Genomic DNA, 103,516 nt, shown 5'->3' on the forward strand with positions numbered 1-103,516 from the left:
AGCTGGACTAACAGATGTGTGTCACACTCCTCAAACGGTTTCCATCCTCAGCGGCGCTGTGATTGAAGTCGAGGCCGTCTCCTCGGCGCGGCTCAGCCGCTACAAATCGTAGTTCTCCGACGGCCCCGGGGCCCTCGAGTCGTCCTCTCGCTCATGCATACTAAGAGAAGAATCTACTGGACGCCATATTGTTCCCAGTGCCTGACGGTGCATCTTCAGCTGGGATAGAACGCTACATGCTGGCATCTACACAATGCAAAGATAATAAAAGACAAACTGCACGTGTGCATTTAGTGTTTTAATAATTACATTATGCTTTTTTTGTGTGGCATTGGCAGCAGATGTCATAAAAAATTGTGCGGGATTTTTATGAGCCCAAAAAAAAAAAAACAGGAAAGTTGAACATACAGATAATCACATTTAAGTGCATTCGCTTTGGCAGCTTTTTGAAAACCGACACTAAAGTAGAAATGTCTGATTAGTAACCCCACGCCGTGCACAGCGACTGGACCGATGTCCCGATAAACGCACTCAGAACAGCACCAATGGAAAGATAGCCCAATCCGGATTGAGGGGACATGATTCCTCCCCTCCGTCCTCGCTCCGGATCCAACGCCACGCTCAACTAAAGCTCTGTAACATTGTTTGAGACGCACTTCGAGGTTTAAAGCCAACATTTGGTCAAGGTTGTGTAAACGGTTGAGGAAAAAAAAAGGCACACGATTATATTGTTCACTCAGTGGAGCAAGGGAGAGGACAAAGATGTGTTCTCCATCGAGAACCGGGAGTAATCTGTTCCCATCCAGCACTACGATCTCTCACCAGCATAGAATACACAAGACGTGTGTGTGTGTGTCCATCCTATGCCAATAACTTCATACATAGTGCGTTCCTTTTGTGTGCATCAAAGCTGCATAGACACGACATCAACCAATATGTAAAACATACATTATCCCATTTCATTGCGCTACACAGTATATTCAAGTATAAAGAGACCGATATCAAAGTCTTAAGAAATGAAAAGAAAAAAGGTCGAAGCTTAAACTCCGAACATCAACAGCTGAACTTTAAGGCAAACGTTTGGATCTCATCGGTCTGAAGAAGAAGAAGAAGCTGGTTCCTCAAGTCCTTCTCTTTAGGAACCGGCTCTTAAACCTCGGACTCGTGACACGCCAGAGCTGGAGGCAGCGTCGTTCCACATGGCCCGTGGAAGTGGTACCTGAGCCGCCACACACACACACACACACACACACACACACGCACACGTTCAGTGAACAGGTGGGAGGTCACCCTCTGATTCAGAGGCCTGGGTGTTGCTTATTAAGCTGCCAGTGGCTGGCACTAAACATCAATATATTATCTCATGCTTCACAACCCGCTGGTCTGGTTCCACACGCTGCACGTTGTCACGCCAACGCCATTCATTGGAGGACCAGAAAGGGGGCGTGTCTCTTTTTTCATATTCTTGTCGACTCACGTGAAGTACTCAGATTTTGGCGTCGCGGTCATGTTGAACTCCGCCACCGGGACGCCCCTGGATGCAATCTGGGGGCCAAACATGGCTGCCGGGTACACGATGGAAGACGTGCCCACCTACGGGGGGGGGGGGGGGGCTTTAAATCCACTGTACAGCATTTCCTTGAGACAAGCTGTCACACGAGGAAAGAACATGACGTCAAACCGGAGACGGACTCACCACCAGGCAGAGGTCACAGGTCTCCATCTCCTTCTCCACCATGGTCAGGATGTGAGAGTCCAGAGTTTCACCGAACAGCACCACGTTGGGTCTCAGCAGACCGCGGCAGTCGCTTTCGCCGCACCTGTGAGACGACGGGAACAAGCGGACCTTCAGACAACTCATTCTGTCATTCAGCACGGAGGAGTTAGCCGTAACACACACACACACACACACAAAAGAGCGTAAATTGAAAGACAAGACACTGCTCAGGTGGCCACTGCAACAGGTGGGGAGGGGGGCGGGGCTTAGAGCAGGAAGGAGCAGCAGGTCGAGCAGAAGCTCAAAGCGCAGCAAGTGGAGGGCGGAGGTTAATACAGCTTGGACATCACAAGCATAGAGAATTAAGTGCAACTGCTAGAACACACAGACCCGTGGGTTGTGGGTATTTGTAGGTTTAAAAACAAGGTAATTCTGGAAATGAGAAGGAAAAAAAACCTTATAGAATAAAGTCGCAAACTTGAAAGAAAACCACGAGGATCTTCTGAGATTAAAGTGGTGAACGCGTGAAGCCGGCTCTCCACCCGTTGGTCCTCATCCACTTACCCGGGCCGGGTCACAGGGCAGCGGGCTAAGCTGGGTATTCCCGACCTCCCTCTGCCCGGCGACCTCCAAGGACATAATTCACTATAATCTGTGGTTCATGTCACGGGCCTTTTCTCTGTGTCGTTTTCCTCGCCGACACTGCTCCCTATTTAAAGCGGCAGCGCGTCACTATGGCAACGCAGTGGGTTCGGAGTATTGTCTCCTCAGCGGTTGGACTTTTCACTTCACTGGGACTTCGACATTGTTAGTGTTTGTGTCTGGTCATGAAAATAAAACGGGTCGTTTCTCTAAATATCTCCCTTCCTCTTGCATTGTTATTGATCTCTTTAACCTACAATGGCAGTAATACATCGTAGATATGAGACTTTTGACTGAACAGTAAGTTAATGTTTAATGAGCACAGACCGTCATCTCGCTTCTGGTGCGGAGGATTATTCGGATATTTAATTCCTTCATTATTATTATGGGTTCACTCATGTTCTTCTCCTTTAAACATGCTTACACCGGCTCTTTACAGGAGAGAAACATTGGCAAACACTAAACAAAGCCAACCTAAATCTCCTTCCTCCCAAACACACTTCACTGCAGCTACGCAGAAGGCAAAGATGACTCAGGCTGGAGCACCTGTTTACCAAAAGAAAAAAATCAAGGAGATGCGCATGGATCAGAAAAGCACCGCAAAAGGCTTATTAGTAAACTCGACCCCAGTGTTATTAATATCAGGCGACGGTAATCCTACCGGGGCAGTTTATCCACAGGAATCTGGGCATCGGCAACATCCGGGTCAGGTGAACTGCAGAAGAGGACAAACACCGGGGGTTAAATGACACTTCCCTCCAAACTAAAGAGATCAGGCTACACCTCCCGTATGTTTATCAGAGAGTGTGTGTGTGTGTGTGTAGTCCAGATGTGCTCCCCTTTACCCTTTGTCCTTTAGGGCAGCGCATATGGGGCTGCGCCTGTTCACGGTCACATGTCCACAGCTCACACAGCGCGTCTCCATCAGACTGCCTGCAGTTACACACAGAAAAACAGATGTTTTTTTCACTGAGGCCCCCCCCCCCTCCTCCACATAACTTATTGACAAATATCATTTGGTTTTGTTGACTGAATAAAGACAGATTTTTGCTTTTTACAGAAAGTCGTTTTCCATTTTACTGGAATCTAGCCTTTAAAACTGGGTGAAAACACAGAATCAACACTTACAATGGACTTCTCTTTGTTGCTGTGCTATTGAATGAGTGACTAACTCGGTGGGCTCATGGGTTGTTTGCTTGATAGATCAATAACTGTGAATCACTAAATGTTAACCCAGTGAAACCATGGGATACGCTGTCATAGTCTCCAGTAATCACTGAAGCCAGTTTTGAGTTGGTGTACTCGTCCCCACAGGGCCACCAATCCTCCTCGAGCAACGAGCGCTCGACATGGAAACAAATTCCACAACATTGAAAACAATTTTAAAAAATAGATTTTCTTTCCTATAAAATTAGCATTCGGTGCAATTAAACCTCTCTGTGGTTGTCTGCGGTTCTGTCCAACTCACCGTGGACCTTGAGCACGTGTTTAGACCCGGCCTGCCGGTGGAGGTCCTCCGTGCACTGGGTGATGACGACCACGGAGCGGCCCTGCTTCCTCAGCCGGGCCTCGCACTGCGCGATGGCCAGGTGGGCGGCGCAGGGCTTCTTGTTCAGGGCCAGCTCCCTCCGGTAGTGGTAGAACTCCCAGACCCGAGACGGGGTTCTGGAGAAGGCCTCCGGGGTGGCCAGGTCCTGTGGGTGCATCAACACAGGCGGGTGTTTTGGGTCAAAACTCAGAAGATCAAAATAGAGACAACTAGAATGGGCACTCGGTAGAGCGCAAATCTTCGCATATCACAAGATTGGGCATTGAATTATGAACATGTTGGCATTAGTTGCATGCCAATTGGATACAAATTTGCCGTGCTATGGTAAAAAGAAGATTTTGACTTTTTCATGACCTTGACATTGACCTTTGACCCGATCGATCCCAAAATCTAATCAAATGGTCCCGGGATAATAACCAATCATCCCACGAAATTTCATGCGATCCGGTTTAACACTTTTTGAGTTATGCGAGTAACACGCATACAAATAAATAAATAAATACACGGCGATCAAAACATAACCTTCCGCATTTTCAATGCGAAGGTAATAAGTGGACGCAGGGTGAACGGCGGCACAGATTAAGTTTAAACACCTCAATTAGGGAGGGAGATTATCCGTTTTTATTTGCTATGAAACACTATTTTGGATTCTCTAAATCGTGCTGCGGCCCACGACGAGGAACCCGATTACGCAACAGCCTCCGTTTCTCTCTTCGCTGCCGAGATAAATCCACTGAGCTGTGAAGAAGTATTATGTAAACATTAGAGACACCCACTCCACGGCAACAACGCCGCACCGCAGCCGGCTGCGAAACCAAAACACACAGCGCTGACCTACATTTAAAAAGACAAAGAAATGTAAAGTGATACCCCCACGCACAACTTTGTTTTGCTTTTTTAAATGAAATTACCTGAGATTGCCACTTCCTCCACTTCTCGTTCTCTCCCCTGAAGGTGGGCACTCCGCTCTCCGCGCTCACGCCGGCCCCCGTGATGATGGCGATGTGCTTGGCTTTGGAGAAGACCTCGCGGAACCCAGACATGTCTGGAGGAAGAAACACGAGGAAGAGCAGCGAATGAGATTTTTGTATAAAAAAAAAATAAACAAGCCCCGCTCAGACTTTGTCAATCGGCCCGATACCCGAGAACGGACTCCGGTACCGAGTGTTTAACCAACCTGCGGCGAGCCTCACGGTCTGGAACCGACTGGGATTGTTATTTCATGTGGAAGGCAACACCTTGTTCAACAACATATACAGTAGCTCAAGCGGAGGTTGTCATGAAGACACTCTTTACCCTCTGGTTCATTCATAAGCATTCTATTAGTCTTGCAGAGATTACTCCATCAGCTGATTGGGGGCGGGAACGATGAATGAACCAATCAGAGGCAGCTCAGTTCTGTAAGCCAATCACAGCGTCGTTGGCAATCTTTAAAATATACATCTCCTCTCTGTTGCTGTCAGTTGTCTTTCCAGCTCGAGTCGATGTGACCCTCCTCCACCCCAGGCTCCTCCACCCCGCGTTACGGGAACTCTTCTTCACCAGTGTCTGGACTCCATGGGGGATTCTGCCTCCACAGATATCAGCGTCTCTACCCCGATAGCTTATCCTAATTCAAGATGGAGTCCAAGCGCCAAAAAAGACTTTGCACTATTTCAATATGCAATTGTAAATAAATGATTGTTAAACTCTAAATACACGTCTCTCTTGATTGAAATGTATGCAACAATTTAGAATAGAATAAAAATGTATTAGAATAATGGTATCCGATATCAGATCGTGGTATTCCCCCATACAGCCATCTGAGCTCGTCCTGATATGCAGCAGCACTTTTAACAGTCCTCCAAACAATATGTCCACTCCTGACAGGGCCTGGGAGGAGCAATATATCAGTAAGTTTATTATATTTGAGTCGTGTATTGCAGCGTTTATGGCGTCCCCGACACAAACGTGGCATTAATGGACTCGGGAACAATTGATCTGAGGAAGAAGAAATTTATGCGAATACAGATGTAATCATTAAACACTGAATCTAGTCGGTTCAATATTCACACATGATCAATAAAGTCCTTGATTTAGATATATTTGTTTTTCATTCAATAGCAGTTACTACTCGATTGATTGTTTTAAAACTAATTTCTGACCTCATTCTCTACGATGGTTTCAGGACCGTGTTGCAAAATGTTTCGGCGAGAGAGAGAAAACAGTCGAGGTAGACGGACGACCCGACTGGCTGATACCCAACGCTTCATAAAGGGTCGCTATTGACCCGACACAGCGGCGTTACACACACACATATATTTCCTGATACCTGAGACGGGTCTCGCTGCGTGCATCAAAGGGCCTTTCATCACACGGGTGGAGAACACGCGAAGGCCGAGAGCCAGCGCGGCTCGATTTTGGAGAAGCATCGTCGCGATCCTTAGAGAGGGACGAGAGACACGAGGAGAAAACACATACACAAATTCATTATTATTAATCGATCCTCAAACCCACAGAACTTTAACATAACATCTCAACAGGGATCTAAACAAAAGCTTCCACAGATACCAAATTACGTCACGCTACATTTTGGATGCACGTACATACAAATTAAATCTGGAGCACTCGAGTCGGTGTTAACGGTGCGGCCATAAAGAACATGTAAGCTTTTTTCCCCCAGCATGAATGGAAGAGCACAAGTTGTTTCATTGATTATTATTAAACAGGTGCTCCAATAGAAGGGAGCCTGTGGGTGCAACTCTTTCCACTACAGGGACAGGGCTGCAGGAATGCATGTCACGTGACTGTGTTCACGAGCAGCAGTAAATGCAACCACCTGAGGAGGCCTGGCGAGTTGACACCGACAAGCCCGTGTGTGTATGCGTGTGTGCGTGTGTGTGTGTACACCTTTCGAAAGAAAGAAAAAAGCCCATTTATAAATAATAACTTTTAAATGTCTGGGTAACACTAGAGTCCTGCTTGCAGTAACATAACATCTGACTATGTTGAGGCTGCACCTGAAGATGTAAGCTGGGGTTTAAACGGCTTAATACTTGTGCATACTATCAATAACAAAGACACATGGGCGTGCCTCGTGCACGCCGGAAGTCGGATGTGTCCCAACAGGTTTGATAAACGTATTAAACGACAACAAAGAGAGCAGATGTCACGCATGTTCAAACAAAGTTGCGCTTTTTATTGGCCACCAAGTCAACCGGTTACTTTGATATCACAAAGTTACATTTAGCTTACAAGTTGCACACAAAAAAGCAACGTTGCGTTAACATAACGTCACTAGTTTCTGGACTCAATCCCGTCGTGCTCTCTGTCACGTAAACAGGAACTAGTGAAGTTGCACAGACAAACACATCGAGTTCCCGGTTCAAGTCGGTTGAAAACAGACCGGAGAACGACATGAATGACGGGGTCGTCTTCGTGCTCACCTCGCTTGAAGATATCCGCAACTCGCGCAGCAGGAAAGTCAGTTCGCGAGTTTGCCTGTTTGTAGTCGTCTTGCCTCTTTCGCTGCAGTTTATCACGGTAGGCCGTAAACGCAACGACACTGTCGTAAACCCGCGCTCTGACAGACCAACGGACGTGAAGCTGAGAGAGATAAAGGTGCAGCTCAGGAGAGCCACCTAGTGGTAGACTGCCGCCAGTGTGATTCATTCAGGATGATTCATTCATTCATTCATTCACCAAAATGTGGTCCGAGCGGCACTTCGTGCTCCGCCGTGGACAGACACTGTGTCTTCATGTTGCCCAACACAGACAACCAGGGTCCGACCACTGGCAACGTGACATCACATCAACACGGCACTGATGTCTCTTATATTGCATCTCTTCTTCTGTGGTTCTCACTATTTTTTGTATGTGTAAGTGTGCAACTATGTACTATATGTTTAATTTGACTGTTCAATAGCACGCAGTGTAACGACTATATAGTAAAGCATAAAGGGTCAGTTACATTGGGGGGGGGGGGGGGGGTACTATAATAGCCCCTCCCCCCCAAACAAATTGCCATCAATATATATTGTTTCCCTCAACCTGCACCCATGGCACCATCTCTCTCTCTCTCTCTCTTCCTCCCTCCCTCCTTCTGCTTCTCCCTCTCCCTCCCTCCTTTCCTCTCCCTCTCTCTGTGAACTCCCTCCTCCCCATCGATAGCCACCTCTCAGTGTGAGTGGCCGAGCTCCTGCGTCTGCCCAAGTCGGTCGGCAGTCATCCCCCCGGACGCTGGTTCAAATTGATGGCGACCACTCCGGACAGCAGCAAAGACCGCAGAGCGATCCGGAGACTCCGCTCCAAGAGCGACTCCCCATACCTCGTTGAATCTCGGCTCTCCTTCAACCTGCGGACAGGTAGGCGCACATCCATCCATCATGTCCCTCTTAAATAAACAATCGATGTTTCCCATGAGTCTTTCTGTGGGTGGAGTGTCGCCTTAACTCCTGGTTACACGAATTGGAAGAATGACAACAATCTCCCGAGATGCTGTTGTTCCTGTGTTGTTGTAGTTTAACTCGAGATGATATCCCTCCATGATTTAATAATGGGTATAGCTCTAAATGTGCTCGTTATGCATGGGAAATGTGACTGAAATGTTATGCAACTTTGTAGACAAGCTGCTGACGTGTCATGGTGCAACAACAACAACAAAAAGACCAAGGGGGGTCCAGATGTTAAGCAGCATTTTTTTGTTTTGTCACAGCTGTGAATATGGGTGTGAATGTTGATGTCGTCAGACCTCGGTTGATTCTACCACTGTAATTCAACCTTATGTAATATGATGAGCTTCGACGTGACCCGTAGTGCCCAACAGCCCTACCCGCGTGGTGGAGCCCACCATCTGACGAGATATCCGGTTTGTTCAACGTTTTTATTAATGTTGTGTGTGTGTGTGCACGCGTGTATGTGTGTGTGTGTGTGTGTGTACATTTTAATCACCCGCACCCTTAAACGGAAATAGACCCCGCGCGCGACGAGGCGCGTGTCTTCTGGCTCCTTTAACAAAGCGTGTTATCGCATCCTCTGTTACCATGGTGACTTGGCATTTTTATGCTGACTGAGTCAACAGGGACACTACAGTGTTATGGAGATGCACGCTGCATCCAGCTGTCTTTCTTACGATCTCGTGCCACGCCATCCAATAATCCCTCAGGGGACGTGTGATGGTTGCAGCTGTCACAACATGCCCCCCCCCCCTCTCCTCTAATCCCATCCATCACAATTCACCAGAAACCATCTTTAAATAGCTTTAAAATGCAGGTGGAGGGTTTTGTGATTTCGCTGCACATTCACCCTCTGCAGCTGCTGAGTGCATCCTCCTATTGACGGCCCAGCTGTGCCAAGGCCCTACAGGAAAAGAGCAATGGAGCTCAGCTGCTGGTTTCTCGGATGGATGGATACAAAAAAAGGCAAATAAAAGCCAGCATGTTTGTCTCAGATAAGCCCGTGTGTAGTTCTGGCTGCTCAACGCGTGTGTGTCCTGTGGAGACGTGCACCGTGCTGTCAACGGCAGCACACCGTCATCTGTTGTCTCTGTGCTCGTTGTACCTTTTGTATTTATTGTGTTTTCATGTCCCTCCTCGACACCGAGCTCGCACAAAGCACAGAGTACACAGGCACGGAGGCGATTTTGTTCAACAGCACTCTTGCCTCACTTCCACCTGAAGTAGCCGAGCAGGATTTAACTCGCGCACATCGCCAAGGAAACCAAATGTGGTTGTGTGTGCCCATGGTGCTTAATACATGACATGGGAGTTGTCATGGAGGTGGAACTCTAGGCCAATTACCCCCCCTCCCCTGTTTAGCGTCTGCACTAATCTAATTTACCGCGCTGTTAAATGGGCCCTGCGCGCTGCCGGGCAGGCGGAACAACAATAAAGCATCGTTTACACGCGCGGCTTTCAACGAGGGTGTCACCGGTCATAAAACGTGATCGTGTCTCTTCATTTCTTTTTAGCCAAAAGGCAGAACACGTGTGTCAACGTGCACGCTCGTGAGCATGCCGCGAGTACTCAGTATGGTCCTCTTGCTGATGTGGCGTGCCATGCGCGTGTGTGTGTGTGTGTGTGTGTGTGTGTGTGTGTGTGTGTGTGTGTGTGTGTGTGTGTGTGTGTTTCCTGCTGACAGGTGAATCCGTCTTACTGGACGAGTTGTCAGCTTGTTTGCTTGTCAGCTGGTTTTTGTTTGCCCATCGTTCAGCAGCCCGACCGCTGCCCCGTCTGCTTTCCGCTGCGTGATACGCATGCGCACAACAAAACTCTCCAACATGACAGAAGCTTCCGGTTCTCCGCCAGCATCCTTCTTTCTTTTGGGGTCAAACGCCTTCAATTCTCCATCCCTTCAGTCTCTGTGTTGAATGTCTTTGCTGTTATTGTCAGTAGACTTTCAGTGGATATCATGAGAATATAACAGGTGTGTTTTACAGTGCAGGTGTGTGCTCACGCACGCTTTTGTATTGTGGCTTAAACCGGAAGTAGAGCTTGCTCGCCAGATCCAACAAGCTAGAGTGGAAGAAGAGGCGTTTGGGAGGCGCGACGAAGCCATGAATCGGAAGTGTAAAACATTATTATCTGATTTGTTTCACATTCGAAAGTACAAATCACAAACCTGCGGGAAGGTGCCAGATTTCTGAATGAATGCGGCCCAAGGCTGTCTGCTCCATCCTTCTGTGTGTGTGTGTGTGTGTGTGTGTGTGTGTGTGTGTGTGTGTGTGTGTGTGTGTGTGCGTGTGCGTGTGTGTGTGTGCGCTAGGCCGGTGAGTTCTGTGATCTCCATGAGTTCGGAAAGTGCTCTACAACTACAGTCCATTCACCAAATTCACAATTTCTCAGGCCTGGGACTTTAATCCCAGCACACCTTCTGTGCAGATGTGACGTGCTGCTGAACAGCTGGATCTGAAGTGCATGCTGCTCCCCCCAATACGCCTGAGTGCAAAGAGATAAAGCTGAAGCCCACACGGCTGCATTGCAGTTGTTGGGGACAGATAACATGCCGTCCTCATCCTTACCCGTACACAACATGCATGTATTCAAATGTACAAAATACACACATTTAAGATGCAAGTCCACGTGTTAATACACACGCAGAGATGCACGCTTGAACACACAGCGTTTATGCTCACACCTGCTCTGTGCTGCAGCCACATGAAGCTAAGAGCTACACTCCAACTCATTCCCCACCCACCACTCTCTGCCTCCCTCGCTCTCTTCTTCTTCTCTCTGCTGCTCCTGGTTGCAATCCCCGCCGCCCAAAACAGTGCAATCGATACACTCCAGATGCATTGTGGGACGGGACACACTTCTGCTGCAGAGCTCTGTGTGCCTGCACAGTCTACCAGAGGATTTACAGGACGTGAGAGACCCACTACGTACGGCCACTGGGAGAGATTTTATATATACGCACACACACACACACACACACTCACAGATTGAAGGTCTGGTAGCCGGATGACCCACTCTCTGTTGGAATTCACAAGGAAGCTAGGGGTGACTGCAAGGTCAGGGACCAGCAGAATTCGCAATCACCAATTTGAGCTTTTTTATTTCAAAGGGACTCACGAGCTGCAGCCGCTGCAGAGGCTGCTGCTTGTGTCGTGATGCCTCAGCTGCGTGTAGCACTTGAGGCCATTAGCACACGTGTTGTTGCAAAGCGGTGATAATTAGTGGCAAGAGGTTTGTCTCACTTCTCTAATTCTGTCTCTTCCAATCTCTCTTTTCTCACACACCATCATATATGATAGACTAACGACCCTGCACGTAAACACATTTTAAAACTGCGTATCCATCTTCCCTCCTGCACACAGGCCTTCTTGTGAAGCGTCCCAGGTCTGAATAAAACATGAGGAGGAAAATCAGAGCAAAAATAGCAATGCTGGGGGGGGGGGGGGGGGGGGGCGTACTCTGGATGCTCCTGCAACATGAAAGTTCAATCCACCGTCAGTGTCACCTGGCCAGATAAAAAACCCAGGCCAACCTTTTTATATAGCGAGGTGGTTGGAAGAAGAAAATAAATGACAGGCGGGGGTGTCATATGCGAGAGCCTGCTGGGAGCTTCACACTCTCTCACTCTCTCTCTCTCTCTCTCATAGAAATGTGTGAAAAGGCCTGTGATGTGCTTTTCAGCTGAGAAGTAACACTTTTAAAACGATTTTTAAGCCTCCCAAGCTAAGAGGAAGTGGCACGATGGCGTGCTCGTGGGTCGTATCGATAGTGAGAGGGTTAAAGACACCAACTGCAGTCTGAGAGGAACCAGTTACACCTGGATCACTGTGACTCCCCAATGCCGCTCTGGCTGAATTTAAAGCAGCAGGCAGTGGATCCCGTTGGGCACGAGGGGGGAAGAAACACACACAGTGATGGGTGGGGTCTCACCCCGAATATCACACACAATTCCTACAAAATGTGTATTCTCAGCATGATAATGTCAGGCTGGGTTGCGGCAGGAGGGGACACACTGGGGGCATCCATTATGGATGAGATGAGTGTGTACAGAAGGACATGTGCATCTCCCAGAGTGCACCGTGGCTCTTGGGGACATTTCTGCTGAGTGTGAGACTTCAGGTAGTCAGTCTCTTCAACGCTGCTGCAAACCTGGGACTCGATTCAATCAACGCTGCATTGCACCACTCAGCAGTCCTTCAACAGTGAAGATACATTTATGGCTCTCAAAATCCCCGTCAATATCTTCTGGGAATGTTGCCATTTGGCCTTGTTAGAAATGTAATAAATATTTCTGTATTAGTTATCATTACGTGTCATTTAGCTGACGCTTTTATCCAAAGTGACTTACAATGATGTGACATTCATACACCGTAGACACAGCGGGAGCAACTCAGGGTTAAGTGTCTTAATCAAGGACATATCGACAATGGCGAGGATTGAACCATGTTGTTATACCATCTCTTCGGTTATATTTTTATATATATACATACATATATAGATACATACATACATACAGTGGGTACAAAAAGTTTTGCAAATTTATTAAAAAAGAAAAACTAAAATATAAAATATTATACATGTGCAAAGAAAATTCAAAATGTCTGTTTTGAGAATGTATTATATTATATATATATATATAATATATTATATTTCACTTTTTCTTTTTTAATAAATTGGCAAAACTTTCTATATTTCAGTTTTTTCTGTCAAGATGGGGTGCTGAGTTACATTAATGAGAAATAAAATGATCTTTTTTATTTTAGCAAATGGCTGCAATGAAACAGAGTAAAACATTTAAAGGGGTCTGAATACTTTCCCACTTACCTACTGTATATATATATACATATATACAGGACTGTCTCAGAAAATTAGAATATTGTGATGAAGTTCTTTATTTTCTGTAATGCAATTAAAAAAACAAAAATGTCATGCATTCTGGATTAATTACAAATCAACTGAAATATTGCAAGCCTTTTATTCTGATTTATTGCTGATTATGGTTTACAGCTTAAGAAAACTCAAATATCCTATCTCTAAATATTAGAATATCATGAAAAAGTATACTAGTAGGGTATTAAACAAATCACTTGAATTGTCTAATTAACTCGAAACACCTGCAAGGGTTTCCTGAGCCTTGACAAACACTCAGCTGTTATAAATCTTTTTTTTACTTGGTCTGAGGAAATATTAAAATTTTATGAGATAGGATTTTAGAGTTTTCTTAAGCTGTAAGCCATAATCAGCAATATTAAAAGAATAAAAGGCTTGCAATATTTCAGTTGATTTGTAATGAATCCAGAATGCATGACATTTTTGTTTTTTTAATTGCATTACAGAAAATAAAGAACTTTATCACAATATTCTAATTTTCTGAGACAGTCCTGTATATTAGGGCTGTCAGCGTTAACGCGTTAATCTATGTGATTAATTTGGCCGCGTTAACGCAAAAAATTTTATTTTAACGCAATTAACGCAACTTTGTTTACTTCCGGTGTGCGTTGAAGTTTTTACACTCCTCTGAGTGTCAAACCGCGGCAGTGCGGTTTAACACTGTTTCCGTTTTTAAAACAATTATTTCTCCGCGAAAATAAGGAGCAGAAATCAGTTTAACTCGTGGATGAATCAGTCGGGTTTCCTCCTGCTCTCCTTCCTCCCGTCTCCCCCTCTGAGACACAGAGGAACGAGGGGCGACGTGTCGGGTGACGCGGCGACGAAAGAACTCGTCACACGAAACCTTCAACGTGATTTGTCAATCCGTTTTTCTGTCAACATTTTGCGAAAAAAACAACCAATGAACACTCAGTAAATCACAAAGGACCTCCCACCTCACGGGTGAGGCTCATTAGCAACCTGTCAGTCAGAGAACCAGAGAACACGGCGCGAGGACAAATGTGCCTCATTGAATAGAGCTGAGATTGTTCTGGAATGTTTGATGTATAACACGTGGGGATGTGTCACATGCAAAAGCCTTTAAAAGGTGAATTTACATTTTTTTGTAAAATGGAGAACATGAGCCCAGCCTCCAGAGGGTGAACATGACATATTTGAATGTCAGTCAGTTACCAAGGCCACTGGTTCTGCTGTTCAATGTTAAAGATGACAGGACCAATGGGGTCTCAAATACACCTTTGTTTACTAATCTGGATGTTTCACTGAAGAAACAATTTATCATCCACAATATTAAATACCTCGCTGGCACTTTATATGTAGGAGCCTCTTTGAAAACACAGTTCTGTGTGAAGTTTTGTCTTTAAAAAGAAGGAAAAAAAACCTTTTAATCGCGATTAATGAATTTCAAAATGTGCGATTAATTAGTTAATTTTTTTTAATCGATTGACAGCCCTAATATATATATATAAATATATATATATATATATACACACCTTATATAAACCTTATTTTAGATGTACAGTGTGTGCTCGACAGAGAACATTCTGGTTAATTATGCCCCTGGAAGTGCAGACTAAAACAGACTAATAGTCTCTATGTGTCTAAATGTTTTGGATCTGAAGAGGCAGAATAATTAGCGCATTTCTAAGCTCCGGATGTGGTGCTCATCAAGAGCAAGCGGGACAGATGGAGGCTTCACTGGGAGAAGACGGAGACAGCCAGGAGGTCCCAGAGGAGAGGCCCCCTCTGCCAGGGAAGCACAGATCTGAAGATCGCTCTCGTTTTGAGGGGATTTCTTCTGTTCCTCAGATTCCCCCCCCCCCCCCCAAATAAAGCTGCTGCCTGTCACCCTCTGTGAGCTCGTCTGTCGCTTTCCAGAGACAAATGAAAGGTCTGATGTCCGAGACGACAACAGACCTCAGGAAAGATTTTGCATCGCTTGCATCTCGAACCCATCCAACTAAAAGAAGATCTGCTGATCGGCCAATCAAGTCACCTGGACACACTCTTTAATAGAAGAGTGTTGTGTATGTCATGAGGCCCGTGGAAGAACTGGTGGGAATGGATCCACTTCCAGAGACTGCTCCGGAAACACCGATGGACTCCGGAGCACCACTGCTCTCTGGTGGAGCGATGCCTTTGGTGTTGGTTCTGAAATAAGAAATGAGTCGCCGGTTGGATGCTGTTCGATGATGATGATGATGATGATGATGATGATGATCCAGTTTCATTTGTGATTTCCTGGTATGGATGCAGCGGTGGCTCCTGATGTGGCCCCATTCACCTCTCGAACATCAAGCTCAGTATCCTTTTTTAAATTTATTTTTTAAAACATCTCTAGAGTCCTCATGAGAAGAAAAAAAAACCTAACTCTTTTGCTCGTAACGGTGTCTGTAATCTAACATTAGTCAATCTAATCTACCGGTAGTCAATCTAATCTACCGGTAGTCGATCTAATCTACCGATAGTCAATCTAATCTACCGGTATTCAATCTAATCTACCGGTAGTCGATCTAATCTACCGGTAGTCAATCTAATCTACCGGTAGTCGATCTAATCTACCGATAGTCGATCTAATCTACCGATAGTCGATCTAATCTACCGGTAGTCAATCTAATCTACCGGTAGTCGATCTAATATACCGGTATTCGATCTAATCTACCGGTAGTCGATCTAATCTACCGGTAGTCGATCTAATCTACCGATAGTCAATCTAATCTACCGGTAGTCAATCTAATCTACCGGTAGTCGATCTAATCTACCGATAGTCGATCTAATCTACCGGTAGTCAATCTAATCTACCGGTAGTCGATCTAATCTGCCGGTAGTCAATCTAATCTACCGATAGTCAATCTAATCTACCGGTAGTCAATCTAATCTACTGGTATTCAATCTAATCTACCGATAGTCAATCTAATCTACCGATAGTCAATCTAATCTATCGATAGTCGATCTAATCTACTGGTATTCAATGTTATCTGTCGGTAGTCAATCTAATCTATGGGTAGTCGATCTAATCTACCGATAGTCGATCTAATCTACTGGTATTCAATGTTATCTGTCGGTAGTCAATCTAATCTACGGGTAGTCGATCTACCAATGTCGCCTTCACCTCCGGACTCCCTTTCGCCAGAAGGTGGGGGTGTTACTCCCACAGAGGCTCCTCGGCCTTCGGTCACATCGACAACCTGCTCCACATTTCTTTCCACAATCCTCATGGATTCAGGATTGACCCCCTCGAAGTTTTCTTCTTATTCCCTCTCCTTGTTTGACCGGCCGCCGAGTGCGTCTCCCTCGCCACCGCCTGGTAGGCGGGAGAGGACGCACTCACCCCCTCGGGTGACGATTGAAACTGACGGAACATCAACAACACGGAGGTCGGTTAGGAGTTGTGCGACGAGCCGACCACCTGGGACTTTGTGTCTCCGTGATGTTTGCGGTGCATTCAGGGGCTCAGGTTGAGTCATGGAGGCGACGCACTCCGTCAAGATGGACGGGGACAGACTGAGCCCAAGGAGAAGTCATGACATGGAAGAGAAACGTTCAAATCAATGTCAGATATTTGTTTATCTCCTTGTCATTGGAACAAACCCCTCAGATTGCCTCTAACGCTCTGTAAAGAGCGAGCGGCAAGGAACCACAATATTATCGTTGAATTGTTATCAAGATAGATATTTAAGGAGGTGCCTTTGCTCACCTGACACTGTTCTGAATGTTATAATTTTGTTTGCGTTTCTGGTCCTGGGGGCTCATCAGAGCCTGTAGGGCCGAGTCGTATTGAGGGCCGGACTCTGCCGGAGAGACTTTCTAAAGAATGAGGGGGAAAGTGTTTGTTACATTGCACAAAGGCCCCTTTAACACACACCTAGAGAGTCACATTAAGACATGTTAACAAGCTGAATACAATAACAGTGGCAAGAACTGAGACACTGACTTTTTGTAAAGACTTTTTTTTTTGGTTGCATTTTTCCAATCAGACGTAACCTTGATAATTAAAAAGATAAAGTGCCATCAAACTGACCTGATGAAAGATCGACCGTCCACTTAGAGTGTGAACGAGCTGCAGGAGGTTTGTCCCTGGAGCTTTAACCTCAGAGCTCGTGGTCTAAAAAAAAAAGAAGCAAATCAGTAAATGCAAATAACAGATGGGGTATGTTCCAATACTCATCACACCATACAATCCAGTAAACCGGATTAAGCTCTGGTGTGTCCCAATACCGAGCATGTCAAATGCAGTGTGCTGAAAAAAATACCAGGATGGGCTTTCACAAGGCTCTCTGTGCAGCGGGTAGACGAGCAGGAGGGTCAAAGGTCAAAGCAGTATGTCCCCATTGTACGCACACTGCATGCAATGGCAGGTACTAAAGAGGACGTGTGCTATTTGGAACACAGCCAAAGAGTGATGGAGGTTCAATAAGACCCCCCCCTTCATGCAGGTGTTTGTTATGAGGCTGCGTGGCCTCTGGGATGGTAACGGCATCGTTGCGGCACAACTCCAGCACCACCTGTTTGTACGTCAAGGGAGCCAAAACAACTCCGTCACAGGTGGAGGAGTGGCCCGGAGCAGCCACACCCCAACAGGACTGTGTCGTGTCTCACGGAGTGTATGCTGAGTGTTTTCTGTGCTTCAGGATGTAGTCTCATTTGTTATCACTTCTTTAAAAACATTTAAAAAAGTAGCAACAGTCTCTATTACCTAAAGCGTACATACGTATTATCAGCTAAATGTAGAAATAAGTAGATAAACCTCATAATTGAAGATGTAACTATACTAAATTACACCCCGCTACTGACAAGCACTTAATCTGTCTCTCAGATTAGCAACACCACAGAATGATGATGCAGAACGTCCTATTGCATAATACTCTTTATTCTATTGAGGGATCATTAATGCATTAATGTGCATCCCTTCAAAGTTGCATCTGGTTGTACGTGGAGCAGATGTTGATTGTGTACATACTGCTGGATAGTCGATACATCATCATGTATTCATATTCTTACTGACAACCTATAAGATACTAAAGGACAGCACAAGTACTCATTAAGGACAGCCCTTTGAGTAAATGTGTTTTGTATACCTTCTCTTCAATCCCCTGTTTATTTTAACCTCGGCACGCAGGCCCGCAACCAGCTGGACTCTCTCTCTGTCCGTGAGCAGTTCAGGGACCTCTTCCCACACCGCGGTGACGTCACAGCTCTCTGCTTCACCGTCTCCCACTGAGCCGCCCACACGAGCTGCATGGGAGGGGGAGGTGACATTGAAGAGGCGGCTTCTTCCATCAGCAGAGTGAGAAAATGAACACACACGCGCTAATGCACTAATATGACGCACTGCTTCCCGTTAACATTCGCCGTGACGTCACTTTCTAGCGCAATGTGTCCATCTCACGTGCCGGGGGTCCGGTTCAGTGGAGCGGAACACTCACCGTGGTCCGTTAACGTCTCTCTCACTACACAGCTGACAGGTGATTGGGAAGAGCACGCGCTGCGTCGTTACGTAGACACGTGACGAGTGAAATAATCTGTGCCGGATTTCCCCACTAGATGGCGCCATTGTAACGCGCATTGTCCGCTTGCAGCGGCCTCCTTTAACTTGGCAGTGCAACAACAATAATCACTGTTTGTTTGTTTTGCAGCAACACATTTAACATGAAGCCCGTGACAGTAAATGTTCTCCACATATCATCTAACAATGTTTTACTCTAAACTCATTAATCTTGGTCCATGCTGGTGATTGCATTGAGATTTTAATGGAATTTATTAGTAATATAAAAATAATAATAAAATCTACATGAAAAAGAAGAGCAAAAACAAACAAACGTTAAACTCCCACTTTACTTCTGGTTGCAGTTTGTGTGAATGACATCAGCTGACAGGAAGTAAACACGGCTCCGAGCTGTTGCCTAGCAATGCAATTTCATTAAAATGAGCTGAAATGCAGGGCGATTACAGGTATGTATATATATATATATATATATATATATATATATACTCAAACACAAAGTATGAGAAGAATGAGGACAGAGTATTGTGAACAGTTAAGCTTGTAAACATGTTCTCGTATAAACTGTAAATCCCATTATGAACCTGTAAATGAACCTGATGAGTCCTCTACCACGAGTAAAGCTTCCCAATGGAAACGTCAAATTATGCTGTTTAATACCGAGATGTATTATGAAATGGGGCCTTGTCTGGGGGTATTAATATGTAAATAAGCACTTCAGTGGGCACGTGTGTTTATTTTTGCATTTTCATGACATTATTGACATACTTATGTTGAGGATCTTTTGTGTCTCTATGACCCGACTCAGCAGTCACCGGTCTGCTGCTGCCTCTTCTGACGTGACCAGCTTCCTATGGGCTCTCCTCCCTCTCCTCCCTATTCTCCCTCTCCTCCCTATTCTCCCTATTCTCCCTCTTCTCCCTCTCCTCCCTCTCCTCCCTATTCTCCCACTTCTCCCTCTCCTTTTTCTCCTCCTTATCTTTCCTGTCCTTATTCTCCTCCCTCTCCTCTATATCCTCTCCTCTCCTTTCCTCCCTCTCCTCTCCTTTCCTTCCTCTCCTCCCTGTCTTCCCTGTCCTCATTCTCCTCCCTCTCCTTCTTCTCCATCTCCTCCTTCTCCTCCCTGTCCTCATTCTCCTCCCTTTCCTCCCTCTCCTCCCTCTTCTCCATCTCCTCATTCTCCTCCCTCTCCTCCCTCTCCTTCTTCTCCTCCCTTTTCTCCCTCTCCTCATTCGCCTCCCTTTCCTCCCTCTCCTCCTTATCCTCCCTCTCCTCCTTCACCTCCCACTCCTCCCTCTCCTCCCTCCCCTCCTTCTCCCCCCACTCCTCCCTTTCCTCCCTCCCCTCCTTCTCCCCCCACTTCTCCCTTTCCTCCCTCCCCTCCCACTCCTCCCTCTCCTCCTTCTCCTCCCAATCCTCCCAATCCTCCCAATCCTCCCTCTCCTCCCTTTCCTCCCTCCCCTACTTCTCCTCCCACTCCTCCCTTTCCTCCCTCCCCTCCTTCTCCTCCCTCTCCTCCTTCACCTCCCACTCCTCCCTCCCCTCCTTCTCCTCCCTCTCCTCCCTTTCCTCCCTCCCCTCCTTCTCCCCCCACTCCTCCCTTTCCTCCCTCCCCTCCTTCTCCCCCCACTCCTCCCTTTCCTCCCTCCCCTCCTTCTCCCCCCACTTCTCCCTTTCCTCCCTCCCCTCCCACTCCTCCTTCTCCTCCCAATCCTCCCAATCCTCCCTCTCCTCCCTTTCCTCCCTCCCTCTTCTCCTCCCCCTCCTCTCCTCCTTCCTCCTCCCTCCTTCTCCTCCCACCCTCCCTCCCTTCCTCCCTCCTCCTTCTCCTCCTCTCCTCCCTCTTCTCCATCTCCTCCATCCTCCCACCTCCCTCTCCTCACTTCCTCCCTCCCTCCTCTCCTCCCACCTCCCTCTCCTCCTTCTCCTCCCTCTCCTCCCTCTTCTCCATCTCCTCCATCTCCTCCCACTCCTCCCTCTCCTCCCTTTCCTCCCTCCCCTCCCTCTCCCCCCAGTCCTCCCTTTCCTCCCTCCCCTCCTTCTCCTCCCACTCCTCCCTCTCCTCCTTTTCCTCCTCCCTATTCTCCTCCTTTTCCTCCTCCCTCTCCTCCTTCTCCTCCCTCTTCTCCATCTCCTCCTTCTCCTCCCTCCCACTCCTGCCTCTCCTCCCTCTCCTTCTTCTCCTCCCTTTTCTCCATCTCCTCCCTTTCCTCCCTCTCCTTCTTCTCCTTCTTCTCCTCCCTCTCCTCCTTCTCCTCCTTCTCCTCCCATTCCTCCCTATCCTCCCTCTGGCTGGCTGGTCGGCCATGGGATCTTCTCCAAGTCCGCTGCATCTCTTCCAATCTCCGCGCTTCCTTTTCAGATATTGATTCCGTGAGTGATAAACAGGAGAGAGAGAAAATAATAATAAAGCGCGCGCTGCAGCACGTACATGCGCCGCTGTTGCTATAGTAACAACGGTATCTGGCCTCAGGACGATGCAGATATGTGGTATCCAGACCGAAAACGTTTTTTTGTCCTTTTTTAAAAACATTTTATTTCTGTCGCGAAGAAGATGTGTCGGTGTGTCAACACTCTGCATCCTTCAGCCGGGGGGACACAAGGCCCTCTGGGAGGATCTTATACGGATTCGGCCTCTGAGTTTATACTCTGACCAGATTCAGAGAGATGTGAGAGGAGAGGGGACGAGACAAATTGGGAAGGAAGGAAAGGAATAGGAGGAGGAGGAGGAGGAGGAGGAGGAGGAGGAGGAAGTCCTGCATAGAGTCTGACAGCAGCCGACACTCAGCAAAGTTCCCCTCGCTGGTTGATGTGTTTTTTGCTGCTGCGAGTTACAACCTGGAGATCACGCTCCGCTGCAGGAGACACGCTGGAGGTTATGAAGATGGACACGATGCTTCATCAGTGTTGTGCCGTCAGAGATACAGAACATCAAAGCATGAAGACCAGTGATTCCCAATTTGTGTTTTTTTGGTTGTTAATTCAACAGAACACATGTTTACACATCTTCTACATATTTAATCCATTTAATCTAATTTCCATACATGCATATTGTTAAAATACACATTAACGTAACGTGGCAGGAGCAGCCACACTGTCAACATCTCTTGCGAAACGGTGTGTGTGTGTGTGTGTGTGTGTGTGTGTGTGTGTGTGTGTGTGTGTGTGTGTGTGTGTGTGTGTGTGTGTGTGTGTGTGTGTGTGTGAGCGTGTGAGAGAGGAAAGGACAGATAATAATGCAGAGGGAGAATGACAGATGGAAGAGGCGGAGGGATGCAGGGAGAGCAGCAGCAGCGCGTAGTGACAGGCTGCTCGGCCTAAAACCTGAAGCACCGCCATGGAAACCAGCTGCAACCGGAAGTCTGAGAGAAGTTTATTCCAAGTGCAATGTTTATATATATATATATATATATATATACACGAATCGGTGCAAGATTTATTGATGTTAATTCAATTTGAGAAGGATCTGGACAGAGGGGATTTATTATAAAGTCTAATAGCAGTGGGCAGGAACGTTCTCCTGTATCAGGAATGTTCTCCTGTATCAGGAACGTTCTCCTGTATCAGGAATGTTCTCCTGTATCAGGAACGTTCTCCTGTATCAGGAATGTTCTCCTGTATCAGGGCCGTTCTCCTGTATCAGGAATGTTCTCCTGTATCAGGAATGTTCTCCTGTATCAGGAATGTTCTCCAGTATCAGGAACGTTCTCCTGTATCAGGAATGTTCTCCAGTATCAGGAACCTTCTCCTGTATCAGGAACGTTCTCCTGTATCAGGAATGTTCTCCTGTATCAGGAATGTTCTCCTGTATCAGGAACGTTCTCCTGTATCAGGAATGTTCTCCTGTATCAGGAATGTTCTCCTGTATCAGGAACGTTCTCCTGTATCAGGAATGTTCTCCTGTATCAGGAAGGTTCTCCAATGTTCTCCTGTATCAGGAACGTTCTCCTGTATCAGGAATGTTTTCCTGTATCAGGAACATTCTCCTGTATCAGGGCCGTTCTCCTGTATCAGGAAGGTTCTCCTGTCTCTGTCCTTGTGAGGCGGAGCTGTAGCAGTCTGTTGGAGAACGTGCTCCGCTGTCCCTGCAGTAGGTGATGGAGAGGCTGGTCCGGGTTCTCCAAGATACACAATACTTTCTTCAATCGTATATATAAATATATTTTAGTGGTACATCAGAACTTCCATTCTCTGAGGCTTCATGGCAACACGAGAGCCAACATGTCCGTCTGACGTGAGTCAGAGCGGATTGGCAGACACACTCCTCCTCAGCTCTGGGGGAGCTCACCCCGTCAGGTTGAGCTTATTGTGACACGTGTCAGGAATGTTCTCACCACACGGAGATATACTGGCTGTGAAGGCCGGCCCTGAAGATCCCAGGATTTTAATGCTGAATTAAACACACACACACACACACACACACACACACACACACAAATACACTTAAAACCACCACACAACACAGAGGCTCTCCATTGATTCGAATCAGATGATTTTGAAAGTGTATTTTCCGAGAATGAGATATGAGCTCAGCAGTCAGGAGAGAAGGGGAAGTTATCTGCTCTCACGTTTCAGTTTAACAAAGCTTGCGTTTAAGAATTCATATAAATGGGTCAACCAGTTTCAGGACAATATTTTTTAAAGTATTTTTATTTTGTAATAACGAACAATGTCACATTTATACTGAAATAAGCCAGAATCAGATCTCCATGTGGACACTCTCAGTGACTCGTCTCCTCCATTCTCTGAGTCCCATAAGAACGATGTAACAGGAAGTTGAGGCCCAAGGGGGACCCCGGTCCTAACAGGAAGTAAGACTCGTACAGGTCAACGTACTTCGAAGGGCCTCGAGGACATTCTAAGGGACCCCGTGGTCTACCGGCAGAATAATGGCCACTGAGGGGAGTAAACGGGAGTAATCAGATTAACGCCGTCCTTGTTCATGAGACTGTCGTTTTGTTGTTGTTGCGTTTACGTCTCTGGCTCCTTTGCACTTTAAAGCTGACTTTACACATCTCACCTCGTCTTTTGACCTTTGTATTCAGTATTTTGAGATGGGAGGGTGTGTGTGTGTGTGTGTGTGTGGTGGAGGAGCTCTTGACGCCATTTGTAGATGATGCTTAACACACACACACACACACACACACACACAATAGGTATAGGGAGTGATTTTGCAGCACTACTTGTGCTATAGTTTGCATGACTCAATGATGACCATCAGTAACCGCCTCATCAGCATTTCTATCCACTTACTTAATGTGTGGCTATGTTCCCTTTAAAGTAGTTAGCCTGTCTCTCAGATTACATTACATTAATTATCATTTAACTCTCCTGCATACATATGAATATGTTGTTTAGTTTGAATTTATTTAAATTTTTTTTTAGATATAATGCTTATAAAATTTCTACGTAGTGGTTATTTTAACAAAAATATTTTCAATCATAGAAAAGGGTTCCTCGTGTTTTGTAACTTGCTCAAAAAGAACAGATTATGAGGTCCTCGGCAACTTTTCGGTTTATTAGAGGAGCGCCGCCGCTCAGCCAATCACTGGCCGTCTCTGCTCAGCTCCACTGATCGTGGATCAGCTACAACCTGCAGTCCGCAGCTCTGGGAGGGAGAGGCGGTTGCTGCCTTTCACTACTCGCTCTCGTTTATTATTAGCTCTCTTTGGATCCGGCAGCAGGGATTCTTCTTCATCTTCTCTTCTTTTTGTCTTCTCCCTTCTTCACTTCCGCGCTACCGGGGCTTCAGGTGGCTACGCGGCGGTTTTTCGGCTCGATGGAAGCCGTTACTGTCGGTTAGGCAGGACTCAATTGATGGGCCCTTCGTTTGTCTTCTTCTTCTCCTTCTTAATTTGAAGCCGTCGGTAACGGAGCGCCCTGCTGCGCTTCTGCGCCCTCCTTTTCCTCCTTTCTCCTCCTCCTCTCTGCCGCCACCCCGATGTTTAAGACGGCCAATTACCCGACGGTGGACCCGGCGCCCGCCATCATGCACGGCACCTGGTTTGCCACGGGGTGCCGAGAAACGCCCGCGGCGCTGGAGAAGCCGAAGAAGACGAAGGCGGCGGCGTTCAGCCTGGTCAAAATCATGTCCCTCGGCAACAAGAAGGAACACGGCCAGCACAACAACAACAACCAACAACAACAGTACCAACACCACAACCACCGCCAGCACCACCAGCACAACAACAACAACCTGCCCTTCGCCATCCACTGTCACATCGGGAAGGAGATCAAACACATCTGCAGCAACTGCAGCCGCGGCGCCGACACGCAGGACGGTGAGTGAGCGGGGCTGAGCGAGGGAGGATGCCTCCACCGGGGCTTCGTCGGGGAGTCGGTGGGGGTTAGTCGGGGCTCGATCGGGGCTCCATCGAGGCTTCATTGAGGCTACATTGGAACTCCATCGGAACTCCATCGGGGCTCCATCGAGGCTTCATTGAGGCTCCATCGGAACTCCATTGGGGCTCCATCGGAACTCCATTGAGGCACCATCGGAACTCTATTGAGGCTCCATCGGAACTCCATTGGGGCTCCATCGGAACTCCATTGAGGCTCCATTGGGGCTCAATCGAGGCTCCATTGAGGCTCCATTGGGGCTCAATCGAGGCTCCATTGAGGCTCCATCGGGGCACCATTAGGCCTCCATGGAGGCTTCATTGGGCCTCCATCGGGGCTCCATTGGAGCTCCATTGGGGGGTTTCAGTGAGTCATTTTCCAACGCGGCCGATTCATTGTTGCTGCCTCTGAACCACATAAGTTATTGTAACCTCCTTGTTGATTTTGCATCATAAAATCCAAAACATATACATGTGTTTGTGGCTTATTATGAGAGCTAAATTATGAATTTACTTTACCTAAATTTAGATGGCATGATGCTTTGCAGGCTGTGTGCACACAAGCCATCTCCAGCTCTGTGTCATTACATCATCACTCCATCTGTATGCAAACAAGTGTTTTGTTTTTTCTTTTCTTTAAAAATAGGTAAGCGTAGGGTGAGCAGCCACTCGGTGCGTTTGCGCTCCAGTGGTGGAGAAGGCAGCTTGTAAGCAACCGGGCCGTGGATGTCACTTTATTTTTTTAATCACCATGGATACCTTTGCAGATTGAGCTGCTCAGCCGCTCTCTCCCGCTCTGCCAGGGAGATTTCGTAAAGATTGAGATTTAATGACGTCACCTTGCACTTGAGTTGTAATTCAGTGTTTAAAAAAAAAAGTTGTGTTCCTGGAAATGGTCCAGTAAATGAAAGATGGGGACATAAACAAACACACACAGACCGACACACGGTGGAGAATACACGGATGGGTCCCAGAGGTCACCAAATCTAATATTCAATCTCTTTTTTGTCTTTTATTGCAGTTCATAAAAGTGTCGTCATTCTCGCTATCACACAGTCGTTGTCACTCGGCTTTGATTTTCCTCTTTTGTCTTCATCGACTTTCGGACCTCCTAATGAAGTAATTTAAGTGTGTGTGTGTGTGTGTATTTATAGAGCTGCGTGGTGGAGGGAGTGCTAAGATGGTCGGCTCTGAGGCACCAGAGCGTTCAGTCGAAGGACTGATCTCCACTGCGTTACTGTCACATTATTTACCCTGCTGGTGTCACCGCCCCCCCCCCCACCACCCCCTCTTTGGAAATATATTTACTATTATAGTCGGCTGTCTGTACATTCTGCACAAACTTGAACCTGCTGCGTCCGCCATTCACTGAGATCCAAGTCAGGGGAATCGTTGCTGCCTGGAAGTCTCGAGGCGATGAATCCCCCCCGATGCGATACCAGACTCCTTTTGGGAGATCTCGTGAGCGCCGTTGTCGTTTAGAATGATCGTGTTTTGCTGAATACTTTGCAGTATTCTTTTCGTATACTTTGTCGCTCCTGACGAGACGGTCTCGTTCGGCTCCTTCCTCCTCGACGCCGTCCGCTGGTTCTAGAGGCTGCAGGGAAGACGCTTCTACCTCCGAAGGCCCGTCGTCGTTCTCGGCGAGCCTGTTCGAGTCCCAGAGTTTTGGTAAATGGACGTGCCCTCTTTCTCGTCTGCTTTACCCCCACACGGCGTCATTGGCCCGGCGGCTCCCGTGCGAGGTGCCACCTGCCCATCGGCAACTCTCTAACGTACTCATTCACACACTGCGGGCCGAATCCATTTGGGCTCAAGGGTCTCGGATCGAACCGCCGACCCTCTGATTGAAGGGACTCCCCCGCTCCACCCACCGGACCGCTTCAGCCAACGAGTGTTCTCGGTCGTTTGTCCTCTCAAACTCGGCGTACCTTTTCTTGCGTTTGCATTTTAATAAACTTGCGTTGGAATCGAACTCTTTTGACACCCAGCGGCACGTAGAAGTGGAGCTGGGTCGTGTGAATATTTGATGAGGAGTAGAACATTTCTCCTTTTTCTTTTAAAGAGGCGCTGCTAATCAGTCCGTTTTTGTAATCGTGCATTTTGGCAAGCCGATGCCTCAAACTGTTCAGACTTGGGGCTGATGCCATCTGAGCCGCGGGTTTGTCCATCCTCATCACGAGGGGATTCGGTTCCTACCGCTCGGGCGTCCGCGAGCTGAAGCGTCCGCTGCATTCACTGCCGTCTCCACCGCACGGTGACCGGAATATCACCTCCTCTGCATCCCCATCTCACGCGGACTCTGTTTTCCTTCCCTCCGTTTTGTTCCCTTGCAGCTGAGGAAGTGGAGAGGCTGGCCGCCATGCGCTCCGAGTCCTTTCTCTCCGGCTCCCACACTCCACCCATCCGCCGCCGCAGCAAGTTTGCCACTCTGGGACGCCTCCTCAAGCCCTGGAAGTGGAGGAAGAAGAAGAGTGAGAAGTTCAAGCAGACATCCGTTGGTACATGTCTTTTCTTCTTCTTCTTCTTTACACAGCATGTTAATGCACCCCCCCCCCCCTCCCACATGTCATGCCTATTGAACAACCATGTGATGTCATGCCCTCTCGTCTGGTTGTGGGAAGAAATGCTGCGTACTTCCTTTTTTTTATTTTTTATGATGAAGCGTCAGCGTAAATGTGGAGTTATCGTGCTGCCGAGGTTTCATTTTCAGAGTTCCTTTGATCTTGCAGGCCAGTGTTTTTTGAGGGGTGAGAGACGGACACGCAGCCTTCAGATGGGGCGGTGCTTGTTTTCTCTCCGGCTGACACATCCTGCATTCGCCCGGCGGACGGGAGGAGACAGTTTGTTCAGGCTGGGAAAGCGGAAATCGTGCTCGTATAAAAAAAAAAAAGCATATGCGGCGAGGCCTGAATCCGGTCTGTTACAGAACAGGGTGTTTTTTTATTTCATTTTGCACTGTAAAATTAGCGGCTCACCGGGTGTGAGCTTCCTGAAAGAATCGCCCATCAAAGGGGACCGCTATGAAACACAAAGATCACAATACACTACCGTTCAAAAGCTTGGGGTCACTTAGAAATGTCTTTATTTTTCAAAGAAAAGCACTGTTTTTTCAATAAAGATAACATTAATCAAAAATACACTCTATACATTGTTAATGTGGTAAATGACTATTCTAGGTGGAAACGTCTGGTTTCTAATGAAATATCTCCAGAGGGGTATAGAGGCCCATTTCCATCAACGATCACTCCAGTGTTCTAATGGTACATTGTGTTTGCTAATCGCCTTAGAAGACTAATATCTGATTAGAAAACCCGTGCAATTATGTTAGCACAGCTGAAAACAGTTATGCTGGGGATATAAGCTATACAACTGGCCTTCCTTTGAGCTTGAAGTTTGAAGAACAAAATTAATACTTCAAATATTAATCATTATTTCTAACCTTGTCAATGTCTTGACTATATTTTCGATTCAATTTTCAATTCATTTGATAAATAAAAGTGAGTTTTCATGGAAGACACAAAATTGTCTGGATGACCCCAAACTTTTGAACGGTAGTGTACGTCTTTAAAATCTGCGGATTTGCATTATTTCTTTTTCACCTTCACAGTATTTTGTGAAATGGAGGGGCTCAAGTTCACCTGCTGGGAAGCCCGGTGCACCCCGGGTGTTATCTGGCTGAGCAGGCGTACCCACAGAGCCGCACTGCACCCAGCGGTACGCACGCATGAGTAGCGACGGACGGCTGGAAGCGTGCGTTGGATTTTTGAGTGGGCACGTTCTCTAACGGGACCGAGCGAGGAAAAGGGGATAAGAAGTGAAAACCGGTCATTCGGAGACGATATTTGCTCATTCCAGGACGAGCGAGACGGCTCGGCGTGACTCTTTGCCCACTTCAAGTCCTCGTCTCTGATGCGATGGAAACCGTGTTCAGAGGGAGTGAGCTCCGCTTACTTCACCCAGCTAACGGCATTGACTGGTTGACCCCGTCGCCCCGCGATCCATGTGTGTTGTGTGAGTTTTCTATTTTTTTCAATGGAGCCTTGCCCATGCTGCTGTGCGCCCTCATTTCGTTCGTGGACGCTAAGATGGCAGCCTATTTATTTACCAGCCTCAAAGCCTGGATTGGGATGACCTCTTTTTCCCCCCCCCCCCTTTTTTTTGTTACAGATAAGGAAACAATCCGCCGCATGATTATGACAAATACTTTAATTAATTTAGTGCACTTAATACTTTTAGCCTCCAACTTGTTGCTTAAAAGCAACGTTTACACCCCAGAGTCACGACCCATGTCGCTCCATCACGCTGGAAGAGAAGTGAGACGAAACCATCTGGATTGATAAACAGTCCGGCGCCGCCTCACTCTCATCTCATGAAGGACCAAAGCCCGGCCCGGCTCGGCCTCGCCGCTGACCAGCGGGGAGCCGGCCGGCCGCCGGGCATCACGTGTTGTCGGGGATAATTGGGCACAGGAGAGCGTGAGCTGGTGTGATGCTGAGCAGATGAAGGCCAGCTCGGGGATGTGCATTCAGCAGAGATGCATCAGAACAACACGATGCCGTCGCCCTCTTTCTTTTCTTCTCCTAATCCAATTAAAAGCAATAAGCAGTTCCTTGTGATCCGCGGCGGTCTGAACGCAGCGGTTACTGGCGTTTCTCTTCTCCCCCGCTGTAAGATTTCAAGGACGCGTTTATCCAGATCAAGTCTTTTAACGCGGGAGCTTCTCACTGATGAAAAGGCGCCGTGAAAGTATTGTTGTTTTTTTGTATGCAGCGTTCTCGCCGCCTCGCTGGAAGCGTCCACGTTGAGCCTCGGGGTCGGTACGAGGCGCTCCAACTATCCGGGTCGCTTTGCAGAGGAATATATATTTATACATATATATATTTATCTGCAAAAAAAAGAGAAAGTAAAGCGTTGTGTTCTCGGAGCAACACCGGCTGCGTATTCGGACACGCTTTCATTCGCCGTGCTCTCGGCGGCGTGCGGTCGTCTCATCTCGGGGAACAGATTGAGCGGCTGCGGTTCCAAATGTAGCCCGCTGACATCCAAGGTGGTTTAGAGGTCAGCGTGTGCTTCATGGACTCTGGTACTGAAAGATGAGTTGTGTCCAGTTTACATCTATTGTTCTGTCCATCCTGGAGAGGGATCCTCCTCTGTTGCTCTCCTGAAGTTTTCTTCCCTTTTTTCCCCCTGAAGGGTTATTTGGGAGTTTTTCCTGATCTGATGTGAGGTTTTGGGGCAGGGATGTCTATGTGTACAGATTGTAAAGCACTCCGAGACAAATTTGTAATTTGTGAAATTGGGCTATACAAATAAACTGAATTGAATTGAATTGTCCAGTCGGTGTTCATGCCCACAGTAAGGTCCAGTCGTGGGCGGTCGATGTGGCCCTCTGGTGACCCGGTCACTCACTCAGGAGAGAATTTAGCGGTCTATAAAGAAGAAAGAAAAGCCCTCACTGGAGGTGGTTTTTTAATTACCTTCGCATTGAAAATGCGGAAGGTTATGTTTTGATCGCCGTGTATTTATATGCGTGCGTGTTATTCGCATAACTCGGTGTTAAACCGAATCGCATGACATTTGGTGGGATGATTGGTTGTTATCTGGAGACCATTTGATTAGATTTTGGGATCGATCGGGTCAAAGGTCAAGGTCATGAAAAGGTCAATCTTTTTACCATAGCGCGGCCAATTCATATCCAATTGGCATGCAACTAATGCCAAAATGTTCATAATTCAATGCCCAATCTTGTGATATGCGAAGGTATGTGCTCTACCGAGTGCCCGTTCTAGTTATTTATTTATTTTTGTACGCCTCTCACAGGACTTTCCTGATGAAATGAACAGGACATTTCCAATTCTTGCACACCATTAATGCGCTCATTAAATATGAAACCAAAACGCCATGGGAGGACAGCCGGTGGTTTGACTCCGGAGCCGACGCTCGGCCGTCTGCACACCGCCTCCCTCCGTCGAGACGTCTCCTCCCGACGGCGTCGGAGCCGGCGGGGTTGCGTAACCGCGCACAATCCCCGCGGCGGAGCAGTCACGTCAAGAAGTTCTGAGGAAATACTTTTTTCATTCATTATGGTATTAATCCCTGAACATGTCGCAGCCAACGCCGGCCGCGCGTCGACCTTTAGCCCTGGGTTCACGGCAAAGTGTTGGCGCTGATGCTTTCAGTCTTCATTTTGAGGAAGATTTTTTTTGTGTGTTTTCGTTCCTAAAAGAAATTTCTTCGGTTATGGAATCGAGTGTTTGTTGTTTTATTTCAAGAAATGAAATGCTACAGAGGATGACATTTTCTTTTATCCGTCTGTTAATCATGTTCATCCCCAAAGAAGATGTACGTTGACGTATGTCGAGAAGCTGTTGCCTCTCACTCGGAGAGTCGGGGCGCTTCGTGACGATCGACTCGTTGTGATGTCACACTTCCAGAGTACCACCAGCTTTATTTCCCCTCGTGATCCCGGTGCCGACTCTATTAAGTAAGTCGGTAAAGTTTATTAATTTTTCACTTATCATAGACAAACTGTCACAAAGTGCAGTACAGTAGTCAATTAAAACAATTTGGAAAATAACAGGAGGCCAAACATAAACTGTTTAAAGAGCAAAGTTCAACACACGGTAAAAAATGGTGCAATGATTACAAATATGAATGGAAACCTCTCCGAGCCGCCGGACACCTGAATGAAGTCTGATGCTCGAGGTGAAGTGTGTGACGCCACGTTGAGTCCGGGCCGACCGTATTCATTTATTTACCTTTTTGACTTGACCCGACGTTGCGTTTGTGGCGCCTGTGAAATAATCAATCACTTTCTCTACGGAGCTGTCGGCATCCCGAGTAGCGTGTACAAACGGTTCAATTTCCTTTTCATTTCACACTCTTCAATGCGTCACTTCCTCGGGCTCCATTGTGTGACACACTGGGGGAATATTCCTCCCTCCTCCCCTGAACTAATTCCTGGCTCGGAGCTGATCTCCCAACGAGCTCCTCTTGAAAACCTTTTGAAGTATCGAGTGATATTGAACATCTGGTATCCGGGAGGAGGAAGTCATCCTGGGGCGTCGGTGTTTGACGACGACGCGCTCTGAACACAAAGACGGTCCGCATTCGCCCGTCTGACATTTGCATGACTCTCATTTGTGTTTCATTAAAGTGTTTTAATTAAATGTTCCTGTGAGTTGGTTTCAAACCCTCTGCGTCGAGGGGGAAAGAGAGAGAGGTCAAGCTGACGCGTTGGCATTGAACGCACCGCCCTCTCCTCGAGGCTCCTGGGTCATCTGGAGAGCGCACACACGACTCCATCCGTGACCTCCCTCTTAAGCCGCCGCCCCCGAGGCCTGCGGGGATGGCTTCCGGCGCGGTGCGTTCAAGTGCCGTCGCTGATCCTCATTTCACATTCTTAATTTGATTCCATGCAGGGGAAGGATTTCTGAAATTACGAACATTATATTTTTCTTTTAGCCGCTTTTGTTCCGCCTACTGCGACAAGATGTTCAGCGCCTCCAACTTTTTGAAGCCCAAGAAGAGCCGCAGTAGCGACGGGACGTGTTATCTCGTGCATAACGCATTACAATGAGACGCGTTGTCCCGTTAATCTCTTCATCGCGGTGACGTTTTCTTTTTGTTGTCGTTTAGCTCTCGGTGATTAGAAGAGAAGAACAGTTTCACAGATTATCGTTCTAGCAAAATCCAGGATTATTTACCAATACTGCAGTTAGTTGCTTGTAATTCAGATATACAGTCGGTACGGAAAGTATTCAGACCGCATTATATTGTTCACTCTTTGTTTCAATGCAGCTATTTGCAAAAATCCCAAAAGTTCATTTTATTGTATTTTTTATCTTGACAGAAAAAATGAAATCTAGAATATTTTTCAAATTTATTAAAAAAGAAAAAATTAAATATAATAACATATATAATACATTTGCTAAAATGTCTACATTTCAGTTTTTTCTGTCAAGATGGGGTGCAAAATGTATTATATATATTATATTTCAGTTTTTCTTTTTTAATAAATTTCTACATTTCAGTTTTGATGGGGTGCTAAGTTACATTAATGAGAAATACAATTTACTTTTTTTACTTTAGCAAATGGCTGCTATGAAACAAAGAGTGAAACATTTAAAGGGGTCTGAATACTTTCCGTACCCACTGTATATGATAAGCGTTTGTTTTTATTACCAGTAGACATGCATAGATCTACTGCTACTCCAATAATATACAAGTGATATTGTGTTCAGGTAAATCAGTAAAAAAAAAAGGGCATTTATTTATAGGACACATTTGTTGACAGCCTATATTTCTCTTATTGTCTGATCCCGTTAAAAGAACAAGTATCACGTGTGCGTGCAAAAGCCTGATGGATGTTATTTTTAGCCTCCGCCTCCATTGTTGTCCCTTCGTTGCAGTGAGACGGGCCGTTGGTAGTTTGCTCCACTCGTGCCGCCCCGCCGATAGAAAGACAATGTGTATTCATCGGCAGCCGAAAATAGTCTCCAGTAAATCTGCTGCTTACTCCTGTTTGAGTGATCTTTGCTTAGAACTACAGCGCAACAATCTGTTTAAAATAAATGAGACCATGTGTTTCTGTTGCGTCTTCAGTTGGAACAAATGTGTTTGGGGCCGAGTGCCACGGACAGAACGGGGGAGGGGGAGGTCAGTTCTGGTCTCTTCATGTTGACGATGATATCGAATAATGCCTGTTCTCTGATGTTCTCAACAAAAACACACTAGAAGAAAGGAATGAGCAATGTGTGTGTGTGTGGGGGCTCGTAATGGCCATGTCCCTCATAGACTTCCATTACTTTCCATTATCATAAGTGAAACCTCTCCACACAGGCTCCGGGGATCTCTCTCCGTCCCCGTTTGTCTTTCAAAGGTCCGGCCGGCGTGAAGATGACGTTTAACGCTGCCCTCTTGTGCTCCTCTGTCCTCCTCAGCTCTGGAGAGGAAGATGTCGATGCGACAGAGCCGCGACGAGTTGATCAAGAGAGGAGTGCTCAAAGAGATCTTTGAAAAAGGTGAGCCCACGTTCTTCAGTTTTACATTTATTAAAAAAAAGAAGCAGAAACTGCAATATCGGTCGAAGCTGGTCATGTCCTCATTAATCAGTCGGCTCTGAAGTGAGCTCATCAGGATTTTGTGGGGTTTCATACGCTCTTTGATCCTGATTTAATGCGCCCTCGACGCCCCGCACTCCGAGCTAGAGAGTACGTTTGAGCCTCCACAGCCTCGGGACATCAGAAACTAAGTTGGAGGAGCTCAGAAAGCCTCGGAGCAAAGGAGGAAATGTGTGGACGTTTGCATATTTTATTGTTAAAAAAAGAAGGCCAAAACAAATTCCCCTTTAACCCTCCTGTTACCTTTAGGGTCAATTTGACCCCATTCAATGTTTAACGTTGGTGTTCTTTGGGGTCAATTTGACCCCAGGCTGTTTTTCACTGTGTCAAACATAAGAAATATCAACTTTTTTATATATTTAAAGGGCTATTTAGGTAGTCAACAAACAAACATAAAGTACCTCACACTTAAACTTGGGAAACAATATTAATTCTAATAATTTTCTGGAGGTTTTAATTGCTGGGGTCAAATTGACCCCAAGGGTAAAATATGCTAGTAAATGTGAAGGTAACAGGAGAGTTAAATGTGCCGGAATCAAGAACGGTTATGAATGGATTATTATATTTATAAGTATTTCACCTAATTTGTGCGCGCTAGCTGTGCCACTCCTTAGAATGCGGTGCATATTCCTTTGGCCAGGTGTCCGTGCCCAGGGACAACCGAGCTTCATCATCATCATCATCAGCTTGTTTGCACAGCTTGACGGATCGGCGGCGGCGGTTATTTTTACGCATGCAAAGCAAAGCGCCGCTCGGTCCAGGGAGGCGGCTTCGCTCGACCGACTGGCGTTCATTGCCCCGGTTTATAGACGGACCACACGACTCGCTTTGCAGTCCAAAGAATCGACTCATCCAAATGGAAACGGAAGCGCAGAAATACAACAATAGAAATGTATAAACGAAATCCCATGATGTTTGGCAGAGACGTGCTACCCTTTCATCCCATTGGCTGCCGGATTGTAAATCGGCTTTGCCATTTTTTTTGGACTCTGTTCCTGGATGTGATGTGGCACACGCCAGCCAAACCCCGAGATCACGAGATGGGGGCGCAGCGGCGGAATGGAAAGATCCCATCCATCTTTCCATCTTTCCATCTTTCCATCTTTCTTCGTGAGGACGCTGCAGCGCGAGGTGTTTTTGTTTAACAGCTGCTTACAGCGACGACTTCTCTGGATGTTGGAGAGGTTTTCCTCTCAGAAGTCTGTCACATACCGAGTACAGGGTTCGTACGGTCATGGAAAACCTGGAAAAGTCATGGAATTTGTAAATCATTATTATGGAAAAGTCCTTGACAATTTTTTTTATCCCAAACGTTTTGGAAAAGTCATGGCAATTTGTTGTATTCATATGTGCATTTACGATGAGTTTTAATATGCTTTTAAAAGAATGACGCTCAAAATATAAGCCGGCATACGCTCTCAATATTTTTCTCGCTGCAAGTGAACGCACCTTAACTAAAAATACATAAATGTTTATTCTTTGAATCAAACTATTGTCTCATTCATTTGTGTCTTTTTAAGGTATACATTTTCTCACTTTTATGTATACATTGAGATTTCACAACATTTTTGGTCCCGGAAATTTGGTTTAAAGTCCTTGAAACCTACTGGTCAACGTGTGAATGAACCCTGCTAGTAATCGAGAGGGAGAGGTTCGGACTGATGAAGGCAGAGGTGGGCCGATTAAAAAGGCTGGCGCTAACGTCAAGTGACGAGACGAGTGAAAGCCCCAATGTGTGTTTCTATTAATTTATTGGTTTCTGTTTTTTTGTTTTGTTTCTTTGTCTCTTTTTTAAACCTCTTGTTAATAAATCGCTGCTGTTTTAATGATCGTGTTTGTTCCGTCTTTGAAGAGGAGTTGGTATATGTACAGTATTTATTTATTTTTAACAACGCATGCGGTTTTTAACACTTTATTTAAAAAAAAAATTTAATATGTAAATAAAGTGTGTTTTTTTTAAATCAAAGAAAAGGTCTCTTCAGAAGGCTGTGACGATGGAAACTCAGCATGCATGCATTGTTTTGTCAGAGTATGTGAATCGTGCAAAAAAAAAAAGTTATTTGCGCTGTGAAAGAATTATAAGAAAAAGCAAAAGTTCAATCCGACTGCTTGTCATCGGCGTTCCCGGGTCTGCTGCTCCGGGGTCGTTCCCCAGCTTTCTGAATCCACTTCCCATGGTCCGGAAAGCCGAGCAGCTTGTTTTAAAGTTTGTTGGAGCGGTCTTCCCGGGTCGCGTCTTTCTTGTGCAGTCGAATCACGTTTCTGATGCTTTTTTCTTTTTCTCTCCTTTTTCTCAAATTTTTTTGTAGCAACCGTTAATCCAGTAATCCAGTTCGGATCCTCGATGGACGGCCGAGTCTGCGCTCAGGAGCCCTCCATCAAGTCGTGCATGGTCCCGCCCGGCAAGAAATGCGTCAGCTACTCGGGTGACCTTCAGGATAAACCCGCCAAGCCGCCGCTGTACCACAAGAAGCCTCCCGCGCTCCCTCCCAAGCCTTTCTCTCGGATCTCAAACCACAGCACGGGTCAGTCGATGCTCCGTGTCTATTTTTTTTCTCTCCCTACCCAGAACCCACATACAGAAATAGTTGTGGCCTACTTATTGATCACTTTCAGCAGCTCTTGTTTTGACCGCTGTCGCTTTAAAGAAAAAGAAAAAAGGACATCCTGCGTCGCCCCGCATGCGCTCAGGATTACCGTCGTCTCGGTGACGTCCCCCGTGGTCCCGTCAGCTGGTTTCTCCCCGTCAGTGTCAGAGGGAAGAGGCTTCATCCTGGCCTAGTTCCCACCGTCTGACACACCCAGTACAAATGTCCAGTGACGCTTCTTTCTGTTTCTCTTCAGATTCTTGCCAGCCGATGAAGTTGCCCTTCATGCCCGGGGGAAAGCACTCCCCGCCTCTGCCTCCCAAGAAAGTGATGATCTGTGTGCCTCTGGGGGGGGGACTGGACTCCTCCCCGTCTCCTTCCCCCAACCCCCTCTCCCAGAAGGGCGTGCCCCTCCACTACGGCCCCTTGCTGCCCTCCCAGCTGGTCGCGTTGTCCGGCCTCCACCGCGGCCGCGGCCACCCGCTGCAGTACGGCGGCCTGCACGCGCCCAGCCGCATCATCGAGGAGCTCAACAAAACGCTGGCGCTCTCCATGCAGAGGTTCGAAAGGTCGGTGGCCGGCGGCGCTCGGGGGGGGGTCATTCGGTCTGCGCGGAGAGGGACGGGGGTTATGGATCGGCCTCTGGTTGGCTCCGTCTGCGTCATATTATATATTGTTTAGATTGTTAACCAAACTTTTTGGAATGTGTGTGAAATTTTAAACATTTCATCGATGGAGTCCGTCGCCCCGGTAACATCACATACCATTACACGTCATTTAGCTGACTCTTTTCTCCAAAGCAACTTACAACTAGAATGGGCTCTCGGTAGAGCGCATACCTTCGCATATCACAAGATTGGGCATTGAATTATGAACATGTTGGCGTTAGTTGCATGCCAATTGGATAAAAATTGACCGTGCTATGGTAAAAAGAAGATGTTGACCTTTTCATGACCTTGACCTTTGACCCGATCGATCCCAAAATCTAATCAAATGGTCCCCGGATAATAACCAATCATCCCACCAAATTTCATGCGATTCGGTTTAATACTTATTGAGTTATGCGAATAACACGCAAACACGCACGCATACAAATAAATACACGGCGATCAAAACATAACCTTCCGCGTTTTCAATGCAAAGGTAATCATGTTGCAATCATACACCGTAGACACAGCTACACAGAGCAACTCGGGGTTAAGTGTCTTGCTCAAGGACCCATCGACTAGGGCAGGGATTGAACCACCAACCCCCTTTTTTGATTTAGCATGGCGCGTCCTGTTTACTCGTCCCTCCGGCAGTCGGCCTCACAGAACACGACCAGCTGCTCCTTTACAAGTGCAGCGTTTTTCTTCGTCGTTCGGATTAAAAAAGAAAAAAAGGGACACGTCGGGTAGCGGAGAGGACGTTACGTAACCTCGGACATTAGGATCTCTTCATCGACAAAAGCCATTTGGGATAAGGAAGTAATGGCCGTGAGATTGCTCACAATTGGACTAAAAGCTCTGAAAAGAGTTGTTGCGTAACAGCGGGCTCACACGAGATGCAGTTCTTCTCTGTTGGTGAAGCTGCTCTCGGTGTCGCCGGAGGGCCGCGTGGCGCTGGTACCACTGCACAGGATCATATTGAGTAGTTCTGTGTCTCCTCTCCCTCTGGAGCGGGATTAGAAACCCACGGAGCTGTCATTGTACCAGCCGCCCCTCCTTTTTGTTTTATTGTTCAATCACTTTCTCTTCTGGATTGAGAGAGTTCAGAGAAGTCAATCGCGCTACACGCCACATCTGACCGTTAAGAGATAAAAATGAGTTTCCGGTCCCTTTCCCCTCCTCCAGCTCGGCGCTGCACGGCGTCGGCCAGTGTTTCCCCTTGGACCGGAGAGAAGCGCCGTCGGTGATCCTCGACTACGAGGACGACAAGGAGAACATGCCCAACGAGTGCGACTACGAGGACCTGCCCAGCATGTACAAGCACGAGGACGACGAGGACGACGAGGAGGAGGACGACGACGACGACAACTTGTTTACAAGTGAGTGGCGGCCGTCTTTGTTTGGAGAGGTGGAGGTAGATGGAACGCCACAGCCCATTGGCTGGGAACAGCCGGCAGCGTCTGCCTGTCGAAATCTCGCGTTTTATTCAGAATCCTTCGTCGAGCTAAAGGCTCCATTTGGCTAGTGAAGGTCGTCATGGAGACGCCTTTTATTGACGCAGCATGCTATACGCTAACCGCTAAAAAAAAGAGGCGAGGCTTACCGAAAAAGATCGCCAGCTGTTCCTCACTTCCGGTTTTCGGAAAAGACTCTTCAAAATAAGATGGCTTCAAAATAAAAGCTTCTTTCGCCTGGAAACAGCTGTTTTTACGATCTCTTTAGGGAAAGCTGCTGTGTCCAGAATCAATACACTTCATTCATCCCATAGTTAGGATAACCATAACACATCAACAGTTACACTAATAACACAGTGATCATACTTTCTCCTAAATGCTTTCCTCAATACATATATTCTTCATAATATCCCTTATTAATCATCTTATCTGTCTCATGTATTTATTTAAAACATAGACTCTCATTTACCTGTGCAATTACATATACAATCCAGTACAACTCTACAGTGACTTTAAGGGGCGTTGGAAGGATGAGTTGTCTCTTAAAGGTACAGGACAGGACTTGTTTCCCCCCAAATATCCTCCAAAGTTTGTGTGACAAGCGGGTTGCCGTCACCAGTAGGTTTCTCCTCCCCTAAACACCAATAAGGACTGAGCATCCAGAGGGATAGTTGGTAATTACTTTTATTGCCACCGCAGACTGTGTCTCTGCTCTCCACCCTGACTCCCCCTCTTCTGTCCGTCCACCTCCTTTATGGAGACAGCCTCAGATACACAAACACATATCATCAGCTGGACTGATTACCAATCAGATTGGTAATCAGTCCAGCTGATGACAATCAGATACCGTTCCCTGAACCACACCCCCGCTCCACCCACTCAGCAGCCGAGCCTAAACACCCCCCGCTGCCACATACCTCCACCGCCCGACTTAGGCCGGGGCAACATCCGGCCTAACCTACTCCCCCTCCCCCCCATGAGAGCGGGAGAGGAAGTCGGCCACGACCATCTGCGTCCCCGGCCTATGAATCACCTTGAAATTAAAAGGCTGTAAAGCCAGATACCACCGAGTGATTCGGGCGTTGGTATCTTTCATGCGGTGGAGCCATTGGAGCGGGGCGTGGTCTGACCAGAGGGTGAATGAGCGTCCCAGGAGGTAGTAGCGCAGGGAGTCGACCGCCCACCGGATGGCCAGGCACTCCTTCTCCACCGTGCTGTACCTGCCCTCCCTCTCCGACAGCTTGCGGCTGATGTACAGCACGGGGCGGTCAAACCCCTACCTGCTGGGACAAACGGCCCCCAGCCCTCTGTTCGACGCATCAGTCTGCAGAGTAAAAGGGAGAGAGAAGTTAGGTGTGTGAAGGAGTGGTTCCCCACAGAGAGCTTGCTTTACCTCCTCAAACACCAACTGGCACCGCTCCGTCCACTGGATCGGATCTGAGGCACCTTTCCGGGTCAGGTCAGTCATGGGGCTGGTCAGCTCCGCAAAGTTTGGGATGAACCGCCTGTAATAGCCCGCCAGCCCCAAAAACTGCCTCACCTCTTTTTTAGTCTTGGGCCCAGATACCGTACCTCCCTCCGTCCAACTGCACACTTCCCCGGGTTGGCCGTAAGCCCCGCCTGCCTCAGGGACTCCAGCACCGCGCCGACCCGCTGCACATGCTCCGCCCAGGTGGTGCTGTGTATGATCACATCATCCAGGTAGGCGGCAGCATATGCAGCGTGCGGACGCAGCACCCGGTCCATGAGGCGTTGAAAGGTGGCCGGGGCCCCGAACAACCCAAAGGGAAGCGTGGTGAATTGGTATAACCCAAACTGAGTGGAGAAGGCCGTTTTCCTTACTCTCTGGCGACAGAGGAATCTGCCAGTAGCCCTTGGTTAAATCCAGTGTCGAAAGAAACACGCAGTGCCCAGTCGGTCCAGGAGCTCGTCGACCGGGCATTGGGTAAGCATCGAACCGTGACACATCGTTCACCCTGCGATAGTCCACGCAGAACCGTATAGACCCATCCTTCTTGACCACAAGAACAATGGGGCTACACCAGGCACTGTGGGACTCTTCTATTACCCCCATCTCCAGCATTGCAGCCAATTCCCGCTGAACCACCTTTCTCTTGTGTTCAGGTAACCTGTAGGGTCGTAACCGCACTGTCACGCCCGGAGGAGTCTCAATCTCGTGCTCTATGAGGTTTGTGCGTCCTGGAAGGAGAGAGAACACATCAGCAAACTGCTTTTGCAACCGGGCAATGTCTGTTTTCTGGGTCCCGGAGAGACGGTCTTCACAAAGGAGCGAGGATTGGTGGATTTTGGGACCTCGGGCCCCAGCTCCTCTCTCTCAGATACCGAGGACACCAGAGAAACAGACTCCGCCTCCCTCCATGCCTTTAGGAGGTTGAGGTGGTAAATATGTGTAGCTCCGCCCCTATCAGAACGCACCACCTCATAGTCGACATCCCCCACTCGCCGTGTGACCACAAAGGGCCCTTGCCACTTGGCGAGGAGTTTAGAGCTGGAAGAAGGAAGCAATACAAGTACCTTCTCTCCCGGTGTGAATTGTCTCAGCCTGGCCCCTCTGTTGTACAGCCGCTGCTGACGCTCCTGGGCCTGGAGCAAATTCTCACGTGACAGCTGACCCAGTGTGTGGAGCTTTGCTCGCAGGTCCAGGACGTGTTGGATCTCGTTTTTACTGGTGCTCGGCCCCTCCTCCCAGTTTTCTTTAATGAGGTCGAGCACCCCCCGTGGAGTCCTGCCGAACAAAAGTTCAAAGGGAGAAAATCCCGTGGAGGCCTGGGGAACCTCCCGTACTGCAAACAACAGAGCGTCAAGCCATTTATCCCAATTACGTTCATCGTCATTAATAAATGTACGGATCATGGACTTGAAAGTCTTATTCAGACGCTCCACCAGACCGTCGGTCTGTGGGTGGTACACACTGGTCCGAATAGACTTGATGCCCAGTAACCCGTAAAGTTCTCTCAGTGTTCTTGACATGAACTGGGTGCCCTGGTCAGTCAGAATCTCTTTCGGGATTCCGACTCGGGAGATGACCTGAAACAGCGCCTGCGCGACACACTTTGCAGAAATGTTGCGCAAGGGCACCGCTTCCGGGTATCGTGTTGCGTAATCCACGAAGACTAACACAAAGCGATATCCGCGTGCACTCCGGTGAAATGGCCCGATTAGGTCCATAGCGATACGCTCAAATGGAACCTCCATTAATGGCAGAGGGCGCAAAGGTGCCCTCGGAATGGCCGGAGGGTTTACCAATTGACACCAACGGCGCACATCCGCCCGGATGCCCGGCTAATAAAATCGGGTCATTATCCGGTCCAGAGTTTTATCATACCCCATGTGACCAGCCATCGGGTTATAGTGAGCCGCCTGGAAAACCATTTCCCGGCGGCTCTTCGGCACCAGCAACTGGGTGCTTTCCTGCCCTGTGTGAGTGTCACGGCTCACTCTGTACAGTCTGTCCCTGATCAATGTAAAGTGCGGATATGTCTGCGCTGCGTCAGGGTGCACCAGCTGACCATCAATTCGTATCACTTGGTCAAAGGCTGAGCGTAGAGTATCGTCCCGAGACTGCTCGAGTGGAAAATCTTCCATGGAGTGAAACTCGGGAGCCGGAGGAGTCTCCCTAGGAGGCTCCACCGGTTCCCCCTCCCCGTCTGCAGTGTCGGACAACCTCGCGTCACCGCTCAGCACAGCGCACACACCGCATGACCCTGTCTGCCGTGAACGCACCCCCGCAGCCTTCCCCATTAACTTATCAAAGCCCGGCCAATCGGTTCCCAAGATTAAGGGGTGCGTAAGGCGGGAGCTAACCGCGACCTTCACGTTATGCTTTTTACCCCCATGTCTAATTTCCGCTGACACTATGGGATACTCGTGAATGTCCCCATGCACACACCGTATTTTCACCCACAATGCCTCCACCAATGCCCCTGGTCGAACCAGGCTCTGGTGGATCATAGACTGTGTACAGCCGGAATCCACCATTGCCTGATGTACACCCCCCTGGATTCTTACCGGTACGCGGTATGTCGCTCCCGGACATGGGGAGGGTGTTGGAGAGCCGGCAACCCGGATCACCTGGCCCACCTCCATCAGCGGACACTCCCACCGGATGTGTCCGGGCTGTCTGCACCTCCAACACTCCTGCCCTGGTGTTTGAGGGACTACCTGTGGGTTGGGAAGGATGCCGGTGTTGACTGGGGCCGGTATGGGTCGCGTCAGGTCCTGCATCGGCCTGGCCGGAGCCAGTGCGCCGTCGCTGTCCACCTGGCCGCTGGGGTGCACCGCCAGGTGGTCCTCCGCCCGTGTGATGGCGGCCTCCAGCGACGTGGGGCCGTGACAGCGGACCCACTCTGCTGTTCCGGTCGGCAGCCCCTCCACGAACCGCTCCACTACGGCCTTCTCCACCACCGCCTGCGCCCCTTCTGTGTTCCCGGGCTGCAGCCATCTTGTCGCGGCATCCCTCAGCCGTTGCGCGTATGCAAACGGCCGGTCGTCGGGCCCCATCGTGGCCTCACGAAACCTCCGCCGGTGAACCTCCGGAGACAGACCCAGCCGATCCATCACCGCCTTTCGCATGTCCGCGTAACTGTATCGTGTTGCTGGGGGAAGCCCCAGGGCCGCAGTCTGCGCCTCCCCGGTGAGCAGGGGCAGGAGGCGAATCGCCCACTCCCCCGCTGGCCAGCCGCCTGCCTCCGCCACCGTCTCAAAAGTTTCTAGGAATGACTGCGCGTCGTCCCCCGCCATCATTTTTTGGAGTGCCACCCCCGCCAAGGGGGAAGCTACAGGTGTGGCCGCAGCTGTCTGGGCGGCGAGCCGTTCCAGGGCGCGCGTCTGCTCCTCTGCCTGGGCCAGGAGCTTCCCCAGTGTCTGCCGGCCTGCTTCCGCTTGGTCCTGCAACATCGCTGCTATCCTCCCCAGCATCTGCCCCAGCTGGATCCATGGCTGGGTTGGCTGATCTGGGTGCTGCTGGATGCTCTCCATGTGCTTTTTTTTTTCCAACAAAAAAAAGGGCCCCACGTTTGGCTCCAGTGTGACAAGCAGGTTGCCGTCACCAGTAGGTTTCTCCTCCCCTAAGCACCAATAAGGACTGAGCATCCAGAGGGATAGTTGGTAATTACTTTTATTGCCACCGCAGACTGTGTCTCTGCTCTCCACCCTGACTCCTGCTCTTCTGTCCGTCCACCTCCTTTATGGAGACAGCCTCAGATACACAAACACATATCATCAGCTGGACTGATTACCAATCAGATTGGTAATCAGTCCAGCTGATGACAATCAGACACCGTTCCCTGAACCACACCCCCGCTCCACCCACTCAGCAGCCGAGCCTAAACACCCCCCGCTGCCACAGTTTGCAAAACATCAAATGCAAACCGTCACTGTGGGTTTCAGACTATAGTCCATGTTTGGACCGTTCCTCAAAGCTTTGCCTGACATCCTAACTGGGTCACGTTCAGGTTGCCTGGCGCAGAAGGTGCTGAGGAAAGACACTCTGGCCATCAAGCTGAGCAACCGACCCTCCAAAACAGAGCTGGAGGACAAGAACATCCTGCCCATGCAGACGGATGAGGAGAGGGTGGAGTCCAGGCAGCAGATCGGCACCAAACTCACAAGGCGAGCGCACACACACACACACGCACACACACACACACACACACACACGCATGCATTTTTAAATCATGAATACATTTACACAATTTATGGGTCCAAATCCTGTGGATTTGAAGCTCATTGATTATTGCTCGAGCCCTCCTCAATCAAACTGATTTGTCTTGCTGAAGGCTGTGACTCGGCCCCAAGCCCTTTCAAACGGGAGCCTTTTTTTATTTTCTTCTTCTATTCAAACACTTTTATATCCTTTAATTTTTTTCCCTCCTCTCTGTCTAAACATCCGATAAGGATAAACGCTTTATCTCGTTAAAATGTGGCTCTGAAAATGGAGCTGACCTAATTTCAGCGATTCATCACCATGCAGACTCTCTCTCTCGCTCCCCCCCCCATTCTTCCTCCAGCCTGACTTCCTCCCTCGCTGACTGAATCACCACGGTGATGCATGTGCCAAACTATCTCTACTCCTCCACACAGCAGCACCACGCAATCCACTTCATACCAGCAGTTTTCTCTCTCTCTCTCTCTCTCTCGCTCTCTCTCTCTACAGTGGTGCAGTGCGTACGAATCACAGGAATGTGTACACATATGTTGAGATCATAAAGGTGACTTCTAGTAAACAGTAAACGGATCAAACGACGTGATTTTTCTTTTTTTTGAGTGACGAGAGGATGTGATGGCGTGTTGGAAGCCGGAGAACAAAACGAGATGTGGGAGATACGTTTGAGTGTCACCGCGAGACGGCGGCCCGAGTCCCCTCACTGCGATGGTCCTCCTGCACGCTGTCACCCGGCGTGCAGGTCGCAGTGACGTTGATCGCGAGGACGCACTGACCTCGGCCCCCAGAACCCCGGAGAGGAGGCCTCTCAGCCTCGGCCCCTCGAGTTTGACATTTTGGGAAATGGGCTTATTTGCGCTGAGGGTTTGACGATGAGGTCGATCTCTCGTCCGCCAGGTAGACGTGAAGCTGCGGCCGGCAGAGGGTAAGCGTAGCTTAGCATAACATCCTCCTACCGGCACATGGAAAGCGTATGCGTTATATTTCCGTGAGCAGGAGTATTGATTTCCTGGAAAGAGACTTCCATGAAGCCAATCGGTGTATTCCCAAATAACTCGTCCCTTCAGAAGCTGTAACTGCTCTCACATTATATATTAGTCATTAGATCCAATATTAATATAAAATGATGAGTGCAGCTTCAAACTGATTGTTCTTCCACTTCATAACGCCTTGTGTAACTCTATATATATATGTGTATATATATATATATAATGTCATTACTCTTGCGTCTCTACTCCCCATATTGCACTGAACAGGTCCTCAATGGGGCCGGCCCTGGAGGCGGAGAGCTCCGGGCCGGGATTCGGTGCTTTTTGACTTTTTCCCCCCCGAACAATACCGAAGAAGTGAGACGAGCCGGTCCGAGCACACGGGAGCTCAGAGGGCCAGGTGGCTGCCAGATCTGCGATGCGATCATTGATCCGGTGCCCGCTGTCGGGTCCACTCCCGCAGGCTCCTGACACAGCGCTATAATAGGAGTCCCCGGTGGAAGGCACTCGGAGTGACCTTTCTGTAGCCACTTCAGCCAGGAATTGGAGATAATCTGTACATAATGCGTCAGATGTCGCCGCAAATAAGAACGAATGCGATGATGGGGCAACGGGCTCCGACTGGCGTCCGTGGTCGCTTTTTGCTTTTCGCCGCCCGGAGCGCTGGAACCGCTCGGTGTGGCCGCGTCATCTCGTTCAGGAATATCTGCTGCATTGCAGCACTCCTATCGTCATTCCCTTAGAAAAAAAAGAGGATTTTGGGGGGAATCGTGGCTGACTGAATTATTGTTGGGAAAGAGTGCCGTCGTGAGGCAAGAGCTTTATAAAAAAAAAAGATGCAAATATTTTTGCTGTTGAGAAAACAACATTGGACTGTGTGGCTCATGAATAAGTTGTACGGGACGCATTGAGTTCATGTTTTATTTAAGTCAAAGCCCAAGGAGGTGAGTTGTAAAAGCACTCCGAGGGGCAAAATGTGAATAAGATATCTCGACCGGGAGCTGCTGTCAAAGCGGGGAGGAGGAAACCATCGTTGACGTTAACGTGACGCAGCGCGCCTCCTTCCGTATGGATGGTGTGACCTCGCCGACCCGTGTCCAGTGATCATGTGCTGACGCCGTTTGTTTGTTCCTCACCAGGCGCTTGAGTCAGAGGCCCACGGTGGAGGAGCTGGAGCAGAGGAACATCCTCAAGCGTGAGTTTGTCTTCATTATTGTGTGTGTGTGTGTGTGTTCTTGTTGCAAACGGGGGCCGTGTCCCAGAGCTTGTTGTTGTTTGTTTGTTTTGTCTCTTTTGGAAGAACACGTCTAGTGCAACACACGTGGCGAGATGCGAGAGCTCTGCGTGATCAGGAATCATCCGTAGTAAGAAGGAATGAGTGTTTACGCTAAAGTGGGTTAATCGCTTGACCAAAGCGCCCCGGGCCGCCTGGAGAGGAGCGGCCGCCCGTCCCTAAAGCATCAGACGGAGAGTCAGGGAAACTATTCCCGGCTGCTTGAAACTTGTTTAGTGTGGAGCTAATGAGCCGACTCCGGCCTCGCTGTGCGTCTCGCTCCCTGTTGTCTCACCGCTCTCGTCCTCTCGCCGTCTGCAGCTCGCAATGAGCTGGAGGAAATGGAGGAGAAGAGGGAGATAAAACGCCGGCTAACGCGAAAGGTGAGTCCAGAAATAGCCGTCCTCGTCGCCCTTGGCCCGCTGGCGTGGCGGCTGCCAAATCCTTTGACCACCTCCTCCTCCTCCTCTTCCTACCCCGTCCTTTAATAACAAGGTGTCGAGCATGTTCCATCACTCTCCGTTACGTTCTCACACCTTCTGCTCACCTGTGGACTCGCTGCTCGCAACACAAATATCTCACAGCTGTATTTTCACAGGCCTTGTTGTTGTTTTTTTTACGGATTGCACGGCCAGTACGACACTTATTTTAGATAGCACCACATTACCAGGAAGCATATTTATGTTTGTGTAAAACTGTTATCGAGACTTCAGATAAGGATACCGAAAACATTCAACCGCTGGAAAGTATTTCAGATAAGAAGTCTGTTGCGTTGTTGTTTCTCCTCGTCCTCCACGGTGATAATGATGACTGATCAGCTGATATCGGTCGATACGCAGATTATTTTTAGCTCACTGATTAAATCCATAAGTCTGAATACCAGAGCGCAAAGACTGTATGTATATATATATATATATGTATATATGTGTGTGTGTATATATATATACACATGTGTGTGTTTATATATATATATATATTTATACATATTTGTGTATATATATATTTATACATATATGTGTGTGTGTGTGTATATATATATACATACATATGTGTGTGTATATATATATACATATGTGTGTGTGTGTGTGTATATATATATATATACAGTGGGGAAAAAAAGTATTTAGTCAGCCACCAATTGTGCAAGTTCTCCCACTTAAAAAGATGAGAGAGGCCTGTAATTTTCATCATTGGTATACCTAAACTATGAGAGACAAAATGAGAAGAAAAAAAATCCAGAAAATCACATTGTAGGATTTTTAGGCCTCTCTCATCTTTTTAAGTGGGAGAACTTGCACAATTGGTGGCTGACTAAATACTTTTTTGCCCCACTGTATATATATATTAAAATTAAGGAAAAGTCCTGGAAATCCATCGGTAAAAATGTGTATGAACCCTGTGTTTATATATATGTGTATATATAATAAAATGAATATATGAGGAATCTGACGAGCGCGCTACAGGAAACGCTCCGCCTGGTTCTCTGTTCTCCAACTCATCAGTGTTCTCTTTGCAGCTGAGCCAGAGGCCCACGGTGGAGGAGCTGCGGCAGGCCAAGATCCTCCAGTTCAGTGACTACGTGGAGGTGTCGGACGCCCAGGACTACGACCGGCGGGCGGATAAGCCCTGGACCCGGCTCACCGCCGCCGACAAGGCCAGTGGGACTCACACCTCTCCTCGTGGTCTCAAGAGCTCTGTGACGCGAGAGCAATGATAGCAGGACGTGTTGTGTGTGTGTGTGTGTCACCCCCCCCCCCTTCCCGCGCCTAGCTGTCCATGCGTTTTAATGAGGTCTTGATTTATATATGACACTGTCATGGTCTCCAGAGCGACCTCCTTTTCGCTTTTGATGCCGCTCGGTCTTGAACACGGCAGGTCACACCGGGGGAGCGCCGGTGTGAAGGATCACGGGGATTCAGAGCAGGTTTTATTATTATTATTATGCAACGACTCCCCGTTATATAAGAGAGCGATCGCCGATCGCTGCCTCGGGACCCCTCCGCCGCAGCGAGGCTCTGCTCGGGTTTATTTCTTTACCGCTAAACCGCCGAGCACGGGCTTGGAACAGCGTTTGTTCTCCCGCCGCAGAGTCATCCTCTCCGACAGCGGAGGCCATTTTCTTGAGTCATGCCGAATGTCAAAAGCGCCGAAGTCACTTGTAACGCTTGAGAGAGGGTCGTAACGGCACAGCGCTCCGGTTTTACTCCCTGGAACTTTGACTCATCCTCACTCTGAGAAGATCTCTGCGCACTCATCCTGCCCTTGGGCAAGGCACTCTGCCCTGCACCGCTCCGTCGTAGATGCCGTGAGTCACTGGGTGTCGTCCCGTGTGTGTGTGTGTGTGTCGATGTAAATCGTTAGATTTAATTAGATAAACTTATTCATCCTCAGGGGGACATTTATTTAGTTGCAGCAGAAAGCATGTTTACATTTATACAACATAATAAAATAGCGGTAGAGTTTAGAATAGTTTGGGTCGAGGAGCAACAGATCCTATAGTTCCAGAAGGGAATTCTGCCCAATATTTAGTTTAATCGGTGCCTCCAGATGAGAGGAAATGATGCACGAAGCGTGCTGTAAAAAAAAAAAAGGAGGCGGGCACTCTCTCAAAATGTCCTCCTCGTTTGTCCTCCGCAGGCGGCGATACGGAAAGAGCTCAACGACTTCAAGAGCCACGAGATGGAGGTGCACGAGTCGAGTCGCCATTTAACCAGGTAACCAGGTAACCAGCACGACCCGCCAGTGAGCGCCTCTGGCTGAGGTGAGGCAATGCATTGAGATGTCTCTCTCTCTCTCTCTCTCTCTCTCTCTCTCTCTCTCTCTCTGTCTCTGTCTCTGTCTCTCTCTCTCAGGTTTCACAGACCATAGAAGACCACCACTGTCTTGAGCGGTGCCGGACCGACGCTCTCCTCCACTGAGAACCTTAAGTGCCGGGCAGTAAAAAAAAAAAAAATGGCGCCCATTTCTACAATAAGGCCATTGTCTTCTGAAATGCCTTCGTCCAAGACCCACACACGGCTGAGTCGGCACGACGCTCAGGAGACGCAGACACCCACCACTCCGTCCACTGTAGTAGCACACGGATGACTCCAGCTGACCCCACCCACACACACGCGTACGCACACACACACGCACACACACACACACACACACTCAAACCCCCCCTTGGGGGAGTTAGTTCGACCGCTTTTGTTCGCTGTTGATTTGACACTTCCGAGGTCTGCCGAGGGTTCATCGGCAACACCCGTGGACTCGTCGCAGTGGACGTGGTTTTAACCCCCCCCCCCCAGAACTATAGAACTCTGTGCCAGGACGTCGGCTCGATTTCTCTGGCGCTCGCCGCATCGGAAGGAGGTCCATCTTTACTGCACCTGCCGGGACTTAAAGACAGGACCCGCAGGAGGAGGACGTCAGGATCAGTGCAATATTTTCTTTCCTCTGCTTTTCTGAGGCTATATCGCCCCCTAGAGTCCCCTCTGTGTCATTACTATGTAGTTCAGACTTCTATTTACCCCCCCCCCCTCCCCTATGTGCAATTCTCACTGTACCGACAATGTTGACGTCTAATTGCTGACTGTGAATTTGAGACAGTGGGCGACGCCCCCTCTCTCTCTCTCTTTCTCTCTCTCTCGCTCTCTCTCCAAATGTACATTTTGTTTATACTGAAGAAGAAAAGTTGCATTTTAAGGAAGAATCACACTTGACAAGAGTGTCACTCAAACCTTTGAGTTTAGCGTGAGAGTCGCAGGCCGGCGGATGCGTTCTGGCTCCAGTGTGCTCCACAACGATCCGTTTTATATATAATTTTTCCGATGGAGGCACTTTGGACCGCGAGTTATTGATTTGTGTGTTTTTACATGTCCCGGCTCTGTGGATTGGAAACTGGCCACCAGGAGCTGGCTCGTCACGTTGTTTCTCCCGTCCTCTTTTTATTTTTGTACATGTGCGTTTACAGCGTTTGTGACGATATTTGCTCATAATGTACATTGTATTATACACTTTACTTTTTTTTAAACTTATGTTATTAGACGCTTTTTTGACTAAGCAATATGCATTGTTTGTAGAGAACAAGGTTAAACTGCAGGTGTTCCCTCCGCCCCTTTTTAACCGTGCTCGCGCACTCCGTCACACTTCAGGGTTCTGCTCTTCTTTCCTCCTCGAGGAAGGCTTTATTCTGTGTTTCTCTTCACTGAGCCTCCAAAAACAAACAAAAACATCCGCCTCCTGCACAGGTTTCCAATGCATTCAGACACGATTTGACGCCGTCTCAAATCCACAATTGAACACGATGCAATCTCAATTTTTGAAACGGGAGTCCAGGTAAGAAGCGTTTAGTCAGGATTTTTAAATTTGTATCGCTGGAATTGTTTGCACTGTTTTTGGCTTTACGGCGCTCACTGTTTTTAAGCGTAAAGTATTGTTGGGCGTCTGATCCGTGAGACATCTCGTCAACGGTCTCGTCCCCCGACCGCTGATCCCACACCAGTATTCCAATGCTCATAAGCTTCATGTACACGGACGATTTTGTATATATTTTTTTTTTACTGTATTACTTTTCGAGTTGCAATATAAACTTCTTTGTTTGTCAGGTGACGAAAAGGCTGTCGGACGCCCACCGTGAAGGAAAATGTGTTCTCCCTTTTTATTGTCACGGTCTCGATGGGACCGTGACAATAAATGGAAGGCCCAATAAAACCCGGGGGAGGGGGGGGGAAGACATCGAAAATTGTCTTGCACTTTATGGTTTTTATGTGAAAGAATGGGGGCTTTGTTACCGTTGGGAGCCGTTGATCCTCTGAATCAGGACGCCGGTTATCCTCGTGTCACCCCTTTTTGTAAAATCAATATTTCATCGGGTCATCTAATCTCGGAGGCTTTGAAATATGAGGTCATGTCTGTGTTTAGAAGCAGCTTCTGTGTGATTCCAGCATCATGACACCGATTTTTGAAATGTTACCATCCACGGGGGTTTTTCGGTACACTTGTGAGCATAAATAGGAATTAACTACGCGAATACTACGTCGGCACGAGGACGCCGACCTGAGCCGCGGGGCGGAGCACGAGGGTTTCCATTTTGCTGGAATCAAAAGGGACATGAATTCAGCAATAATCTTTCCTTTTACATGTTGATGGAGCAACTGAACCAATTTTTGTTTGTTTTTTTGGAAATACAGAATAACATGTAAAGGATACATCATGCCAATTAAATCCCATTTCTGAATGCATTTGCAATGTTTAGTTATCTTTTTTTTTTTCAAGGAAGAAGGAAAAAAGCTCCTCCAGAGGATTGCCATCAAGGGACTCCCCAGTAGTTGAGACTTTAACACAAATGCATTTTTTTTTCATCAGACATGCTTTACACATTTATTTTCCTGCACATAAGGTTATTTATGCCCCTTTGTACTTGTATACTCCTGTAACGCCCGTTTAACGCTTACACTGTACATCATATCCACTTTGTAATTAGATAATAAGAGTGTTCGGTGAAACACATTCAGACCTTGAGAGAAGGCCTGATGTACGCAATTTGTGGCACACATTTTCCACCGGCTGCACATACATGACACATTAAAAAAAATCTGCTCAGCCATTAAGATTAGGAAGTAGCCTGCATCTGCTCTAACTCTAAATTGATGTTTGATATCCTTTGTTGTTCCATCTTTTAAAGGGCCAGTTCACAGATTTCCCAAGTCTTTTTATTTATTTATTTTATTATGAAATGGAGCCCTTGTGTGCATGGAGGGATGAACAGTGTGAACACAAGGAAAGGTTAAAGCAAGTAAGATATGTACACGTGTTGTTTCAAGGTAGACTTGAACCACTGCGCCCCCCCCCCCTCCATCTCTTAATTATCCAGAAAAGATGCATGCAGCTTTGTGTATAGTTTTAGATAAGTCCGTAAATAAGTTCCATTTCCTTATAACTATGCGTGCAAATGCTGCGGAATTTAATAATGCCTGATATGCAAAACGTCATATGCATTTAGCAATTAAATCGGTGATTTTGCACGTCTAACGGTTGCATAACCTCGTTGGCTTGAAGCAGATTAGAAAAATGGTGAGCTTTGAAGAAAAAAAAAAACTGAAGTTCAGGGTCGCTGCGTCCTCAACAGGAGACAAACAAATCAAAAATACAACTAGTTTAATTCCAAAGCGTTGCGCTCATGCGCCGCTAGATGGCGCTATAGACAACATAATGAGGGGCCCGCAGACTGATCTGACGTGACGGCTTTGTGAAATGGCGTCCTGGAGAGATGGGGCTGAAGTTATTTTCCTCGTCACCACTAGTCTGAAATCAATACACCGCTCCAGCGAGAGGTGTCGTTACGTCAGCGGGGAGAGAGTAACCGCGAGGGACTGAGCGGAGCCCCGATTAGTTGACGGCTCAAAAGTTTTCCCGCCGTCAACAGTTTGACAGCTGCGTGAGTAACGGCCGTTTATGCAGTAACTTCACTCACGACGAGTGACGTCGATACGCCCGTTTTTTTTAATTCACCGCCGGCGTCCCGGTCGCCCGGGGATACGGACACTACAACCACAGCGACTACAACAGACAGGAGGAAGTACTTCGGTGGCCGCACGCCGAACGTTTTATACGAGCTATGTTTACGCCTCCCGTCGGTTCCCCGCCTCGCTGGCCCGAAACGGACGCAAAGCTTCACGGGAAATGTAGTCGTGACGGCGGTTATCTCTCTCGGTGGCGACGGCGGAGCGGCTGTCCGGCGAAATACATTTCCCAGAAGCCCCCGCGTTGTTGTTAGCGACCCCATCTTGTCGTCTCCTCATGAATATATAGCAGCCAGCATTAGCGTAGGAGGTCAGCCGACGTTCATTTCATATTCCGGCGCTGTGTTTTCGGTTCAAACGGGACGCGCAGTCACGTCTCCGCCCCGGTCTGTCCCCGCGCGCCCAGCCTCTTCAGAGTGGATTTAATCTGTGAAATGCTGATTTTTTTTTTTTTTTACGGAGCGGGAGGGGGGAGCGGAGGAGACTCCGACGAGGAAAGGAAGCCGAGAAGTGAATGACTACTAATGGAACAAGTCGGCAACACCGCCCTGTTGGTGGACATGTACCGCGGCGGGGACGCTTTTTACGGCTTTTAAATGTAGAAGCAGGAGGTGTAACCAAGTGCGCACTTTTATTTATTTCGAGCGGGGGGACTTTTAATTGGCAGCGATGGAAAGCGGGCAGGCTGTCGCCGAGGACGGCGCGTCGGATGGAGGCGCGACCAAGTTGATGAAGAAGCCCAGCGGACTGTCCGTCGCCCGGGGGACTCCGGCGGATGATGGCGGTGGACACTCGACACCCTCCCGCGTCGAGGCGAAGAAGAACGGGAACAGCCTCCCCCGGTCCGCCTCTGCGAGTGCGTCAAACCGAGCCGTGGCGTCTAATGGCCGGGGCTCGTCCAGCAACTCCAGCTCCCTCCTGTTGAGACGGCGGCGCTTGAAGAGGAACCTCTCCGCCGCAGCTGCGGCCACCGTCGCTGTCACCGCCGCCTGCGGCGCCAAGATGAACTCGGCCCCGTCCTCTGCGTCTCTACACACCCGGAGCCTGGACAGGAAGACCCTGCTGAAGCACCGGCAGAACATGCAGCTGCAGCCCGCGGACCGCGAGTGGGTGAGAGCGGATCTCCACCGGGGCTCCGTGCACGTCCACGAGCGACTGACGCCGTCGTATCCCCGGCCGGTTCTTTGCACGATGGACACCACGGCCGGCGAGGTGGCGCTCCGACTGAGCGAACTCTGCAGCAAGTCGAGCTCCGTGGTGCGCATTTTTTGTAAAGACAACCCCAAGACTGACCAAAATGGCAACTGCAACGTGAAGTACGAGTACAACGATAACCCGCGCGAGGTGAACGAGGACTCGAGTGTGAAACGCGACCACCACCAACTGGCCCCCCTGGAGTCCGCCGAACTACGGGGCCACCCGAGCGACCGGCTGAGGCTGCTGCTCGCGGAGGATGCGGACGAGAGGCACGAGCAACAGGACGCGGAGGGGAAACTTTCCACCCCGGAGTCGGAGTCGCGGGACAACATCGCCTGCTCGCTGTCCGATCTGAACTCCAACTCGAACATGGACACCCCCGACGGCGACGACTCGGAGCACAGGCGCTGCTCGGACAGCTACGGGTTGAACTCCGGCTCGGATGTGGAGAGCAGCGCCTTCGACGACCTGAGCTCCGGGGGGGCCCGGCTCAGCGAGCACAGGGACTCCCTCAGCGACGACATGGTGCTGGGCACGGAGGCGTCCATCCTCAGCCCCTCGTTCGACAGCGCCGCGGAGGGCCACGACACGTACGGCAGCTCCTCGGACGAGCTGGACCTCGACGGCGGCGGCAGCATGGAGCCCGTCGCCGCAGCCGCCAACTACAAACGGCGCGGCGTCGGGCATTTGAGCAACGTGACGACCGGCGGGAGGCCAGAGGGCAGACTCGGCCCGCGCGGGCCGGGCAGCCTGCCGGCCAGCAGCAGCGCCGGCTCATTGTCGACAGCCTGTTCTACAGGTAATGCACCTGACGGCCATGAGGACCCGGACTGTGGCGGCGGCGGGGGGCCGGACTCCAGCCCCATGCTGTATGTTCAGATGCATGGCGAGGCTGTGAGGAGGCTGAGCCCCGAGGAGAGGCCTCTGCACATCCAGAACGACTTTCTCTTTAAACTCGGATTTAAGGACCCGTGGAGAGTTCAAGAGGAAGGGCTGAACACGGAGATTGGCTCCTTGTTACGCTTCTATGCAGGTGAGTAAAACAATGGAAACACACACACACACACACACACACACACACACACACTCCCCTAATCAGGTTTCTTGCTCATTGTTGAGGCCTTTCTCTCTTTTTTTTTTTTTTTTTTTTTTTTTTTTTTTACACACTACGTACTTTGGATTACGTATTTTTTTGTAACAGGTTGCCAACCTGTATCACAAACAGGTATGTGCAGCTGCACTTTGTGACGTTGCACTAATAGAGCAGAGCGACAGTTTATTTAATATGTTTCTGTTCATCTTCACAGGAGGGTGACCAACCAGGTGGGTGTGCACAGCTAGTGGCACGAGCTCAGGACTCGTGAGGGCTCACTGTAGGGCTGATATTGCGCATCACTTTTTTGTAATTAAGTCCATTTGCCAGACGTGTGATTTACCACGTTCACATCGCTGGGTGGAAGGAGAGGTCAGCGTGAGGTCACGGTCAGAATGCTGCCGCTTTGCCAGATCGACCTTGCCTCGGTCTTCCTTTTGAAATATTCAGGTCTAGGGTCATTTTATTTACATTGTTTTCCCTTCATCCTGGACTGTCCTTGAGCAGCAGCACACACTGCGCTCCGATGGACACGCTCGACATCCCCACAACTTATGGTGCTTGGACATGGGGCCCTTTCCGGCTTTTGCCCCATTATCATCCCGATGGAAAGAGTCTGAATGCCGTTGTGGTTGGATGGAGAGCAGGGGGGGGGGGGGGGTATTGCTGGGAGCGCCATGAACTCTCTCTGTGTACCAAGTGAAGTGTGGTCATTGAGATGCTACACGGGGCCCTTCCTGTTGGCAGCCAGCGCGGCTACGGTCACACTCACGACACCGCCTGCCAAGTCGGGTTTACGTGCTCCTCCGAGGCTCAGGAAGCCCCTTTCTTCACCACCGCCACTGGGAATAAAATTTGGGGTGGGAGGGTGGGGTGAGTTGGTGAACTCTGGTCTGGTGGGGACATTGAGGAGAAAGTGTTGGTCGGGTCTGAAGTGTGAGGAAGAGAGGCGTTGACATTCTCCGGCTTCCTGTCCCGAGAGGCCGTCGAACCAGAGGTCACGCGGTGCGAGAGCTGACGCCTCGCGACCTTTATACCGCCCCGGGTGTTGCCGTCGCTTCAAGGTCCAGTGTGGCGCAGTGTGTGTGTGGGGGGGGGGGGGGGGGGATGTGCATTTAGGGGGGGAATCACGCAGGAGTAAGTGCAGTCAGCAGAGCCCAACCAGCGGTGGCAGGCGGTCAGAAGCAGTCTGCCGATGCCGCCTCCACGTCCCATGTGAGATGGCTTAACTACGGTCACCTGATATCCCCCCCACCACCATCTCACACACACACACACACACACACACTACGAAACACTCAAGCCACAGTCTGACACAAAAGGCCTAGTTGGCATTCAGTCGCATTGAGAGGGACAGAAGAGCACTTTCATGCGCACACACACACACACACACACACACACTCCGTAAAGAGAAGGCAGAGCTGACTTTGACAGCACTGCTCCTCTGCCCTGTTCCTTTACACGATGGAGGCATGCGAGAAATGTACGCTGGCTCGTCTAGAATGTCAGGCACGTCTGCTGAGGAGGAAGTGGAGGGGGGGGGATAACGCGCCAACACATTGTGTGCTGGCTTTGAATGGTTTGAGTCGGGGCCGATCTCAGCTGACTTGCTGGCCGACTCTCGGGCGCAGCTGCCACAACTGTAGCCCTCAGTCCCACTGAGGGCCTGTTTGTCTGCGGCCTTCGCGCCGAGCGCCCTTTGATACAAGAAGTCCAGTATCTGATTTCTCCATCTGTATTTTATCAGTCGCTCAATTGGAGTTCTTTGCGTATTTCATTGATATATATATCCAACCTATATAATGTGTGCACGAGCAGCCTGTCAACTGTTCCGTGTCTTTTATTAAGACTGACAGAAGAGGCGCTCGGCGTGATTGGGGAGGCGGGGGGGATGATGGGAAGAGGCGGTTAGTCGAAGAGTTTGCCCGGTTGCGTTGTGCCAGAACCTTTTAGTTTGGACATTTAGAGGCTCGGTTTGACTTTGAGAGGGTTCACGTCATGGTTTGATTGCATGTGGACTCTAGTGGCCAGATGAGAGAACTCGCTGGACACACACACACACACACACACACACACGCGTACAGAACGCTGCCTAGATCAAAGGGCCGCTGTCTTCTCTGGCAGCCTGACCAGTGATCCTTTCAGGGCTGCTCACACAGGAGCCTCTTGTAATGCTGAGCCAGCTTTATTAGAGTTTGAGTAAAAGGAGAAAGAGAGTTAAAAAAGGAACATACACAGACTCGTATAATCAATAGTGTGTGTGTGTGTGACCTCGGGGTTCCCGAGAGGCAGAGGACCCAGAGTCCTCAACTGAGCCAAAGCAGCACACTTAATTATTTAGATTAATTAGCCTACTACAGCTTTGCAAACACACTCTCGTCCGTGAACTCCGGCTCTGCTGTCGCTGAGCTTCGCTCGCCCTTTATTTAAGTTCAGATCCCCCCTTTCTTCTTCTTTTAAATCGTCTCCATGCAAATCTAAAGCGCAGGTAAGTTTTGCTTTTACGAGCGGAGTGAACGACCGCTGGCGTGCAGCCGGCCTGGAAACGGTCGAGCTATTAACTCCTTTTCAGCTCCACTCTGGTTTTTCAGCTCCAGCTCCCGCGCCTCCGAAGGCGGGAGTTCGATGAGGGTTTCGACATGACGCACCCAATTGTCGCGGTAATTCCCGTGTTGTCTTCAGCGTCTGCCAGCAAGGTGAACTTGGCAGGAGGAGTTGCTTGTGCAGAACTAATAAAAGCCGAGTCGGCTAATGGGATGCTGCAGACGAACGGCGCCGCTCTGTACCGAACCAGAGCGGCAAATGTACCCGCCGACACGTCTTTTATGGCGACGCACATTCATGGTCATGATTTTGGTTTGATTTGTCTCGAATTACAAAGTGTAACGGGAATACGTCGTTCCGGGGCTCGCGCACGTCTCTTATCGCCTGCTTTTTAAATAATATATCTCCAGAATACTAAATCTAAACTATTGTTTCACTTTTATTGAGTTTCTTCTTTGCAAAATTCAACTCGTAACACTATTTCATGACTTCGGGGCCGAGCTGCAACGTTCTTCTGCCGCGCCCGCGGATCGGCGTGGCGCTAAATGACGGACTCTTTTTTTTTTAGGGAACCCAAACGCGGCTGGGAGATCTCCTTTAAACGTGGCTCACTTCTCACCGCGGTCGGAGGAGGAATTCTGTTTCCCGGGACGTCCATCTTGTCCGCCGGATCCTCCTAAACTACGTCTCCGGAGCCGATTTCGTCAAATTTGGCTCAAATGTCAGTTGAATAAGAAATGCAATAAATGCAACGTCAGCATTGTCAAATTTCATCAAAGGAAAGTACGTCTGCGATACATTCGTGGCTTTAAATAGTTCCTCGGACAGACGCTTCAATCGATATTGGAAGCAATGAAATAAAAAAGCACTCACTCCCTCACCAGAGAGACTTCCCTGCGACGTGAGTAATGGCAGCAGCTCGAGTCCTTACCCACAGGATGTCTTTATTCCGCCAGCACACGAGATCCTAACGTTTTAAGAAGATAATGAATAGTTCATCGACTCCCGAAGCTTTGAGGGATCTCTCCTGTCTCTCCACTCTCACCTCCCCGGGCCTCTCTGGTGACGTGGCGACTTAAAGGTCTCTCCGGGGGTTTAAAGGCTTATCGTGAAGCTCCAACTTTCTCCCCGGCGGGCCGTGGCAGCTATTGAGCGGAAAGAAGACGCGCGATCCGTCTCGATGCGCGGCTCACTTGAATCCAGAAAAGGTGACGGGAGTTTGCCCCAAAAAAACGTCGGCATCTCCAGGGAGGACTTCGCCAAAAGACGAGACGCGGTCGCCTCCATCTTTTCTCACATCCGCGACGTCGCCCGGCGGCTATCGGTTTTGCTAAATGGCCAAATTGCCGAGTCGTTATGCAATTTTGTCGTAAATCCGATTTCACACGTTTTTATCGTGTTCACTACTGGATGTGTACGAAGAAAGAAAGGAGCAATCGGAGAATCGATTTTAATGTATTTCATGTCACGTGTTTTTCCACGTGGACGCGCGGCCATGACGCCCTCAGAGCGGGAGGCGGGCGTCTCCTCGAGGATTCGCACATGTGCGTCCGCCGTAAGACGACGGCGGTGTCGGCTTGTCGCGGTGGGGGGGCAGAGGAACCGTGTTCTGTCTAGTATAGATCGTCTTCTTGGCTGACATCCTCCTCCCGCGGCGAATCCTCCTCAATTCTCCCATGATCGATTCCCCTCTCCTCCCACGCTATCGCTCCTCGCATCGCCTCCTCCCTCACGCCATCTGACAGTTTCCATTTATCCTCCCATATCTCTTCATCTCTCTTTGGCGTATTGCTTTTTACTCCGAGAATTACCGGTCACCCTCATAATTGTCTCGTGGGGGGGGGGGGGAATAAATAATTTAAAAGGCAAAAGCTAACAGGTTCTTGTTTCTACAGGTCCAAGCACCCTTCTCGCTGCCTTCCCCGTGTGATAATGTGCATGCTTCGGTATACAGATGTGCCCCCCCCCTGTTTAAAAAAAAAAGAAAGAGGGAATTAAAATGTTCATTCCTTCGTGGTTAGCTGCTAAATCTAGGCTGAACAAAGTCATGCTGATACGTCACTCCTGTCTGCCTGCCGGCAAGTTCTGAGCTCGGGAAAGGAATGGGGGGGGGGGGGGCAGCCCTGTGCGAGCAGCCTCTCGGCTGTCTGTCAAGCTGCCCTCGCCGAATGCGCCCCAGAAACCTCAGAGGGTACCAGTTGGCGGTGTTTTCGTGCAAAAGGCAGCAAAAATCCCCCCCCCCCCTATCCCCGAGTTGAGCGCCGGCCCCCGACCACATGCACGGCGGGAGGGGGGGGATTAGAGGCGGGCCAGCGGGGGCTCTCTCTCCTCGGCTTTGATCAGGGCGCTCTAATACCAGACAACATCTGCAACTCTCAGCATTAAAGGGGCCCAAAAAAATTCCGATTCGGGAACACACCGCCCGTACAGGCCGGAGCGGTGCCGACTCCCGGATGGCTTTTCTCCTCTTCTTTTTAATACGACCGCTTCACACTGATTTGTTTTACAAAGCCAGAGTCTGCGGAGAGGATATTCTGCATGACCTTTTTTAAATTTTGTTTTCCTCAACACAAAAATATAATGATTACAAAAGGATCCGTTTTTTAAGGTCGTACGGCAGCTGTTGTTATTGGAGATTTTGGTTGTTGTTGTTTTTTACAGAGGAAGCTTCCTGCACTGCAGAAACAAACGGCCAAGTCGATGAAGTGTTTCGCAAATATCATCGCGAGGAAGGAATTCCGATCGTTACCAAATCTTTGATTGTGTCACCTGGCGAGATACGGTGCGTTTGGCTGGAGCGGAGCTCGTTTCTATGGACTTCAACACGCGGGAGCAGAGTGGTTGATATGGAATGACCCAGTTCAAAGTTCACCTCTGAAATGCTGAAGCACAGGAATGGAGCCTCCTCATTGGTCACAGACGTAGACGCACCGTTACGTGCGGCTCGACACCGGGGTCACGACGCTCTGATCCCGGAGTTGAATCCTGAATCGTTCTCCCAGCTGCTGCAATTACACATTGTTCTACCTTTTCAGCGTCTTCTAGAGTTCTTGGACATCTTTGGCGCCCCCCAAAGTCCAGGGGGGCGCAGCGCCGCGTGCAGCTGCTCTCATTAACGCGGCAAAGCGCTTGTCTCTTCCCGTTAGCGGCGGCGTTAGATAATCGCCGAGGCCCGGGAAGACAAAGTGGAGCTGTCACCTGCCGCCCCAGAGACTCGCTGCTCACTTTCCCTCCCCCTGACCTTTTTTTACATTTTCTTATTTTCCCGTCTTCTCTTGCACGCGCTCGCTCTTTCAGCCGGTCCGTGTCGACTTCCTGTTTCGATTGTCTCTCGCATAAATAGTCGTTTTATTATCTCGCGTTCGGTTACCACACAGCTATTTTCTCTCGCACTGCTTCCCAGTCCCTCTGGTTAAAGACTTCCCCTCTTTAGTTTTCTTTTCTTTTCTCTTCTTCTCTCTCTCTCTCTCTCACTGCCCCCCCTCCATCCCCTCCTCCTCCTCACTCTCTCTCTCTCCGTGCCACTGTTCACATGGCCTCTGCATGTGACATGAAGCTGAGCCAAAACACCCCGGATGCCCGCTTCAGACCTCCACTGTGCCAGACCTTGTTACATCTTTCAACAAAACAAAAGGAAAGGAAAGGAGGGGAGGAGGAGAAGAAGAAAGGGAAAAGTGAGCATGTAGAGGCCACGGGGAATGTGCAACAACATCGCAATCTCATTCATTCATTCGGCCTGTGCTTCATCTGGAGAGAGGAGCCCTTGAATTCTCTCTCCACCCCCTTACACGCTGCTCGCTCTCTCTCTCTCTCTCTCTCCCTCTCCCTCTCCCCCCTTTCGCTCTGCTCTGAACTGGACTGGTTGTAGCTTTAACCACAGATCTGGGGTCTGATGTCGTGCCCTTTTGTGGGATTAAAGAACAACTGACTGGAGCTGCTGCCGTCTCGAGTGCCTCGAGGCACCTGCTGCCCATCAGATGCATTTCTCTCTTCTTCTTTTAAGATGTTATGGAATAAAGGAATAGCTGGACTATAAAACGACAACACCGTCACTCTTTACCTTTTTTATTATCGCTTGTGCTCGTCCCTCGTACGAGTCAGCTCATTACTCTCCTTCCGTTTCCACCATCAAAGGTATCCCACAACATGGCAGCTTTTTAATATTCGGGTACGGAAAGTATTCAGACCCCTTTAAATTGTTATAATAACATTCAATTTTTTATATTTTTTATATAGTTCACTCTTTGTTCTATTGCAGCCATTTGCTGAAATAAAAAAGTTCATTTTATTTCTCATTAATGTGACCGTGTGATATTCAATATTCTTTTTTAATAAATTTGCAAAAATTTCTACAGTTCTGTTTTTTTCTGTCCAGATGGGGTGCTGAGTGAACATTAATGAGAAATTAAATTAACTTTTTTTATTTTAGCAAATGGCTGCAATGAAACAAAGAGTGAAACATTTAAAGGGGTCTGAATACTTTCCTTACCCACTGTATAAAAAAAAAAAATTTGAGCTAAAGCTGCGAGTCCTTCACAGCCTCTGATGATGAAGGTCATTAGAGGTGAAGTACAAACAATAACAACATTGTGCTTATCTGTGCGGCCCTGTGTGGTCTTCCCCCGGGGAACACTCGCAGGGCTCGGACCGCCTTTCACTGGGGATTAGCGGCTAATAATTACAATCAGCGATACAAATTATAACATTGTCGTCACCACACACACGTTGCTCCTATATTTATACTCGCACATGTGTTGGCAAACATTGTTACTGAGCTGTTTAATGCCGGTTAACGGTTTGAAAAAAGAAAAGTGCGTCAGCTTTTTGAACAAATACTTCATTTCCACATCCTTGTTTATGAGCAAAACAAGTTGAGCGAAGCCTGAAGAGGGCTGCAGTTCCTGTAACGCCCAGCATAGACTTCTCAGCGTTCTCACGCGCACACACACGCACACACACACTCCTGATGATATTATAGTACAGTGCACCCCTCCGGTATTCACCCTGTCTGCTATTCTCGTCCTGAATCTATGAAAATGTTGCAGCCGCCTACTTAACTCGTCCTCTTCTCGACTCCAGGACGCGTCTCCCGTTGATCGGTAGCTCATGCTGCGCTCGGCGCGACGCAGGACATGAAGTCACCGCCACAGCAGAAGTTGACGAGCAGTCTTTCGTGACGCACACAAACACGCACACACGCGTGTGGCGCTGCGTGGTGGGTTAATGTGTTAATAATTCAATAAACATGGTTGGAAATGGTAATGTGTAACAATAGCAGATGGTTAGACACACACACACATGATCAGATTCAACATGTAACGTCACATTGTCGTCACCTTTGACCTTTAGACATGTGACTTTGCTGCTTCTGCTCACTAATTATGAACAAAATCTTAAAGTTAGACTTTGTGAATGACTGGCTGACTTGTACACACACATACACATACACACCAACACAAACTATAATTATTCAATCTTTTTAATATTTTTTACTATTCTCATCATACTGTGCTGTGGTCAAGTGGATTGATAATGCCACCTTGAGTGGGCACTTGAGGGGGAAAGGGAGGATAAATGAAGGTTGAGTGTATTTTGAAACTTTATATTCATGCAATAAGTTAATTAGATGGAAATCTGCATGATTTTTTTTTTTTTTTACATTTGGTTCTAATAATCATGCGACAACTTAACCGGGACTGACTGGGTCACTATAAGTTCAGGATAATGAAGTCATTTCAGCTTTCACGAGACGCATCCCACGGCAGCCAAAGGGCAGGAATCCCTGCAAACTAATTAATCACTGACGTACACACACACACACACACACTGTGTGTACGTGCCTATATGCGTGTGCACTTCACCATGTTCAGCCTTCACCTCTGCTGCGCGACACCGAGCCTTCCCTGGCTCCACGAGTTCCCTTTCTCATCTCCCCTCCTTAGCTCCCCGCATCAGAGGGAGGTGTTGTCAGCCTGCTCCTTTTATCACCATACACTCCTTTTATTCCCGGCGCTCCCATTCCCCCCCCCCCGCCCCCGGTGCACTTCCCTGGGGGGGGGGGGGGTAATGCCTGAATCCCCCGCGCCTGGAAAGGAGTTATTGTGCTGGCGCTTAACACGACAATACCCCGCTCCCCTCTCTTGCTCGCCCTCTTTGAGCTCCCCCATACAGTACGAGGCGCCCCACTTCATCGTGTGTGTGTGTGTGTGTGTGTGTGTGTGTGTGTGTGTGTGTGTGTGTGTGTGTGTGTGTGTGTGTGTGTGTGTGTGTGTGTGTGTGTGTGTGTGTGTGTGTGTGTGTGTGTGTGTGTGTGTGTGTGTGTGTGTGTGTGTGTGTGTGTGTGTGTGTGTGTGTGTGTGACAAGCTGCATACTGCCGAGTGTCAGAATGCGCCGGCTGAAGTGACACCGTGACGAGCAACCGGTGCCTTGAATAAGGAGATAACGTGTGTGTCTGAGCGTCTTCCCGCTCGGCCGCTCGGCTCCTCATCAAACAACGGGGAAGAGCGAGAAATAGGCCAATCGCCGTTTCCCCCAGACCCCAGGTGAGGCATTCAATTTGCATATTTTTTTCCCTGGCCGTGTAAAAATAATTGAGTCCTCACGTAGAGTCTGGAGTGTTCTCTGGATGGGTTTAGGCGAGCTGGTATCTATTCTCCCAGTCGGGGGGGTGGAGCGGTGGAATGCTTTGGGGGGTTTGCCGATAGAAGGTCTGCAGCGTTTCTGGAGAGTCTCGTAAACATAACCCTCGGGACGTCGTCAGCGTTGTACCCTCGAGGGTACAAAAACAATACCTCAATATTTTCCTCCCGAATACCTCGGTAACGATGTTGCGACCATATCGTCGGGTTGACAATCGGTGCTTCTACAAAAAGATTTACCCAATGAGTTTTTTTGCCTTTTTTGCCGAGTCATCACTATTCATGGGGGAAAAAAGTCGTTCATGTTCCGATGCGAGGGTCCAGGCTCAGAGGATGTCTTCACCTCTGAGTTAAATGTGTGATTTGGAGCGGGACAAAGAAATTAATTGGTTAACGTAAATAATAAAATATCACAATTTCCTCTCGTCTCTCGTCGTCTCACATGCCACGATATCCGTATAATATGGACTACTTCACATGTGACGGTCGCAACCTTTGAATCTTTAGCAGACTGGGCGTTTATATACATTTACCAGGGAGCAGGCATGTTGCATCATGGGTGGTGTTGGACGCAGCAATAAAATTATCCCGTATTTCTTCCATTTCTGACCCGAACCTCCTGAACGTAAATACAAACTCTCTGGAGTCCCCGTTGAAAACCATAAGCTCCTTTTTAAATTTCCCGTCGATCCACAAATCGGTCGATCCGCTAATTGTTCGGCGCACCGAGCGGGAGTTGCAGCAGCCCATGAGAACGAGTGTGAGTCGCGCTCGGTGGCATGGCGCCCGGGCCCCTCTCCGTACTCCGTTCTCGAGGCTCCTCAGAGGATCTCATCCCGGGGTCGCCGAGCATCGTTCATTGGCTCCTGCGATGAGCTTTCATTGCGTCCTCCTCTCTCCACGCGGCCGCCGTGCCGGCCTCGCCCGCGATCGTGCCCGATTATGTGTCCTCGTCCTCCGTGAGAAGAAGCTCCGTGAGCCTGGAAGAGAGAGCGCAGGTCTCGGCTAGAGCCGGGCTAGAGACGGGGATTCCCGGCAAAGGGCCAACCACTTAAAGCCACTCAAACTTCATCATCTGAGCAGTCGAAAGTAAGAGAGAGAGGAGAGTTAACGGAGTGGACGACAGCCGGGGATACTGAAGCCTGACAGCATACGCTCAGGGGGATGGGTAATGGAGGGAGAGAAGTAGAGAAAAGACGAGAAGTTTCAGCTCAGCGGAGACACTCCTCGCCCTGTGAATCATTACAATATGCAGGTCATGACCTGTGTGTGTGTGTGTGTGTGTGTGTGAGCAAGACAAATAGGCGTTACATAACTGTCTCTGCTGCCAGTTACACAGCAGTAACTCAGTTCACACGTGTGCGGGCTCATTTTTTATTTTTTTTGCGCGTGAGAAAGCTGAAAGCTCCGCCTCCCTTTTGTTTCTCACGTGTTTGCGACCACGCCGGTGATTCATTATTTCCCCCGACACGGAGGAGTAGAGCCGTCCTCTTCTCCACTGTGACAAACGAGTGCATCGCTCACGCTCGATCCACGCGGAGACGCCGTTGCATTTGAACCCTAGGGGGGGGGGGTACGTCTGACCTTTGAGCAGACAGAATGTCACGAGGCTCGCTGAGCGAGAGAGACATCAGTGTTTTCTTGAGTTGTTAACCTTTGGAAAAAACAAACACGATAAGCGTTTCCGGCGTTCCTATCAGGGTCGAAATGCGAGGCGTCGTCGGGCAGCTCGCCGTCGGTCTCGTCGGCAGCAGATCGACGCCCCCTTTGGCTTTTTGCTTCAAAAGAATCTGAGGATGGTGTGTCTGGCTTTGTTAGAAGATTCTGCTGACACGGCCTTATTTGGGTCGGTATAATGAGTCTAAAACTGAGTCTGACAAGAAACACGAGCAGTGGGACGAGTCTTGAGGTTCTGTTGACTTTTGACTTTTCCTCCCAGAACAATTAAAATGTTTAAACCCCTTTCACCCACCGTGGTGCAGGTCGATCCAATCGGGCCGATCAATACCTTTGCATTGAAAATGCGGAAGGTAATGTTTTCATCGCCGTGTATTTATTTCTTTATTTGTATGCGTGTTACTCGCATAACTCAAAAAGTATTAAACAGAATCACATGAAATTTGGTGGGATGGTTGGTTATTATCCGGGGACCATTTGATTAGATTTTGGGATCGATCGGGTCAAAGGTCAAGGTCATGAAAAGGTCAACATCTTCTTTTTACCATAGCGCAGTCAATTTGTATCCAATTGGCATGCAACTAATGCCAACATGTTCATAATTCAATGCCCAATCTTGTGATATGCGAAGGTATGCGCTCTACCGAGTGCCCGTTCTAGTTTAATTCTGTGTTTTCCTTACCTCTGAATGTGCACCCATGATGTAAGAAACTGTATCCGTTAATATCTGCTCGTGCACGCGGATACAATGAGAGGATATTTGAATGCTGTCAGCACAAGAAGACGTGGACTCCTCCGAGTCTTCTCCCGGTGTTGTTTTGTGGCCGGTCCTAATGGCGAACAGCTGAGTAAGATTAGCTCACCTCGCTCTACAGCTCTCTCTCTCTCTCTTTCTGCCCGAGGGGACGGGATATGTTATGTTCTTCATTCTCTGTCCGTTCAGCAGCATTTTCATCTATCCGTACGTTTCTCTCCTTCCTCCATGGCAGCCTTCTCTGCTTTACCCGAGCGTGTTTTCTCTTTCTTGTCCATCCTTATCATCTCTCTTTATGCCCCCCCCCCCATTCCCTTGCTCTAGCTCTCTATACACCAGCATAGCTCCCGGTATTCACGTGTGTGTGTGTGTGTGTGTGTGTGTGTGTGTGTGTGTGTGTGTGTGTGTGTGTGTGTGTGTGTGTGTGTGTGTGTGTGTGTGTGTGTGTGTGTGTGTGTGTGTGTGTGTGTGTGTGTGTGTGTGTGTGTGTGTGTGTGTGTGAACTGCAACACGCGACCATACGAACGCTCACACTTTCATTTATGTATTTTATGCACACCCACACATTTCACATTTTGGAGCTCTGCACACTTCAACAGCCTCGCAATAAAATGCTCTGATTTACACCTGTGTGTTCAATCAATTTGACAGACAAAAACACACACACACACACACACACACATGCACATTGTATGCATGAACAAACACTCGGGCACTTGTGTTCACTACAGTGACAACATTTGCATTCGCTCACACTCAAAGAAGGAGGAGGAAAAGCACTCTGACTGTGTGTGTGCGTGTGTGTGCGTGCTGCTCGTATTTTCCAATGTAAGGTTTCGTAACTCACACTCGTTACATAACAGCAGCAGGAGAGAGAGAGAGAGAGGGGGGGGGGTGGAGAGCACAGAGGGAGCACACATCTACGTCAGCATCCACTGTCAGAGGGAATCACTGGGGGAAATCTTTTTTGTTTTTGTTAAGCAGCGTAGCCAACACCTGCGATTTGAAGCATCCCTAATGCAATTAGCCCCCCCCCCCCGTGTCCGCTGCACCCGGATTGAGTGACACGATGAAGAGCGTTCACGGCGGGTGGTGCGAGGGACGGTGCGGTTGATGAGAAATGAGGGTTAAGAAATAAATAACAAGGTGTGCATATACAGGACTGTCTCAGAAAATTAGAATATTGTGATGAAGTCCTTTATTTTCTGTAATGCAATTCAAAAAACAAAAATGTCATGCATTCTTTTTTCGTACAAATCAACTGAATTGCTTATTATTTTTTACAGCTTAATATGCTGATTATCTCAAATATTAAAGAAAAAAAAAAAAAAATCCTACTAAATATTCTTATACTAAAAAAAAAATTATAAATAGTATTAAACAAACATAACCTGGTTTCTTGAAGCTCTGACAAACACACAGCTGTTATAAATCTTTTTTTTTTAACTCACTGAGGAAATATTTTTTTTTTTTTTAGATTTCTTAGTTTCAAAATTTTTAATTTTAAGTGTTATTATTTTAATAAAAAGTATTGCAATATTTCAGTTGATTTAAGAAGAATAAAGAAATTAATGATAGTTGATTTTGAATTATTTGAATGAGTATGTTTTTTACTTTAAAAGAAAAATTAAAAAAAAATATCACAATATGTAGATGCATCACGTGATGCATCCAACTCCCGTGAAGGCTTCTCCCACCGCAGCTCCTCCCTCCAGCTTCGCGTCGAGGTGAACAGAACCCGATTGTTGAGGATATGATCAATATGGTAAATAGTAACAATGCAGAAGAAGAAGAACTGTGTGGGGTCCGAGTCGAAACGAGATGATTGAGCGTCGCAGAACACAATAGAAATCCTCCTGCAGGTCGTCCCCCGGGCCCCAATGCGTTCCCATGCCGCCCCTACAGGCGGTGGACGGTAATGCCCGGAGCTGATCAGTGGAGTCGGACCTTTAATAGCACAGGGCTGGTGAGTTGCCTTCTCCCTGGCGGGGGCAGAGGTCAATGATGGTCTGACGGGGAAGACGTTACAGGCTGTGACCTCATTCGGATTCAGGATGTTTCACTGGACTGAGAGAGAAGGTTGGGTACTGTGTGTGTGTGTGTGTGTGTGTGTTTCTGTCTGATTGGCGACATGCTTAAGAGCGATAGGGCATCAGAATTTGTGGGCACCCATTAAACTATTAATTACCCTCCCCAACCTCTCTCTGGGGACGTCTCACGGCCACAGCGACACATTCGGCCTCAACGCTAACGTCACCCGTCGGGCGGCCGGCGGGTCGAAGGGACGCTGGAGAAACATCACCGAGCTCTCTCAGCCGAAGAATGCTCGATGTCTGGCGAGAGACGGGAGGACAAAGCAGCGCCACTCGGCTTTTCCTCCAGGGATTGAAAGCACTTCACAGCTAAAATATATGCAAACACACACACACACACACACATATACACATGGGGCGGCGGTGTCGGCTTATCCTGAATATTCAGTAAATATTGTTTTAGAAATGTACATATAATTACTATTCTGTACCAAATGACTTTAGTGTGTCTTTTTACTGAATAAAGGGAGGATGTCATCGAGCAGCAGAGGGGTGATTGGATAAACACTCGGCGCTGTCCAAACACAAGTTGTTTGTCCCGATTTCACCGCCGACTCGCTCTCGAGTCGACTCTGCGTTGACGTGCTAGAGTTGGGTCCAGGCTTGTTTGAATGAAGCCAAATGGCCAACGAAAAAAAACCTAGAGACATGAAAATAGTAGAAGTATCAATATTGATGCTTTTCGGTTATAATCCCATGTGTTGTTGATCGGTGGAGCGTCTCTGGACCAAACTCGAACAGCCGGCGCCACTCTGACAAGACAGCAGGCTTCATAAGTAACATTCAACACAAAGTACATGTACAACGTGTCATGGCAATCCTTGCACTAGATGTTCCCGTCCAGACCAAAGTGACGACCCAACGGACCAAACCAACAGAGCGACGTCGGCTTCTCGGACGAGCCGACGTCGCGCCGCCAGAACTACCTGGCGCAAAAAAACACCGCAGAGCTGTTCCCTCCTCTTCTTCTTCCCGCTTCACCTCCACGGCCCCGTCGGCGCGAGAACATCTGGGAACGTTCCACTCTAGATGTTTGCGCGTCACGATGCCGGAGGGAGACGCGTTAACGCGGCGAGTCGTCGCCTCGAGTCATCCACGGAGAACGGGAAAAAGAGGGGGAGGAGAGAAAAGGAGCGCGGCGATCTGAGCCTGCAGACACCTTTTAAGTAGATACAGTATGACATTGTCTGTGTGTGTGTGTTTTGTAACAGAAGGACAGTGCAGCTATTTTAGTGTCGCAGAGTAGCAGCTGGCACCCGCTCTGTCCTACATCTATTCCTACATCCCCTCGCCAACGATAGTTTTTCTCTTTACGAGGTAACGTCTGCGACGCGGCACGGGTTGCCATGGGGACGCGTGTTTGTCGGAGTGCCTCGCTCCAAGCTTTTATCGTCGCTTCCTAAAAGCTAGATCTTTAATGAGATGCCGCGGCCGAGATGCATTTCAAAAGGAGCCGATGAAAGCGGACTCCGGAGACATAAGAGCCCGATGTATCCGCTCAGAAGCCTTCAGAAGGCCCAGAGCCTTGCCATGCGGTGCATCACATCTGCCACCGCCTATAGGCTGAGCGTGAGCATGTGTGTGTGCGTGGGTGTGTGTCCGCTGTGACTTATGTGGGTCATCGATGCCCTACGGTACGGCGTGCCCAGTAGTGGAGGTGTGCTGATGTCAGGTTGCATTCAGCTGGGCAGGATGAATAACCAGGGACGTGTCCCTGTTACTGCAGACGAGGGAATGAAAGAAAGAAAGAAAGAAGCGTTGATCTGTTCAATCGGGAGACGGGCGGAGAGAGGTTCGGCCTTGGGGTACTGAGCGCTAACAATGGCTGATAGCGGGCGGGGGGGGGGGGGGGTCATCTGGGAGGCAGCTTCGAAGCCTGTAAACATTAGCTCAGGGATAAATCCGGATGTTGGACAACCAAGAGTTGTTCCCGTCGTGTCATCTGCGAACACGACGGGAACACACACCGGCAGCATCGATATTCAGAGGCGTCTCGTCAGCTGCTCAATGGATCGATAATTTGCGCTCAACGTCCTGAATTGAACTGAACATGCAAAGTGCCACTTCCACCAATTTCCACAGGGGTGTGTGTGTGTGTGTGTGTGTGTGGACGTGAGGCGTGTCATCCTGGCACTGGGATGTCCCATTTTATCACAATATTTACGCGGGAATTCAACCAGCGCTCGCTCCGAGGTCACCATCGGGAGGCTCGTGTGATTGGTGGTTCTGTCTCGAGAGTGGCAGCAGCGTATGTTTATGTGTGTGTGTTTGAGCCGTAGCCATGCACACACACACACACACGGGTATTAGAGCCTAGTGGGTCGGGGAAACACTCTTTTCCGGTGCTTGGGGGCGGGGCGGACGGACGCCATCCTCCAGTACCCAACACACACACACACACACACACACACCGTAGTATGCTCCTACGTACAGTTGGTCTTATGACTCCTGCACATGAACACACCCACCATGCAGGTCCCATCTATTATTTTCTACATTCAAGCATCGCCCATAGATTATGGGATGGCCACCATGAATAACATCATCGCTGCTCAAAATATTGCTACTGTAGGTGGCATTTGGTTCATGCATTTGGAAGAGCGCAACGGTCTCTTATATTGCCCCCCCCCCCCCCTGTCAACAGGACGCTCACGTGGGGGTCACACCCATCTCTTTGCTTCCCCCACCGGGCATTCCCATGGCCAGACCGGAGCGCTGTCCTCCAGCCAGGCGTCCCACGTCTGTGAGACGGTTGTAAACGGCAACATCCGTACGGGACAAGCTTTCAAACTGTGTGTGTGTGTGTGTATTTGTGTGTGTGTTTGCGTGTGTACGCTCCAACAAAAGGCCTAAAAATAGTCGGACGATGCCCATGTGACATATTGAGGCTAAAAGCTTGTGAATAATTTGTCGGCTGTGATGCAACACACACATCCCCCTTTCCCGAGCTCAGTCGTGAAAGTATGCGCCCGCCGGTTGGAAGGGGGCGTGGCCAGTGTTGTTGGAAGGGGGCGTGGCCAGTCTGTTCCGTTCGCACGGCATCACACAGATTTGACAGACGAAGACTTTTGGTGGTAATCGGGCGTTTCCGTTTCAGGTGTACCCGTGGTGCGGCGTGCTTCACACGATGGTATCAATAGAGTCGTGTTCCCTAGGTGCATACCGGTGACTCCTTCCCTGTTTTTCGCTTCCTTATCTTTCCTTCCCCCTTGTTTCGGCCAAAAAGCGAAATTCAGTCGCCGGCTTATCTCGCTTATCTAAAGCACTTCTTTGGAAGTGAAAACAAAGCGGACACCTGTTGCGTGTGCGTGACCTCGCAAAAGTATTTGTGGGCCACATGTGGCGGTTAAAACACACCGAGCACATTGTTTATGACTCCTTTTTCAATGTTTCCATACGTTTAGATATTTCTTTGGGGGTATTTGGTACAAATAAAAGTGAACAGAGATATTTCTATTTTTTTAAAGTAAAAAAAAAGAAGAAAAACCTCTGACTTTACTTTTTTTATTAAAATATTTGTTTCAAATCGTTTGGCAGAGTGATGCACATCAACATGTAAGCACCGTATAAAGATGAGGAATGTTCTAATATTACAGGTGTCTTGTGTCCTCGCAGCTCATTAAAACGTATTTATCCACGTTTCTGATTGCCAACTTGTGATCACTGTGAATCATGAGAAACGGGTTACGCCAGTTAAATCGTCATATGCAGCGTGTTCTAGCTTTACCGCTTTTGGCACAGTGGGAACTGCATTTCCTTTAATATATATACGTTGGCATTGCCCTGAAACCGGTTTATAAATAGTCCTCCATAAAGGAATCAGACCAAGAACCACCCACCGGAGCCGTTTTTCGGCGGCAGCGTATGCGTCCTCTCCATATGGAGTGAATATTAATGCTCCATCGCGGCATGCACGCGGTCAGGAGGGTCTCACATGTGTGTGTCTGACACGTGTGGCTTTGTAATCAGCTGCCAGTGTGTTGCATCCTCACTCTTTTTTTTCTCGGATAATTAGTAATAAGCGGTGAGACGGAAGCCTGAGCTCTATGGCGTAACCTCCGGTCGTGTATGATACTCTCCGCTGTTTAAGCGTCCCAAAACCACTCCCACTCGACTCCTCAGACGCGTAGCGGCGGCGTGTTGCGTTACTCAGCATCCAGTCAAAGCAAATAACCTTTTTTGCAAACCGCGCTATTGATTCAGCTGTTCACACAAGATTGGCTCGTTGGACAGGGTAAAGGTCAGGGGCTCGCTGGCTGTGTCGGGTTTAAGACCCGTGGACATATTGCTCCGACCCCCCCCCCCCCCCACCCCATTGTAGACACATCAGCACAAAAAAGCGCACCTTTGGGTTTAGAAATGTTATTCAACTCTGCCGAGTGAGTCGGAGGGGCACTCTGCGCGGCCGCCAGTCGGCATGTGAAGGACCTGAATTATTTAAAGCCACGAGAGGCGTGTGTGTGTGTGTGTGTGCGTGTGAGTGTGTGAGAGTGTGAGTTGAAGGCTAGTTCACCCCACTAGTCCTTCTCCCTCCACAACACCTCTAACGCCTGTGTTTGAGCGAGAGAGGCGCGGCCCCGTTTACAGCAGGTCACGGGACGGGAGGCACTTTCTCAGGCCGTCTGTCTCTGGGGAAAACTTCCACGCAATTCAATCTAGTTTGGGGGGGGGGGGCGAGGTTAAACATGCTGTTGAGCAAAGAGAGCCACATATAGAATGAAGAGAGGGTACGATGGGAGGAGGAGGGGCCACGCATGCCAGCCTGGGGAGTTGTTTTTATTGTTTAAGATAAGACAGCCGGGCTGACAGGACGCCTGATAAGCAGCCCGACTGTCAGGTTTGGCAGCCCGGCGGGGTGAAGTGAGAGAACATGGTGGGGGCGGAGGGGGGGGGGTGAGGCAGGCAGGCAGACGGCTAAAAGTGAATACAGGCTGCTCGGAAGTTGTAAAGGGAATAATTTAGAGGGAGGGCACCTGGCGTTGGAATTTGAGACCGTTGACGCGGCGCCGCGCTGAATTCAAATCCTTCGGTTACATCCATGCGCCGAGCGGGTCGCCCGACGCCCGGCGCGCGGCCCGGCATTGTGATGGCATTCAGGGGGGGGGGGGGTGTAGCACCGACACAACCTTTTCAATCGTACACACACAGATTGGTATGAAGCAGCTGCCCAGACAGAAATTATGTACAGCTCAAAATGTGATGACCAAATATACTTTAATAATACGTCATAGTCAGGGTTCGTACGGTCATGGAAAACCTGGAAAAGTCCTGGAATTTTAAAATGGTCATTTCCAGGCCTGGAAAAGTCCTGGAAAAAACGTAAATCATAAAAGTTTTGGAAAAGTCATGGAAATTTGTTATCATCACATGTTCATTCATGCGGAGTTTGAAATAATTAATATGTTTTTTAAAGAAAGACGCTCAAAATATAAGCCGGCGTACGCTCTCCATACGCAAAATGTTCTAAATTGTTCATGTTTATACCGAGATTTCAGTTTGGTCATGGAAATTTGGTTTAAAGTCATGGAAAAGTCCTGGAAATCCATCGGTCAAAATGTGTAAGAACCCTGATAGTAATAATAATAATGCTTATCTTGTGTCCCTGTCGTATTTATGAGAAACACCATGACGTAGAGTTGTCGTACATCGTGTCTCTTTCTCGTCTCCAGGGAAGCCCCAGAGCGTCGAGAGCTCCGAGCGGGTCCAGCTGTCGGGGACGTACAACGTCCGCAAGGGGAAGCTGCAGCTGCCGGTGAACCGCTGGACCAGACGGCAGGTCATCCTGTGCGGCACCTGCCTCATCGTCTCCTCCGTGAAGGAGAGCCAGACGGGCAAGATGCACATCCTGCCGCTCATTGGAGGAAAAGTAAGTCGGAAGTCACGACACGACTTTGTTTTTGGTTTCATGGCGATGTTATGTAATGTGTTCTCTGGATCGTAAACCCATAATGTCACATCGCTCGTGGGTGAGCTGATAACGCCGCCCGTATCGCCCTCTGCCAACGTCTCTCTGCGCAAAGAAGATTTCTCCTGATGACATTTCACCTTGAACAAATGTTTGTCCCTCCGTGACTCGGAGGAACGCTGCCGACCGGTTCAGCTCAATGTCGTCAGAAATGGTTCACGCCAGGTTTTTTTAAATTTATTTTTTTACAATGTCCATTTCTAATCTGGAGTCATAATTCTGCGATGGATCACTCGGGCGTTCGAGTAGCACGATTTCCCTTTCCCCCAAAAAATGACCTTTATCTGTTTATTGCTTTATGGATCTGTTTATCTGCAAGGCCATTAAATAAGCTCCAAGGCTCCCCTGGAAAGCCAGCCCTGTCCTCCGCCTGCCAAAGTATACTTCACATTCTGCCACGCCCGGTTTTTAAACATTTCACAGACACACACACACACACACACACACACACGCCTGACCTCTAGTCAACTATTCGTCCCTGCATGTGCCTGTGTGTGGTGGGTTGTATGCGTGCCAGTGTTGTATTCAAACACATAACTAGTCATCCATTAATTCGCTGTGTGTGTGTGTGTGTGTGTGTGTGTGTGTGTGTGTGTGTGTGTGTGTGTGTGTGTGTGTGTGTGTGTGTGTGTGTGTGTGTGTGTGTGTGTGTGTGTGTGTGTGTGTGTGTGTGTGTGTGTGTGTGTGTGTGTGTGTGTGTGTGTGGCACTGCGTGTCTAAAGCGCAAATCCAACATACATTTATTCTCGTTGAAGTCACATGTGTTCTCTGTGTGACCGCTCATGCCTCATATGTGTCGTTCCGTGTGCGTCCGGTGCACTGGACGTGTCCACCCTGCAGCCAGCACGCGTTATTAAGAACCAGCGCTCGCGTATCGAGACGTGCCGGCTCGTTCTCGGCGGTTACCGTTTGTCTCCAAGGCAGAGGGGAGCGGGGGGGTTAAAGCCTAATGCTGAGGCCGCGCTGTCGCTCAATGTGTGCGTCTTGTTGTCGTTCTGCAGGTGGAGGAGGTGAAGAAGCACAACCACTGTTTGGCTTTCAGCTCGGCGGGGCCTCAGAGTCAAACCTACTACGTCAGCTTCGACAGCTTCACGGAGCGCCTGCGCTGGCACCGACACGCTGCCAAGGTGTGTGTGTGTGTGTGTGTGGTACACAGGTACGCCGGCCAGTAGTGACTGAAAACACATAACGACCAGCACTTGGCTCTTGCTCCTTTATCTCTCATTTGAACTCAAGTAGGCCACAGCCAAAAAAAACAGGGACACGCATGTCAGCAGCACCCAGAGGGGCCACTCAGAATAGAAGCCCGGATAGAAGCAGTACGCGCCCCGGTGGCGAGCCTCGAAGTTAACTCCAAGCGCGGAAAAAGCTCGGGCTCACAGGGTGTAGAGTTTCTCTTTTTAAACGAGGTAAATTTGACTAACAAATCGCAGGTTAACTGCTCGACGCACCTGCTGTGCAACGAGATTCAGGCGATGATGTAATGGCAGGTCACTAACCTGTCAGACTCCCCCCCCCTCACTTCTCCTGATTCCTTAATCCTAAAAAGATTGGCCATTGAGTGACATTTGACCATTTAGCAGCGGGCGACACACACACACACACACACACACACACACACACAAGGCACACACGCAGTTCACTAGTTTAAGTCTTGTGCGGTCGTGATAATCCCGTTTAAATCTTTGTTTCTCTTCCCCTCCCTCGTCTAGATGGTGTCCCAGAGGATCAACTCGGTAGATCTGTCCTGCTGCAGCCTGGAGCAGCTTCCCCCCAACCTCTTCTACAGCCTCGACCTCACCCACCTCAACCTCAAGCATAACTTCCTGCCTGCGGACCAGCGGCTGCAGCAGCTGCAGAGGTACGGTGGCGTCAGGAAATGCATCGCGAACACACCTGAGGACGGGGGGGGGGGGGGGGGCAGGGAGACGGGGAGGAGGACTCGGCCACAGGGGGGCTGCAGCAGCTTCCTGCTGCAATTTGAGAGCCGTCGACCCGAGCGGTCTCGGACTTCGGCCGTTGGCACATGGGCAACAAATAGGCTCGCCAGGACTGTGCCGTATCAGGCTATGCCAAATGAGCCCAGAGCGTTAGATGAGTCTGCAGGGGAGCTTTTAATGTGGCCGGCCTCCTTCACTCTCCCTCTCTGTGGGCACCATCTGCTGCATGCTTATCATGGTCCCAGATTAAAGCCCACAGTCAAGACGTGTGCAGTGTGGGTGTGTGTGGGTGTGCACAAATGTATTTGCATTCATGTACACAGTGGTACATGTGCACGCCTGTCACAGCTTTTTTTACTGAAGATTATCGGCAGAAGATTTTCATCGTTTGAGTGAATGAATTGTGTGAATTGGATGCGTGTGCGTGTGCGTGCGTGTGTGTGTGTGTGGAGGAGAGAGTTGGTTGCTTGGATGCAGCCGGGAAAATAAAAAAGTGGCTGCAGGCTACATATTTGGGGTCAGTGCATACAAATGTTTTATACAGTATGGCATTCATTTCTTTCTTTTCTTTTTTTCAAGATGACTGCACTGACAGGAATGTGTGTGTGTGTGTGTGTGTGTGTTTGTGGCTGTGCGCGTACAATCTGGCGTGCTTGCGTGTCTTCCAGAGAAAGAATTGAGAATGAGTAGGAGGTCAATCTTCTGAATAAAGACGGGTGTTAGAAAGCAGACGACCCGAGGGGACGTATCTGGTTTCACAAATATCGGCTAAATGAAGCGTAGCTCCCCTGCTGGTCAAGCGAGATAACGTCCATTCATCTTTGCCAAACCTAAGTAGGCTCGTCCGCATTTGACCCAGCATGACAGAAAAAGAGGTCAGTAATGAGAAAGAGATGAATAGTCGGCTGAAAATAGAGAAACGTTTTGACGGGAACGTGGAGCGGGGTTGCTTCACTGCTCGCGTTTTCTCCCCCCGAGAGGCTGAAGTCCAAAGAGCTGGAGTCGGGAACAACAATGCTCTGTGTGCAGGAACAGACTCTCACACAACTGTGCACACCGAGACACACACACACACACACACACACACAGTTGTGTGAGTCTGTTTTCGTTTCAGTATAAACACACGTCTCTGACATCTAACGTGGGGTCAGAGTGCTTTGTGTTTTTCCAAGAGGAACGGAATGTGTGAACCTGCCTCATGCCTCTCTCTCTCTCTCTCTCTCTAATCTCTCTCTCTCTATTCTCTCTGGCCAAATGCTAACTGGTTGGTGATCTGCCAATCAGATATGCGTATAATCCGTCGTCTGGGTAACGAGCTGTCTCCTCTGGCATGGGACTGACTGCCTTCCCAGCATGCATCCCACTGAGAGACGGAGGAAATAATCCGCTGTTGCGTTCATATGATGTTTATAATACATATGCATGGTAGTCCAGTTAAATTACAAAGGAGATAAAACCCACAAAAAAGAGGGGGAAGGGGGGGTGAGAGAGAGGGAATTACGTTTGACAGAATTGTGTCAGAAACATGGCGTTTGAAATGAAAGCGGTGAAATAGTTAAAGTTACACTCATTTATCTTTTGGGTCGCTAAAAAAAAACCCCAACATTGACGTTTTCTTCCGCCCCTATAAAGTAGATCTGTAGAACATTTGTGCAAGCGGTTGGTGTTTTACACCTTCAGCCGACACAGAATAGCATTAGCATTCGTTCAGCGTGCGTCTGTGCCCACCGAATGAGTCCGAGGCCAATATCCACGCTCCTTTTACTCCTCGTTTGCTCTTCATCAAGCCCTGAGAGCCGTAGCTGGCTGGCTCTCTTTCTTTTTGTTCTGGTTACAACAGCGAGAGATGAGATTGATGACGGCGGAGCACCAGGAACCCTGAAAGGGCTCCGTGGAGCTGAGGGGAAGTGCAGAGTCAGAGGACCGCTGCTTGTGGGCTTCACAGCCGCGCTGACGGATTGGTTGCTTATTGGGGCTTTTTTTATAAACAGGTTTTCGTTTACACAGAGCGGCGTTTCCGTTTATTTACGATGTCCACACCTTTCGCTTCTCTTGCTGGTCGTCCATGACTTCAGCTCACGAGCAGCTTTGTGTTTACCAGCTCATCTCTGAATTTGTCTCTGCGCCATCGAGGGGAAGGAAGACGTTGCTGGAGATTAGGACTTTGAAGGGTGAAGCACAGCCATGAGAATGACTGCTCGCTGTGCGTGTGGCACGCCAAGCTCATACTGCAGGCCTCTGACCTCATGACCTCTAGGCTGCTCACGATGAAGAGTCAAATCTTGTTCCTAAAGCCAACCCTCTCGTTAACTCTCTCCTCTTCATCCCCCGTGGGTAGTGAGGCTGCAATGAGGTCTCTCCATCGCACGTTGTCCATGGCAACCTGTTTAGCCTCTCCCCTGCACCGTGTCCGGTTAGCTCCTCCCACTTGACCAGCCAGCAGGGCGGGATCTCGCTGCTCTCAAGCCGATGCAAGATTGATTTTGTTTTTGGGACCAAATGCTACTTTAACACATAAAGTAAATATAAAAGCAAACTCGCAAATTGTAGATAACGAACCAATAAAATGACTTTTTTTTACAATAAAATCCCCCAAAAACAATGTTTTGACTAAATTACACACGTCTGAACAAAACTAAATCCCTTTGGATGTTTTTTTTTAAGTTCAAGGTTGAATTAAATTAATTAAGGATGATGGCGTAGGTCGTGTTTCGGGCGCTGCGGAATGAAAGCGTTGATCGTCTGATCCATTGACCGTATGAATAATTACCAGTGCAGCTTTTTTTTTTTTATGCACCTGGAAATGAGCAAGGAGAAAAGAGAACAGCATGACCACACAAAACGCCAGCGGATGACACAGACCACGGGAGAGGCTGAGGAGGGAGCGTGAGCATGACTCAGCACATCGCAGGGGGGGATTTAATGGGGGGAGGACCTCCCCTCCACCCACGGGACTCACCCTCAGCTGGAACAACTCGGCCGGCCTAATCGATCGCCCTGACGTGTCCCGTTGCCTTTTACCTCCGTCAGCATGACATATAGTGTGTCCATGTGTGTGTAAACCGTGTGTGTGTGTGTGTGTGGATGCATGATGGGAGGTACATCAAATCGTGCCAGTTTAAGCAGCTGCTCCAGCGACTATGGCGCAGTGCCCATCTCGGGGATAACAGGTCCCATGTGTGTCTTTATGTGTGTGGACGGATAAATAAAGACCCCTGCTTCGCCTTGTGTGCCCCCCCCCCCCCCCCACACACACACACACCCCTCCACTCTTCTGAAGGTCAACGCTCTGCCATAGGACACCCAGCCAAATGCCACTGGCCACTGTTTGAATGAACAACACACAGTTGTTTTCTCAACAACCAGACGTAAAGGTTTCGGCGGGTTGTTTCTAACTGTGTGTGTGTGTGTGTGTGTGTTTTTTCAATTAAACTAATTCTGTGTAAGCTACACGTTGTTACATCGCCCCGATTCATGAATATATTTATGAATAACTTCCACTCTCTTACAATATTCATGTTGACAAGATACAACTACGTCTCCAGTCCCTCGCTCACACTCCTCTCCTCTTCCCTCCTCCTCTTCTCTCCTCCTCTTCTCCTCCTTATGCCTCTTTTCAACTCGTGTCCTCTACTTGCAGATTTTCTCGCCTGCGAAGCCTCAACCTGTCCAACAACCACATCGGCCAGTTCCCCGTGGCCATCTGTGACATCCCCACGCTGACGGAGGTCAACCTCAGCTGCAACTACCTGACGTGTGTCCCGAGCTCCGTGGGCGCCATGAGCAGGTGAGTACGAACAGGAAGCGACGGGAACTCCAGATGTTCACCACGTCCGATGGCGTTTATGGTTGGATCCTTATCTATCTTTTTCTTTTTAAAATACACTTTGGTTGTTCTTCCTCGGTTGTATCTGTGCCGTCCCTCCCCCCCCCCCCCCCCCACACCTCTCCCCACTATTATATAATCGCACCACTCTTTCACTTATTGCCGTGTCGAAGCTGGGCGAGCGCGAGCTCGCATCGATGCCATCTCCGGGCTGGGTGGAACACCAGTGAATCTATTCAACAAACCGACCACACAGCCAAATGTGGGCGTTACCTAGCAACGAGTGCATGGCATAACAACCACCATGGTTCGCTTAGCTAGTTTCGACATGCGAGCAAACGGCAACACAACTTGCAAAGTCATCTTTGCCCCGTGACGTGTTCTCTTTTGTCCGTCTGCGGAAAGCACAATATACATATTTCATTTTTGTAAGTGTTTTCTGCATGTTAGCATATTTTACCTATTCTATATATTCATTGCGAAGAGACGCATTTTGCCCGTCTACTTTTGCATCGTGGTGCAAAACATGCAGGTCTCATTGGAGGACCACTGCATCGCCTTTTAAATGAATTGTGTCACTTGATTCTGGTTGCAGAGCCAATTTGTCGAAAATAATCCCAGATTTCTATTTCTATTCCAATTTATTCAATGGGGGATGGTGCCAGTTAGATTTTGCTGGCCCAAAAAAAACCTAGTTTCTTCTTCTGGGAGAACATTTGAAGTTCTGGTGGGGCTCCAGTATCAGTCCCCTTTGCTTGTGGGAAAATCTGTTTACTAACTCGGTAAAGGAGTTTCAGATATTTTAAATGAATCAGGTCTTAAACTTGATGATTCATGCATTATTAGGCATAATCTACCCCCCCCCCTCCCCCCGCCGCCGCCGCCATGACAACAGGGTCTCGACTGACTCACAGGGCATGTGCTGTCAACTCACAGCTCAACTGTGTGTGGAAGCCGGGCTCCATGAGAAGTTAATCTGCAGGAATGATCTGGTATGCCTGTAAATTCCCGAAGGAGGTCCAGTATGGCGCGTGCGCCGCTTCCGCCCCCTGCTGGACACCAGCTGTACCGATTCCACTAACGTCGCCGCGCTCCTCTCTCTCAAGCCTGCAGACGTTCCTGCTGGATGGCAACAGTCTGGAGGAGCTGCCCGCGGAGCTGGGCTCCCTCCAGAGGCTCGGCTACCTGGGCCTCTCCTTCAACCAGTTCAGCCACGTGCCTCAGGTGCTGGAGCAGCTGGCCTCCATGGAGAAGCTGTGCATGGCTGGAAACAGCCTGGACACGCTCACCCTGCAGAACTTCCGGCTGCTCCGCGTCAAACACATCGACCTGAGGTACGGTGAAGATTAGGCGGGTCGTTTAGGAAATATGCAGAAAAGTCAAACGGGATTATGTCGGGGTGTGAATGCGAAGGAGCTACTTGACTAACGTCTTCACGAGCATCAGTCCACGCTCATGTCATCCCACTAATGATGGAAACAAGAGGGGAGGAAGCTCAGAGCGCACGCAGTCAGGGAATCATTGGCTTTCAGCGGCTCCATCGAGTTTCTTCTCACTCAAAAAGCACAAGCCGGGAGTGACTTGCACTATTTTCCAGTTAATACTTCACCCCTTGTGACTTTGCTGAGATGAGGTCAGTCAATACAGTTTTTCCAGCGTTGCTGTTTTGGGCAAAGATCACTCGGTATCTGTGATGAGGAGGACGAGCGTTTCGCTTTATGTCGATTCTATTTACAGAAATGTGTCCGGAATGTGTTTTGAAACGATGAATCAATGAATCGACGGGTTTATTGTTTAATGCGACAACAATCAATTCATGGATTCATCGATTGGTCTGAAAAATGTCAAAGAAAATAGTTTGAAATGCTCGGCACAAGAAGACTTTTCTTAAAATGTGCTGTGTTGGCGGCTTTCTTGTCAATTTAAATTCAAAACTTTGAGTTTTGGCCTGTTTGAAGACGTCATCTTGAGTTTATAGTTTTATATTATATGATCGTGGAATGAAAAGGATCAATCAATCAATTATCGCTTTCCTAGGAGAGGACACGCAAAGTGTTTAATATTTGATAGATAAGTTATTTTAAAATACATAATCATAAAACACAAACACAATATATAATTCTGAAATTGTAAAACAATCAAATAAATAGTTTTAGCTGTTTAAAATATTATGAAAGTTTGTTTCTACATTTCTTTTGAAAGTTGGGTTTTTTAAATTATAATTCTTCTGCCGATCAGGACGAACGGGGCATCCCATTCAGCCTGAATATAGTCAACCAAGTTCTGGTATTTGCTCACGTAAATATAATAAATATAAAGACGCCTTCTGACCCCGAGGCCTCAGGAGAAACATCCTGCGCTCTTCAGCCCGCTCCGCTTGGCGCTGAGCCTCCGTCTGCTCCCTGCTCCCTCCGTCAGGTTGAACAGGATCTCCAGCATGGTGCCGGATGAGCCCGACCTGCTGCGCCACGTGACCCAGCTGGACGTCAGGGACAACCGGCTGACGGAGCTGGACGCCTCCGTCTTCCCCAGACTGGAGGTGCTCCACTGCGAGAGGAACCGCATCGTTTCCCTCAAGGCCAAGGGCGGCTTGCTCAAAGGCATCTACGCCTCCAACAACGGTGGGCATCGGGCACGTGCGCCTGAGAAAAGAAAGCGCCCACACCCCCCCCCCCTTTTCCCTACCTCACACCCCCCACCACCACCACCTCTAAACTGAAATCAAAGTAACTCCCATCTCACTTCCCGTCCCGCCCTCCTCTACCTCAGCACCTTTATTTCACCCCACGCTTTTTTCATCAGTGCCGCAGTCTCCTTGCTTCCCCCCCCCCTCCCCCAGCCTCCCCTCCATTTTCCGTCTACCTGCTGTTGTAAAGAGCCGCGTCTGTCCTTGCCGGAGGTTAATGTGTCTGGATTTCTCCCCACAGAGCTCCGGCAACTGGATGTGAGTCCTGTGCCCTCCAATCTTAGTTACATGGACATCTCCAGGTGAGAACAATTCCACAAGTGTACACACACACACACACAGACACACACACGTACGAATGCAACGCTAATAAGAAGTAATAGCTTTAAAGATCCTGTAATTGCGTCGCCGAGTACCTGGTAACCTAATCTGTGGATGATAGAGGTCACGCTCAGCCTGGATATCTTCCTTGAGGACAATAAGAAAGAGACAATTAGAGTATTTTCATTTCAAGGGCTGTTCAGATTTTTTGTAATTTCTTCTTATCCTTTTGAGATCTGTTGAGAGTTGTACAAATTGTTGCATTGTTTGAAATGCAACCCGGCTGAGAAAAAAGGATCAGAAATGGTCCAAAATATGTGAAGACAGAGACTCTCCAAGCACCAACGAAAGATGCTTTTCTTTTTCTTTTCTAGCAGGACTGTTCAGATCACAGTACATTAGATTCAACGTTAGCTCTCTCGTTTTTTTCCTTCCAAACGGCACATAATTAATCATCGCCCCCCGTCTCCCCCTGTAGGAACCGCATGGAGTCCTTGCCAGACTGGCTGTGGGAAGCAAAGAAACTGGAGGTTCTGGACATGAGCCACAACCTCATCACCGAGCTCCCGGCGCGGTGAGTCTCTCTCTCTCAGCAAATGTGTCCGTTAGCCTGTCAGTGGAGTACAGTGTCCTCCCTGCCCTTTGCCAGACAGCCATCTATCCCCCACAGAGCCTCATAAATCACACAGATAGCCTGTGACCTCCATCCATTATCTTCCTCTTTGAGAAGGTCGGACGCTGCTCACTTCCTCCTCTTCTTTCCGCCTCGCGTTCGATCTCGTCCTCCTCCTCCTCCCTCTGCTTTTCCGCTCCTCCTCCGGTGCTCCTCATTGTCCTCGGATTTATTTTTTGCCCAATAAGTGTCATGGTGATTAATTTCAGCTGGAGTCGCCGCTATTTTCAGTTTCCGCATCATCATCATCCTCGGCGCCTCACTATCCTCCTCGTGATCACGACGGCCTCGGTCGGCGGTCCGCGGGTCGACGTGCGTCCACCGGGTCTGCATGCTCTTCCTCCTGATGTTCTCGCGCTGACCCGACCGCCTGTGTACCCCTCACGCCCGCAGGTTGTTTTGCAGCAACAGTCTGAGGAAGCTGAGTGCAGGACACAACCAGTTGCAGAGGCTTCCTGAAAGAGTGGAGCGCCCTCTGCTGGAGGTTTTGGACATTCAGCACAATCAACTGGTGGAGCTGCCCTACAACCTGTTCCTCAAATCAGACAGGTAGCGTTAACCACCAGCTGGAAGGGAGTCGTTGTTTATCAGACGGTACACCGAGAAGATTTAACAACGAGGGGAAGAAAGAAGACGAAGGACAGACATTATTATTCGGATTGTAATCGAGGACGAGATGCCCAAAGGGCGAGGATGACACACGCATATAAAACATGCAACCAGGACCCGGTCGGGGGGGTGAAGTAGAAATGTAGACGTTTGTAATTAAAGTGACGTGTCGGTATTTGTTGACATCCCCGTCTGAAGGAGCACCAACACGAGTCTGTACTTTGACTTTCAGCTTGCGGAGCGTCAACGCGTCGGCCAATAAGCTGGAGCACCTGCCGCCGTCCAGCCTATCAGAGGAGAGCCACAGCATCCTGCAGGAACTCTACCTGACCAACAACCGGCTGACGGACAAGTGTGTCCCCATGCTGACGGGCCACACACACCTCCGTGTGCTGCACATGGCCTACAACCATCTGCAGACCTTCCCGGCCAGGTAGAGAGCCATAAGTCACTGACGGCTATTTGTGATTAATCTGTTGATTATCTAGTCTGATGGTGATGTCATTCACATACGCTGCACCTGGAAATAACCAGAGGCACATTCATAATGTTTATGTTTGCTGTGAAATGGTCTTCATACGACTTCTTTGGCATGTGTACTTATTGGCCAACAAATGCACCGACACCTATAAATTGGTGATTCCATAACTGGCCGATACGTAGCCTCACATTTAATTAGATGATACAATAGAGCTATACATCTATCATTTCCTTCAGTCCAGGAGCCAAAGAGACTCTATTTACAAGGATTTAAAGATTGAATAAGGTTTTCCTTAATAAATACAAAGTCGTTTATTTATTTTCTGTTTGAGTTCTTCATCCTCGACTCGATGCTTTCCCCATCCTTCAGTAAAATGGCCAAGCTGGAGGAGCTGGAGGAGGTGGACCTGAGTGGAAACATGCTGAAGACGGTGCCAACCACCATCATGAATTGCCGGCGGATGCACACACTCATCGCCCACTCCAACGCCATCGAGGTCTTCCCCGAGGTCATGCAGCTGATGGAGATGAAAGTAAGACGGGAGCGATGCATCGTATTATATCTGCTCGTCTTCATGTGCGTATGAGAGGCTCGAACTGTGTGTGTGTGTGTGACATGAGCGCCTCTTCCTCTGTCGCCAGTGTGTGGATCTGAGCTGCAATGAGCTGAGTGACATCACGCTGCCAGAGAACCTGCCCCCCAAGCTTCAGGAGCTGGACCTGACTGGAAACCCTCGTCTCAACCTGGACCACAAGACCCTCGAGCAGCTCAAGTGCGTCACTGTTGCTTTAATATAAACCGAGAGTGTATCAGGGTTCGTACGATCATGGAAAACCTGGAAAAGTCATGGAATTTTAAAATGGTCATTTCCAGGCCTGGAAAAGTCATGGAAAAAACTCAAATCACAAAAGTTTTGGAAAAGTCATGGAAATTTGTTATATTCACTTGTTCATTTACGCCGAGTTTAAAATAATTCATATGTTTTTGAAAAGAAGACTCAAATTATAAGCCGGCATATGCCAAATCCAAACCGATGGGTTTGCACATAAAGGATAATAGTTTGATTAAAAGAATAAACATTTATATAAGTGTTTCTAAGAATAAACATGTATTGTAATGTTTATTCTTTTAATCAAACTATTGTCTCTCATCCATTTGTTTCATTTCAGGTATATTGTATGCTTTGTAATTCTCATTGTTTGAATACTACATTTTCAAAAAGTTTTCATGTACACACCGAGATTTCAGTTTGGTCATGGAAATTTGGTTTAAAGTCCTGGAAAAGTCCTGGAATTCCATTGGTCCACATGTGTACGAACCCTGGTGTATATTATATTCATCTTTGCTCTTCCGGTGTGTATGTATTGCTGTTGTGATGATCCAGTTTCATCTTTTATTCAAACCGTCCTTTTACAATGGAATCCACCATGTATGAAGACGGATGGATTTGAACTCATTCTTGACGTAACACATCTTTACAGTGAATGTCATCCATCTCCTGTGTGATTGTTCTTCCAGTAATATCCGCTGCTTCCGCATCGATCCGCCTCCGACCTTCTCGTCCAGCGAGGCCTCTGGGGGCCCCGCTGTGTGGAGTCACGGGTACACGGAGGCCTCGGGCGTCAAGAACAAGTGAGTTCGGCTCAGTCGATGCTGACGAAAAACACAACCGCCATCGCACTGACGCATCACTAATCCGAGGCCCCCTGTGGAGAAAGCACATTGTTAAAGCTAAAAATGAACCAGAGGAGGCCTTGTTGCCATGGTTATTGATGAGCGGGGTCGTGCGTGGCCAGCATGTGAGGAGCAGAGGCGTTTTGAAGCTCTCGCTGCTGCCGCCCGCCTCACCCCGACCCTCCTCTCCCCAGACTGTGCGTCGCGGCGCTGACGGTCAACAGTTTCTGCGGGAGTCGCGAGGCTCTGTACGGCGTGTTCGACGGCGACCGCAACGTGGAGGTGCCCTACCTGTTGCAGTGCACCATGAACGACGTGTTGGCGGAGGAGCTGCACAAGACCAAGAGAGAGGAGGACTACATGACCAACACCTTCCTCGTCATGCAGAGGTACGCGGCGTACATCGTCTGGAGTCCAGTCTGCGGGGCGAAGGGATCGAGAGCAGAAACTGCCCCGAAGAAATATGACGATGCCCCTGATGTCACTAGGAGAGGGTTGCAAAAAAAAATCCACCATAATTTGGATAATTTAATAGCGTTTTGTTCCGTTTTGTCTTTCCTATTTGTTTTATAAAAACACAAAGAAACTAGAATGGGCACTCGGTAGAGCGCATACCTTCGCTATCACAAGATTGGGCATTGAATTATGAACATGTTGGCATTAGTTGCATGCCAATTGGATACAAATTGACCGTGCTATGGTAAAAAGAAAATGTTGACCTTTTCATGACATTGACCTTTGACCCGATCGATCCCAAAATCGAATCAAATGGTCCCCGGATAATAACCAATCATCCCACCAAATTTCATGCGATTCGGTTTAATACTTTTTGAGTTATGCGAGGAACACGCTTACAAATAAATAAATAAATACACGGCGATCAAAACATTACCTTCCGCATTTTCAATGCGAAGGTAATAAGTTATAATTGTTAATAGTTTAATGTAATAATAAATAACTACAAAGAAATACAAATATAATGTAATATTATTGTCTGATTTATGTTTTCTGAAAACACTTTGAATCTGTAGACTACTGCCTGAAATCTTATTTATGCCATTTTTATGACAATTGCTCATATACTGTAAGCCTGAATAAGCACATTTATTATTTTTGAACAAAGGTTAAATGTTATTTCTTTTTAAATGCTGTGGGGGAAACAATTGGCCCCAAAGAAAGATGTAAATTTCCTTCTCTTCTTGAGACGTTTTATATATTCACTCCGCCCCCTCTTCCTTTTCCCGCCAAAGGAAACTGGGAACCGCGGGGCAGAAACTGGGCGGCTCGGCGGTCCTGTGCCACCTCCGCCACGACCCCACCGACCCCGGCGGCTGCTTCACGCTCACGGCGGCCAACGTGGGCAAGTGCAAGGCCATCCTGTGCCGCGACGGGAAGCCTCTGGCGCTGTCGCTGCTTCAGAACGTGGGCCTGGAGGAGGAATACCGCCGGGTCCGGCAGCACCGGGCCATCATCACCGAGGTAGAGGCCCTCGAACACGCCATTAAAAAAAAAAAAAAAACGTGCCGCACGTGAGGGCCGTGTTGATGCCCGTGCTCTGTTCCGCAGGACAACAAGGTGAACGGCGTGACGGACTCCACGCGGATCATGGGCTACTCCTTCCTCTACCCCTCCGTCATCCCGTGTCCCTACGTGCAGACGGTCACGCTCACGCCCCGGGACGAGTTCTTCATCCTGGGTAGCCGGGGCCTCTGGGACGCCGTGTCCCCCGCCGAGGCCGTGGAGGCGGTGCGGAACGTCCCCGACGGCCTGGCCGCCGCCAAGAAGCTGTGCACGCTGGCGCAGGGCTACGGCTGCACGGACAGCCTGAGCGCCGTCGTGGTGCAGCTCAGCGTGAGCGAGGACCGCTGCTCCTGCTGCTGCTCCGAGGCGCCGCAGCCGCCCGCCAGCCCCGGCTCGGGCCCCTACCCGCCGCCGTCGTCGTCCTCCGCCGCCGCCAAGGAGCGGCGCTCGGACGGCTCGCTCCCCGTGCCGCCTTCCTCCTGCAGCGAGATCAGCAGCGAGATCAGCACCAGCGAGATGAGCAGCGAGGTGGGCTCCACGGCGTCGTCCGACGAGCCGCCGCAGAGCTCCCTGGTGCTGCCGCACGAGCAGGCCCACCACCCGCACCTCCACCCGCAGCCCCACCCGCTGTCCCCGCAGCAGCAGCAGCAGCAGCAGGCGCACGCCGCCACCCAGCCCTGCCAGTACCTGTTCCCGGGTGCAGAGCTGCCCTCTGCCCGCAGCTGCTGTGCCCTCCACCCCGCCTGCCTCGCCGGCTCCATCCAGCGGCAGCTGTCCAGCGCCACCTTCTCCAGCGCCCTGTCCGACAACGGGCTGGACAGCGAGGACGAGGAGCCCATCGCCGGGGTTTTCTCCAACGGCAGCCGAGTGGAAGTCGAGGCGGACGTCCACTGCCTCAAAGCAGAGTCCTCCTCCTCCTCTTCCTCCTCCTCTTCCTCGTCGCCCCAAACGTCATTACCCTCCTCTTCCAGCCAGGAGCAAACCGCGCCGACTCTCCCGCCGCCCCCGCCGCCGGCGTGCACCCCGGAGCCCCCCCCGGAGGAAGGCCTCGACGTGATCCCCGGGGAGGGCGACAACGGGCTGGAGAGAGACGAGTCCTGGCAGTCGCTCGGAGCAGGAGGCGCGGATGGGGAGAAGTCGGCGGGCAAGAGGAGAGCCAACGGATCGGTGGCGCTCCAGGAGAAGAGTCACAACCTGATCGAGGTGGCGGCCGACGCCCCGTCCAAGAAGCCCGGGGGCTACTTCACCGCTCCGGCGCAGCCCGACCCCGACGACCAGTTCATCATCCCGCCGGAGCTGGAGGAGGAGGTGAAGGAGATCATGAAGCAGCATCAGCAGAAGCAGCAGAAGCCGGCCGGCGCCGACCAGCCGACAGACTACTACGACACCCCTCTCTGAACACCTCCACCACCTCCTCCACCTCCTCACCTCCACCCCCCCCCCCTCACCCCCCCAGCTGCAGCGTGCACTGAAGCCGACGACCGTCGACCGAACCCGTTTAGATTTTTCTCCGTACGTGGACACGACCGGACGAGCGTCCCGAAGAAGGCTGGAGAACGCACATGAAGAAGAGTCGCGTCAAACGAAGAACCACACGCCGTCACGTGACCCACAGAAGAACCACACGCCGTCACGTGACCCTTAGAAGAACCACACGCCGTCACGTGACCCACAGAAGAACCACACGCCGTCACGTAACCCTCAGAAGAACCACACGCCGTCACGTGACCCACAGAAGAACCACGCGCCGTCACGTGACCCTCAGAAGAACCACACACCGTCACGTGACCCTCAGAAGAACCACACGCCGTCATGTAACCCTCAGAAGAACCACACACCGTCACGTGACCCACAGAAGAACCACACGCCGTCATGTAACCCTCAGAAGAACCACGCGCCGTCACGTGACCCTCAGAAGAACCACACGCCGTCACGTGACCCACAGAAGAACCACACGCCGTCACGTAACCCTCAGAAGAACCACACGCCGTCACGTGACCCTCAGAAGAACCACACGCCGTCACGTGACCCACAGAAGAACCACACGCCGTCACGTGACCCACCCACAAGCAAACGAGCCCTTTAATGACCCTCCTCACTGACGGAGGAACCGTGTTTTTACATTAGCCAACCAGCGGAGGGCATCGACTCTCGTCTCTTTGCAATAGCGTTAGCTCGCCACCACGCCGGTTCGGACGGCTCCGTGGTCCGTTTGCTTTGTTTTGTAAGAACTTACCATATCTTTAAATGTGAAAGCAGTGAAGTTGCTGAAAGAACTTTTTTTTTTTAAACGGAGACTCGTAATCTTTGTCCGCTCGGTGGACTCCGTCGCTCCGCCGTGACGCCGCCACACGTAGCCGCCGTAGGTCGGGCTCTTAAATACTGTTTCAGTACATCGTGGCTCTCCGCCTGTGAAAATGGCATAGAATTTTTTTGTAGGAATTTTAAATACTAACTCCTAGGAGTTGCATACTCTTTACGGTGACTCCGTCACTTTCTACTAATCTTCTCTGAGAGAAAAGGTGATTTTTGTTTTGTTTTTGTTTGTCAATGATTGTAAATAAGAGAAATATTGTATACGGATGCTTTTAAAGGAACTACGTACCTGTGTCGGTGAAGGTTTTCATGAAGGGGAGGAGGACGTGAGGTTCACCAAGAGTTTGCTGTTATGCGGCTGTCACCCCCCCCCACCCCCACCCCCTTTATCTTACATCGTTGACCCACACACACACACACACACACACACACACGTAGAAATGTATTTGTGCAATTACAGGTAACAAACCCTAACATTCATGCACTATACCTGCCTCTAGTTGCCATGGTTTGCTCCACGTTGTTTGATTGTGATGTCTTGTCGTCATCACTGTCTCTAATGAACACTAATAAACGGATCTTTGCATGCACAGTTGCATGCACGCACACACGCATAATACTAGTCCCGCCTCCCTCCTACAGTAACTTATCACCGGCATGACTGTCAAGTTCAGTAAGACAAACAAATATATCCACATGGAAAAGAGACAACACAGATGTTCCTGTCTTTGGTATAATAAATTTTAAATTTGTGAATATAAGTCATGCGGTTTGAATTTGTATTTTTAATGTGAAAACATTTCAACAAGACTTCAGAATTTCACCTTTTTATTTACATTAATATTATTATTTTGCTCTCGTGTGTTTACGTTGATTGAGCAGAAGGAGGCGTTCTCATCTCGAGTACGGGGTCGCCTTGCATCTTTAAATCCAGAACCTGCTTTCAAAGATATTTTCAGAAATGTATCAAAAAGAGTTTTTTTTACTTAGTCATTTTTTTTCCTTTTTCTTCTGTTCACCAAGTTTACTTGGTTGCGCTCACGTTCTCCATGACAACGCTGATGTCATGACTGCGTTTCTTATACTTCTTCTTGAGGCAGTAGACACTGAGGCCCGTCACCAGCAGCATCCCTCCCAGGACGGACAGCGAGGAGGCGAGGGCCAGGGTGGTGCTGTCCGAGGTGGAGCCCTTGTACTGGCAGCTGCTCCCGTAGTACCACCAGTCATCACCCACCTCGCACCTGGAGGGCACAGAGGAAGAGGTTGAGACAGAGAAAGGTAGTAAAGGGCATTTAAAGGTCATGCCAGCATCATACATAACATACAAAAGTTTGGGGTCACCCAGACAATTTTGTGTTTTCCATGAAAACTCACTTATTTTCAAGTGAATAGAAAATATAGTCAAGACATTCACAAGGTTAGAAATAATGATTTTTATTTGAAATATTAATGTTCTTTAAACTTGTAGCTCAAAGGAAGGCCCGTGTTATAGCTTCTCTCACCAACATAACTGTTTTCAGCTGCGCTCACATAAAAAGGGTTTTCTACCCCTCCGTTAGTCTTCTAACACAATGTACCATTAGAACACAGGAGATGGGCCTCTTTACACCTTTGTAGAGATTTCATTAAACACCAGAGAAGTCATTTACCACATTAACTATGTAGAGTGTATTTATGATTAAAATAATCTTATCTTCATTTTAAAAAAGTGCTTTTCATTGAAAAATAAGGACATTTCTATGACTTGAACGGCAGCTCTGAGGCCTGAGCGTCTCAGGCTGAGCCCCGCTGCCCTCCGGATGAACATCAGCTGCTTCTTTTTATTATTTTATTTAATGTTATATACAAATATACAGTAAATTTGGGAGAGTGCACACATACACAGAATAAAACCCACATCAGATGTAAAGGGGGGCTTGAGAGGTCGGTGGGACTTCGCAGCTAGAGCAACTTTAGACGGTCGTTTATTCATTATCCAAATGTTTTTTAAGGGTTTCATGTATCTCACCAACTTGTCCGAGTTGAATGACAATTTTTTTAATGAAGGCGAAGGGAAAAAGAGATTATTTCTATGACAACGATGTTGTGATATCCACTCCTGAGTTGAAGCAACCAGCACTGAGGGCGTTTTGCTTTTTTTTTACGGCCTGTTATTAAAATGCCAAACAGGTTTTCATCTGGACAATCTAAGTTTCGTTGGGCTCACCTGCAGGCGGCCTTCCCCTCATCCACCACGCAGACTCCGGCGTTCAGACATTGCACATCGAGGCAGGCACCGGAGGGCCCGGTGGTGCCGGGTCCGTGGGTCGTGGTGCCGGGCGGCCGGGTCGTGGCGGGCAGAGGCTGAGTGACGGTCAGATGAGACACGTCTGAAGAGGGGGAGCAGAGAGAAGAGCGGTGGAATGGAAGTGGAGGAGTGGTGACTGATGGATAAAGCATCTCTGGTGTACATGGCCCAACACATGTGGCGTTCAGGTACCAGCGATGGGTATGGGGCATACTAACGGTGTCGGAAATACACGAGAGCAAAACTGCCCCCAAGAAATATGTTGCCCCTGATACCACGAGGAGAGGCAACAAAACCCCTATAATTTACTCTAATAATGATGATAATTTAATATCATTTAGTTGTTGTTCTGCTGTGTGTGTCATATCTGTATTGTCGCTACTAGGTAGGTACACACAAAAAATCAAGAATTTGTAATTATAAAAAATAAAAAAAATCTAATTGTAAAAAAATGTAATAACAATAAACAACCACAAAGCAATAAGAATAACATTGAATTAAAACACTTTGAATCCGTAGACTACTGCTTAAGTCTTATTATGGCCTAATAGTCTTGTTATGGCCTAATAGTCTAATTATTGCCTAATAGTCTTATTATTGCATAATAGTCTTGTTATGGCCTAATAGTCTTATTATGGCCTAATAATCTTATTATTGCATCGTAGTCTTATTATGGCCTAATAGTCTTGTTATTGCATAATAGTCTTATCATTGCCAAATACTTAGTCTTATTATTGCCCGTTTTATGACAATTGCTCATATACTGTGAGCCTAAATAAGTATATTTATTATTTTTGAACAAAGGTTAAACTTTATTTCACAAATTTATTTTTAAATGCTTCTGGAATTTAGTCAGTGGGGGGAAAAAAATGCCCCTTAAATAATATGTAAATGTCCTCTTCTGCATACTAATATATCCACAAGTGATGTTTGACAGGATGTCATGTCAAGATGAATTCACCGATGTCAGAACATTTCTTTCTCCGCTCCGCGTCGCGCTCCGCAGCTGAAGATCTGTGTGTTTACCTTCCATGGTGAGGAGGAAGATGGCGTCTCCTCCCTTAATGAAGTCCCTGCTCTTGGCCCGGAGGCGGGTGAGATACACGGCGGTGCCGGCGCCCGGCCCTCGGAAAAACGTGTTCCCGTCTTGCGTGACCTCGACGCCGACCTTGCGGGGGTCGTCCCAGAAGAAGCTGTCCGAGCCTGCGGGATGAGGAGAGGGGGGCGCGGCGGCGTCAAGACGAGTTTATCAACGCGGAGAATAATCGGCGAGGGAGTCGCTCCACCTGCCGCCTTCATGTCGGGGTCGGTGGTGACGCTGCGCTGGTTGGACATGCGCTTCTGGATGTGTGGGTGCTGGTCCATCATCGTCATGGTGATCTGTTTCCAGGGGCACGGCCATTTCTGCCCGGCGTCCCCTTCGGTGGCCGTCAGGTGGGCGTAGGCCGACAGCTCGTCGGGGTACCCCGCCTTCCCGCCGGGGTACAGCTCCATCTGGAAGGAGTAGCCCTCCCCGGAGCGGAACGGGGGGCTGAAGATGGACGTGTCGGCGGCGGCTTCTTCCATCACCCGACTGAAGTTGTTCACACGCCACATAAAATCCGGGCAGGCGGTCTCGGAGAGGTTGATGTCGTCCAGCGACAGGCCCCCCGCCGCCGCCGCTCCGGGACCCCCTTTGGTCCCCTGGAAAACTACGCGGAATTTCGTGTTGACGTTTAGACTCACGTGGTGCAGCTGCCACTGCTCCTCGTGGAAGCCTGGCGGGGGGAAAAAACATGGACGTTAATGAGCGGGAATGGCGAGATTTTAGACTGAAAACACATTTTTTCCGACTATCTGGATTAAAACACAGATTAGCACTTCAGTGGCTCTTAAATAGCTCTTATTATGGTACTTTTGTAGTTCGACTGTTGAGGAAATGTTACTTCCTGTATTCTTGTTCTTAGTTTGTACTCTAGGTTGATGCACTTATTGTAAGTCGCTTTGGATAAAAGCGTCTGATAAATGACATGTAATGTAATGTAATTTTACAAGCAGAACTCAGATGAGTCGTAGAGCTTAATGACCGTCACCATGGAGACTCTTCACGATGCGCAGCTTCCCGTCGGGGTTCGCGGCGTCGTATTCCCTGACGTAGATGTCCAGCGAGTTGGTCGGGCCGCCGCTGTTGTAGTAGAAGAACTGCAGACACTGGAACCCTCGTTTGGGGTAAAGGAGCCGGCTCTCCAGCGCGGCGGTGGCCTTCACGGCCGCCGTGCCGGTGTTGAAGTGCATGAAATACCCTGAGCCTAGAGGTCAGGAGGTCACCTGGTTAATATCGTCAATAATTAAGCACCATTGAAATGCTGAGTGGGCGATAAGAGAGGCGGCAAAGGCCAAACGAGCGGAATGATTACAAGGGAGGCTCACATGTTTATCTGAAAAACAACCTTAACTTTTAGTATGAACAGAGCCCGGGTCCCCCACTGACCCTCATGAACAGAGCCCGGTCCCCCACTGACCCTCATGAACAGAGCCCGGTCCCCCACTGACACTCATGAACAGAGCCCGGTCCCCCACTGGCCCTCATGAACAGAGCCCGGGTCCCCCACTGACACTCATGAACAGAGCCCGGGTCCCCCACTGACACTCATGAACAGAGCCCGGGTCCCCCACTGACACTCATGAACAGAGCCCGGTCGCCCACTGACCCTCATGAACAGAGCCCGGGTCCCCCACTGACCCTCATGAACAGAGCCCAGGTCCCCCACTGACCCTCGTGAACAGAGCCCGGGTCCCCCACTGACCCTCATGAACAGAGCCCGGGTCCCCCACTGACCCTCATGAACTGAGCCCGGGTCCCCCACTGACCCTCATGAACAGAGCTTGTGTCCCCCACTGACCCTCCTGAACAGAGCCCGGTCCCCACTGACCCTCATGAACTGAGCCCGGGTCCCCCACTGACCCTCGTGAACAGAGCTTGTGTCCCCCACTGACCCTCGTGAACAGAGCCCGGGTCCCCCACTGACCCTCGTGAACAGAGCCCGGGTCCCCCACTGACCCTCATGAACAGAGCCCGGGTCCCCCACTGACCCTCATGAACAGAGCCCGGGTCCCCCACTGACACTCATGAACAGATTTATTTGATTTTTATAATCTTATATGTTGACTGTTGATTGATTTTCATTGTTGTTGTTTTTTTCGTCCGTCTAATTCACACACCAGTCGCCAAGTCAAATTCTTCGTGTGTCCAACACTCTTGGCTAATGTTTTCCGATTCTGAAACTAATTTTAAATGTGCATGTGGGCGTCTGTTGTTTTCAGACCGACACGTGAACTCCTCCTTCAGCGCTGCGCTTCTGCTCCACCCGTCATGCGCCGGTGTCTCACCGGTGCATTTGCCCATGTTGGAGTAGTCGGTGCTGGGCCCTCCGTCGGCTCTGGAGACCCTGACCCAGTCGGCCGTGTCGTCCGGTCCCTGGATCATCCCGCAAATGTTCTCACGCTCAAAGTCACAGGAGTCCAGGAAGGTGCTGCCCTGGGCTGGGAGACGTTAACACGCGTTACACCGGGTCGCACTTTGAGCCGCTGTAAACCGACCGGCTGCAGAGTCAGGACACGATCTGCTGATACACACATTTCCACGAGGAAAGAATTCAGGAGATAAACATCTTACATGACAGCTGATATCAACGACGGTGAAGACAAACAACATGTAAGCTGACACGGCGCGTCATAAAAACCCGAGTGCGGCGTGGACTCACTGCAGTTGTAGAGGCGGTGCAGCTTCAGCAGGTCGCTGTCGCTGAACTCCATGCGCTGGCCGATCACGGCGCCGAAGGCCGGGATCTTGGTGACGATGGTGGGCTCGCTGCCGTTGCGGAAGGCGTTCTTGCTGTAGTGCATCATGGAGCCGTAGTCGTAGGGCACGCCCAGAGCGCTGGAGGTGGTGTCGTTGTAGCTTTTAAAGTTATTCTCCTTACCTGTGGATCAAAACAGAAATAGAGGTGTCGTCATCATCACAGTGTCGTATTCCATCCTCCAGATGTAAGGATTGGAGGAGCGTGAAGGTCGAAGCAGCTGAGATGACAATGTGCTGCTCCTTCAGGGGACGACAATGTGCTTATCTTATCTTAATGCAGTTTGTTTATTAATTTGATTGCACAATCTTTTTATTGTGTATTGCACTTTAAACTGTTCATGTTGTGGCCTGTTATTGCCAACTAGTTTTAGTTGACTACTGAACTGCACTTTGTGACACTTTATCTATAAGTGCAATATAAACTAGAATGGGCACTCGGTAGAGCGCATACCTTCGCATTTCACAAGATTGGGCATTGAATTATGAACATTTTGGCGTTAGTTGCATGCCAATTGGATAAAAATTGACCGTGCTATGGTAAAAAGAAGATTTTGACCTTGTCATGACCTTGACCTTTGACCCCAAAATCTAATCAAATGGTCCCCGGATAATAACCAATCATCCCACCCAATTTCATGCGATTCGGTTTAATACTTTTTGTGTTATGCGAATAACACGCATACAAATAAATAAATGGCGATAAAAACATAACCTTCTGCATTTTCAATGCGAAGGTAATAATGCTTATTAAATGGGTATTAAGTGCCCTGCTGTATGAACTGTCACATAACAAACCTTATATGACTTGACGGATAAGACTCTTTAGACCCTACATGCAGTGGAGAGCTCGTAGAAATGTAAAATATAAAAGCCGCTGCACTCAAATTTAAAATCGTGGACGTATGAAGCGACGCCGTGGAGGATGTAAGTGGGGGGGGGGGAGGGGGGCAGTGTTTGACCCGGTCATGGTGTCGTCTGCAGGGCAGCAGCTCCTCACCCGCGGAGATGCGGTCCCACATGATGTTGACGTAGTCGTCGCGGTCCGCTCTGGACTGCTCGTGCCAGAAGCCCAGAGCGTGGAGGAACTCGTGCTCGATGGTGGCGATGCGGTCACAGTTACTGCCGATTGACAAGCGCTGCTTCCCAACGCGCCGGTTTCCCACCGAGGAGAAACAGCTTGGAGGAGGAGGAGAACAAACAGAAGAAGAAGAAACATTAGAACAAACAAAAAGAAGAAGAAACAAGAAACCGAACAAGAAGAAAAACAAACATAAAAAGAAGAAGAAACAGAAGAAACCGAACAAGAAAAACAAACAGAAAAAGAAGAAACGGAAGAAAACAATGAATATCACGCTGAGCACTTTTGTTGGACTTATAAAATACATAATATATATACTGTATTTGTATATATATACTGTATATATATTTAATTATCTATATGTAGTGTATATATAATTATATATATATATACTGTGTACATATATAAAGTATATATATATACTGTGTACATATATACAGTATATATAATTATATACATACTGTATATATATATACAGTGTATATATATCCAGTATATATATATATAATACATAGCTGTAGCTCAGTGGGGTAAGGCCTTTGGTTCGATCCCCGCTCTCCCCTATAGTTACAAGTCAAAGTGTCCATGAGCAAGGCACTGAACCCCCAGTTGCATCACTGCAGCCCACTGCTCCCTAATAACTAAGGATGGGTAAAATGCAGAGAATACATTTCGTTGCCTGTGTACCTGGACTCTGCAATGACAATAGATTGAATCCAATATAAATATAAATGTAAAGCATTAATACTTGAGGACGTTAAACACTCAAGGTACATATCTTCACGTGTTCTGGGATTGCTCCCCTGTTTGTCAGTTTTGGAACAATATTGCATCCAAGTTATCCGTCTTGATTAATGTTCCTGTGCCCGTCACTCTGTGTTTTGATTCTAAATGATCTGTCAGACTTTCAGCTCTCTAAATTCCAAATGCGTGCTGCATTTGCTGGACTTACAGCTGCTAAGAGAATGATTGCAACCCGTTGGAAACCACCTCATGACTTGTCTATTCGAACATGGACGCTTTCCTTTTTGGATGTTGTATATATGGAGATCTCTACAGCTCGCATAAATGGAGCATCAGAAAAGACTTTGGACACTTGGGGCAACATTGCTGACTCTTTGAAAAATATGCTATAGATGTGTGCTATCGCCCCTTACTTCTAATTGAACATGTCCTTGGTCCCTGTCAATGTTATTTGTCTGTCTGTCTGTCTCTTGTGATGTGTGTATATTTATGTCCCCCCCCCCCCCTCTTTCCTCTCTGCTTTATGGTTCTGAGAGACTCCTTTGGTCTCAGCACATTGTTTGTAATTTGAAAGGGCACCATGTGTTGGTGTTTCGCCATCCTGTGTTATTATGCTAAATAAAAACATTTGATAGACATCACAGAACAGAGTTCGTGGTTTCTTACCCGCCTCCTTTAAAGATGGAGATGTAGTTTGCCTCTCCGCTCCAGGGCTTGAAGTCGATGCAGGTCTTGAGCCGGTACTGCTCGAAGGCCTTCAGAATCACTCCTTTAGCGTTGACCTCTGCAGGCGGGTAATCAACCATGTTCAAGGTGATTAACACGTCTTCTGAACCGCCTTTGAGATTAACCCCAATGAAGTGTCACTAACGGGCCTCACACACAGGGATCAGGTCTCTGACTCACTGCAGAGCAACTGAGCCAACACCAAACACATTCACCCAGTGGGCCACATGTACAGGTTTCTACTCAAGTTTGAGGAAATGCAAGATGGAAAAGTTACACTCATCTGTATATGTTTTCATGCCTCTGCTGGTTTAATCATTGGCTTTTCTCCTCTGTTTTTGGTCCTTCAGACTAAAAATAACAACACATTGTACTTCTTGAGGTATCGCTCCCTGTCTGTGTCACATGAGTCTCTAAGTGTGATTATTATCATTGTCGATGCGTTAACATGCAGTTGGTCAAGGTGGAGCTAAGTACTGCTTTATATGAGGTGGGTGTTAACAGTTCTTGTGCTCAGTCACTTTCCACCACAAGAAGACTTTAGGTAGATTATATGAATCCATCCATGTTCCTAAAAACCACGAATGTGTGTTCCAGATGCAGGCGCTAAAGGAAACTCTTACCCAAGTCATCTTCCATGTAGTACGGGATCGTCTTCGGCCACCTGTACTCTTCCCCTATTATGGAATTACGAGTTTGCCTCTGAGGCGGTCATTAAAAGAGAGGGAGGACGGGTCAAGGTCAGGCTTCGTTCCAGGAAAGACAATTGTGCAAGGAGAAAAATTAAAAGCACGTTCAATTAACTGACCTCGTCGAGCACAATGTCCCCCTCTGCCAGATCCAGCCCTGCCTCTAGGGAGACCAAGCACAGAGGAGACGGTTGACAATGGCCACAGACTTATAATCTGGACACGTAAAATAAGTGTGCAAACCTTCATTGATGTCGAAGATGTCACGGTCCCGCCCGCCGTCCACGTCGTAGTCTGTGTGAACACAAATGTGAGGAAACTTCAAATTAAAGTATATCGGGTGTCATCTGTGGCTTAACAAACCTCATAATCACATACCCGACACCTTTGCTGTGGGCTGTAAGAAGTCAAATGTAAATGTTATCGATTTGCAAGTGTTTTAAAATTGTATTTATTTTTATCGTGCAAAGAAAATAAACCAGTTTCTCACCAGGCAAAGGGCAAATCCACACCAGAGGTTTGCAAGGAGCAGAACGAACACGCCTGAAGGTTTCCTTGCTGCCATGTCCCCTCAACGGCCCCCGGCGTGGGACAGTGCAGAAGACAGTGTGCGGAGCAGAGGCACGCATGGAATATCATGACGGGGAAGTGGATGATTGACAGAGCTGTGAAGGATCAGAGTTCTACAGCAACATGCCGCCCCCCCCGCTATCTGTAAACACATCTTTATACATGTGCAGATAAGCTGCAGAGTCAGATAAATACACAAGGCAGTTTTCTAATGTATATTTCTAAAATTATTATGCTTTTGTTTGACCTTTTTCTTAAAGTGTGTATACTCATGGAGGTCAAACATCTCTGTCGCCTCTAGTCGACCCACCGTTCACAAATGAACAAAACATAGCAACACCTCCATCTTCAAACACAAAAGCATGCATTTTAAGTGTCTAGAGAAATTTGTACTCGTCCAGAACCAATATGTCTTTTTTTTTAAACTACAACAAAGGCCTTCACGACCTCATTGTTGCAACACGGGTCACAGGCGCATGAATTATGACTTTCCTTCCCTCGAACTGAGGAACACCTGAGAGTCTACAGCGGCACATCTCACTTCACTTGGGCATAAAGAAATGAAGAAAGACATAAAGAGAGACATAAAGAAAGACATAAAGAAAGAAATGAAGGACATAAAGAGAGACATAAAGATAGAAATGAAGAAAGACAAAGAAAGAAATGAAGAAAGACATAAAGAGAGACAGAAAGACATGAATAAAGAAAGACAAAGAAAGACTTAAAGAATGATAAAGAAACATAAAAAAGACATGAAGAAAGACATAAAAAAGACAAGAAAAAAGATAAAGAAAGACATTTAAAAGAATACATGAATAAAGACAAACGGGACAATATTTGAGGAAACGCGAGAGAGAAGAAGGTAAACGACCTCAGTTGAGTCAGACATTCAAAACCAAAAGCAAGAAAGAGGAGCTGCTCTCAGATCACGAGCTCTATGAACTGACATGTTACTCAAGTTTTGAAGACAGGCAAAAGTGACATTTCCATCAGCAGGGGGGGTGCTAGTGAGAGGTTCTCACAGCAGTGATGTGACCCCGTGAATGTTGAATCATCCAGGAGTCGTCAGAAACCGAAACATTCTAATATTTATAGTTGTATTCTCATCGCCAACACCATGACTAACGGTTCAATCAGTTTCTAGTGTGATGCAGTTATCCCGCCCTCCATAGAGCCGAGTTCAATCAGGAGAACTCACGTTTAATGAAAACTATGTTTAGGTACTGTCACGTCACGGGCCGTCCCGAGTCCCGTCTAGGGTGGGGCAGTGGAAGGGAGGAGTAAAAACAGGCAAAATGGTAAGGTTTAAAATGAACAGGAAGGTTTATTCATTCAAAACAAAAAGTCCATTGCTCAACAAAAAGCGTCTCGGGGGGAGAAAAAGGTTCCTTAAACAAAAACTTATTGTCAAGTCCAGCTCCTGCTCACCGTTTCCAAAGGACGTGAAGACAACTCAAATTACTGACTTAATCTTTCTTTTATTTTTCTTTAGTTCGTTGATTGCTCTGCCAGTGAATTAGGTTGTAACCTTTAAGACGGAACATAAATTACATTTTAAATTAAACATTTTCATTAAACATTTTATACTTTTCATTTTCCAAACTCAAAATGAAATATTCTTCTAACACAAAATCACCATTTCTAAACACCATGAAATTAAACAAATCATTTCACCATTGCCGTCTTTGGGTTGAACCGTGGAGTGACCTGAAGCGTCCTCTCTCTGCTGCTTGTCTTTACAAAATGCATCAGAGCATCCACACAGGTGCTCCTAATAAGCAACACTGATTGCTGCTGCTGCTCCTGCTGCACTAGTCTCTGGGAAATGTAGTCTCACACAACTAGGCCCTCAGATTCAGCTCAACACTTATCTTTAAGCAAAGTCCGCTAAGCAAAGTCCTCCTCTTGTTCGTTCTCTTGGGCTTGTCTTCGTCCTGGAGGCCCTTCCCTCCTCCGCTCTCCCCTCTGTCTCCTCTGAAGCTTCCCAGCCCTGCCTCAATTAGCTGTCCTAAGCACCTGCAGCTGGGTTTGTGGTGAGGCAGTCTGGGAGCTGTAGTTTCCGCCCGAGTGGCCATTTTGACATGTGGCCGCTGTACTTGAGTGGGAATGTAGCGTCCCTCCACTCCCTGGCCCCTTGTGATGCCACAGTACATTGGAAAATCTAGATATGAATTGCTTGACCGCAGGGGCCACCGACCTTTATGAAACTGAGAGCTACGTCAAGGGGACAAAATAATA

General features: G+C 48.7%; 4 protein-coding genes across 5 annotated transcripts; 2 read left to right on the plus strand and 2 right to left on the minus strand.

Annotated features, from left to right (window-relative positions):
• Positions 1 to 285: 285 nt before the first annotated feature.
• LOC130197937 (NAD-dependent protein deacylase sirtuin-5, mitochondrial-like) lies at positions 286 to 7,429 on the minus strand. The gene is made up of 9 exons (XM_056420924.1): positions 7,334 to 7,429; positions 6,220 to 6,329; positions 4,820 to 4,953; positions 3,828 to 4,053; positions 3,205 to 3,292; positions 3,021 to 3,074; positions 1,697 to 1,820; positions 1,478 to 1,593; positions 286 to 1,219 (listed from the first exon to the last, which is right to left on the minus strand). The coding sequence occupies exons 2-9, from the start codon at positions 6,317 to 6,319 to the stop codon at positions 1,150 to 1,152; spliced, it is 912 nt and encodes a 303-aa protein (XP_056276899.1). The 5' UTR covers positions 6,320 to 6,329; positions 7,334 to 7,429; the 3' UTR covers positions 286 to 1,149.
• A 644-nt stretch (positions 7,430 to 8,073) lies between these two features.
• On the plus strand, positions 8,074 to 52,053 carry LOC130197936 (phosphatase and actin regulator 1-like). 2 transcript variants are annotated; one of them, XM_056420923.1, is made up of 12 exons: positions 8,074 to 8,251; positions 27,406 to 27,570; positions 34,015 to 34,095; positions 36,504 to 36,719; positions 37,039 to 37,351; positions 38,615 to 38,808; positions 44,358 to 44,514; positions 46,695 to 46,750; positions 47,150 to 47,211; positions 48,345 to 48,482; positions 49,466 to 49,542; positions 49,681 to 52,053. In XM_056420923.1, the coding sequence occupies exons 1-12, from the start codon at positions 8,140 to 8,142 to the stop codon at positions 49,694 to 49,696; spliced, it is 1,587 nt and encodes a 528-aa protein (XP_056276898.1). In that variant the 5' UTR covers positions 8,074 to 8,139; the 3' UTR covers positions 49,697 to 52,053. The 2 variants fall into 2 exon arrangements, with proteins under 2 accessions (XP_056276898.1, XP_056276897.1); XM_056420922.1 differs by lacking the exon at positions 8,074 to 8,251 and adding an exon at positions 24,361 to 25,012.
• Positions 52,054 to 52,727: 674 nt separating this feature from the next.
• Positions 52,728 to 92,104, plus strand: phlpp1 (PH domain and leucine rich repeat protein phosphatase 1). Its single transcript, XM_056420352.1, has 17 exons — positions 52,728 to 55,564; positions 75,001 to 75,197; positions 76,298 to 76,423; positions 77,009 to 77,157; positions 80,877 to 81,023; positions 82,169 to 82,396; positions 83,481 to 83,683; positions 83,990 to 84,050; positions 84,548 to 84,643; positions 85,136 to 85,291; positions 85,584 to 85,784; positions 86,202 to 86,364; positions 86,474 to 86,604; positions 87,351 to 87,464; positions 87,701 to 87,895; positions 88,757 to 88,985; positions 89,073 to 92,104. Exons 1-17 carry the CDS (start codon positions 54,004 to 54,006, stop codon positions 90,423 to 90,425), a joined length of 5,310 nt encoding a protein of 1,769 aa, XP_056276327.1. The 5' UTR covers positions 52,728 to 54,003; the 3' UTR covers positions 90,426 to 92,104.
• An 80-nt stretch (positions 92,105 to 92,184) lies between these two features.
• Positions 92,185 to 101,273, minus strand: mep1bb (meprin A subunit beta b). Its single transcript, XM_056421611.1, has 14 exons — positions 101,199 to 101,273; positions 101,087 to 101,105; positions 100,952 to 101,002; positions 100,828 to 100,871; positions 100,643 to 100,721; positions 99,960 to 100,077; positions 98,469 to 98,647; positions 97,374 to 97,592; positions 97,000 to 97,152; positions 95,703 to 95,918; positions 94,917 to 95,387; positions 94,657 to 94,833; positions 93,550 to 93,712; positions 92,185 to 92,584 (listed from the first exon to the last, which is right to left on the minus strand). The coding sequence occupies exons 1-14, from the start codon at positions 101,271 to 101,273 to the stop codon at positions 92,368 to 92,370; spliced, it is 2,181 nt and encodes a 726-aa protein (XP_056277586.1). The 3' UTR covers positions 92,185 to 92,367.
• Between the last annotated feature and the right edge of the window lie 2,243 nt (positions 101,274 to 103,516).

This window comes from Pseudoliparis swirei, chromosome 8 (genome assembly GCF_029220125.1).
Source record: "Pseudoliparis swirei isolate HS2019 ecotype Mariana Trench chromosome 8, NWPU_hadal_v1, whole genome shotgun sequence".
NCBI lineage: Eukaryota > Metazoa > Chordata > Actinopteri > Perciformes > Liparidae > Pseudoliparis > Pseudoliparis swirei.

Bases quoted from the DNA above. Each gene is read 5' to 3' on its own strand.
- LOC130197937 (XM_056420924.1), bottom strand. From the start codon at position 6,319: ATGCTTCTCCAAAATCGAGCCGCGCTGGCTCTCGGCCTTCGCGTGTTC. The intron at 4,054-4,819 runs GTAATTTCATTT...ATGCACCCACAG, and splicing joins GGAGGAAGTGGCAATCTCAG to GACCTGGCCACCCCGGAGGC. The intron at 3,293-3,827 runs GTGAGTTGGACA...GTGTAACTGCAG, and splicing joins ACACGTGCTCAAGGTCCACG to GCAGTCTGATGGAGACGCGC.
- LOC130197936 (XM_056420922.1), top strand. From the start codon at position 24,673: ATGTTTAAGACGGCCAATTACCCGACGGTGGACCCGGCGCCCGCCATC. The intron at 38,809-44,357 runs GTGAGTGGCGGC...GGTCACGTTCAG, and splicing joins CGACGACAACTTGTTTACAA to GTTGCCTGGCGCAGAAGGTG. The intron at 46,751-47,149 runs GTGAGTTTGTCT...CGCCGTCTGCAG, and splicing joins GCAGAGGAACATCCTCAAGC to CTCGCAATGAGCTGGAGGAA.
- phlpp1 (XM_056420352.1), top strand. From the start codon at position 54,004: ATGGAAAGCGGGCAGGCTGTCGCCGAGGACGGCGCGTCGGATGGAGGC. The intron at 75,198-76,297 runs GTAAGTCGGAAG...GTCGTTCTGCAG, and splicing joins TGCCGCTCATTGGAGGAAAA to GTGGAGGAGGTGAAGAAGCA. The intron at 88,986-89,072 runs GTAGAGGCCCTC...TCTGTTCCGCAG, and splicing joins ACCGGGCCATCATCACCGAG to GACAACAAGGTGAACGGCGT.
- mep1bb (XM_056421611.1), bottom strand. From the start codon at position 101,273: ATGGCAGCAAGGAAACCTTCAGGCGTGTTCGTTCTGCTCCTTGCAAAC. The intron at 97,593-98,468 runs GTGAGGAGCTGC...TTTGATCCACAG, and splicing joins GTGGGACCGCATCTCCGCGG to GTAAGGAGAATAACTTTAAA. The intron at 93,713-94,656 runs GTAAACACACAG...CCCCCTCTTCAG, and splicing joins CTTCCTCCTCACCATGGAAG to ACGTGTCTCATCTGACCGTC.